The 144,179-nt window shown below is 40.5% G+C and overlaps 1 long non-coding RNA gene across 2 annotated transcripts; it reads right to left on the bottom strand.

Moving 5' to 3' along the window:
* Window positions 1–3,965: 3,965 nt before the first annotated feature.
* On the bottom strand, window positions 3,966–67,887 carry LOC143683978 (uncharacterized). Of its 2 annotated transcripts, none has more exons than XR_013175776.1 (3): window positions 67,776–67,887; window positions 46,582–46,703; window positions 3,966–4,043 (listed from the first exon to the last, which is right to left on the bottom strand). It is a non-coding gene; the product is annotated as an uncharacterized LOC143683978 (long non-coding RNA). The 2 variants fall into 2 exon arrangements; XR_013175775.1 differs by lacking the exon at window positions 3,966–4,043 and adding an exon at window positions 38,509–38,621.
* Between the last annotated feature and the right edge of the window lie 76,292 nt (window positions 67,888–144,179).

The following is a 144,179-nucleotide window of genomic DNA, read 5'->3' on the forward strand; positions in this document are numbered from 1 at the left end:
CTCTCTCGCCTATCAAATCCAACATTGTTAGAAGCAAGTAAAAAAAAAAAAAAAAATCCAGGTGATGGAGTTGTCAGTTCCTCCCAAAGTGAGTGATTTACTTATAAGTCACTTTCAATTTTGTTGTTTATTTTCCCTGGCCTAAAACAGCTCAGATTGGCTCTCCCTAAATGATGCCTGTGGATCCTTCAAAAAGTAAGGCAGGGAAAAAAAGGGGGGGGAGGCAGGCCACAGTGGCTGAGCAGGCAGAGTTCTCGCCTGCCCATGCAAAAGAAAAAAAAAGAAGGCAAGCCCCCGTTTTTTGCTTTTACTCCCAGCCCCAGGAGTAGCCTGTTTCTCTGTTCCAGGGCACTTCCAGCCCACAGCCCCTGGGCGCCGGCTCGCCTGCCTTCACTCCCCATCCCTCCTGCCCAGCTCCCCCAGCAGAGGGCACCTGAGTTTAATCTTCTTGGTAAAGGATATTTACGGTCATTCAGGGATTTTTTCTTCTTCTTCTTCAGTGATACGTTTTTTGGGGAGCAGCAACCTGAAGTGCCAGATAACACAGGTCACCTTAAAGGCATGTAGTCAAAGCTCGGGGATAGGAGCTGCTCAGGATGTGAGCCAGCTCCCTAGGGTTTGCACAGTCAGCTCCAGTGGGGCTTAGGGACGCGGCAGCCGCAGCCTCCAGTGTAAACACGGCAGACACCATTTTGCAGAACTCTTAAGAAATGAAATCTAAACTTTGTTAGAGAAAACCCGTGCGGCCAAGAGGAGCCGGAAGAACTGGAAGACTGGGTCTGAGGAAAGCGCTCCCTGCACTGATTCTGAGTTGTTCTCTGCAGGGGGTTAAAAAGCAACCTTGCTTCTCACACTTCTGCCAGGCAACAAAATGGTGGTGATTATAAAAAGGGTGGCACCAGGTAGTCAGATGGTCCTTTATACGACTCTTTGGCTTGCCCCTCTCCACTCCATCAGACAATCTCTTTTCATCTCCTTTACTCATCCTGCTGTATTCTGTTGTATCCTTCCTCTCCCCTGATTGAAGGAAAACGGAAACAGGAGGGAGTAGGAGCTGAAGTCCCAGCTGGTCTGGCTCCTGCTCTCAGTTGTCGGTCAGCATTGCTAATTGATTGTTTGAACATAGTTTGTGATTTGTTTTTGAGGTGCTGAGGCAAGTGAATTTGGGTTATTTTGTTTACCTCTAGTTGGTGCATTGAATATATTTATGAGATTAGGAAACTCCTTTCGAGCAGGTGCTAACTGCTTTTTGTAAGATTCCTAGAAACCTTGTAGGAGGAGCTTCCAAACGGAAAATAACCAGCATGGCTCCATTGCTTCATTTGGAAAAAAAAAAACAAAATATAGCATCTACTGGGCTTTAATGCTTAGGTACCAAGGGACAACTTGTCTGACTGCTTTGCCCTCATCTTCCTTTTCTATAATAATTGCACCTTATTTAAGTAATAAATAAGATGAAACAGGTAAAGAGCCTCAGGAAGGTACCTGGCACGGTGTGCTGGTTTGAAAGTGTTGTGTATCCCAGAAAAGCCATGTCCTTTAATCCTGATTCAACACTGTAGGGCAGAACCCTTTGATTGGATTATCTCCATGGAGATGTGACACATGTGGGACCTTTTGATTAGGTGGAGATGTGACTCCACCCACTCAAGGTGGGTCTTGACTAATCCTTTAAAAGGGGAAACATTTTGGAGAAAGCTCAGCGAATACAGAGACATTTGAAGATGCAGAAAGAAAACACCTCTGGGGAAGCTGCTTGAAACCAGAAGTCAAAGGACCAGCAGACGTCACCATGTGCCTTCCCAGCTGACGAATGTGTTTCAGACCCTTCTGCCTTTCTTGAGTCAAGGTATCTTTCCCTGGATGCCTTTGTTTGGACATTTTTATGGCCTTAGAACTGTAAACTTGTCACTTAATAAGTCCCCTTTTTAAAAGGCCATTCCATTTCTGGTATATTGCATTCCAGCAACACTTAACAAACCAAACACAGGTTCAGTGAATGCCAGCTCTTATTATTTTATTACGATTTCTTTACAATGAGCTCTTCATGAGGCTTGAACCTTAGCTTCTGCACACAAATGCTTAAAGGATGGATCTATGTATTATCTGAACCAAGGAATACCACAGGACAGGTTGGACTACACCTTACCTTTTACTTCCTTCTTTGTGATTCAGTTTCTCTCTCTAAAAACAAGCAGCATTCCTGACTGTGATAGTTAATTTCATGTACTAACTTGACCAGGTTATGCTGACCATTTGGTCATGGAAACACTGGCCTGATCATTACTGTGAGGGTATTTCATAGATGGATTTATATCATTTGTCAGTTGCATCTGCATCTGACTGCATCTGCAATTGACAAAGGAGATTGTCCTCAACAGTGAGTGTAGTCTCTTTATCCAATCAGTTGGAGAGCTTAAAAAACCAGAACTGATCATACTCTGTTTAAAGAATCACCTGCACAGCAGACAGGAGGGTCAGGGCCATGGTAGAGAACATACACCAGGCTACATGGAACAAAGATGAAGTAATGATGGGGTGATAAGAGGGGAGGGGAGCACACAGAAAGTAGCCTCACAAATAAAAGCTGCACACCTCCACACCCCTTCACTCTCATTTGTCCTGCTCATACGTGCCCCAAATAGGAAGGACACAGTGTTGGCCAAAGGTGCCAGTTTTCACTTTGTAAAAACATCTCTGTCTCCTGCTCCACCAGCTTCCTAAATGCCTTCTTGAATTCTACCCAGGCTCCTAAAAACGACTTCCACAATAACCTGCTGCTGCTGGCTGTGCCCTTGAACCCAGTGGGTCAAGGCTGACCATGAGGTCAGCCGTATGGTTCCCTTCTTCCCTACCCCTCAGAAGAAGCTGGGACCTGGAGAGAAACTGAATGAATTGCCCAAAGTCACACGACGGTAGTCACAGCACCTGAGCTTGAACTTTCCTCTTCTTATGAGGCTGCCCGGGCTCAGGTATCTTTAGGTCAAATTATGGGTCTTCACATCTAGAGTTGTCTCATGAACTCTTAGAGCGACAGGTCCTCTCACTCTCCCTCCCCAATATATCTTGAGTCTGAGCATTGCTCACTGCCCTAGCCTAACCTCCTCACCCTTCTTGGCCCAAGACTACAGGAGCCTCTGCTATAGGGTAAACAACTCGTCCCAGAGCTCACAGGGGTCCCAAATTTAGCACCGCAAGTCTCGTGTCCCCAAGGATGGCTGGTCCCCCTTCTCTACGTCCCCACTCACCCTCCTCTCTGTGGCCAGTTCTCTGTGGAGTGACATCACTGTGGTTTTAAAAATGTCCTGCTTCAAATCCTCCCGCGGTTTGTCATCTGTGGACAAAGGTGACAAGGACCTGGACAATATATACATGGGCCCTGGGCCTAAGGTAAAGCAAAGAAGACAGGCCCAGGGTGGGGACACATGCTGGCACATCTCTCCTACAAGGCCCACAGCCACATAAGAATTGGCAAAGACCTACAGCATCGGAGGCCCGCAGGCTTGCACCCCCTGGCAAATCCCTCTCCAGTCCCCTTTCACTCCCTGGCCTAATGACCTCTTTCCCTTCTTTCATGCTTGCTCTCTCTGATGCAGCTTCACCGGCTTCTGGCCGTGCGTGTTCCCATGTCACAGTTGACACGTGCTGTTCCCTCTGTCCTGCCCACTCTTCTCCACTCCTTGCGCACTCTTGCTTTATTTTTCTGCACAGCTCTTATCTCTACATGGCAGGATTTTGTTTTCCTTATTTAGTTGGCATCCCCCTCTCCTGTTAGGATGTAAACTCTATGAATAAATAACTGCTTTTACTCCTATCTGCCAACATACTTCCAGTTTCTAGAACAGTTCCTGGCACACAGTTGATGCTCAATTAATATTTGGTTAAATGATTAAACGGGTTGACCTCAGAGCCCCAGGCCTCCTCTTTAATTCTTATACTCTGTTTGATTCTCTTCCATTCATTACCTCTCTTCTGTTCATTCTTTTTCTCTTTTTCTTGGTCTTTGCTTGGCACTCATCATTGCCAGCTTCCTCAAAAAGCCACTGAAAGAGGAGACAAAAAAAGAAAGAAAATTTGACATGTAGAAATAGACTCAACTTTCCCAATCCTGAAGTTGGAAGCTTGAGTGCTTATAGGCACTTTGCACGAATCATCTCATTGAGCTGCGTAAAAGCCTTTTGAGGGAGCACTCTCGGAGGACTGAGGCTCAGAGAGTCTATACTGTTCCCCACAGTCACGCCGCTGGAAAGTGCTAGAAGCAGCCACAGCCAGGCTACAATCTGCAAGATTCAAGTCCAGGCCTGTCTGATCCCAAAGCCTATTCATTTGACTCCATGCTCTATTGTACCTGTCAGTTGAACCTGAGTTTGGATTTTAAACTCTCTTTTTCTAATCTATGTCAGGTTCCAGACTCATTTAGAAAACAAGGCAATGAGGCCAAAAAAACAAAGGAGTAATTTCTTCTAGAGCAGTGCTCTCCTCCTTAAGAAGATGCCAAGTCATTACACCCTATAGCACAATTTCTCAATTTTAAGTATACAAAAGTGTTTAATCCCCTGAGTCTCAGTATAACATCTATAAAGTAGGGAGACTAGTAGTAGCTACTTCCTAGGCTTGCTGTAAGAATAAAAAAAAAATTTAGTCAGGAATCTTTTCATTGTAATTGACAGAAACCTCAACTCAAAATGACTTAAGCAAATAATGATACATTGACTCCTGTAACTTAAAAGATCCAGGAGTTGATGGCTTCAGGCATGGCTGGATCCAGGGGTTCAAACTTGTCAACCAAGTTCATCTCTTTTTCCACCTTTCAGATTTCTTCCAAATTGTCTTTACTTTTGGATACCCTTCACCATGTAGTAGCCCCTAGTAACTTCACATATCATCCTCTCCATTTCAATTCCAGCAGAAATAAAACATCCCTTTACCAGTAATTTCAGCAAAAGTCCTGAGCTCAAGTTTCATTTGACTCACTTAGGGTATTGCTATCATGATTTGATCAATTTGCCCAGCCTGGAAACCAATGCCCATCCCTGCAGTCAGGACATGGGGTCAACTCCCCCAAACCATATAGGCTGAAAGTGGGTGGTGATCCCCAAAGAAAAATAAGGTGCTTTTTACCCAAAGAAAGGAAAGTGGATGCTGGGAAAGCAAAAACTATGGATGTCTGTGCTGCTTTGCCTGGTCCCCGGGGAGTGCTCAGGAGGTTACATATTAAAGGGAACACATACCCAAAGGGTGAAGCCTGATGTAGCATTACTGAAGGTCCAAAATCATACCTTTTAACTGGTTGTTCTTTATCTTGGCAGAGCCTTAGGCATTCCTGTTGAGCTTTTAAATTTTACCATCCCAGCTCCACCCTCAGAGATTCTGATTCATTTGATCCCAAGTGGACGTGGGCAGTGTCGTGTGTTAAATGCGCCTGGGAGAATTTAATGTACTGCCCGGGCTGAAAATTGCTGCTGGAAGTGAATGCCAATGCTTGGCTGGTGCCCACGAACCTCCTAACCGTTGCACCAAATCCTTTAAGACCTCAAGAATTAGTTAGAGTTAATAATTATATGTGACACTTTAATGCAAAATGTGAAAATCACCCCAAATTGTTTCTTCCAATGCCTTGTAGGCTAAAACAGGACTTTGGTGTTAGCAAGAAAATGCAAAGTAGAATAGCTTGAGTGTGTGTGTGTGTGTGTGTGTGTGTGTGTCTGTGCATGTGTGCAACATGCCTTGTGATTATACAGAAACCTTGCTTGGGCGGATAAATCCGCAGTGAGATGCCTCAGGAACTTAACTAAACTGAGTGTGCCTCCTTGTTTTTACAAGTTTCCTCCCCTACCTGGTCCCCTCCATAAACATTGGATGAAAGGTTGGCGGTATTTAATGTCACCAACAAGAGACAGACTTCATGTGCCTCCAGAAGTGATATGCTGAGGATACAACAACCGCTATGCCAAATTCCTGCCAAGAATGCAGAACCCATATCTCATCACAAGGAAATATTGGACAAATGCAAAATGAGGAACAATCTATTTATGGGAGTGGGGGGGGGGGGGGGAATGGAAATGTTCCAGGTTAAAGGAAACTAAGAAGACATAACAACCAAATGCAAAATCTGACTCTAGGACTAGACCCTGTACTGGAAGAGGAAAAATGCAGTAAAGGACAGTATCAGGTCAACTGACCTGGCCAAGTGGAAGAAGGCTGCTGTGAGCGAGCTGTGTTAGAGTAAATGAATGAGGTTGTTAACTACTGTGACAATGTAAGAAAATGTCTCTATACTTAGGAAATACATGCTTGAAGTACTTAAGGATAAGAGGCCATACTATATGTAAATGGTTACCTTCAAATGGTTCTGGAAAAGTGTGTGTGTGTGTGTGTGTGTGTGTGTGTGTGTGTGTCTGTGTGTGTGTCTGTGTGTGTCTGTGTGTGTGTGTAGAGAGAGACAGAGACCACCCAAACCATAAGGCAGATGGAATGAAATAGGTGAATCCAAGTAAAGGATATATGGGTATCCTTTATATTATATCTGCAGATTTTTGATAAATTTGAAGTTATTTTCAAATTTAAAAAATTTTTTTAAAGCTGGGGACAGAAAGACTATAAACAATAAACACAATGCTCGTTTAGCTGAAATGTCGAAATACACTTCATGACTCATCAAGATTAAGAATTCCAAACACATGCACACACACACGCCATATAATAAAACCCATTCTTCGTTCTAATAAAATGAAGAGTTTCTATTTGCATCCAAGACCATTCGAAAGTCAGAATGTGAAGTGCATCCGTCCCTAAACACTTTCATAAATTCCCACAAATTAATGGGTTCCCTGGAAATTGCCGGACAGCATAACCAGGCATAGCCACCACCAACGGCTCCAAAGGACTCTGGGAGGATCTCAACAGAGGCCAAGCGCTTGGACCACAAGTTTCCATGAAGCAGTTAAATAATGGAAATGATTAGGTGACATTCAGCCTTTTAAAAACAACCAGGCTTTTCAAAAAGAAATCCATTTTTTCTCTCAACTGCCCCACTCCTTAAGCCTCCCAGTGGTGTCCACGGCATTTGAGCATAAAATCCAAACTTTCACCCTGGCTTGTGAGGCCCTGTGAGGGTCGGGCCTCTGGTCACTGTTCCACGTCATCTCGCAGGCGCCACCGTATTAGGCTGCCTTCTGCTCTGGGTACATGCCAGGCCCCTTCTTACCTCTGAGCCTTTGCACCTGCTGCCTCCTCTCCTGGAAAACGCTTATCTGGACCTCTCCAATAACTGCCTTGATCTCATTTAAGTCTCAACTCAACTGCTATCCAGCTATATTTATTTTATTCATAGAAATGACCACTAAATGGAATTTTTTAAAAACTGGGATGGTCTCTTCCATGCAAATGTAGGTCCCCACCCCACCCCAGGCAGAAACCTCATCCGAACACTTCCCACTGGCTTGGTGCACTGGGCACTTCTTCTCCCCACTGCCTGAATGAACACTGTTCCCAGTATATATTGCCTGGCTCGGTTTCTCTTCTTGTTTGGAATCTGCTCAGCTCCCACCTCCTCAAAGACCCCTTCCCATATATACTTCTAATTATCATCCCACTACCACCTCTCAGTATGCTCCATGAAGGCACAGGTTTATATATTTTTATCATCACTGTATCCCAGCACTTAATGCCAAGCCTGAAACATAATAGATGCTCTGCAAATATTTCCTCAATGAGTCAATGAACAAGTGAGCAGCGGAGGCTACAACGCTGGCAGTCAGATGAATATTGAAAAGAAGAAAATTGGAAGACTACCTGAGTTCAAGACTTGTTTTATTATAAAGCTACACAGTGATGCAGATGCAAAGTAGGGTGTAGGTTAGATATAGATCAATGGAACAGAATAGTATCCGGAAATATCCCTATGGAGATGTAGTCAATCAATGCTATACAGAGGTGTCAAGATGATTTAATGGAAAAATGATAATGGAATATCCATAGGCAAAAATAATGAAGCTTGACCCTTACCTCACAAGCATACATAAAATACCATTTGAAATGTACCTTGCTTGTAAATGTGAGAAATAAAATTATAAAACTCTTAGAAGAAAACAGAGAAGAAAAAAGACTTTGTGTCCTTGAGTTGGCAAATATTTCTTGTGACACAAAATACATGAATCATAAAAATAAAAAAAAAGATGGATAAACTGGTCTTCACAAAAATTTAAATATTTTTCTCTCCATGAGACACTATTAAGAAAATGAAAAGGTAAGCCACAGTTTGCAAGGAAATGTTTGCAAAGCATATATATAATAAAAGATTCGTGTCCAGAATATACAAAGAACTCTTTAGAACTCAATAATAAGACAAACAATTTTTGGAATGGGAAAAATATTTTAACAGAGACTCCACCAAAAATAATATAAGTATATCAAGTTAGCATATGAACAGGTGCTCAATACCATTAGTCACTAGGGAAATGCAAATTAAAACCACAATGACATATCACCACACACCTATTAGAATGGCTATAATTTTTAAAGATTAATAATACCAGCTGCTGGCAAGGAAGCGGAACAACTGGAACTTTCATACAATGCTGGTAGAAATGCAAAATGATGCAGCCACTGTGGCAGTTTGGCAGTCTCTTATGAAACACATTTAGCATACATCCCAGCAATACTACGCCTAGGCATTTACCCAAGAGAAATAAAAACATATGTCTACACAGAAACTTGTACTCACACATTCATAGCAGTTTTATTCATAATAGCCCAAAACTAGAATCAACCCAAATGTCCATCAACTGGCGAATAAATAAACAAATTGTGTTACAGCCATACAAGGGGATACTGTTCAACTATATACAGGAAGAAACTACCAATATGCTCAGCAACATCAGTGAAAGAAGTACATGATTCCATTTATATGGAGTTGCAGAAAAGACAAAACTGCAGTGACAGAGCAAATCAGCGATTGCAGCTACAGTTATGTGACTACATACACTTGTCAGAATTCAAAACAAGACTTCACATTGGTGAATCGTGTTGTAAGGAAATTACACTTCAGTAATAAACATACATTTGAGTGTCTGTCAAATACGATATTTCTTCCCTTTCCACCTCCAGAAAAGCTCCGACCACACAGCAGCTGCTGCCCATTCCGGCTGCCGTTCTCGGGAAGCCACTGTGGCACCACAAGTGTATCTCGTGTAGCCAGAGGACAAGTAATGATGATGACTAACTTGCATGCCTGCTTTCAGCCTTGACCAAATCACTCACTTCCCTTGACCTTCTCATCGGTAAAATGCAATCCTAATAGTGCCTGCCTGGTGAGACTGTGTGGGAGCAGGGGGTGGGGGCTGAAAGGAAGTACTACGTCTGAAGCATAATGAACATTGGTGCTCAACAAATATCAGCAAGCACTTTTCTAATTTTCAGTGAGTCATTTCTTAATGTGCCAGGGGCTGCGCCAAGCTCTTAAGAGACCTTATTCCAATTCACCATTCTGTTTCAGGTAGGGCTGATTCTTCTCGGTCCTCTTTTACAGGTGAGGAAGCTGTAAGTGGTCAGGGCTGGGATTCCAACCCAGACCTGCCTGACAGCATGCTCGCAAGTGCTGCAGGAATCCCACTTAGCATCATCACTGCTCTCCTGACCCTCTTCTTTCCCCTCTACTATTCTTGACTCACCAGCGAGTCATTTCCTGTATCCATCGGATCCTTCAGCGGCCCTTCTGTCCCCTGAGTCCTCCACCCACCTCTATGGCACATCCCCTAGTAGTGTCTTGCTAAGAGAATCACAGCAGTTGGGAAGCACTCATTGTCGTCCGCTTCAGAGAGGCCTTCCCTGACCGCCCTCCATCTCCTTTTGTTGCTCTTTTGTTTGTAGCCCTTACCCTTCTCAGACATTGTATAATAGATTTATAATTTTTCCTGATTATCAACACACACATGCACACTGCACCCTCCTTCCTCCACCATCTCACACGTGGTTTTTCAGGTTGTTTCATTTTGTTTTTTCACCACTCTATCTCCGGTCTAAAGTTCCACCTGGAACTAGTATAATCATAAAATTTTATAAGGAACTTGCAAGGCCATCACATCCAACCCTTGTGCTTTTAGACAGGGAAATCCAGAGAGGTTAAGTGACGTCCCCAAGGTCACACAGCTGATTGGAGTAAAGACATGGAGCAAGAAGCTAATTCCTTTGAGTCCCCTTCAAGTAACAATTCTGCTGCATCATCATGACCTTCCCAGGCCAAGGAGGCAGGAGGCATGTGAAATATCCTTGTCTTTTTTTTTTTTAAATCTTAATTTAATGTCATGGAGTGGGGATGACAGTGAGGCCTGTAGGGGGTATTTAACCTAACCTAACATTGACCTTCTGATATCATCTCCAAAAAGATCAGGCCCCAGTCACAGGGACAACTCTCCACTCATATCTCAGTGACACATCCTGTGGTCTGTAATTCATTCTAAAACAAAATGTCTTATAAATCCTATTAATCTTGTGTATAGCAATGTATAGCATTGCATAATGTCTGTGTATGAGGGGCAATTTGTGCATATATTCAAGCTCTTCTTTTGTTCAGTGTAAATACTAAAAGTATTCCATAAATTTTGGTAATCTCTGTTTTGGCATATCTCCAGTTTTACATCTTGAGCTGCCAGAAGCCTAATTGAAAGATGGGGCATGGCTTGGGCCCCTCCCAGTTTCTGTGTGTCCTGGGCCCTGTTCCTGGTTAGTGTCCATGTTGCTGGAGATAAGTCCCTGTTATACTTGCTCCTTGGAAGGCTGAAAAAGAAAGACAATCTTCTTAGGCACAAGCTCTGACAGGAGGTGACGGCTATGTAACTGGCTTACAAAATGTTCCTTTTGCATCTCCAGACAGCTCAGCCCTGTCCTTGATTGCCAGTTATTCTGGGGGATGACTTAGCATGAAGTTTTAACTCTACAAGAAAAACAAGTTAGAAGCTTATGCCCCCGATGATGAAATCACCATCACTCAGGGGGCACCCAAGGGAAATGGATACTGGTTATACGTAGGTCACAAGACTATGGAACATCATTGCATGTGTCAGAGCATTTAATGGAGGCCCAGTAAGAACAGATATTTGAGGGTGCATGTGTGTCACAAACTCAGAATATGGGCAAATACCAATCACAAAGGGAGGGAAGAACTATTAGCTAACCAGTGACTCGGGGTGACTTTACACTTCTGTTGTGAAAGCCAATTGTTAAATCCTCTGTGTTCATCATAAATATCTTCATTTGGGAGACTTGACTGATCAAGAGTTATGTCACAAATGACTATTCAATAGCAATTGGAATACTTTTTCATTCCATCCTGGACAAATCATCTGTGGTTGAAGCAAGCCAATTCCTTAAAATAAAGGTCCAACCTTGAACATAGACAAGCCTAAGCCCTTGATTCTTGGATTAGTCGCTTTTCTCTTTTGCAAAGCCTGGTTGTTCATGGGGATAGATACTCGCCTATCAATAGTAAATTCAGTTCAGAAGGAGCACAATGTAATAGCCAACACTACTTTAGTTGCAAGTGACAGCTACATAACTAAGTCGGGTTTAAGAATAATGGGAGATGTATCTGCTTATGTAATTGAAGAATCCAAGGTTGCTTCTGACTTCAGGAACGGCTGGCTCCAGTTGTCACACCTCAGGAGTACATCATTCCCCATTTCTTGGCTCTCTTTTCCTCTAAGTTGGCATTATTTTCAGGTAAGCTCTCTCCATGTGATTGCTTTGTAGCTTCAAGCCCAGATGATCCCCATAGCTACTGAGTGCAACATGCACGCGCATGCACACACACACACACACACACACACACACGCACACACAGCTTTTTACTGATAGCCCTAACAAACATCCCAGGTACGAATCATACTGGTATGCTTGGGTCACAAACCCAACCCAGACCCTGTTCTCTGTTTGTTTGCCATTACACACATTTCTAATTGTTCACCATTACCAAGCAGGTTGCTATGACAGTTTTTTCCAGGTCTCCTTAGCCATTCATATAGAAGATCCTTTGGAATACAGAGATGGCTACTGTTTTGAACTCCAGACAATAGTTGACTTGCATTTAAGAGCCACAATATAAGAAAAAAATATGGATTCGTAAACCATGCTTACTCACATGAGAAGCAAGAGGCATCTCGCACTACTGCCAACATCCCTGATATTATAATTACTCTCTCTTTTTCTCTTCTTGCCACCCCCCGCCAAGCTTGGGACTGCAGAGTTGACATAGCGTACTCCAAATGGGCATAATGAGAGAACTCCTCTACCCACTGATGAGAAGGACGTGAGAGGAAAAAGAGAGAAAAGGCTTGACTGAGCTCAGTACCCCACCTTTCAATCCCTTGCCCGTGTGGTGGATAGAACCTTCTCCCTCACTTCCCTGAGAGCTTCCCTCCCCAACCTGCAGGCTTGGGGAGAGGGGACAGCCTCCCCAAGGGAGGTGTCCACAGAGCTGCCAGTTAAAGCCCTTAGCCGGGAAAGGTAATTCAAAGTGACCTTTTTACTCAGTCTCTTTCTTCCCTGAGAAGGCAGTCTCCCTGGCAAGGTCTCTGCATCTTAATTGTGTGCAGTAGACTTTGGGCCTCTTGACAGCTTAATACCAACTAATATGTCCAGTTTCAGTAGACTTTCTTGGAGTTTAAAAAAAAACACAACTTTTTTTTTTTCCTACTTTTATTCCTGCCTCCCTTTCTCTCTTGGCCTTAACAGATTTACAAAAATAAGAGTAACTTAAAACTTTAGGAAACAGACATTCCTGCCCACTCTCCATGTATTTTTTTCATGTCCAAACTATACCGAATAACATTTCAGGGCGAGGATACTCAGACTAACCAATCCCAGACCTTTTCATCCCAAATCAGAAGCGGGCTGGACGGCTGCCCTCTCTCTAATTCTGTACCTTCTGAGCCAGCTCAAGGCGTGGGATTAAAAAAACTGCCATGGAATTTGAACTCACCGGCATCTGTTCCTGAGTCAGCTACTCTGAATTTAGGATTGGGGCATTTCCTTCTCTTGTTTCCTGAGAACCTGCTCCGGAGTGTCGAGGGGAAAGTTGTCATGAATAGAGGTGCAATAAAAATAAGCAAATAAATGCAGACTGTGTCTATTTCCAGAATTAGATTTTTGCAATGGTAAAGAAAGCAAATGGTGTGAGAGGGCAAGGAGAAGTCTGCAAGTCCAATATTATTATTATGTCACATCCTTATATTTCACTCCTCTGGGACTCACGGTTGCTAACAATGGCCCTTTCTGCTGTGGGACACAAAGTGACTAACCTTTTTCTAGCCTTTTTCTAGTTCAGTGAGAACTACCGCCGTATATTGCTGAGTATTTCCGTACAGAATTCACTTGGAAAGGATATTGTTTCAAGCCTGGACAAAGCTCATATTGTCGTGTTCCAGTTGCAGTTATTTTAGGCTCCCTATAATCAGTTTTGAGCACTCAGCTCTGAGTAACCATTTCCTTGTAATCTGTCATTTAACAGAAGAAAAAAAATCCCCTAATATTATGCATAAAACCCCTAGCCAAGCAAACCACTCTAAGAATACATTGCTTAGTTCACACAGGAGCCAAGATGTGACCTCATTCAGTGGAGGGAAAGTGAGAGAGTTGATTTTGAAAGGAAGAAATGAAATGATTCAATGCAACTTCCCAGGTAGAATACAAACTGCCAGTCCTTAAACAGCGGTGTTGATGATGCTGACAGCTCTCATTTATAGCAAACTTACCACATGCAAGAGACCAGGCCAAAAACTTATTAGCTCACACAAAACCATTATTGCACTGGTCTTGTTTGCAATTTTATTGTATTTAAGTTTTATTTTTAAAACAGTCAATTAATGTGTATTAAGTAAATACTAATAGAAGCAGCAGCAGCAGATAGGGCAAAAATCCCAAATATTATGCAAAAGACAATTGATAAACACTGCACTAGACAATACCATTTCTAAAAAAAAAAAAACAATTAAAATACAACAAAGTAAAAGTAAAAAATAAATCACTGTTTATTAGGCCTTAATTAATAAATGTCAGGTACCATGCTAAGTAGTTTCTATTCTTTAACTGTCATCCTCACAAAAATCACATGAATTAGGAACTACTGTTATTCCCATTTTATAGATGAGGAAACTGAGGCTAAGTGATGCTAAATAGTTGGCTTTGGGTCACCTGGCTAATGTGGTAGAGCTAGGATTCAGCTCCACTCCCGCAGGACCCCAGAGCCCATGCGAAGTTACTGCTGCCTGTACCAAGCACATTGTCGGGTCTTGGAAATGTTCGAGCTGAATGATGCCACTCACTCCTCCAGGCAAAGGAAACACCCAGAAGCCGCTGGGAAAGAAGCCACTTCCTGTGCCTGCACAATGAGAACAGCACCCTCCTTGATTCAAGGTTCCACCCTCTCTGGCTTCAGCTTCTAAGCCAAACAATTTATCTCTGGGTGACAGATTATGACAGAGTCACCCTGGCTCTGACCTTTTCCCTTTTTCCTAAAAACCAGCTGTTGCATGGATGCTTTGGATCATAGCCTCTGCACACACAGGCATTGGTATAACAAGCAGTAACTGAGCAGTGTCGTGAGGGGCTGTTGTGGCCCAGCCACGCCACAGTTACACCTTACAGTATACCTTCCCTGGCTGCTGCCACTGCTCATGCCAGAATTGCCCTTAGCAGAACAGGGACAGATTCACCTGGGAGGCCAGCCCCTCCTCTGCCTCACCAGGACAGCCCCCAGCCACTAACTGAGAATCCCAGGGTGCAAAAGACCAGCCCACTTGCCCCAGGGTGGGGAAAATCTGCAGTATGGTCTGTGCTCCTTCGCTCGCCCTCTCTTGTTTCCCTCGGCCCTTTCTCAAAACAGCCCTCCTTGGCCTGGCTAAACTGCAGACATGCCTATCCCATTTCTGCTTTTAGAAAAGCACACTGGACGCCCAGGCGGTAGGCTCCAGGGCCATGTGCTAGATAAGACGTGGCGCTCCAACTTCAGGACCTAGTACTGGTAGAGAAGACAGTGACACCAGCCCAAATACCATGGAATAACAACTATAACGTGCATTTTCCCCCTCTCTTTCATGGTATTTTTATGTGCCCAGCCCCTGTGTTCTACCTGATTCTGAGAACAAACCCATGAAGCAGGTATTCAGTCTAACTCCTTTTTTTTGAAAAAGGAATATTTTTATTGACACATTTTTGCACACATACAGTCCATATATGGTGTACAATCAATGGCTCACAATATCATTGCATAGTTGTGTATTCATCACCATGATCATTTTTCAAACATCTGTATCCCTCCAAGAAAAGAAAAAGAAAAAAGAAGATACTCATACATCCCAAACCCCTCACCCCTCCTTCTCTTTGACCACGAGTATTTCCATCTACTCAATTTATTTTACACCTTATCCATTAAAAAAAAATGTTTATTTATTATCCATATTTTTTTACTCATCTGTCCATATCTTGGATGAAAGGAGTATCAGTCACACCCTCACACTGTAAAAGTTATTTCTTTATATAATTGTCTTCAAGAATCAAGGCTACTGGGTTCGGTTCCAGGACCACGTACCCCAAAAAAAAGAAAAAAAAAAAGAATCAAGCCTACTGGAACACAGCGCAACACATTCAGGGACTTCCCTCCAGCCATTTCTATACACCGTAAACTAAAAAGGGATCTCTGTGTAATGAAGAATAACCTCCGGGGTGAACTCTAGTCTGTTTGAAACCTCTCAGCCACTGAAACTTTATTCTGTCTCATTTCTCTCTTCCCCTTTTCAGTCAAGAAGTCTTTCTTAATCCCATGATGCAGGGTCTCAGCTCATCCCCAGGAATCAGGTCCCATGTTGCCATGGAGATTTACACCCCTGGGAGTCATGCCCCATGTAGGGGGAAGGGCAGTGAGTTCACCTGCCAACTTGGCTTAGAGAGACAGGCCACATCTGAGCAACAAAAAAGGTTCTCTGGGGGTGACTCTTAAATTTAATTTTAAGTAGGCCCCAAATCAAGGGCTCAGCCTATTGATTTGATTGTCCTCACTGCTTGCAAGAATATCAGAAATTCTCCATATGGGGATGTGCTGGTTTGAAATGATGTATGTACCCTAGAAAAGCCATGTTTTAATCCTAATCCCACTTTGTAAAGGCAGCTGTTTCTTCTAATCCCTATTCAGTATTGTATGTTTGAAACTGTAATTAGATCATATCCCTGGAGATGTGATTTAATAAAGAGTGATTGTTAAGCTGGATTAGGTGGAGATGCGTCTCCACTCATTTGGGTGGGTCTTGATTAGTTTACTGGAATCCTATAAAAGAGAATGACAAGAGAAAAAGCCAGGAGATTCAGAGAGAACAGAGAAGAACGATATAACTGTGAAAAGCAGAGAGTCTACCAACCAGCAACCTTTGGAAATGAAGAAAGAAAATGCCTCCTGGGGAGGTTCATGAAACAGGAAGCCAGGAGAGAAAGCTAGCAGATGATGCTGTGTTCCCCATATGTCTTTCCAGATGCAAGAGAAACCCTGACCATGTTTGCCATGTGTCTTTCCACTTGAGAGCGAAACCTTGAACTTCATCGGCCTCCTTGAACCAAGGTATCTTTCCCTGGATGCCTTAGATTGGACATTTCTATAGGCTTATTTTAATTGGGACATTTTCTCAGCCTTAGAACTGTAAACTAGTAATTTACTAAATTCCCCTTTTAAAAAACCATTCCGTTTCTGGTATATTACATTCTGGCAGCTAGCAAACTAGAACAGGGGAAGTTGAATATTTCCTCCTTTCTCCCCAGCCCCCCCAAGGGACTTTGCAAATACTTTATTCTCTGCCCAAATTACTCTGGGATCAGGGTATCATGTTAATCTGCGCAAACCAACAAAATCTCTTGCTCTAGTCAAGATTCCATGTACTTTGTTTGGTGTTCAATTAAACTGACCATACAAGTTAAATTAGGTGATGCACTACCCAAAATGTAAATTTTGCACCAAAGAACCATCTCTCCCCTTGGTCTCACACAGAAGTTAAAGTTTTAAAATATGAACAATATCATCCTTTACGCTGTATTCTGATGTACCTTAGCCCTATCCAGATAAGCTTCCTTCATATCTCTAGTCTGATCCCTTTCTTAACTTTTTAAATAGTTCCTGTATGGGGTACTGCTGACTTTCATAGCTTCAGAGCTCTAACTCTGAGACTCAGTTGTCACATAAATACTCCAAGTTTCTGGGAATGACCAGGTTAAACACAAACACCTCAATATCTCGTAATTTACAAATAGCAGTTACAACTCCTGAATATATGTGACTGCTCTAAAAGCCTACAATCTAGGGCCCTTACAATAGGCCCCAACCTGAAAACCCATGCCTTCAACTTCAGTTCACAGAGTTTTTATATTATACTTAGTCCATATGAGTGAGGCATGATATTTGTCTTTTTGTTTCTGACATTCCATTCAACATACAGTCCTTAAGTTTCATTCACCTAGTTGCATGCCTCACAACTTCATCCATTCTTGCAGTCACCCAGAAGTCCATTGTATGTATATACCATAAATATACTGAGCACAGGGTTTCAGGATCATATGGCAACCCCACTCCTAGCCTCTTGTGGAACCACCACCCTGCCCTTCAAGGGGCAGCACCTCTCAGTTTCCCTACCTGCAGTGAATAGGTACAAGTCTTTCTCCACTTTACCTCTAGCACTTGTTTCTCTCTGTTCATTTTTAACAGGTTTATTCACACATCATATAATCCAACCTAAGTATATAGACATGACCTCGCCACCATAATCCATATGAAGGTATTTCCTTTCCTTCCACAAAGGATCATTGCCTTCCCCTATGCCCCCACCTGTTGACAATTGGTTTTGGCATAATGCCTTTGTTACATTCAGTAGAAGCATATTATAATAGTTTAACTCCTTTTTAAGGACAAGAAAATTGAGGTTCAGAAAGGTTAATTAACTGCCTGAGGTTACACAGCTATTGAGTTGCAGAGCTGAAATTTGAACCCAGATCTCTCAAACCTCTTCACTCTTTTACATTGCCACCCTCCCATTTCTCTAGATCAGGATATGATTTGCAAGGGTGGCTGCCTGTTTCTGCGAATAAAGTTTTTTTGGCACACAGCCATGCCCATTCATTTACATCTTGTCTATGGTCGCAAGGTCCCAGTTGAGCAGCTGTAATAGAGTCCCTAGGGCCCACGGAGCCAAAAATATTTACTGTCTTTGCCTTTATAGAAAAAGTTTGGTGATCCTTACTCTAGACAGCTAATTCTAAGCCTCAGATTTTCATCTCTCAGATAAAGAGAGCATGTGAATTGTTTTCCCTTCAAGCCAAGATTCTCTACTGCACTGCGCTCTGTGATAGAAACTTCGCATTACTCCCCGAAGAAGGCAGAATCTTGCTGGTTGTACTCAGTTCTCCTGCAGCAACTCACTGGAAGCCAAAGTCACATCATCTGATTGGCCTGTCATGGCCCTGCTGATTCACCTACTCAGACTTGAAAAGGAATTCTGTCATTTCCTCCATGGATTATACTTATAGAGAGGCACAGCAAGGCAGTTTCCTCTTGAGATCCTGGTCTGGAATTCTCAGTGTTCTGGTATGTCCCATTACCTTTGAACCACCCCATAGGAAGTTCCTCTTCTAGCTTTTTATTTACTGAATTCCAGTGCTTGGAAAGGGTGATCGCATCTCCCAGGGTTTTTCACCAACACCGCTTTCAGACTTTCAGCTTTTTTCATCTTTTCCCATAAGCCAATCACTTCTTGATTATGCTTTTGTTGCCAAGTCTTTGAAATGTGTCCAAGTTGTTTGTCTACTGGGATGATTAAAATCCAATGAGTACCATGGGACTGATCAAAAGGAAATATGCTCAGGCCATCAGGTTCAAAAGGTGAGTTGTATTTGAACCCAATATACTATTTTTCTCTTTCTGAAAGCCTGTTCTTGTCACCAGAAGTTTTTAGATGTGTTATTCATGGGTTGAGCTAATTATGACTGTTGATACCACAAGACTCCTTATATTTAACTGTAAACTCTTGCATTAAGTAAAATCTGGGAAAATCTTTCTGTAAACTCTTGCATTAAGTAAAAACTGGGAAAATCTTTCTGTAAACTCTTGCATTAAGTAAAAACTGGGAAAATCTTTCTGGAAAGCAATTTGATCATGAGTATTAAGGAGTCTTTAAAGTTAGTACCCTTCGACTCAACAGTCCCACTTCTAGAAATGAACCCCAAGTCTTAGAATCGAATGAGGTAATCAGAGATGCCACCAATGGTATGACGTAAGGATGTTCACTGCAGCATTATTTCACATAATGGGGAAAATGGTGGAATATCAATTTTTCATTTAAAGAAATGGCTAAATTAATAAATTTACATCTTTCTGAAAGAAGATTTTTGACATAAAAATTGATGCATTTGAAGAATTCTTGGATGTATTGTAAAATGTGCACAAAGCAATGTTAAGTGAAAAAATAAAAGACAAAATTAATATATTAAAAAATACTAAACATGTCAAACATACAAATACATTTGTGTTTATATACATTACATATATTTCATGAATGCTTGGTGAACATTAATTTTTTATTGTTTTGCTCATAACTGAGTGCCCAGGATCTAGAACAGGTTCCTGAGAAGTAACTCTTTTGACATGTGGGCTGGGTAACTGTTCTAGTTTGCTAACTGCCGGAATACAATATACCAGAATCAGAATGGCTTTTAAAAAGGGAATTTAATAAGTTGCTAGTTTACAGTTCTAAGGCCGAGAAAATATCCAATTAAAACAAGTCTACAGAAATGTCCAATCAAAGGCATCCAGGGAAAGATACTTTGGTTCAAGAAGGCTGATGAAGTTCAGGGTTTCTCTCTCATCTGGAAAGGCACATGGCGAGTACAGTCAGGGTTTCTCTCTCGGCTGGAAGGGCACATGGCAAACACAGCGTCATCTGCCACTTTCTCTCCTGGCTTCCTGTTTCATGAAGCTCCCCGGGAGGTGTTTTCCTTCTTCATCTCCACGGAGTCTAACATATAGTAAACGGTCCATAATTTTGGTGGTTAGAGGATTGAATGCAGGAGCACCTTCCTGGCCTGAGATGAATTTCTTAGAAGGCCAAGGTAATCTGAATTCCATCTTAAAACAGGAAATAAAGCAAGGTGGGGCTAGACAGAGGCTAGATAACAGCCTGGTGCTGACTGATAAACTTTCGGTTGCAGAGTCAAAACTGTCATAGGCAGATGACATGAACAGTTGTGTCATCTGCACTATGCCCTTATCAGCTGTGGAATGTAAGTTCTGGGGCCAGACCCCCAGGATTCCAATCCAGGGTTCCCCACTGACTAGGTGCAGTGCCTCAGTTTCCTCATTTGTAAAATGGAAATAATGATAAGGTCTCCATCACAAATCTGCTATGAAGACTTAATGAGTTACTACAGAAAAAGTGCTTAGAACAGTGTCCGGCAAATGCTAAGCACCCATTAAATATCGTCACCCTTTCATCTACACACACACACACACACACACACACACACACACACACCTGCACATCCTAAGAATTAGCTAATTTCATCGTCATCAGTTCCTGGGAAGTGACCAGCACAGGGAGGCACATTGCACAATGGTCAAGGCTTTGGATTTGGAAGTACACTTGGGTTCACATGCCTGCTCTTTCAGTTAGGAGCTATGTGACTGGGTCAAAGCTCCTTCCCTCTTTGTGCCTTGCTTTCTTATAAATACAACCTCAATGATAATACATCATGATGATTCCACTGGAAGGACAAGTTGGGCTCATGGGTATAAAGGGCTCAATTTTCTCAATAACAGCAGCTATTTTTATTTACATCCCCATCTTAACGATGAGAAACTGAGAAGCAGAGAGATTGGGCACTAAGAATCAAAACATGCAGAGTCGCCGGTTCTTTGCACAAGACCAGCACATCCCAAAGTACGTTATGATGCCCAGCAGCGGGATACAGAGCAATTTTAGGTGGTGTGTGGGCAAAATAATTTATTACTTTTAATAGTCACATATCTATTTTCACAAGTTCCTTCTATCTGTGGCAAGCAAATCAGCCCCCCATTTACTGCAATAGCATAAAGTTCCCTTTTTATAGAAATGCAATCAAGTATTAAATAATGGAATGATTTAAAGAAAAATATTGAGCAAATATTAGACGAGGCAGCAACAGCCAAGGTGAAAACCACAAAGTTCATCTGGGAATGGCTGGTGTGGTAGACCACATCTGGCGATCAGAATAGCCCTGCAAGATGGTCAGGGGGCCTCTGGGTGTTTCACCCCTTCCTTCTTTCTTCATACATTGACCCAGTTCTTCATTGATTTCTTAACCACAAGTTAGAACCATGTTATAAACTGTCTTGGTCTCTCATTTTCAGTCCTTCCTAATTTCCTACATTATGTCACTAATGGAGACATAGAGAGAGAGACATAGGAGAGAGAGAGAGAGAAAGGTCCTTGTCAGTAAAGGTCATACATTTTCCCTTCCTCACACGACCAGCTTCAGTAATGGATGAAAAAGAATGGTTTCATCGTGGTAACTTTCCATGTGCCGGGCGTGCATGATTGGTTGTAAGCATTTCTGCAGTTTGATAAGGTTATGTGACAATTTTTACAAAGGAGGAGGGATCTGAAGCTTAGAAAGGTACTGTGGACCCAAGCGGAAGCAATTAATATGTGATGATAGTGGAAGCTGAAGCCAAGCAGCCTGGACTTAGAACCCAGGTCTTTACAGTTATACCACATTGCACCCACTTTAAAAGATGCCTCTGTATATTTGTGGACAGACAGATGGATGGATGGATGGATCAATGGATCGATGGATCGATGGAAAGAAGAAAGGAGAGAAGGAGGAAGGAAGGAATGAAGGAAGGGAGGGAGGGAGGGAGGAAAACAGGAAGGAAGGAACAGGGGAGGCACAAAGAGGTAATAAGACCCTCTTTGAGCTACCCAATAAAAGAGTTCCATGTCCTGGGTCTGTCTATTTGCTAAGCATTGAGCAGGCATTATCTTTAATCCCGATATAAGATCTCTGCTCAGAGGAAAGGGACTTAGGAATGTCGTAGAAGTTTGTGGTAAAAGACAATTGCTTTTAAGATCAAAGACTCTAAAAGTCAGACAAACTAAGCTTCTAATCCAAGATCTGCCATTTAAAAGCTGAGCAAACTCACACTGGTTACTGATACTGTCTGCGCCTCAGTTTCCCCATCTGTAATAGGGATGATGATCCTTCTCCATGGGGTTTCTATAAGGATCAAATGAGAACCCCTGCACCCTGTGCCTGCTTCACATCACGTCCTCAATGTGTGCCTACTACAATTGTTGCTGTAATTGTTATTATCATTTACACAACTTGTTTCAGAACCAAGCTATGCATCCAATTCAATCCTAAGAGAGGTTGTGAGCTGACGGTGGACTTTGAACATCAGGGGATTTGATAGGCAGAAAAATGGTCCCCCAAAGATATCTACCTCCTAACTACTGAAATCTGTGGATATGCCACGTCGGATGGCAAAGGGGGATTAAAGTTGCAGGTGGAGTTAAGCTTGCTTATCGGCTCACATTAAAATAAATATTCTCCAGGTGGGCCCAATGTCATCCCAAGTGTTCTTATGGGTGAGAGAGGGCAGCAGGGAAGATGTGAACATGGAAGAAAGGCCCAGAGCGATGCAACGTGATGGCTTTGAAGATGGAGGAGGAGAGACATGCACCAAGGAATGCCTCTAGAAGCTGGAAAAGGCACAAAAACAAAATTTCCCTAGAGCCTCTGGAAAGGAGGGGCAACCCTGCCAACACCTCGAGTTGAGCTCACAGACACCTTTGTTAGACTTGGGACTGCCAGAACTCTAATTTAACAAATTTGTGTTGTTTTAAGCAACTAAGTTTATAGTGATTTGTTACAGCAGCAATAGGAAATGAACCCCCCAAAAGTGCTCCCAGTACTGCCCTCGGATTTATGGCAAAGTCAAAGGTCTTGGCCACTTGCCTCATGGCGACAGCTTCATTTCCCTTGTCCTCTGAACATAAAACTCGACACAGCCACTGCATCTGCTGCTTCTCCTCTCCGCAGTGTGCTGGGACCTGTGTGCTCTGTTGAGGACGCTCTGCAAGCCTGGGGGTGGGGAGCGAGCTTCTAATTAGCCAGAGACAAGCACATGACTGTCCTCAGGTGGGCCCCCAGCCTCTGTTCCATGGGAGAGCTGAGCTCCCCAGCTGAGCCCGGGGTGCTGTCGTTTTGTAAGACCAGGAAATGGTTTTCCAGACATGAATTTCTGGCCCGAAGAAAGCAGAGATTGCTGTTATTTCTTTCACAGGAGAGCTCTAGTTAATGCAGGAAATGCCAGATGACGGCCGCTCACAGCTGACAGACATCAGAGCTCACAGTTTCTCCTCGTCCTTTGAGAAGCTGACCAGGCTCACTCACCACAGAGGCCGAGCAAGGTGCTAACCCTGGGTGACTGCCCACCTATGAAGAGAGATTTTCTCACCTTTCAAGGTCAAGCGCTTCGCTCTAATTTTTAAAATTGAAGTATAATTTATAAAATTCATGGGACTTACGTACTTAGTTCTGACTCTCGACAATTATACATCCCTGGAACAACCACATAAAGCAAGTTATAGAATGTTTTTCTTACTCCGGAAAGTTCCCCTGAGCCCCCTTCCATCAGTACTAACCACCAGCACCCACCTCCCAAGGGCAACTCCTGAGCTGCTTGCTGTCACTCAGATTAGAGTGGTCTTCTCGAGAATTTCATATGAATGGAATCATACGATATGTGCTCCTTTGTGTCTAACTTTTTTCACTCTGCATGATTTGGAGATTCATCCGGGTCGTTGTATATACCAGAGGTTGGTGTTATTTCATGACTGTGTGCCAGCCCATTGTATGGATACGCCTCATTCTTGAAGAAATCGGTTTTGCCACTCATGCCAGCTGGGCTGTTTCCAGTTTGGGGCGATTATGCACATTCATGCACGAGGCTTTGTGTGGACGTATGTTTTCATTTCTCTTGGGTCCAATACCTAGGAGTGGAACGGCTAGCTCTGAGGTGTATGTTTAATTTATAAGTAACTGCCAAACAGTTCCCCAAAGCATTTGAACTCCCCTCAGCAATCGGTGACTGTCTGGTTGTTTCTCACCTTCACCAACATTTGGTATTGTCATTTTTTCAAGCCATTCTAATGTGTGTGAAACTGTATCTCACTGTGGTTTTAAATTGCATTTCCCTGATGACTCATGATATTGCCTACGTTTCCATGTGCTTTGAGGCTCTTCTACATTTTCTTTTGTGAAGTGTCAGTCCACTGCCCATTTTTAAAATTTGGGTGTTTATCTTTTTTGTTACTTCTGGGAATTCTTTACATATTCTGCATACAAGCCTTTTATCATACATGTATGTATTGCAGGTATTTTCTCCCAATCTGCGGCTCCACTATTCATTTTCTTAAAACCCCAATTTTTGATGAGCAGAAATGTTTAATGTGATGAGGTTAACCCAAGGTTGTAAAGATATTCTTCTTTGTTTTCTTCTAGAAGCTTTCCAGTTTTAGCTTTTACCTTTTTGTGTTTGGAGTCAGGTGGCACTCTGAATTTTCAAGGTTTAGGAGATTCTGTTGTCTTGCTATTTCTTTTTCTAAATCGATGCAAATGTACTAAGAAATGATGATCATACATCTATGTGATGATATTAAGAATTACTGATTGCATATGTAGAATGGAATGATTTCTAAATGTTGTTTTTCAATTAATTAAAAAAAAAAAAGGGTTTAGGAGAATGAGCCCAAGAGCAGTACTGTGGAGGCAGCAGGATCTCCTTCAGGGATTGGTAAACTTACTTTTTCCGTGTGTTTCACAACTACTCAATTTTGCCGTTGTAGCAGGAAACAGCTACCCTGTAAACAAATGTGCATGGCTGTGTTCTAATAAAACAATTTATGACTATGAAATTTGAATATCATATAAATTTTACGCATCTTAAAATGTTCCTCATCTTTTGTTTTTCTTTTAATCAATTAAAAATGTAAAAACTTAGGGTGCATGGGTGGTTCCATGGTAGAATGCTCGTCTTCCATGCAGGAGACCCACGTTCGATTTCCAGACCAAGCACCTTTGATAAAAGGTCAAAACCACATTTAGCTACCCCAGGTCTACTCAGCAAGGCCGACACTCAGCAAACCTAACAACATGAAAGCAAAGACCAGAGTTTTGTGGGTGAGAAGATAACGTGTAATGGATAATATACTGCACCTGAAGCAAAAGGAATTATAGGCACGTCTTAACTTTGTGTCTGGCAGACTGCTTTAGTTTGCTAATGCTGCTGGAATGCAGTTTACCAACAATAGGTTAGCTTTTATACAGGGATTTTATTAAGCCACCAGTTTACAGTTCTAAGGCCCTGAAAATGTTCAAACTAAGGCAGCCAGAGAAAGCCAGATGGTGTCCAGGTTTCCTCTGTCACACGGGAAGGCATGAGGTCACTGTGTGCTGGTCCTTTCTTAGCTTCTCTGCTGCAAACTCTGGATTTCTTCTCTTCGCTATCCTTGGCTCTCTCCAGATTCTGGCTTTTCAGTTCTGTGGGTCCTTACTTAACATCTCATGGGAAGGCACATGATGATGTCTGCTGGGCTCTGCATCCCTAAATGTCCATGTCTAGGTGTCTGCTCTCCAAACAGACTTATCAGCTTGGGACTCTGAGCTTCTCCAAATGTCTGCCTCTAAGCTTTCCTCTAAAATGTTTCCCTGGGTTGGCTCTTTAAAGGTCTCCAGTAAACTAATCAAGACCTACCTTGAATGGGCAGGATCACAACTTCATCTAATCAAAAGGTTCCACCCACAATTGGATGAGTCACATCTCCATGGATATTCAAAAAGCTCCCACCCAGCAATATGGAATGAGGATTAAAGGACATGGCTTTTCTGGGGTCCACAACAGATTCAAACTGGCTCACTTTTGTTATCATTACATCCATTCAATAGAAGGAAGCTGAAGCACTGAGCGTTTTGAGAACTTGTCCAAAGTCACACAGCTAGTGAGTCACTGAACTAGAATATGAACCTGATCAGTCAGGCTCCAGGGTCTGTACTTTGGGTCAGATGCTACACTGCCTTTAGAATTTCCTGGAGAGCGTTCAAAACTCCCATTATCCAGAGGGCACCTAAATAAAACAGAATCTCTGGATTCTGTTTTACATAGGAGTCAATAGTTGTAAAAGTTCCCCCAGGTGATTCCAATGTGTGGCCAAAGTTGAGACTAACTGATTGAAAGGGCAGGCTTCTTGGAGGAGATGACATTTCAGCCCTGATTGCAAAATGAGAGGAGTCTCATTTTGGGGAAGGAAGTGGAAGAACATTTCAGGACACGGGAAGGATAAATAAAGTCATATATTTTATCACACTACGCTTATCTTTTTCCTGTGAGAGGATAATGACATGTTTCTTAATGGTAATAGTAGCGAATAAATATTAGCAATTATGTCCCAAACATCATACCAAACACTTCTCATATGCCATCTCCATCAATGATAATCTTATGACACAAATGCCTTCATCCCTGTTTTATAGAAGAGACCTATGGAGAGTTAGCTCCTCGCCCAGGACCCTCCTGGGACTAAGTGGCAGCGTGAAGAGGCCCAAGTCTGTGTTCCCCACAGCTCAACTCTCCTGCCACCTTCTTTCCCAGGGAAACTTGCCAAGGGCATTACCAAAGGATTGCTGAGAAAGGAAGGGCTACCTTCGAGCTTGTCTTGTGTTTCCTCCACGTGTCTGCCTCTAGCAGGTCCCTCTGTGGCTGCTGCCTCTGCGTGGGTTTCAGTCAGAATCTTGGTGCTTCTATAATTGCACCATGGCTGGAGGGCAGCTCTGAGGAAGGGGCTGATGGTATCTCCAAATAATCCTACTCTGGGGGTGAAGAGTAGGCCCGTGGCTTGGAATTTGTGTGGCAAATTCTATACATCACCAGCTAGAATCCAGTCGGTAGATTCACCATGCCCCTAGTCCAGGGAGAAGGTGAGTGTTAGGACGTATTTTCTGGGTCTGGATGATGCCCAGAGCCTGGAACAGGCCTGACTGGGAAGAGGGGAGCCTCTAAGAGAAACAATATGGTGCCAGGGCCCATTAACACCCCCAAGAAAGACTACACATGTGTCACCAAAATGAAGAGAGAGAGTACAGGTATCAGGTTTGATGATGTCATGGGAGTCAGTGATGGAAGTAATTGTGTCACTGAATATTGGGACCTGGCAGCCCAGGAGTCCAGGCCAGAGGATTGAGAGGGAGCCACATAATTTTCCTTTCATGAGGTACTTGATGCCTACCATTAAGACAAGACCAAATCCCATTCATTCATCCATTTGTCTATTCAACAGATATCCTTTGAGTCCCTGCTATGTATCAGACCCAGTGGTAGGCTTAGCAAGAACAACGGGCATACCAAGGTCAAGAGCCCTGCTCCCATGGAGTTCACCATCTAGTTAGTGAACACAAATCATGAGCAAAAGATGAAGAAAGAGATATATCTGGTGCCAGAAGTATTGCTTAAAAAAAAGACAGAAACACCAAGAAACCTATTAAAGCCATCTTGAATATTTGATGGCCAAAGAATGCTTCTCTGAAGAAGTGGAGACCAGAATAGCAAGACAGAGCCCATCCTGTGACGATCTGGGGTGAGAGTTTTCCAGGCAGAGGAAACAGTATGTGCAAAGGCCCAAAGGCTGGTGCAAGGATGGGGAGAGGAAGTTGGCTGGGTCTAATAGGTGAGAATTACATGGCTTTACTAGAAGAGGAGATTGGAATTTATTCTAACTGGGTTGGAGATTTTAGGCATGATTGTCTTTTTTTTCCCCTACTTTTATGTCATGGAGAAAGTAAATTTGATAATGGGGGTGGGGATGGGGTGGCAGACAGTGGAAGCAGTAGGATCAATTACGAGTCTACTGAGAGCCCCAATAAATCCCACAGTGATTTGAACAGTCAGTAAAAAAGTATTTCAAAGTCCTCTTGGGGGAATGGTGAGAAAGGGGGAAAATTCAACTTCCCTAAGTGGAGAATTCTTGATATTCTACCAAGCAGTGGGGACAACCAAAGCAATAGACTGAGCTCCCAATCCATGGGTTTGTTTATATGAAACTTAACCCCACAAAGGATAGGTCAAGCCTACTTAAAATTATGCCTAAGAGTCACCCCCCCAAAGAACCTCTTTTGTTGCTCAGATGTGTCCTCTCTCTCCAGCCAATACAACAAGCAGATTCACTGCCCTTCCCCTGTCTACATGGGACATGACTCCCAGGGGTGTGGACCTTCCTGGCAACGTGAGATGGAAATCCTAGAATGAGCTGGGACTCAGCATCAAGGGATTAAGAAAAACTTCTCAACCAAAAGGGGAAGGGTGAAATGAGACAAAATAGTGTGTCAATGGCTGAGAGATTCCAAACAGAGTCAAGAGGTTATCCTGGAGGTTATACTTACGCATTAAATAGATATCACCTTGTTAGTCAAGATGTAATGAAGAGGCTGGAGGGAAGTGCCTGAAAATGTAGAGCTGTGTTCCAGGAGCCATGTTTCTTGATGATTGTATAATGATATAGCTTTCACAGTGTGACTGTGTGATTGTGAAAACCTGTGTCTATCTTGTGTCTCCTTTTATTTACCTTATCGACAGATGAGTAAAACATAACGGAATAAAAATAAATACTAGGGGGAACAAGTGTTAAAATAAATTTAGTAGATTAAAAATAAAAAGAGTCTACTGAGGTCTTCCAGGCAAGAAATGATAATGAACTAAATTAGGCTGATGGGAGCAAAGGTAGAGAAATAAGTGCACACTTGGGGTGTGTTTTTCAGGTACAGTCAACAGAAAGAGCCAACAGGACCTGATGATGGTTTGGATGTGGGAGGTGGTAAAAAGCAAGACATTTTAAAGATGACACTTGGGTCTTTGGCTGGTGGTGACATGAATAGGGAAAATGGGGAAGGTAAGAGCGGGAATATCATTTATCAATACTATGTGATAAATTCCGCAATGGAAAGGTACCCAGGGCTGGGAGGGCACAGAGGCCCTTCTACCTTCACCCTATTCCATCTCCCCTGGCCTTTGTTCCCACCTCATGTCTTTCATCTGCTATTCCTATCACCTGTGACATCGTTCCCCCAACCCTTGCTTCTCGCTGTTTATCATCATTTGGCTCTCAGTGTCATCTCCTCAGTGAGCCCTTCTCTGACACCAAACTCAGTCACTCATTGTTCTCTGCCCTTGTCTATTTCCTTCAGGCCGGGCTGCTCAATGCTGCCTGACACATTCTCTTCTTCGCCTCTTTGCTTGTTTGTCTTTTTCCTCCCCATTCTGAAAGCCCCAGACTGTGTTTACCTTATTCATTAGTCAGACTCCAAAGCAGTGTCTGGCAGTCAGGGTAGTTGCTCAATAAAATCTGTGGAGTAAATGAACATACAATGGGTGGGTGGGGGGATTAACTCATCTAGGGAGTTGGAGCAGGCCCCACCCCCACCCCAGCAGAACAAGCCTGTGACCTGAGATCCCCCAGCTGACCGTGTGTGAACTAGACAAGGAAATGGGATGAGGAGGGAATGTTCCAAGAAAAGAAAACCCGTGTTCCAAACTGAGTTTTGTGACTCATGTCCCAAAGTCAAATTAGCTCTCTTATTTTGTTTTTTTGTTTGTTTGTTCGTTCATTTGTTTTTTGACATGGGCAGGCACCGGGAATCGAACCCAGGTTTCTGGGATGGCAGGTGAGAACTCTGCCTGCTGAGCCATGTGTCCCACCCTCCTATAATTTTTTTTGCCACCTGATAACTGATGAAGAAACTAAAGCTCACAGAGGTTTAATGACTTTGCCAGTTATCATGCAGCTAGAAAGCACCAGAACTTGATTTTGAATCCTGACCCCCAACCTCCTCTTCCAGTACATTCTCTGGCACATTAGCAAACAAATGATGCAAGTGATTAAATCTACATTTTATCATGACCCAATGACTGGAATCAACACTGCCAATGAAAAAATCATCATAACCGCAATATTAGCTAACATTTATTAAAAGTTCACTGAGCTGAAAGAGTTCAAATAGAGTTGAGAGACTATTCTGGAGGCTACTCTTACTCAAGCTTCAGCTAGATATTTATTTTTACCATGGTTTGCTAAACCCCCAACTAAAACCATTCCTGACAATCTTAAGAACACCTAGGGCTCTATCTGAGAGTCTGCAAAACTTCCTTGCACCATGATTACTTTCCAGAAACATATAATCTCCAGATGGGTTCCTAGGCCAGATAAGTCCTGAAACCCAGAGCGGGCCGTCTCTCCAAGAACATCAGCTTGTTTCATCCTCCTATCCCATATTACTGACAGACTCTTCCCACGTGAAAAAATTAGAAGAAGCAAAGCCCAAATACCCATAAAGATTGGGAGAAAAATCAAAGCAGAAGGAGAAGTTATAACAGAGAAGATAGGATTTAACAAATGAGTATGACTACTGAATGAAATACCGATATTTCATTTAGTCTCCAGTGTATTGGAGCAGTTAGAAGGAAAAACCTAAAATTGTGGAATTGTAACCCATATCAAACTCTAAAATCTATTCTATAACTTCTTATTACAATGTACTTTGAAATTTATTGCTTTTTTGTATATATATTTCACAATAAAAATAAGTAAAATTTTTAAAAAGCTCACTGTGTACCACTATATCGGAAATGCATTATCTAAATAAATCATCACAAAAAATCCTATCAGATAGATGCTATTATTATCCTTATTTTATAGTTACAGAAATGACGTCTGGAAAGGTCAAGTACTAAGGCTGAGTTTACACAGCCAATAAGGAGCAAAGTGTAAGTTCAAACTGAAGAATATTCCACTCTAAAGCCTTGTGCTTAGCCATGCCTGCCTGTCAGTCAATTCAGTCTTTAACATCAGGCAAACTGTTCTTTTGGCTCTTGCTGTGATAATTACAATAGCCATTATACCTTGCCTTTCTAGGGCTTTTACTTTTTCTGTTTTAAGAGAACTTTCATAATTGGTCCTTTGACAAAATTTTCTACTTTTCACCCAAGCGTTTTGATTCGTATGGACAGTCTCAGGGGGTGGAAATTTTCACAGGTTGTGAAAAAGTAATCAGTAAATAGGAACTAAGAGAGCTAACAAGTTTGGAGAAGATTCTTATCAGTTAGGGGTTGTGCCAATTTGAAAGGATGTATATACCCTAGAAAAGCCATGTTTTAATCCTAATCCCATTTTGTAAAGGCAGCCATTTCTTCTAATCCCTATTCAGCATTGTATGTTTGAAACTGTAATTAGATCATCTCCCTAGAGATGTGACTTAGGGAGTCACATCTTGATGTGATCTTGAGTGATCAAGAGTGGTTGTTAAAATGGGTGGGTCTTGATTAGTTTACTGGAGTCCTATAAAAGAGGAAACATTTTGGAGAAAGAGAGATTCAGAGAGAGCAGAGAATGACATAGCCACAAGAAGCAGGGTCCACCAGCCACAGCCCTGTGGAGATGAAGAAGGAAAATGCCTCTCGGGAAGCTTCATGAAACAGGAAGCCAGGAGAAGAAGCTAGCAGATGATGCCGTGTTCGCCATGTGCCCTTCCACTTGAGAGAGAAACCCTGAATTTCACTGGCCTTCTTAAACCAAGGTATCTTTCCCTGCATGCCTTAGATTGGATATTTCTATAGATTTGTTTTAATTGGGACATTTTCTCATCCTTAGAACTGTAAACTAGCAATTTATTAAATTCCTCTTTTTAAAAGCCATTCCGTTTCTGGTATATTGCATTCCAGCAGCTAGCAAACTAGAACAGAGGTAGACACCTCCCCAGGCCCTGCTCAACTACCTTCATTCCTTCCACATGGAGAAAAACCAATTCCTAAAACTCCCCACCTCTCTCTGCTCTTTAACCCCTCCACTCTGTGAAGGAGGAGTAAAGGGAACAGCTGCTCTCTGCTCCTGGTATCCTCACGTAGCTGAGAGTTAGCATTAGGGCTGAGAGCTCTGCTCCTGTGGCTTGGTTGGAGAGTTTGTTTAATCCTGGGATCAGTGTAGGGAAGCCCGCTTCCTTGCAGACATCTAGATTTATCAGGATTAAAAGTAATATTTCAACTCCCATCTGCTTATTCTCTTGTTTTATTTCTCATTTTGGTTGAAAATTTAGGCAGGGAAGATGGGGCTATTTATTGGACCTCCTCAAAAAGCCCAGCACAGGGGACATTTGTTTTAATGAGAACCAATGTCTTATTTATATACCTGGAAACAGTTGTTAAGCATTGGGTATGTGTATGTTCTCCTCCATTCACTTACTGGTTTGCTTCTTAAGCACCCATGATGTGCCTAGCACTGGACATCGATAAAGATGAGTTCTTTAAATAGGAGCCAAAGGTAGAATCAAGACTTGATGGAGCAGGAGGAAGGTAGAGTGGTTAGCAGCATCCATTTCTGTCCTTCAGATTTTGGCACCCTGATTTTCCTTTAGGGGATTATCTGCTTCCCTACCCTGTATTGAGCTGTCTTGGTAGGAGCATCAATCAAGGCACCCCATCCTCCCCTAGCTAATGAATTAGCCCATGACCATGCTAAATCATCAAAATAGATGCTGGGAAAGCACAATCGGAGCTCAGCCATTCCAGCAGAAAATCCTTGAGAAGACTTTTTGCTGCTGAGATACATGGAGCATGGGGCTGCACTTTTTTCCTCCCTTCCTTCTTCGTTTCTACCTTCTTTCCTTCCTTCCCTCCTACCTTTCTTTACAGGGTCTCTATTTTCCCTTCTGTGATTTACTTATAACCATACATTGAACTTCTTTTTCAACACAAGTAGGCCAGAGTTGAGTCCTGATGCAAGGGAAAATATCAACAAAACTGTCCATACATCAATCGTAAGAATTACAACATTGGGTTCAGTATCTTCATTGAACGGTTGGGGAATTGAAGCAAAGGAAGACTCAAAACCTGGTTCAGGGAGGCCTTATGGCTAGCTGTTTAAGAGCGCAGGCTCATGAGTCAGACAGCCCTGCACACAAGGCGTGCCTCTGACATTTATTAGTTATTGGTTGATATGGAACACGTTCCTTAACTTTTAGAGCCGCCTCCTCCTCTGACAACAGAGACTGATAATAGTGCCTAGTTCACAGGGCTGCAGTGTTAGTGCAGTAAAGTGTTTAATAAATCCAGGCTGTTACTTTACTCATTATTTTCTAGATTTCTTTGAAACTTGTGGAAAAGATGCTGAACGAGAAGGCACTAAAGAAAGCCTTTCTCCAAAAGGGATGTTTAGTTCAGAGGCAAATGGGAGAGGGGAGAATTCAACCAGCTGTCTTCCAGGAAATGGTCCACTTAACCCAGAGTCAGCTCTAACTTTTAATGACTAGCCAGTATTGAAGGACTGGAAAGAGAAAAAAACAAACAAGGATGATGTAAAAGTTCCAATTAAATGCTGCATAAACTCTGTGGTCTCCAACATTTAATTGGAATCTTTTGGAGATGTTTCCCATCTCTATTGGGGAAAGAAGCTACTATTATAACAGTAGTTAAACTAAAAACTGAATTTAAATAATAGCAAACATCAGAAATCAAATACTACATCTTACTAGGTTCTTAAAGACAATAAAATATAAATGATTAATCCATATGCAGACAGATCAGGGCCTTTGTATTTGAAATTTTTTCTGTCTGAAGCATTCTCACCAGTCCCCAAACCCTGCTTTGTCTCTGCCCCTTTTCAACCTTCTGATCTCAACTCAAATATCACTTCCTCAAACAAGCCTTCTACAGTAGTTAGGTTCAGGTGTCAACTTGACCAAGTGATGAGACCCACTTGCTCTGTTACTATGGACTTAAATCGTCAGCATGTGAATTTCATCTATGACTGATTACGACTGCAATTGGCAAAGGGGAGTGCCTTTCACAATGAGTGATGTTTTAATTTCACTGGCTGGAGGCTTAAAAGAAGGAATCAGAAGAGAGCTCAGCAGCTCAACACACTTTAGCTAAGCACTCAGAGCCAATATAGACCCTGATGTCTGGGGATGCAGAGCTGAGAGAGAGGGCCAGCAGACATTGCTGCATGCCTTCCCATGTGACAGAGAAACCCAGATGAAAACTAGCTGCCTTTTCTCGGATGAACTGTAAATTTGTAACTAAATAAATCCACTTTATAAAAGCTGGTCCATCTCTGGTGCATTGCATTCCGGCAGTGTTAGCAAACTAAAACAGCTTCTCTTTAGTGAAGTTACACTCAGAGTGTTCTCTACCCTCCTTCTCAGCAGTACCACAGTTTGTAAAGATATGTTTCTGTTATTGTTTTATTAGTAACTTCTTCCCAACCAATTAGACTACACATTTGATGTGAGCAAGATTTTGTTTGTTTTACTCACTACTGCAGACCAAGGTAGATCAATCCCAGACCCATAATAGAAACTCCCTATATCTTTGCCGATGGAACACACTTGGTAAGTTTCTTTTGGTTATCATTCATTCATTCACTCAACAAGGACATAAATTCTCAGCCTGTGCTATTCAAGAGTGAACAGCACCATTGAGCCATTCAATTATCCAATACCTATGAGCTCCTACACTGACTTATAAACACTGAAGATATAAAAATGACAAAAACAGACAAAAGTCCCCCACCCTGTGCAACTTATATTCTGTTGGGAAGAGATAGAGATAGTCCACAAATGAATAAAGATGGTGCATGTCAGAGTTGTGATAAATACCTTGAGGAAAAATTAGGTAGGAGAATGAGATAAAGGGCATGGGGATGAGAGGCAATTGAAAAGAGAGATGCTGGAGAAGCCCTCCCTGACAGAGACCTCAGCGAGTGAGGGAGCACACCAGGGGCATCTGGTGGAAAGCATTCTCGACAGAGAGAGCAGCGAGTGCACAGGGTCTGAGGGCAAGGAAAGGAGCAGTAGACAGATGAGGTAGTGAGAGAGAGGGATGGGTAGTTAGAAATCACTGAAAGACTTTTGATGTGACTCTGAAATGGAGAGTCATTGGGCAGTTCTGAAAAGAGGTGTCGCTTTTAAAACTATTTTTTAAAAAAACATGCCTTGGAGAACAGGTCAAAGAGGGACAAGGGGGTGGCAGGGGGACAGTGAGGAATCTCCTGCAATAAACTCTGGGAATCATTTGGCTACCGGGGTCAGGAAAAAAGGAGAACGTGGTGCTGAGTTGTCAGGCTTGTGGGAGGCCAAGCCAGCAGGATGTGCTAATGAACTGAGCACGAGATGTGAGGGAACAAGTGGCATCAAGGATGATGCCAATATTTTTTTACCTGAGCTACAGAATATAGTCACCATGTGCAAGTTTTAGGGGTCTGGTGATGATGGGATAGTGGGAAGTTCTGGAATTGGACACGTGATGTTTAAAATTATTGTAGGCATGCAATGTTTAAAATTATTTTTATATATTCAAGTCATATTGACAAGGTAGACATGGTCCTTGCCTTCCTGGCACATATCCTAGTGAGGGAGAAATCCAAGGGATGAAATAGTGACAGGTGTTGTGAAGAAATATAACAGATGATGCAAAGGTGAGGAGGGGCGATGTAGGTAATCAGGGGCAGCCTTTGTGGAAGAGACTGGAGCAGAGACCCAAGACAAGGGATAGCACAATCAAAGTCCTTGAGGAAGGAATGAGCTCAGAAAGTTTGAGGAAAAGAAAGAAGGTCAACATGGCTGCGACAGAGTGAGCAAGAGCGGAAATGGAAAGAATGAGGTGGGCAGGATGGCTGTGGCCTTTCTGGTACAACACTGCTAGAACTGACTGGGACTCTGGGTTTTACTTTAAAGGTGATGGGAAGCCACTGGGAGGTTTTAGAGAGGGAGTAGGTTGTCATCTGATTTCCAATTATAAGAAAGGCTGGGGGAATGGATTCTGTTGGGAGGGAGATGAGTGGGGAAGTTGGAACACAGATTGGGAACCTCATGCAGTTGTCCTGCCAAAATACAACATGGGCTTGGACGGGTGGGTAGGGGTGGACAAAACAGAGCAATTTGGAACACTTGCAGGTGTAGAGACAACAGGACACAGACTGGGTGAGGAGAAGTGTCAGAGAAAGGGGCCTTGACGTTGTTTAAGGGAACAAGTGGTCCAAGATGAGCACGATGAAAGCAAGAAGAATCCAAGTTCTCTTTTGGTCACGTTAAGTCTGAAATTAATGAAGAAGTAGGAACAGGAAGATGATTGGCACTTTAAAGATATTAGTGAAATAGAGCATACAGACAAGAATACGGCAAGAATCAGGAGGGTCCAGCTCGACACATTTGGGTAACCAGCCCTGCAAAAGTCCTTCTCTCTCTCCCACCCCAAGAGTAATTGACGTCCTATCCTTACACCATAGATGAGCTATGTTGACATTTTAAAAGCTATGATTAAGAATAAGGGGGTGACATATGAGTAGAAAGTATGAAAAAAATAAGCAAATAACAGGGGGAACAAAGGTTAAAATACACAGAGTAGATTGAAATATGAGTGGTCGATGAGAGGGAGAGGTGAGGGATACGGTATGCATGAGTTTTTTCTTTTTCCTTTTTTGTTTCTTTTTCTGAAGTGGTGCAAATGTTCTAAGAAATGATCATGGTGATGAATGCACAACTATGTGATGATACTGTGAGCCACTGATTGTATACCAGGTATGGAATGTTCGCATGTTAAGAATGTTTATGTGTTTGTATGTTGTTTTATTAATAAAAATATTTTAAAAAAAGAATAAGGGGGGTGCAAGGGTAGTTCATTGGTAGAATTCTCGCCGGCCATGCATTAGACCCAGGTTCGATTGCTGGCCCATGTACTTCCCAAACAAAACAAATAAGCAGACAACCAAAAACTCAACAAATGGTGCTGCAATAAGGAGACACTCACATGGAAAAAGAATGAAATGTGTACCCTGCCATACAGCATACAAAAGAAAAAATTAAAATCTATGGTTAAAAATAATAATCAGAGGTAAGCATGGGACATTTGCACAGGTGTGAAAAAAACTTCATTTGCTTTTTATTTCAGCTCAGGTATTTTTGCTTGGGTTTAGTTTTTGCTTATTTGGGGTGGTTTTCATGGTTTATAATTGGGGGGGTTGTTTGGGGTTTTTCCCCCCCTCCTTCCTGTGACGATGTGCTCTTGTGGTGTGTTTGAAGGAAGTCTTACCTGACCCCTCCTCACATCCTAACTACAGTTTCATGCCCCAGGTCAGTTCCAGCAGCGTTGAAATCATGGGATAGATGCAAACCCTTCTCCTCCCAGGAAGTAAGTCCCTTCCCTTCCACCCGTTCCCTTTTTAGGGTCATTTAACTGGCCCATTCCCCCAAGATGGCTCTTCTTAAGGATCCGTTATATACAGCCAACTTCACTTGATCGCGGAAATGAATTTCTCTGCTCTCTCTTTCTCCCTCTCTTTCTCTCTCTCTCCCCCACTCTATCTCTATGTCCCTCTTCCCCCTGCCACCTTCACTACTCCTGTGATTATTTCATTTAGAAATAGTTCCCATCCCATTCGGCCTCCATAAATCTCCGCATCCCAGCAGGTGGAAGGAGACTGCTTCACGAGTGAACCGAGTGAACAGGCAAGCTACAAGTGGGAGCAAGCGTGGAGATCTGCAGTTTCCTAATGGTCAGAAAATGTAGAAATCCCTACAGAACAAAAACTTCACCTCTTTCATCCCTTTGTACTTCTCAGGAGGTGCTCACCCATGGCCTTAGAGAACTGTTTCACCTCCTTGCCTCCGCACATACAATTTCTACATAATATTGAGCAGTAACCTCTCAGGCTGCCGCCTTCTGGCAGGCACCAGACACACAGACCACAGTTTCCAAACCCACACACAAGACTAGAATCGGTGCTGGCTGGCTGGCAGCAAAACAAAGCAGCTTTTAATTTAGCTCTTTTACTTTTTAACAGCTTAATTGAAATATAATTTACCTACCATAAAATCCACTCATTTTAAGTGTGCAGTTCATTGGCCATAGGCTATTTAGAGAATTGCATATGGGCTGTCTCTTTTTGAAAATGGGGCCACTGGGTAAGCATTTTGACCCCAAACCCTCCCTCCCCACTTCGAAAGGTGACCATCTAAACAGACAAGCAGACTGTTTCAACGCCCAAAATAGTTGCACTCATTTCATTGTGCCATTTACAACTTACTTCCTGTGCTTTGATTCAGAGCCGCTCATATCGGCTTCTCAGAAGCCAAGTTGATGAGTTTCAACTCTGCAAGAGATTTATTTTGTGTTGGAGGGTTGGTTGTTCGTTTAGTGCTTATTTAAAGTCTTCAGCTCTTTGTTTTATCTACTACGCTACAGTGACTTGAAACGTTTCTTAGTAGTATGACAGAATGCAGAGAAATATTTGGTATTTAGAGCTTGATTGTTGTTCACAGCAGTCTGACTTTTGAGACTGACATAAAGGAAGAGACTTAAAAATATAAATAGGGCCAGAGGCCTAGAACTTTTTAATATTAAAATTTTATTTTATGAAGTTCAGACACACGATGCAACATGGAGGAAACTTGAAGACATCCGTGTTGAGTGAAGTAAGCCAGACACATAAGGACAGATATTTTCTGATTTCTCTTAGACGAAATATCTAGAATACACAAACACATAGTGACAGAGAGTAGACTATAGGTTCCCGGAGGAGGGATGGGGAGTTAATATTTAATGGGTACAGAGTTTCTGTTTGGGGTGATGAAAAAGTTTGGGTATTGGGTGGAGGTATCGGTCACAGAATATTGTGAATATCAATTAATATCAGAGCTGTACATGTGTCAGTAGTTAAAATGGGAAATTTTGTGTTGCGTTTATGTTACTACCATCATTTTTTTAACAATCTGATTCAAGTGAAGAGATCGCTAGGCTTTGGCTTGGCTTCACTTCCTCATTTGAAGAACAGGAATTAAAATAACTGCTTCACTTCTTGATATTCTCACAAGGAGTGGGGACAACCAAAGCTATAGGCTAAGCCCCCAGTCTTGGGGTTTGTTCATATGAAACTTAACCCCACAAAGGATAGGTGAAGCCTACTTAAAATTAGGCCTAAGAGTCATCCCCAAGAGAACCTCTTCTGTTGCTCAGATGTGGCCTCTCTCTCCAGCCAACACAGCCAGCAGACTCAACCCCCCCCACCCCCCACCCCCGTCTACGTGGGACATGACTCCCAGGTGTGTGAACCTTCCTGGCAATGTGGGACAGAAATCCTAGAATGAGCTGAGACTAAGCATCAAGGGATTGAGAAAACCTTCTCAACCAAAAGGAGGAAGAGTGAAATGAGACAAAGTGTCAATGGCTGAGAGATTCCAAACAGAGTCGAGAGGTTATCCTGGAGGTTATTCTTACGCATTAAATAGCTATCACCTTGTTAGTCAGGATGTAATGGAGAGGCTGGAGGGAACTGCCTGAAAATGTAGAGCTGTGTTCCAGTAGCCATGTTTCTTGATGATGATAGTATAATGATATAGCTTTCCCGATGTGACTGTGTGATTGTGAAAACCTTGTGTCTCATGCTCCTTTTATCTACCTTGTCTTCAGACGAGTAGAACATATGGAATAAAAATAAATAATAGGGGGAACAAATGTTAAAATAAATTTAGTTTGAAATGCTAGTGATCAATGAAAGGGAGAGATAAGGGGTATGGTATGTATGATCTTTTTTTTTTCTGTTTTCATTTTATTTCTTTTTTGTTGTCTTTTTATTTCTTTTTCTGAATGATGCAATTGTTCTAAGAAATGATCATGATGAATATGCAACTATGTGATGATATTGTGAATTACTGATTAGATATGTAGAACGGAATGATCATATTTTAAGAATGTTTTTGCTCGTTTGTTGTTAAGTTTTTTTAATTAATAAATAAATTTAAAAATAATAATAACAACCACTTCAGGAGATTAGCCTGAGGATCACAGGAGATAATTCAAGTGAAAGCACCTAGAACACAGTCAATTATTTTTAAATCTATAAATGTTAATTGAAGGGCGGTACGACGGTGGCTCAGTGGCAGAGTTCTTGCCTGCCATGCCAGAGACCCAGGATCGATTCCCAGAGCCTGCCCATGCCAAAAAAAAAAAAAAAAAAAAAGTTAATTGAACACGAATCTAGAAGAACTTCACTAACTAGTATAACAATAGTGTAGGAGTCCCTTTTCTGCCAAGGCATGTTGTTAAAAAAAATAGTGCCTGCCATTAGATAAGTATGTACCAGTTTATTCATTTAACAAAAAAGTGAAGAGCTTGTCGTGTGCCAGGCGTTGAGACAGAGTGCTGCACAGGTGGAGTCTGCTAGGAGAGAGATGGCTGTGCAACATATAATTGTGCAAATACATATCTATGTACAAACCACATAAAGAATTATAGAAGCAGCTTTTCTATGGTGTGTGTGTGCGTTTAAATCCATTTAAAATAATGCATTAAAAAAAAGAATACATTTTGCTGGTAGGTTTATACCTGTAGAAATAGAAAAATTTTGTGGACCAACATGCCAAAAATTGATTATTTGGATTTTTTTGTGCATTAGGAATCTAGGGAAGTGGTAGGGATGAATGTCTTCTTTATGCTCTATTCATCTACACAGTTCTATCAAATTTTAAACTTCTAACTATAAGCATGTGTTGCTGGTAGTCATTCGTCTGTTTAAATGTCACTAGGGCTTCTCTGACTGTTAGGCTGTAAAGGCCATTTTATTTTCTTCATTAGCCTTTTCTCCATTAAAAGCAAAACCTGTTATTTAAAGTGAATAAGTGGTTAGCTTTTTAAAATATTTAATCTGTCATGCCAGATTAATTAAATATTAACAAATTATCATATTCGAAAAAACAAATGTTGCTTACAAAAAAGTACAAGAATTCACAAACTCACCAGCCCGCTCCTGTGCATAAAAGTTACTGGACCAACAAATATTTACTGAGCACATACTGTATACCAGGCATCGTTCTGGGCATTCATGGAACCGTCAAAACCCTCAAAGAGTCCCAGCCTAGAGTCCAGTCCATTTAAGGAGTAATTATTATTTCAGAGTTCGCAAGGAAAAATACTCTGAGACAAGCAAACATTTATTAAAAAAAAAAAAAAAATGAGGGCTCAGAGACATGTCTTCTTCCTACTCTGAGATGCTTGCCAGGAGTGGGAGACAATGTGACAGATGAGGGAAATAAGGCACTGCATAAAAAAAAAAAAAAAGGCAGCCTTAGATTTGGTTAGCTCTCCATCTAACTGTGTGCCTGGTACACACTTCCGGTGTGGCCCGCCCTCACCTGTAGACTGAAAAGTCCAATTCATTCCCTCTCACATCTTCAGTTCTGACTCTATGAATTCTGATTACAATAACCACTTTGCTGCCTTCCAGTCATTTTCACTATGGCTGGCTGAGCACTAAGTTGGTCTTCCTCATTTCTCAACCCGAGGGGACTTCCTCCCCGAGGGGACATCTGGCAATGTTTGGGGTCATTTTGGATCATCACAGCTGGAGGGCAGCTCCTGGCATCTAGCACTGAGGGGCCAGGGATGCTGCTCAACACTCTGCAACACAGACAGGGACAGGCTCCGACACCAAAGAGCTGCCCCGATGTCAGCAGCGCCAAAATTGGGCAACCCAGGTTCAGAAAAATAGGTAAAGATGAAAAAGGGAGAAAATGAGTTCTGGGCATGGTTTCCTTCTTCTACATGTTTTTCTTATCTAACAAGGGCAACTTTTGTTCTTGATGATACTGATTTTCATCTCTTGATTGCTCTTCATTATTCCTGAAGGTTTGCGTGTTCCATGTAAACAACCCCACGTGAGACCAGAGCACAGTAAGATAAAATGCAAACCAGTGGGCAGAGTCAAACACATGTCCTAACTATAAAAGTATTCTTCTGTGTTAGACTTTAAACAGTCTTTAGATCCTTGGTTTAATTTAATCAACTCTATGACCACCTGCATATACCTTTCAGCAGCAAAAGTAAAGTTTTCTTTCCTGAGTCTTTCGTCTCCCAATCAATGAGAGAAAAAGGATATCCCTACCCCATTCAAGCAGTTTCAATGTTTCTCAAATAAAAAAGGGAGAGATGGTTGGGGCATTTGAAACCTACAGTGATGAAAAAGCATACTCATTAACTTTGTAAACATTCTCTAGACGTAAAGGGGAAGCTTTATAAAGAATATTCAAGTGTCCTTTCTATATACCAGCCCTTTGTTCTTTGAAATGTTCATATGTCTATAAAATAGAATCAAAACAGAACAGCCTGGAAGAAGGCAATTTTCATGTCTCCTAGTGCTGTTAAAACATAATTTTTCAATCTCAACATTCAAAAGATTAAGCTACCTCACCCCAAGATCAGCTCAACTTTAAAAAAAAACACCTTGGACCATTATTTAACCCACCATCCAGGGGATTCAAAAGAGGGCCAAGTGAAGACTGAATTCTGAGCACTCAGTGACCCAGGTTTTTTCCTGAAAACACCCACAGCACATTCTGGCAGGAAGCAGGAATTACACAAGGGAATTGACTGAAACAAACTCTCCAAATTGGAAGTGAAGCTTCCAGTAAGAAATTGTGAGATTTGAAATCTCTTTATCACTCATCCATCCCTCCATTCTGACTGCAAGTTTGGCAATGACGTCCAGCCTCCCAAAGGCCCATGAAATCACATTCTCCAAGAAGGATACTAGCCAAAGTGCATTTGCTGCTAAAACTGCCTTTTTCTGTTTCTTACCCCTTTAACCCACTGATTTCAATTTTGTTTTTAACAGGCCAGCGTGGCAGACATTGACCAAATACGGCTTTGAAACGGCAAGCAGGGGCGATCTCATGAAGAGAGAGGGTCTGATGTTTTTCATTTAAATCCTTAGGCCTCGCCCCAGTTTTCAAAGACAAGTGGCAGGAAACGAACAGAGATCATCAAATGAGCTCAACCTGCATCGAGTTGGTTTTTATAAAAAGGAGAAAAGAATAGAGGCATTTTGCCCAGAAGAACCTAGAGAGAGAGAATAACCTTTCTCCTAAAATCCCAGAAGTTTGCCACCAGTGATTCAGTACATGCCTGACCCCGCCCCACCCCCACCCCCCCAAAAGTTGTCTAACTGGTTTGGCTGTTGCAGCTGGCTATGACCAAGAAAAGTAAACAGAACCTTATTTCAATTAAGTCTGACTTGGACATTCTTTTCAAGTAAATATTTATCATTTCCAATACTATGCCATTGCTGCCACTGCTATTTTTGAATTGGGCTGATTTAAACACAGTTGGGGTGACCAACCCCATAGCTACAAGCCAGGAGAGGCTGGTGCCCCCCTCCCCGCACCCAGCGAGGACACGGGGGAGGGGTGCTGGGGGGAGGATTTGGTGACATTCACCATCCAGGCCTTGTGGTTCTCTTGCAGCTGAATTTGCAGCTGATTCTAACTGGCTGGAGAAACCCTGTTCCTTTCACCTTCTGGCCCCCAGTAGATTGGGATTTCTGCTGATCAGCTCTATACTTCTCAATGAATTGGCCACACGCAGGCATTTTTTTCTCCCTCCCTCTTCATTCAGGAAGTGGCGAGCCCTGAGATTCTTTCTGCTCCGATGATACAAACAAATTGCAGAGGAAGTCAAGTCAAACTTTCCCTTGCTTCTTTTGTTCTCCGGGACTAGCAATTCAGAAAACAGAGCCAACTTTTTTCGGGGAGGGATGCCTTTTCAAGACTGCTCTTAGCTGGAAAAGCAGAAATCTCTTGCTCTTACGTACACCAGAAAAAGAAAAGATTCTCCCAAATATTTTTTTGAAGAAAAAAAAAAAAGGAAAAATTGCCTTAGAAGGTTTTTTTTTTTTAAAGATTATTTTGAGACTTTTCAACACCAAATCGCTCCCTTGACATTACATGGTTACCTAATTTCCTGGTAGAAATCTCCAGGCAGATATATAATCAAGAGAGCAATAATGCCCTTTGCATGGACAATGGCTCAACCCAAGTCACGGCTTGTGGGGGCCCCTAATTCACGGCCAAGGAAAACTCACAGTCCGGGTTCGACAGGCTGCACCAGACAGAAGGGAGACTGTCTAATCTAAAAGCACATATGATTAAGTCCTTGTCACGGTGGAGGCTACTAGAAACTGGAGCACCAGCTCATAAGGTTTCAGCTCTGGTTTCACCTGACTCTGAACGTGAACATTTTCAAACCAGGGGCACCAGATAATCCAGGTGACATGCTTACTCCGTCTATTCCAGTCACCCATAAGAGAAGCCCTTCGCTAAATAACTGAAGGAAAACAGAAAGGAGATAAGAAGCAAATATTTACAGGGCTGGCCCCATGGTGGCTTCCCGGATTGGCTGTCCCTTTACATTAATTCTGGTGAAAGAAATAAAGAATAGGAGACTGCCACATATCTGTGTGCTACCTGTGTTTCCTCGATTGGTTCTCTCCGTACACAGGTGGGGCTTTCACACACCCCCAGTTTTTGGTGACGCTTTTACGGATTCAAATACAGGCTCAAGGCAATCACCCACTATCTCTGTTCTCTTCTGTAAATAGGAGATACAGGACAGGACTGTTATATGAATAGTAACAGCATATATGTGACACACTTAACCCAACGGGTGGCACAGGTTAGGTCCTTGATGGAAGATACAGTAACACTGTGTGAGTTCTCCTGGGTCAGGAAAAACTAGCATCGGTGGAATCTGAGCTTCACAGTATTTGCAAAGTTATTTTTATGTCAGAATACGCTTGCTCAGTCATGATAGTCTCCTCCCCATTTAACTATAAATTCATATATCCTGCAGATATTTATAGCCTCATAGATACCTTCAATCATTAATTGAAGTTTAAACTGCAAGTTTAATTGCAGTGCCATTATTGGATAAACAATGGATGCAAGGGTTCTCAAGGCCGGCTTTAATTGATGTTTTATCATACATTCATTAACCAGTTTATTTACTTGTCTGCCTTTTCCTTTCTACTGATTATTTTCCAAATACACATTTCCCTTGAGCAGCATCAGGGCTGAGAAAGTGATTTCATTTGCATTGCACAGGAGGCAGAAAGACAAACAGAAAAGCCAGAGGCAGCCATTAGCTTTGAGAGCTCAAGGGTTAGCAATTGTTTGCACGATTTTTGAAGCTTTAATATGGAAACATGCGATGGCTACAATGCCCTTAAATTTCCATAAAGCAAATAGGACAATCATACATTGATACATCTGCTATATACTTATAGAATCCAATTGCTTTCAGTAGACTTTATGGAAAACCTACTGTATGCCAGGCGCTAGGTTACAATGATGACGAGTCATCAGTGCTTGAGTCATTGTCCATTTGCAGACTAAGCACACACTTAGGCAATCAGAAAAGCAGAAACACCACTGTATCCTCTCCTTGCCCACCAAGTGAGACAACCAGAAAATTCAGGAAAATTCTTTTTAATTTCAACATACACATAGATTTATGTCACTTTGAAAAGCACCATTCCCATTTATATTTGAGATTGATTTTGAGTTTGATTTGGTAGGGGTCCTGGGACACTTTGAATTATTGTTCAGGAAATAGTCACTCCTGTCCCACTCCTGCTTTGACTAGAATATACTTCCTTGTCCCACTGATGTGAAACTGACCGTGTGACCTATTTTGGCAAATGGGGTGGTAACAAGCATGGTGCACACAAAGCCTTGAAATGCATTTGCACAGTGGGCCTTGCTCTCCTGTATTTCCAAAGTTGTCATAAGAAGAGCGAGACTGCTCATCCATCTTCAGAGGATGAAAACACCTGGAGCAGACCTGGACCCAAGTCCAGCCCAGCCTAGATCAGCTGAACTTGCAGAAACTTGCATGAGAAAAAGTAATTACTGCTCAAAGCCACTGAGTTTCAGGGTAATTTGTTACACAGCATTTTCACGGCTTTAGCTAACTTATATTGGCACCATAAAATTTTTAGGTCTTAACCTAGCCATGGGAACACCAATATAGCAACCAAGTTGGGAAAATAAAGAAAAGAAAAGTTTAAAAAATTCTTCCAACACTGAAATGACTAATTTGACTTTGTTATGTAAACCAAATCTAATCATAGCCTTTCATGTATTCAATGAAAACTCAAGATTCAAAATGCTAAAAAGAAGCAGGTTAACAAATGAGAGGTATGAGACACTTATTCATTCAGTACTAGATAAAGCCTTCATTCTACCAATACTATATGATCCAGAAAATTTGTTCACTCATTGAAGTCTTTTGTGCTAGATTTTAATGATACAGTGTTGATTATTAATAGCGAACCCTTACTGAGTATTTACCATGGGCCAGGAACTGCTTTAACTTTTTCTAAATCACCTTATTTAATCCTCAAAACCCAAGGTGAGGGCAGGCAACGGTGGCTCAGCAGGCAAGAATGCTTGTCTGCTATGCCAGAGGACCTGGGTTTGATTCCTGGTGCCTGCCCATGTTAAAAAAACAAACAAACAAACAAAAACCAAGGTGATTTGATTCCCAGTGCCTGCCCATGAAAAAACAACAACAACAAAAAAACCCACAGTGATAGTTATTATGATTAGCCCCATTTTACAACTAAGGAAACAGAAGAACCAAGAGGTTGAATGACTTACCCAGGTCCCCACAACTGGTAAGTGGCAGGGCTGGGATTCGAATCCAGGCCATCTGGCTTCAGAGCCCGTGCCCTCATCCCCCATGGAGAGCAGGCATAGTTGCTGTGGACAGGGAACTTGTCCTGAAAGAAGATGATAAAACAATCATTACGAATCATGGGCAGGACTCATAATGGAAAAGAACAGGAAATTTTGGTTAAAAATAATGGGAAGGACCTATTTTAGGCAAGATGGCCAGAGATCTTAATTAGATGAAATTGTCTGAAGGATGACTAGGACCAGACCGAAAAAAAAAAGCAGCTGGGAGAGGGAAAAGAATTCCAGCCAGAGGGAAGAGCAGGAGGTTGGTGTTGAGACAGTAAACAGCTTAGTAAGTATTAGGCACTGGAAAATGGTCGTTGCTTTCAGGGAGGCTGAGGGGGCGAGTGTGTCTTTTACTCATCCTAGGACTAGGATAAGTCTTTTTGGTAAAGAGCTAAATAGTAAATACTTTAGGCTCGGTGGGCCATCCAGCCTTTGTCATAATTACTCACCTCTGCTATTGTAGCATGAAGGCAGAGCACAGCAATAGGGAAGGAATGAGCAGGGCTGTTTCCAGTAAAACTGAATGGATGGACACTGCAATTTAAATTTCAGTGTGGCAGTTACACGAACAGCACCAAATAATGATATTTAATGCACTGCCAACATATCAGGCACTCTTATGATATTTGACACATCCTGACCTGTGGATGTCTGCTGAGTTCCCTTTTGAAACAGAACATTGGTCATGTTCAGAGAAAGGGGTCTATTTTGAATAAAAGTAATGAAGAGGCTATTAGGTTATTTAATCACCCAGCTAATAAAGAAGAATATATGATATCATCACCCTGGAAAAAGAGGTCAATTCTTGCTGACTTATTAAGAAGAAATGGTATCAACAAAGATATCATAAAACTGATGCACCATCTCTATGAAGAAGATAGCAACAACCAACTGGTTAATAATTATCATCACTCAAAGAGTATTTAAGATTCATCGCTGCCAGAGAAAACATGAAAAGCTGTGAAACCTTTGAGGTCATATCTGAAAAACACTTGGTAGAATTTTTCCCAAATTTGAGACAACATCCTATAAATTTATGTCACCTAACCAGTAATGAGAAGTGAAACCAAAAGAAACTTTTCTAAAAGCTGCAATAATAGAAAAAAAATTTTGAACAATCACAATAGAGGAAAAAATAAATCATCTCTTTGGTAGTCTTTTCAGAAAACGATCATCTAAATTTTTTTGTTATATGAAGAGACAATCAAAGAATATGCTGCCAAAACATGTAGGAAAAAAGTATTATAAAAAAAAAAGACAATGTTTTAAAATATTATTTTTCTAGATTTTGTGACTTTAGTGATTTTTTAATATATTTTTTAATTTGTAATGTGTCACATTTTCTGCTCCACACCCAGGAGATCATTTTAGTAGCACTGAGTCCAACTGAAAAAAAATCATGGGTTCAAGTCATATATATCAATGTTTAGGATAAAGCTATATATTTTTTTAAGTGAGTTGCTTCAAAGGAAAAAATTAAGTAAATAGTATAATAAGTGATATTAGATGTGGCAGCAACTGTGAAAGTTTATAGCTGAACGAATAAAGTTTGAAAAAGCATCTGATAGAGAATACTGAAATGAAATCAACATGGCTGTCACTTCCTGCCCCAGCACAGTTTGCCCCAGGCAAATCTCATAATCTCATAATCTCTCTCAGAGAACCTCAGCTTCTTCCTCTGTAAAATGAGGATAATAATAACACCAAACTCATTAGTTTATTCTGAAGATGCTTTGGGACAGAGCTGCTGGGCTCTTGGCAATTTGACAAGCCCTTGAAAAATATTAATGATTATCATTGTTTTCTTATTGTTTCGCACTTCCTTCTTGTCTGCAAAGGTTATGGTTTTCTTTTTTATGATTTCTTCATGACGATTATGTACATTCTCAGTCCTGGAAAAATAAATATGTAATCATCCAGAAAGCAAATAGTCTCTTCAAATGCAATATCCTCATCTTTGTTACAATCTGTTATTTTCCATACCTTCAGCATTGAACGAAATGAAAAGAGAAGAAGTAAGGGCACCTGAGAGGGAGCACAGAGGACTTTGCTGGCCCAGCTTGGCACGTCCTATGGCTTCCCTCCCTCTCCCCGTCACTTCTCTCCTGCTTCTTCTCACTGATCAGCTTCTCCCTTCAGTCTTTTTCTGCAGTTACGCAAGCACTTCTTTCTGTTTTCAGCGAGATCCCTGACCTCTCCCCTCAAAGGTGTTTTGCAAGAAAGACCCTGAAGTAGTCAGAATTCTAAGACAGCCCCCAACTACCCCCTCCTCCTGCTCACAGTCTCTGTGTAATCCCTCCCTCCCCTTCAGTGGGGTCTGGCCTAGCGACTTTCTAACCGATAGAAAACAGCAAAGGTGATGCGATGTCACTTCCGTGATTAGGTTACAACAAATTTTGGTTGCAAAAGACTTTGTCCTGCTGGTAGACTCGCTCTCTGGCCTTTGCAGGTTGCACACCTTGCTGTGTTGGAGAGGCCTCCAGGCAAGAAACTGAGTGTGGCCTGTGACCAACAGCCAGCCAGGAGTTGAGGTTCCCCAGTCCAACAGACCTTGAGGAATGGAATCCTACCAAGAACCACCTGAGCTTGGAGGCCCGTTCTCCCCTCACCTGAGCCCACGTCTTGACTGCAGCCTGCGAGGAAGCTCGAAAGCAGAGACCCCGGCTAAGCCAGGCCAGGTTCCTGACTCGCACAAAGTACGAATTAATGCACGTGTCTCACTGTAAACTGCGAAGTATTGAGATAATGTTTTACCCAGCAATAGATAACTAATACAGACCCAGATAGCCAATCAATAATGAAGAAAGAGGGGTAAAGGGAGGAGAGTTGGATCAGAAACTGGTCTTCCTGGATTGTGGCCACCAACTGCCTCTTATTAGTTAGGTGAACTTAGAAAAGTCACGTCGCTTCTCTGCCCCAATTTCTTCCGTAAAATGAGAGAGAAATTACAATGATGATTTTTGTAGTTTTTCTCTTTAAAAAGTCTCTGGGTTTGGTTCCTGGGAGGAGCAGTTTAGTTTCCAAATTTAGTAATTTGGAAAAAGATAAGCAAGACACTTATTAGGGGTAATAAGGAGTGTGAAGGAAAATTGGGGGAGCTGGAGAAGGTTGGGAGATGAGTCAGTTCTAAGAGTTCTAAGGCAGGGCCAACCCGCGAGGAGCAGAGGAGAGGAAAGAAAGGGAGGTTGGGCAGGAAAAATCTGCAACTGCGGTGCAAGTCTAAGAACGTTTAGGCAACGCTGAGTGTATCCATCAGAGGAGCCCCGTGTCTCCCGGACACGAGCCTGCCTTCACTTCCCCATTGCATGCGGAGGAACCCCCCAAGAGAAACGCGGCCCCAGTCCAATCACGGTGACGGATTTCATAGCAGGCCAGGCACAGTCCTGAAGCCACAGATCCCAGAAGCTTCCCCGTCTCGTAAGGGCCCTTGCAACTCTAAAATTTCAACCCTGATGTGGTGTCTACAGGATGCATTTTGCTTGGCTCATGGTATTCAAAAATGCCAGTGGCAACAACAAAACCACAATCCATAAGAGATAAATCGGATAATGGGACGTCACCAAAATCTAAAACTTTCACTTTGTGTAAGACACTGTGAAGACAACAAAAAGACAAGCCACGTACAGAAAGAAAATATTTCCAGATCACATATCTGACAAGGGGTTTGTTTCCACAACACATCTTTTTAATACACTCCAACAATCAATAAAAAGAAAACAAACAACCCAGTTTTTGAAAATGGGCAAAGAATTTGAGCAGACACTAGCGAAGAAGATACTTGGATGACAAATAAGTATATGAAAAGCTATTCAACATCAGCACAATGAGATACCACTCTGAACTTATAGAAGTGGCTGGAATTTTATAAAACTGATATGCCAAGTGCTGGCAAGGATGTGGAGAAACTGGAACTCTCATGCATTGCTGGTGGGAATGCAAAGTGATGCAGCCACTTTGGAAAACAGTTGGCAGTTTTTTAGAAAAGTAAATACACACCACTTACCAAATCACCCAGTAATCTCATTACTAAGAAATAGCCAAGAGAAACGAAAATTTATGCTCATACAAAATCTGTACACAAAGGTTTATAACTGCTTTACTCAGAATTGCCAAAATCTGGAAACAAGTCAAATGTCCACCAACCGGTGAATGGATAAGCAAACTTTAATACATCCACATAACTGAGGGGGAGAAAAGGAATAGACTGCTGTTTCAGGCAACAATATGTATAAATCTCAAAGACAATATTCTATGTGAAGGAAGCCAGGCACACAAATACAAGGCTACACACTGCGTGATTCCATTTATAGAACTTTCTGGAAAGACAAAACTGTAAGGATGGAGAACAAATCAATGGTTGTAGAGATTGGGGTGGGGAGGCTGGGGAAGAGTGAGAGAAGAGGGAGGGACTGATTATATTCGGACAATTCAAGGGATATTTTGAGGTGAAAGGAACTGTTTTGTATCTTGATTGTGGTGGTGGTTTCACAACTCTATACATGTTTCAAAATTAAAAAAAAAAAAAAAAAAACTGGAGACCGAAAAAGTTAATTTGACTGTATGTAAATTTAAAAATACTTTTTAAAAATAGTCCCACACATCATCCCTGCTTGTACAGCCAGTGCTACTCTGATCATTGTGCTAAACAAAAGGGTCCCCACAAATTCCCAAAATATTTTCTAGGAGGAAGTTATTGTCCCCTGCTGAAATCTCTGCCTTATTACAAGGCATTTGCAATGGACTGAGTCTTGTGCAGTGTTTTGCGGAATTGCGTGCAGATGCTTCGTGTTTTGGGTAGAAAGTCCTGGCTTATATCAGGTTTTCATGAATAATTTGGTGGTAACCTGCTCGGAGGGAGCTCTACGGATAGAGTGTCAGAATTCACACCTCAGCTCTACCCACTATATGCCCTTGGACCAGTTACTTAACCTTCCAAAGCCTTAGTTTTCTCATCAGTAAAAGATCACTGATACTAATAGTAGCTATTTCATAGGGCTGTTGTGAGAATTAACTAAAATAATGCTTGTGCAATCTTGGGTAGGTGAGTCCTGAATACATGTATTATCTACAATTTCAAAAGAAAATTAAGAACCAGAACTTTGGAAGATGGAACTTTGGAAAGATGGGGGGGGGTAAAATTTATTAAAATGTCAATAATTGCGCTCTCTTCCTGGGCATCTTCAACTGCTACTGATTATCTGCCCTTTTACAAGAAGAACCAGGAGCTCAGTGTAAAAGTGAATTAACATTTATCAAACATCAACTGTTTCTCAGATACGTTATACATACTCTCGCATTGTTATCCCCGATTTCTAGATAAGCCTCAGAGAGGTCAGCAGCTTGCCCAAGACACACAGCAAAGTTGTTCTCCTCTCTCTATACAAGGCAGCCTTACATATCAGAAAGAGAGAAAGCCAAGAGAGCTGTCTTGCTACCTTAGGAGGAGTTTCCTGCTTTGCTTAATGCTAAATACATAAACTCCCCACTCACACCACCCACCACCGCCATGCCAACCCTCTGAGGTCCCTGCATTCTTTTTGTTCGTACCCCCGTAAATGCAAATTCCCACCGCCCCTTGGGTGTAAGCTAGTGTAAGCTAGTGCTTCTCAATTCTTGTGGTCATTATCACCTAAGTCTTTTTAGATATCTAGCTATCAACTCTCCTCGAAACGTTAATACTATAGATACTCTATATAATCTGTTTATGCACTGTGTGTGTGTATATATATATATATATGTGTGTGTGCTTTATATTAAAACACAAGAGTAAGTGGATTTGGGGGCTTTTGTTGTTGTTGTTTGTTTGTTTGTTTGTTTTGGCCACCCGGAGCCAGCTTTCCCCACTTTGAGGCCAGCACCATGCTCCTTAGAAACACAGAGGGGAGGGGGTAGGCGCGTGTGCCCCAGCAATTTAGTGTTAAACGGGACTTAGTTTGGGCCTGACAGCTTTGTAAGAGTGTTACATGTATTGATTCATTTAGCCTTTCCCTTAGATCCTAGTTTCCAACTTATATGCAGAATGAGAGGGTCTCCATAACTCAGTCGGCCCCTTCTTGAAAAAGGGGCAATTTTGCCCCAGTTCCATCTTGGTCTTTCTCAATCCTTTTCCATCTTTGCGCGCTTACAGGCGAGGTGCATACTGACTTCCTTCTCTTCCAGGTGGCAAGATTACTCCCAATCACCCCCGATTCCAGATTTTTCAAGCTTTTTAAACTTGTTCTGAATTGCCCTTTGAATTCCAACAGTCTTCCTCAGATGCTCTTTCTAGAGAAGCTCCTGAAAGTCTTTGAAAACATATGGAACCAGCCCTTTTCCAGAAATTATGATAGCTAAGCTTCACTGAGCACTGAGCTAAAATCTTTTTAGGGATTATAAATATCTCATCTTTGCCACACCTGCCATTTTACAGGTGAGGAAGTGGAGGCTCAGAAATGTCAGTTTATTCACCCCAGGTCACACGAGGATAAGTGGTGACAGCTCCAGGCTGCAGACGCACAACAGACTGGCTCACACTGCGTGTTCCTCATTGCAGTGATAAACCACCACGGCTGGCCTTCATTTTAGTGCACCGTATCCCTCAAAGGGCTGAGAGAGGGCACAGGAAGTGGAGATTTTAGAGGTGGAGGGTGGGGGCGAGGTGTCTTTGTGCTTTATAGACGTTTCTTCCCCCAACCACAAAAGGGTGGCCTTGTGGGGCTACGTTGTACATAGACATTTTTTTAACAGTGCATTAGATGACTGATTAAGATTTGCTCCCCAGCCATTTGCTTTATTCCCTGGGGAACAGATTTCTCTCTTATTACTCCATTTCTGTATTATAAAACAATTCCCTCAGGAGGGAAAACTTCCTAGTGAAGACAAGGCTCAAAGGGGAAGAGCTCCTAGTCAGATGTGCCCAGCATATTTCAGCAGATTGAATCATGAATTGTATTTTCTAGGTTGCCTACACTTGCTGTTCACCACAACTTTCTTCAGTTAAATCTACATGTGTGTTACCCATGAACAGTTTCCTGTATTCTTGCAGAATTAAGTGAATAGTTTTTCAGTTTCTTTTCAAAGTTCAAGTATGAAAAATTTCACTTCTATAATTATCTATACTGTTTCTTTTTCGTTATGTATAAAGTAACGGAGAGCGTACGTTCTGCCATGTGCTTTATACAAATTACCTCTAAAAGTTACTTCAGATTGCCTCCTCAGCACATCTTCAGGATAGTGTCCCAATTCCTGGTTCCCCGTGAAGAAAAAAGAGGCTCAGATGAATGGCTTTCCTGGAAACCCACATGGGTGCTGGGAGAAGCAGAATTCAAGCCCATCCTTCTCTAGCCTCTGAACCCATGTACTTTTCAGTGCACCGTTTTGCCCATATATAGCCTGCAATCAATCAAAGTTTTCTCTTTCGGGCACTGCTCGAACAGAAACCTGAATTTCCCACTTCTCACCCAACAAAATGTCAAAAATAAAATCGCTTTTACGTGACATTTTCAGCCAATCACCTTTTGGATTCTTAAATCTGGATGCATAAAGTTTTCTGTGCCCCTTTCATACCACACACACAAATACAATAGATAAAACTTGAATTATAAGGTCTGCACATGACCAGTTGAAGAATTTATTCCTGTGAATAATTGTTCCATTGCATTAGCAGTCTATGTGGAAGGCTAAGAAAATATATTCCCAGGTCTATTTTGTATTCTTTAGCCACATTTCAAGCCCATAGTCTTTTCAAAAAGAAGTGATGTAGGCTACCTCTAGGCATGCCTAACAGTTACTTCTGGAGGACCTCTGTTGTTGCTCAGATGTGGCCTCAGTCTCTCTAAGCCCAACTCTGCAAGTGAAATCATTGCCCTCCCCCCTACATGGGACATGACATTCAGGGGTGAAAGTCTCCCTGGCACGGTGGGAGATGACTCCCAGGGATAAATCCAGACCTGGCACCGTGGGATCAACAATTCCATCCTGACCAAATGGGGGGAAAGAAGTGTAATTAATAAAGTATCAACGGCAAAGAGAGTTCAAATAGAATCTGGAGGTTGCTCTTATGCAAACTTCAGTTACAGCTTGCTACCTTTCATAACCTGCCAACCCCCAACCTGGACCATTCCAGCCGATCCTAAAGAACACCTAGGGCAATATATAAGATTCCACAAGGGTTCCAGGCACTAGGGTAACTTGCCAGAAACCTACCATCTCCAGATGGGTCCCTGGTTCAGATAAGTCCTGAAACCTAGTCCAGCCTCTGCAGAACATCACATAGTTCCATCTCCCTACCCCATATTAGTGACAGACCCTTCCAATATCAAAAATTTAGAATTGCCATAGCCCAAACAACCCCAAAGAGAGATATGGAAAGATCAAAGGTGATGGTGGAATAATACAGAGAAGATAGGACTTAGCAAGTGAATATGAATGCTGAATCATTAAATTCATATCTTTTTTAGTCTCCAGTATTTTAGAGCAGCTAGAAGTAAAAACCTAAAATTGTAACCCATGTCAAAGCCTGAAATATGTTATACAACTAATTGTGGTGCTGTGCTTTTTTGCATATATGTTATTGTTCACAAAAAAAGAAGGAAAAAAAAGTCAATTGTGATGATAAACAGGTATTTAAGCCCTCTAGCCTCCTATATTCTGGAACAGCTAGAAGAAAAAATTTGAGAGGATTGTATGGTAGCCCATGACAAACTCTGGGATCTGTCCTGTAACCACTCTTTAAAGAGTGCTTTGAAAACTATTGCTTTTTCATTTCTTTGCTTTGTATATATAAAAAGTTAAAAAAAAAAAAAAGTGATGAGTAAGCTAACACAAGATTAACAAAGATCTCGAGTTGCTCAGTAATGGACAGAGGACCAGAGGGCTTCTTCCACGCAGCAAGTCTCAATAAGAAACCAAGAGATAATTTGACTTTTATTAATGGCACTCAAATATGTCACAATTGGCTGAAAACTATGCATATTTTCCGTCTGCTCTGTTCTGGGCTGCAGACATTGGTGAAGTCGAATGGAGGGTCAGCATGCAATAAGCACACAGACTTGGTTGTGAGAGTCAGACCCTCCTGGCATCACACTTACTTGCTATTTAATCATAAGTGTTAGGCAACTCCCCATCTGCTTTCTAAGCCACAGCTTTATCATCCATAAATGGTGTAATAATAGTACCTACACTGTGTAATCATTGAAATGATTCCCTGAGTTACTGGGACTATTTCCTGGCACACAGAAAGCATTTCGCTAATATTAGCTATTATTATTATTTTATTATTATTATTATTATTGGAAATTGTGAGATGTTGCATGGATCAAGCCATGTATTGGTTTAATTTGGATCATAAAGGCCTAAAAATACATTTCATACAGAGCTAAAGGGAAGGTTTGACAGTCCTTGACCCCACCCCACCCTTCTGTCATCAAGAAGTTGCCCCTCTACTATATCCATACAATGGAATATTATTTAGCCATCAAAAGAAAGGAAGTTCGGATCCATGCTACAACATGGGTGAACCTAGAAAACAGTATGCTAAGCAAAATAACTCAGACACAAAAGTACATTTATTGCCTGATTCTATTTATATGAAATATCTGGAATAAGGGAATTCATAGAGACAGAAAGCAGATTAGAGCTTACCAGGGGCTGGAGGCAGGGTGAATGGGTAGTTAATGCTTAATTAACCGAGTTTCTCTTTGGGGTGATAAAAAAGTGTTGGTACTGGATGGTGGTGACGACAGCACAGCGTTGTGAATGTAATCAATGCCACTCAAACAGTACACTTAAAAATGGTTTCCATGGCAAATTTTATATAAGTGCTATCACACTAAAAATTTTTAAATAAAGAAGAAATTGTCCCTCTAGGCATAAGGCGCTGATACTAGAGCAGTCAAAGAAAGAGGAAGAGGGAGAGAAAGAGAAAACGTTTGTGAAGCTACCACAAAAAAATATTTTAAGAGCAAGAAAAGGAAAAAGATCATTGTAAAGGTCCAGCAGTTGGGGGCACACCTGTGCCATGCTGAGGGGCCGGCGGGCCCAGAGGCTTCTGGGAGGGCTGGGAGGAGCCTCCAGGCTGTACGCACAGCCCCTAATCCAGAGCTGTGAAAGGGCCAAGGGTCAGGACCAGGGCTGGACAAGTGGGGCTGGAGGCAGCTGCGCTCGCTCAGGCCTCCCAGCAGGAAAGAGATGGGGTTTCTACTGCCTCCTGTGGCCACACCTGGAACCTGCAGGCCTTCCCCTCCGTTGCACAGCAGGAGTGCCCAGAATTCAAAACCGCAGCACGTCCCCAGCTTCTGGGATAGTTAACAAAATTATTACAGCTCGTCATTTACCTACCTATTGGTTCCTATGCCTGTGGCAGTATGAAGACAGATTTCACAGGAAAGTTACAGGTAATTGTCTGGTTCACACCTGTCTCCTCAATGCTTGGCACAGTGTCTGGCCCAGAATGTTTCAATAAAGAGTGTAAGAAAGGACGAAGGGAGGGAAAGAAGAGAAGAAAGGGAGCAGCAAGGATAAAAAGGATGGAAAGAAGGAGTTTCTTACAAGTTGAGAAGAATCTTTCTGGAAAAAAATTGTCATGAAGTTTAAAGGATCAAAGTTCTATCCTTCTACAGCTTCAGGGCTTATAAAACAAGTGACCGTGTGTGCGCATGTGTGTGTTGTATAGACAGTATAGCAAAGTGGCTTAAGGTGGAGCTCCTTAAGTCAAACAGACCACAAACAGAATCCCAATTCCCTTACTTTTACTAACTCCATGTTCTAGGGCAGATTCCTTCAGTAAGCCTCAGTTTTCTCATCTATAAAATGGGAATAATCATGGCATCTATGTTGTAAGAACTTTGAGACACGTGTGCAAAGCTCTTAGTACAATCACCTCCCACACAGTAAGCTCTCAAGTAATGCTGCTATCATTATACCATTTTTGCTTAATTATTATTGTCAATTAATGTGAGTTTCCAGATTTGGTGAGGCAGAAAGAGTGGAAAAATGAAAGAATCGGTGAGATGTGGGCCTAAGAGACAGAGACTCGGAAAGAGAACAGAACATTTCTTGTTCCAGATTTTTGGGTATTAGCAGAAAGCCCCTGACTCCCTGATTGTGGGTTGGGGAGAAAAGGGAAGTGCTGGGTTGCCCTTAGCCAGAGCCCAGCCTGGAGGCACCTGGAATGCCCCCTCTGGTTGCTACACCCCATCCTCAAGTTAGAGAACATACGGAGAAGGATAACCCCATATATCAAAGGGGTGAGTGGGGAAAGGGGGGCTAAACGACAGGGAGGGGGTGATGGGATGCTGCTAGGAAGTCAACTGAAAATTCTTCAGTCTGGAAAGACAAAGTCTGGCCAGAGAGGAAAAAGGACCCGCTGTTCCCACTCATGAAAGCTGTGTCTCAGCTGGGCCAATGTTGGCCAAAACCCCGAGCACTGCACCCACATGCCAAACTGAAAAGTCTGACAGAGGAACTCTCAGGATAGATCATTCTTATCAGGCACAAGAATTGCCCTTCAGCAAGGGGACAGGGTGAAATCATTCATGTATGCAGTGGAGATAGAGTAGCAAATGCAAGGCGTGGTTTCCTCATGCAATAAGTTCACATCCCTACATGGGAGACAATTTACAAGCAAACCAGGAAATAAATGGGGCAATTTCAGAACATAGGGAGGGGCCAAGGAGAAAATAAAACAGGATGATCTGATGGAGAAAAGCTGAGGGGCAAGTACCCTTGGACGAGCAGAAAAGAGTTAACACAGCACAACTGAGGCTGCTCTCCTCCGGAAGGTCTACCCTTGGCAAGTGTCTGGGAACATGGATTTCAGGAGGATTCCCACCATTTCCTGAGAAGAATGGTTTGCCATGCCAAACCCATTTGTATAGACAATGTGGTTTGTTTGGAACACCTGCTTTCCTTCTGGAATTTTGGAACATGCAAGGCTGAGGTGGGGGTGGGGAGAGGAGGCTATGTGCCCAGCCACCAGTAAAAACTCTGAGCACTGGGTCTCTAAAAGATTCACCCGTGTTGCCACCACCTGTTGCTGGAAGAATTAATGTCCTCTGAGAGAAGATCCTTAGAAGCTCGTGTCTGGTTTTTCCTGACTTTGCCCCACATGCATTTTCCCTTTGTAGAGTTTGTTTTGCACCCTTTTGCTGTAAGGATCATAGGCACAAATACAATGATATGCTGAGTCCTGTGAGTTCTCCTAATGAGTTGTCAAATTTGGGAGGGGTTTTGAGGCTACCCAACCTTGCCTACTTGAGGAGATGCCATTGGAGTTGAGACCTGAATGAAAAGGAGCTAGCTTTGTGTCTCTAAGAGAGAAGCATTTCAGGCAGAAAGAAAGGCCCGTGCAAAGGTCCTGAGGCAGAAATGAGCGTGGCGAGCTCCAATGAAAAAAATAAAATGTGACTGGAGCACTGATGGAGAGGAACAGAGTGAGAGAGGTTGGTTGGAAGTCAACAGAGACAAGGTTAGGTGGGGTCTCATAAACTGTGGAGAAGAGTTTGAATTTAATTCTGTGGGTGGGTAGATGGAACCACTGCAGGGCTTTAGAAGGAAATGACTTTGAATGATAATGACAATCAGCAGGACAACAAAAAGTGAACAAACATTCAAGAAGGCTCTCCTTAAAATATTGGACTCAGAAGCCGAGCCTCATTACTACCCAGCCCCAATCTCAACTCTGAGCCAAAGATTAGCAGCTGGTAGTTTAGAAAGTACATTGGGTCGACAAGTGCTTTGACCCCATTTTTCCCTTCCACCTCTCACATGTTAAAAAAAAAAATTAGGCTACTATTTTAACATCAAAAGATAGCCTCTAGGGAAAAGAAGTGTAACAAATAAGGTATCAGTGGCTGAGAGAGTTCAAAGATAGTTGAGAGGCTACTTTGGAGGCCACTCTTATACAAGCTTCAGTTAGACATTGCTACCTACCATAACTTGCCAAACCCCAACCAAAACAATTCCTGCCAATCCTAAAGAACATCTAGGGTGTTATACAAGATTCTACAAAGGTTCCATGCACTAGGGTAACTTTCCAGAAACCTATAATTTCCAGATAGGTCCCTGGACCAGATAAGTCCTGAAATGCAGGAGGGCCAGCCTCTCCAGAACATCAACTAATTTCATCCCCCGAGCCCGTATTATCAACAGCCCCTTCCAATATGAAAAAGTTAGAATGGGCATAGCCAAAATACCCTAAAGAGTGGGAGAAAGATCAAAGATGATGGTGGAGTTATACAGAGAAGGTAGGGTTTAGCAAACCAATATGATTGCTGAATCATGATACTGACATTTCTTTTAGCCTCCAGGACCTTAGAGCAGCTAGAAATAAAAACCTAAAATTGTGGAGTTGTAAGCCATACCAAACTCTGAAATCTGTTCTTCAACTAATTGTTGCAATGTGCTTTGAAATTTACTGCTTTTTGGTATATATGTTATTTCTCACAAAAAAGGAAAAAAAAATAGCCTCTGAAAGTTCACTTTTGGACTTCTCTTAAACAACAGCAATAAACAGTGAGGAGTCTGTAACCCCACATGGAAAGCCCCGAGACCACTGCCTCATATGAGTGCCTGCACTCATCTTCTCTACACACCTCCCCTGCCCAAGTAACTGCAGGTGTCCAAGGGAGGCCCCGGGGCCACTGCTATGCCATTTATGAAGGAGTTTGCTGGGGGGTTGTTTATTTTTTACACACAGCACATTTTAGCCATCATATTAAGGTAAACCATAGATAATTGCCATTTGTATGGTTCAAAATGGTATAATATAGTTCAAGCTAATATTTTCTACCTGGTCCCCAGAGGCCTTTAGGCTTGCAACCTCTTGCTTTCACAAGAATCAACTTGTTTCGGTTTCTCAAATGCATATCCTGTTCCCTCTGCCCAGAGGAAAATTCTCTCTTGAACTGGCCCTCGTACTCATCATCAGGTCTCAGCTGAGGTAGTGCTTTCTCCAGGAAATGTCACCTGACCCTTCAATGTCTGGGCTGACATGTCCCTTGAATTTTCCTACAGGGAACTCTTCTCCCATTATCAAGCATAGCCACCATGAGAATAATAACTAATACTTAATAACAGCTAACTTACTGTATGTCAATACCTGACATTCTTCTAAGATAACCTCAGCTGGCCATGAATGTGGGCCACCCCCTTTACACAGAGTGTAATAAAAAGATTAGATAGATAGATAGTAGATAGATTGATTGATTAATAGATAGATAGAAAGAATAGATGGATGGGTGGTAGATGAAAAGCTAGATAACTAGATGGATAGATAATAGATGATAAATACAGATAATAGGATGATAGATAAAGATCGGCATCTTTATTTTAATCCTCACAACAATACTATGATGTATAGATTTAGTATACCCATTATACAGATGAGAAAAGTAAGACATAGAGATGTATCATGACGGGCTTGACCCCACATAGCTAGTAAGTGACAGCGCCAGGATTAATCCCCTCTCTGTCTCCAGAGCCCATGCTCTTGACACCACTTCCTGTGTCATAAAGGTAATTACTGTTTACTTGTCTATCTCCCCAGCTGGACTGAAATTTCTTCAAGGACTGCTCAGCGCTTGTGCTGCCCCCAGGTGTAGCTGTGGTGCTTCTATGGTATCTGGCACAAAGGAGGTGCTAAATGCATTTTTGTTTATTGCACTTGACAGAAGGAAAGAGAGTAAGGAGATTTTTGGCAAACTATCAAGGGAGGAAAGGTCTTTTTTTAAATGTTGCGAACCATTGCTGATTAGAGGAGTGATTAAAGGAAGGGAACAGAGAACTGAGAGGGGGAAACCGAGCAAGAATATGACTTTAATGAGTCTATTCAGAGTGGTGAGTGGGCAGAGTCACCACAAGTTACAGAATTTGGCTTTTCCCAGCAAAACTAGTTGAACGCTTGAATGAATGATCAAAGTGACATTTATTGCATCTTGATAGTCTTAGAGTAGCAGGCAAGAGGGAAATACTAGGAAAAAGAGAAAACAAAGTATTTTGGCATGCTGGAAGACATCTATTACACAGATCTTTGGCTAAATAGTTGTGGCCTTTATAATTTTAATATTCATTTGTTATTTCATCGATTATGTACTTACTATGTCAGAGTCACAGCTGCAGTGAAAATAAACCGACCAAGTCACCAACCATATGGAGCTGACATCCTGGAGCTCTCCAGTCAAACGCGGTGGTCACAAGCCACGTGTCACTAATGAACACTTGAAATGTGCCTTGTCCGAATTGAGACTTGCTGTCGGTGTAAAACATACACTTTTGATTTTGAAGACTTAGTCCAAAACACTGAATGTATAACAGCCCATTCACAGTTTTTCTCTACTGATTACAGGTTGAAAGGATAATATTTGAAACATATTTGGATTTAATAAGATACAGTTTTAAAGTTAACTTCTTTAACCTGTTTCTTTTTACCTTTTCGGTGTGGCTTTAGAAAAATTTACATTTCATATGTGGCTCACATTTATATTTCTATTGGGTAGCAAGGCTTATAAAGTAATAAATGAATAGATGTAGCAATATAATACCTTAAAGGAATGAATGCCTTAGCGAAAAGTGGAAGCTGGGTGAGAAAATGGAGAGAGATGGAAGAGAAATTTGATCATTCAAAGTTGTAGCTATATCTTAATTTCTAGAAAAACTGCTTAGAGCTTATTTCATTGTCTTATCAGCCAAAATGTTAAATGAATATTCATAGGAAAACTAAGGAAATGAAAACTGTTGAAATATTTTGTGCCTCCTTCTATGAAATTCTTCTAGACTTAGGAGTCAGCAAGTGATCAAAGAGCAACCTTATTTAGGCACAAGTAATAAAGATCTTACAAATAGATTTTTCCCTACCCTGTAGCTATTGTAGCCAAATCATCCATTTTATTTCATCCGGATAAAACAAAACTATTGTCTGATGATGGGGGGGGGGGGGGGTCGGGGGGCACCAAACAGTTAGAACTTCAATTCCCTCAAGGTTCCAGCTCAGTTCAAACAATAACTGTGTTTCCTTTATCTACAGAATGGAAATTTTCTATTTAGAGTGGGCAGAGACACTTGAAAAATCTCCCATATTAAAGGTATTGCTATTATTCTAATAGGGGAATTTGAGCACCTCTCAGAAGCAAAGTATAAAAACCTAAGCCCAGATTAGAGAGTTCTGCCCAGGGGAAATGAAAGTCAATAAATATTGAACTTTGATCATCATGAAGCTTTCAAAATGTCAGATGCGTGCAGTCAGAGAGAGCTGTTTACTGTTGATGGATTCCATCGTATACAGGTGCCACAGACTCATTGCATTGTAATTAAATTTAACAATGGATGCAGGGTTTGATATTAGAACAATGAGATGTATCTGATTCCAGTGCTGTATTTAGTGCACTCAAATCCAATAAAATAAGTCATTTTGATGTTCTTATTTCATATTTAGGAAACCCTAGGTATAGCACAGATTGCACTGTGCTGTTAACACCAAATCCCCCACACCAAAACCTACATACCCTAAACCGTGGGGATGAGAACCGTTCCTACCACTTAGAAAAGAATTCTGCTGTATTTGTTTTATTCCTAGATCTTGGATTTCCATGAATCAAAGGCATTAGATTTATTCCCTGTCTTGCCTCACGCCCCAAAAGAAAAGAAAAAGAAAGGCCAAAGACTATTTCCTTTATTTTCTAAAATTATTTCCAGTTTTTCCTAATGTCACAAAAATAAAAACGTGGCAAATGGCTAAATGGTCAGTTCCCGAGATGATGACTCATGCATAGGAGACATTATTGCAGGTTCTATGGGAGCCTGGGGAAATAATTTTGTTCTATTCAGCCATATGGTATGCTTTTGCAAAATGAGTTGGTGGCCAGTGTTCTCAGATACCCCTGAATGAGAAGAATTATTTAGGTCATCGTATCTGATTGTTGGGACGTGAAAACTTAAAAACAAACAAAGAAAACACTTCTGCTTCCTGCGTGTGGATGCCTGTGTGCGTCTGAGGGTGTGCTGGGAAGAGACATCAGACTAATTTCCCCAATACCACACACTGGAGTGCATCTCATTCCTTTAACTTACCCAATCCAAATCACAATACCAATAAAGAAATCCTGTAAGAGTCTCCAAACAAGCCTTCTAACAAGCACATCATCCTGAAATTTCATTTGAAAGGAAATAGGTCCTTCAAACAAAACAAAACAAAAACTCTGTCGGAAGCTACAACAGGATAATATGAATGTGCTCCGTTAGAAAGCTATTAATCAGCTTCCTTAATTTCCAGCTGTAGAAATACGTTGAGGGAAAAACACCTCCCCTAACCTACCCAATGTAGGAAGGGCTCTATTTTGACTCTCCCATGGAGGCAGGAGACGGGGATAGAGAGGTGGAAAGGCGGGTTTAGGTTCTCCCTAACACCAAAAAGATTTTGCCAGTATTCCTTCAGAGACTCCTCACCAGACACATAATAAAAATTTTCCCTCTCTCTCTGCGGTTTCCTGTAGCTTGTACTATTCAAATGTAAATTGTTATGAAGGGAGGGTAAGTCCCCAACTTAAAGAATTTTTCCGGAAGCATCCAAAGCTTCCTGCTGCGAAGAAAACATCTTTTAGGAGATATTTTACCGTTGGAGAAAATATCTGTGTTTATTTCAGCTGCTGTTCAATTTGAAAACAAGAATATGAGAAACGATCCACTAGTGATCACATCAAAAGATAATCACCCAAGAAAAGCTTGTTTCTACAAACAGGAAAAGAACAAACACAGCATTCTTCACTGAAAAAAAAAAATCGAAGGAGGGTCTTGCATAATAAATTATGAATCAAATCCAAGAGTCAAACAATGTTTGCTCCAAAAGGTGACACTAAAATTTTCCTACAACTGGTTTAGATTAAGAAGCAAATTTTCCTTCTGGTGCGCTTGGGAAGTAAACACTGACTATAAGTCTCTTTTAAGAGATGAATCATTTAGCCCCTGCATCTGACATGAGATTAGATCATCTGTTTGTTTCTGGGATATATTTTACCCTTGACTACAACTAGAATCCACAATTGGTTCAAACTCTTCCTGGCAATTTCTGATTCGTTCAGACAAAGACCAGAAGCTTAAATCCCGCTGAATTAACCGGTTGAATGATTACCAAGGTGGCACTCAGCCAGAAGTCCGAGAACAGCCACCATATGCTGTTGCAACATAATGTCTGCCTTCCTAAGAGTGGCGTCGTTCTAGGACAGCTCTCACCCCACTTAGCTCCCTGAACTGGAACTCTTTTCCTTCTCCTTTTTTCTTCTTCTTTTTCTTTTTAACAACAGGCACAGATTAGTGGTAAACCAGGTGAGCAATTATTTTGCCTCTTGGAACACACTAGAAAATGAAAATATTTCATCCTCCTCATTCTTGAAACAGTGCTATTATACATTAACCAACCAAACAAGGGAGGAAGAAAGAAAAGGAAGGAGAGAAGAAAGAAAGAAAAAAAAGAATAAATAACCGAGAACCAGCCAACATCTGGGCAGGCTATTCAGGCAAAGCAGAAATCACCCAAGTAGCTTTCATATTCATTTTAATTGAAGATGATGTTTCAATAATTACTCTAGTTTTCATGGCATTTCACCCTTTTCTTAGGACTTTCCCATATATTATTAATTTGTCTGATATAAGTGAGCCTACTTCACTTTGGAGGAAATCAAAGATTAGAGAGATTAGGTAATTTAAGAAATATCACACAAACAGCACGAGATGAAGGCAAGAATAGGATTTGGGGCTTCAGTCTCAGCTCACTACTCCTATTATGACATCCAGAAGCTTTCATTTCTTCTGGTTCTGATAGGACATTCATATGCAGATCACATTTTCACAAGTATCTGCAGATTTTTATGAAACCCTATCCCAAAATTATTTTATGAGAAATGAAAGCACTGCACTAAATCATAACCACTGCAACAGTTCCTGGGACAGCAAAAGGTCCCAACCACAAGCCCACCTCCTTCTGTTCCACTCAGAAAACACATTGGAAGGATCATGGGCCAAATCACCTGTCTGGCATCTCTTCCCATGGAAACCCCCCTCCCTCCCCAGAAGACATTCTTGTTGTCACAGCTGGGAGAAGGGGAGCCACTTGCATCTAGTGAGTAGAGGCCAGGGATGCATTAGGTACCCTACAATGCCCAGGGCAGTGCCCACAGCAGAGAGGTACCTGGCTCCAGGTGCCCTTGCTGTGAAAGATGAGAAACCCAAGTCATGTGACCTCGTAGGCCTGCCCCCCTCCCCACCTCCCATCCTCCAACAAGGAAAGGCATGGCACCCAAGCTGGGTCAACTGGGATCCCCCTTTCGCCAGGGCTATTGGGAAAAGTGCTCTTCTTTTCTTGGAGATTAAAACCTTAAGACCAACAGAAATTTAGGGTTGCCAGGTCGAGAACAATGACAAGGAGAGGTTAGCAGAAGTGAGATTAGTAGAAAGTGGGAGAAAAAGACAGAAAGGGCTCTTAGGATTTTGTCTGAAATCAAGTCCTACTTCCTAGGCTTTTGAGCTAAGTGAGCCTATAAATTACATTTTTGTACAGGGATTTGTTTTAGGAGTTTTGCTTAAAATAGTTTGCTTTAGACTTCCATGTTTTGCAAGCCAAAGCAACTTGGCTAATACAGAAAGTCGGTGAGAGTGTCACCTTGGCTACATTCCAGCTAGTATTTTTTAAATCCTATCATTCATCAATACCAGGACATTAGCTACTATTAGTAACAAGCAGCAATACAGCCCATTGGTCAAAAGTAAAATTTCTTCCGTGGATTTTCAACACAAAGGATTACCAGAGTAACCAGGTTATTGTTTGGTTATTGTTTTTCTTTAGTCAAATAGGGAAGAGATTGAGGTTTTGAGGCTCATCGGCCAAATTAAAGACCTAGGATTTGATAATTTGTGGAAGTACAAATGCCAATTTAAGCATAGCTACCCATGATAACCAATTAATAGTCGATGTTTGAGATTAATAGTTGCATGCCACAGGAGATGAGATTAAACATTAGACATCCAGAGCTTTCCAAGTAACCTCTTCCAGAAAATATTTCAAGATATCTCCAGTAGGATGGTTAAGATGCATCTCAAACTCAATCTGTCTGGAGAGAGAGACCTGAGGCAGAGGATGACATTTCCTTGAGTTAAAGAGATGGAGCTAAGAGTCTGGGGAAACTGAGGCAGCTAGAGTGCAGAAGATAGGGTGCTAGAGAGAAGAGATCTGCACAGAGGGAACTCCTGAGATTCTGCAAGGGTCCACTTGAGGTCTTTGGCTGAATACTGATCAGTGCACACAGGGGAGGGAACCACACAGGGCTGTGGAGAAAACATCGGGATTAGAGCAAACATCATCTCCACTCTGAACAACCTCACAGCTCACAGGACATTGGGTTGAGTACTTGGAAGCATTTGCCTCAGCCAGGGGGGGCTCTTGGAGCAGGTGCTATTTCTACACTGAGCACTGAGTTGGAACCCCATCCCACCAGCCACCCAACTAATCTTAAAAGCATGACCCCAAACAATCCAATTGGTTCCCAGTAACTTAACAGCGTGTCAGAACAAAACTCAAAAAATACGTATACTAATACAAAAACATCCTGCACCCAAGTAAAAATTCACAATGTCTGGCAAACATAAATCATGCAAAGATAGACCCAGCTGGCACCCATGAAGCAACCAACTGGCCTGGGCAATCCACAAAGTCCGGGCAAGTAGCAAATCACAGATGTTTGAGGCCACTGTGTTTTGGGGTGGTTTGTTATTACAACAGTAAATCACTGAGACAAGTCATCTTCTCTCACTTGAATTGTGGTCCTAGCCTCCAAGCTGGTTTCCCGAGTCCATCCTTACCCCCATCAACATCTCAATCACAGCCAGAGGGATCCTTTTAGAATCTAAGCTCTGTCATGTAAATCCTGGGCTCCCAACACTTCAGTGGCTCCCCATTTCCCTCAGAGTAAGTGCAAAATCCCTGCAAGGATCTACAAGCCCTCCAGGGTCCTCCCTCCACCCACACCCCCCCACCACCACCACCTGTTCAACCGCATGTCGGGGCTCCTCCCCTTAGCCCACTGCTCTCATATTCCATGTGGGACTCCTATTCCTTGAATACGCCCAGCAGGTTCCAGCCTCAGTACCTTAGCCATGGCTGTGCCTTCTTGCTGGCATGCTCTTCCCACCCCTGACCACAGCACCAGCTTCTGAAGTTCTGCACTGTACAGAAACCTCCTCTGACCGTCTCTATCGATAGCGCCCAGCACCCCACTTCACCACTCTCCGCAGCGCTCATCCCCATTTGATACACAATATGCTTTCCTTATTGGTGTGTTTGCTGTCTATCACCTCTGCTATAATGCAAAGTCCCTGAGAGCTGGGGCTGCCTGTATAATTTTAATCCCTGCTATATCCCCACACCCACAACAGTCTATAACTTATAGTAGGTAATCATTTAAAATATTTGCTGGGTGGAATAAATGAATGAATGAATAAAGAATGATGATTAATTATTAAATGCAGAACAGGATAATTCCAAGTATCAATTTTCTCCCAAGAAGGTCTGTACTCAGAGAAGAGGAGGAAGAATTATATTCTTATAAATGTTCTTAGCCTTCAGCTTCATCTCATTACTTCTTCTAAATGCCTTAATTTTTTTTCTCAGAATTTTGTCTCCTTCTTGCATCTGTATCCACAGCCCTCCTTATCTGTCCAGAGCTCCTTTACCAGAAACTGACAGCTAGGAGGGCTTGCTGTTCCAAGGCTATGTAGACAAGATTCTATTTGCTAAGGCTGAATCAGAAAAAATTAAATTAAAAAGAAAAAAGAAGAAGAAACTGGAGTACAAAGAGTTAAGTCCAAGATTTCACAAAGCTGGAAATAATAGACGTGGGCTCTGAACCCAGGCATCTGCTAAGAGATCGTTCTCTTAGCCACTGCGTAGGATCCAGCAACTTCAGGGTTAACACCTGGTCCCGTAGGCTGGATCCTGGACCCTGCACCCAAGTTCAGAGACATTTCCTTGTTTGGTTTGCCGATTTGTTTGTTGTTTTACTTCTTCTCTTTTTATGGCACAAAGCTAGGAACAACCTCGATGCCTTGTAAAGGTGCCTGGTTAAATAAATTACAACCTGTCCATCCTGTCAACTATCACATAGCCTTAAAAAAAGAATGAGCCAGCACTGCTATGAAGACACTAACGACAGCGAAGACAGATCATTCAGTAACAAAGGCGGGCTGCCAAAGCGTGTATTTTATATAATCCCATCTGTGTAAAACAAAGTGAACATTTACGGGCGAAAATATCTATGCGAAACACAGGATGCACTTAGAATGACTGCACATCACATGCACCTTATATCATTTGCTATTACTTAGAGAGATTAAACATTACTAGAACAAAGATTCTATCTTTCAATTTGGTCACATATAACAAAAATTTAAATGGATCCCAGGTATATATATCTGCTTTATAGACTTAATGTACGTAGAGACTGTTTGTGTGTAGAATATTTTTGTCTGCATCAGACCCTGTTAGCACTCTGGAGAGTGGATGGTGTTCAGACGTACAAACAAAGGTTCGGCCATAAGTGCACGTTACTATTATTGTGTTGGCGTTGTTATTTGGTAATGGGAAGACTTGGAACAGCTGAACAAGGGAACAGCCTGGCAAGGTGTGGCCATGTGGCGCCTGCGGGCAGCCCTGCACGTCCTGGGACACCGCGAGGTTGTGATGTGTGCAGGAAGTACAGGGTTAATACCCCTTCCTGGGCTGCCTGCTGCCTGGCCCACAGTCCTGTAATTAGGCTAATTAAGCAGTCTCTTCATAATTGGCAGCAGACACCTGAGCTCTCAAAGGTGGCAGCCTCAGGAGGAGGTGCAGGAGGCAGACTGAGGAGAAGAGCTGATTGAAGAGACATCTAAAAATATTTTCTTTCCGGAGGTCAGGGTTTATTCACAGCATTGCAACCATGAGTGAATCAGGACAGATAAGGGGTTAAAAAAAAAAACAAAAACAGAGGGGTCTCTTCATTTCTTGAATAAATATTAAGGAGTGAACCCCCTAGGAGCTCATAGGCTGGTGGAAATAACTCCGTGGACCCGGTACTAGCTATCTTATAATAACACCTGACATTTATTGAGCATCTAATATATGTCAGGCACTGATCTAAGGCTTTTCCTACATTAATTCATTCAATCCCCAGCACCCACTAATGAGACATAAACTACTAGATATTTCTCTGAGCCTAAGACACCAATGTTTTGCCTAAATGTTAAGAGATGCCAGATTTGGCAAATGCGGGATTCCAATTAAATTTGAAATTCAGATAAACAATGAATAATTTTTTAAATTAATAACTTGGGACATACCTATACTAAAAAATTATTCATTGTTTATCTGAAATTCAAATTTAACTGGACACCCTATGTTTAATCTGGCAACTCACTTAAAGCACCTATAAGATTCATATGAGTTCTAGAATGGATGGGCTGTTTGTAACTGGTAGTGTTTTTTTTTCTTAGTGGTATACAAGAAAATGTTGGGTTTTCTGGCCATCAGTGGCCTCTTGGATTGGCTGAAATGTAATACTGGTACCCCATTTCATAGTACTAGGAGACGGACACTCACAGATGTGCCAGGTCGTGGAGCTGGTGGCACAGCCAGGATTTGAGTGCAGGCAGGCCGCTCTAGGGTCGCATGTTTAACTGCTGCACTTTAATTAAGGAGCCATCTTCCCAAAGCCAAAGGTCAGTCAACACTGGGTCCTTAGAAACCACTTTGCTACATTTCTGATTTCCCTCTTCTTTTCCTCAAGATCATTTTTTTTTTAATCTGTATCTTTAGTTTTGGGGCCATGGAGAGTTGGTGTTCAAGTCAGAGATTGCAGGGCCTGGACTTCAGGAGCTTTTCTGCTATTGGTCAATGCACCCCTGCATGGAGAGCTCACATTCAAATGCTGCCAGAACCTACGATTCCGCCAAGAGTGAGCTGTAGGTCAGAGTGGACCATGTTGTCCTTCTTCAGCCAGTAAGTTATAGTAATTAAGAAAACCATACTTCTGAGTTCAAATTCCAGCATTCAGTCATTCTCAAATATTTCTCAGGTCCTCCTATGCATCAGGCATTGCTCTAGAACTAGAGATAAAAGAGGAGATGAAACAGGAAAAAAAAAGATCCTTGCCCTCAATAGTGCTCAATGTTATAGTGGTAAAGACAGAGAATAAATAAACAAATTACACAGGATGTTGGGAAGTGATAAATATTATGGAGAAAAATAAAGCAAGCAGAGGAGGGAAATAGGAAGTGATGGAGAGTTACAATTTTAGATGGGAGGGTGGTCAGGAAAGTTCTCAATGGGACATGATAATTGAGCAATGACAGTGATAATTGAGGCTTAAAGGAAGAGGAAAAAGGGAGCCATGCAAGGATCTTAGGAGAGAACAACCCCTGCAGAGGGACAGGGCAAAGGACCTGAGGCTGAAGTTCCTCTGGGAAGTCCGAAGACACCAGTACAGCAGGTGTAGGTTGAGTGAGAAGGCAAGTAAAAGTATCAGAAATCAGACGGTCAGTAGGGAGGAGAGGTACACACCTTAAGGTATACCCACTGGGCTTTTGCCCTGCGGGAGCTGGGAAAACAGTATAAAATGGAGCTGAAGCTAGAACCTACCTCATGGAGTAGTTGTGTCAGTTAACTAAGAATTACACGTGATTGGCATGGTACATTCCAGCCGCCTTGCTGTGGTGTCCACTACTGGGGCACAAATATCCAACCTGTTTGTACCCTGACAAGCACCTAAATTTGTTCATGGACCCACATGAGCGTATAGATCCAGCCCAGGTAGGTTTGAAAGAATTTTAATAGCCTCATTGAGTTGTTCGTTCATTTAGTCACTCAATAAACACTTCCCAAACATCCCTTGCATCAGGTTCTGCACTGGGTGCTGGGAATTTGAGAGTGAAAAGACAAATCCTCAGACTAATGAGTGAAATCTAGAGCTTGACTGTGTATGGTGGCCTGTGGAACTCATTCATTCAATGCAAATCCACTGGTCTACACAGGACCTTTACAAATCTGAAACAGTTGCATTATTTAAGAAAAGAGACATTTCCAAAAAAAAAGTCTAGATTTCTACTTCTCTTGAAAACTATAGAGTTCAGCTACAATGGGCCCATGTGTCCACATGGCAACCATTGGCCAGACCAGACCAGCAGCTGCACCCCCAGACCTAAAGCAAGCCCCCCAGTTCACATAGGTAGCCAGATGCCTGTGGTTCACACCCAGTCCACTTTGCTCACTTTGCAACCTTCAATTTCTCTACTAAAAAAATCCAGGAGGGCTTCATGGAGGGTGCAACACTTGAGCTGACACTCATCAAATAAGTCAGGCGGGAAGATAAAGGCATTCAGGGCAGATGGAATAGCCTGGACAAAGACAGAGTCTCCACCACTATTTGTTTCTTTTGCCATTTCTCAAGAGTGCTTATTAGATGAAGTAATTTTCTAAGGCAATATCTTCTATGAGTGCCAGAGGAAAGAGGTTATCAGTTCACTAATAAAAACACAAATGGGAAAAGTATATATGGTAAGAATGAACCTTGTGGGCAGGCCACAGTGGCTCAGCAGGTAAGAATGCTTGCCTGCCATGCCCAAGGACTCGGGTTTGATTCCCGGTGCCTGCCCATGTAAAAAAAAAAAAGCAAGAATGAACCTTGCATAACTATTAGAAGCAGAAGGGTGTGGGTTTTATTTTCAGGGGCGGCGGCCATATGGCTTAGTACAATTTTAAGCTGCATAGATAGTGGTTAAAGACAGTGCATGAGGGCCAAGGGCTAAGAATTCAGCCAATTGGAAGAACTGGAACAATTTATCTTTATTGAGTTTCCCTATTAGAAAACAAGTAATGATAACTGTTACAGAATAAGTGCCAACACAAATTGAGTGTTCACTGAGTGTCAGGCATGGTGCCATGAGCTCAATAGGTATCATCTCACTCCTTCTTCCTTGCAGCAACCAAAGTAGGATATATTCTCTTGACATCTAATTCTAAACCAGGTACTCTGTCTCCAGAGCCCAAGCTCTTCAATGCTAGTGTGATGACCTTTTATTTTATTTTACTTTTTTGAGGGGTGGGTTGTGGGTGGGCGTTGTGCATGGGCTGGGAACTGAACCCATGTCTCCTGCATGGCAGGCAAGCGTTCTACCATTGAATCACCCATGCAACATGACTTTTTAGACAACTGGAAAATTAAATGTCTATAAACATCCTGAAGCAGAGACTTGGTTTTGTTTTGTTTTTTTTTTTAGTGTAATATATATATATTTGTAATATACATATATATATGTTCTGCCATTTTAACCATCTTTAAGTGGGCAGTGCAATGGCATCAATTACATGTACAATGTTGTGCTATCACCACCATCCATTACCAAAATTTTTCATCATTCTACACAGAAACTCTGTAGCCATTAAGCAATAACTCGCCTTTTCCCCTCTCCCTGAGCCCCTAGTAAACTCTGATCTATTTTTTGTCTCTATGAACTTGCTTATTCTAAATATTTCATATAAGTGGAATCACAAAGTAATTGTCTTTGTGCATCTGGCTTATTTCACCCAGCACAATGTTTTCTAGATTCATCCATGTTGTAGCATGCCTCAGAACGTCATTCCTTTTTATGGTTAAATGATATTCCATTCTATGTATGTACCACATTTTGTTTAGCCATTCATTTGTTGTGGGAACTTGTTTGTTTCCACCTTTTAGCGATGATGAATAATGCTGGTATGAACCTAGTTGTGCAAGTACCTATTTGAATACCTGGTTTCAAATCTTTGGGGTATATACCTAGGAGAGGAATTGCTGGGTCTTAGTTAATTCTATGTTAAACTTGTTGAGGAACCAGGGACTTGGTTTTAATCACTGACTTCTGCACCCCTGTTCCCAGAACAGTGTCCGGCACAGTGCATATTCTAGTAAATGCTTTCTGGAAGAAAAGAAAGCAACATACACAGCAATGGGCCAGAAGAGTTCAGGAAATGGTGTTCTCCTCGTGGCTACTTTGCTGCAATCCTTTGAGGAAACACTAGAAAATGTCTTCAAGAACCTCATTTATTCTTCATGTTACACTTGCCAGTTCAACCCAACTTGTCAACTTGCCAGGCAGCTCGTATGTTACTTAAAAATATAAGAATAAGAGGAGGCCCTTAATTAAGCACCCAAGTCCTCTTTAGTCGCTGATGTATATTTCTGGAACTACAGCCAGGAAGCATCGTTTCTGAGGGCAGGATGTGGGATGGAAGATAATTTTGAAAGTCAGGGCAAGTCTAAAATCACATGAACTGAGTTACCCTTGAAAGTAAATCTCCCATGATGTGGACTACATCTGGCCTGAGATAGTTCAGGGGCCACTTTTATGCACATTCAGGTTTGAAGGGTCCTCTGAGCTGGACTAAAGGAACGAGTGGAAGGAGCCCTCTGTGCTGGTGTACGTGGAGGTGTGACTTTCAGACAACTGGCATGTCCCAGCAGTAAACAATGGATGGTGGAGAGGAGGAAAGTGGCCTTCCTTGCTACAGGGTTTAACCTCCATGTGCCCTAAATTAAGCCTCTATGACCTTAAGGTGTATTCACAGATTTGTTCGCAATTGTGAGAATTAAACAGAAGAGTGAGATTTAATTGTTTGTGTGTGTTTTGGTTTGTTAAAGCTTCCAGAATATAATATACCAGAAATGGAATGGCCCTTAAGACGGAAATTTATTAAGTTTCAAGTTTACAGTTAGAGAGGCCATAAAAATGTTCAAACTAAGTCTTCCAGGAAAAGATACCTTGGCTCAAGAAAGGTTGATGCACCCGAAATACTTCTGTCAGCTCGGAAGACACATGGCTGGCATCTGCTGGTCCTTTGGCTTCTGGTTTCAAACAGCTTCCCTAGAAGCATTTTCTTTTTTGCATCTCCAAATTTCTGGGTCTCAGGTTGACTCCGATCTTTCTCCAAAATGTTTCCTCTTTCAAAGAATTCCAGCAAACCAGTCAAGGCCCACCTGGCATGGGCAGTGTCACAACTCCAGCTAATCAAAAGGTCCCACCCACATCTGAATGTGCCACATCTCTATGGAAGCAATCCGAAGTTTCCACCCCACAATATTGAATCAGGATTTAAAGAAACATAGCTGCCCCTACAAGACTGAATCAGGAAAAAGGACATGGCTTTTCTGGGGTGCATAATAGTTTCAAACTGGCACAGTATGTATGGAGGATGCGTGATTGTGTGTGTGTGTGTGTGTGGTGGGGGGAGGGTGTGGGTCATATTCAGTTCAGTCCGAAAATTAAAGGTACATATAATGTATTTGATATTGACTCGGCAACCACCAGTCCATTCATCATGTTTCAACAATTTCAAGCTCTTTCACTACATGAAGTGTTATGCTAGGTTCTAGGAAAAGAAGAGCAATTGAGTAATTGTATAAACAAGTAATTTATACTTGTTATCTACTACATTCCAGGCAGAGAGGAGAGCAAGAAGGGGTGTACAGAGGTGAACACATCAGTTCAGGAGCCCACACACACTGCTGGTAGGAAATGAAATGGGTGCAGCCACTTTAAAAACTGTCTGTCAATTCTTCCAATGATAAACCATCTGATCCAACAATTCCATTCCTATGTACACCAAAGAGAAATGCAAACATGGGTATGCAAAAATTAGTAAGCAATATTATTCATAAGAACCAGAAGATGGAAGCAATCCAAATACCCATCAACGGATGAATGGAACAAAATGTAGTGTTATCTCCACAATGGAATATTATTTGGCCATAAAAAGGAATGAAGTACTGATTCATGCTACAACATGGATGAACCATAAAAATATGATAAGTGAAAGAAACAAGACACAAAAGATCACTTATTATATGATTCCATCTATATGAAATGTCCAGAATAGGTGAATCTATGGAGACAGAAAGTAGGTTAGTGGTTGCTTAGGGCTGGCAGAGATATGGGGGCTGTGGGAGGAGGGGATGACAACTGAAGAGATTTCTTTTTGAGGTGATGAAATGTTCTAAAATTGACTGTGGTGATGATTGTATAACTCTATGGATATACTAAAACACATTGAATTATACACTTTAAATGAATGAATTATAAGGCATGTGAATTGCATTTCAATAAAGCTATGAAAAAACAAAACAAAAGAAATATTTCCTGGGCCATCAGATAGAAAATTACTTTGGAGAAAAATAGAGTAGCAAAAGGTAGAATAACAGGCGAAGATCTATCTTAGAAATGTATTAGTTAGCTGTAGCTGTGTAATATATTACCCTAAAATGCAATAGGTTAAAACAATAAGCATTTATTATTGATTTTTAGCCTACCAGTCAGGCAGGTGGTCCTCTGCTGAAAGCTGAGCTCATTCCTGCCTCTATAATCAGCTGTGGATGGAGAAGGTGGTTCTGCTAGTCCAGGTGGGCTCTCTCATCTGTTAGGAGTTTGGCTGGCTGATCCGTGTTGGCTTCAGCTGAGACATCTGAGCTTTCCTCCATGTGGTTTCTTACCCTTCACTAAGCTAGGCCTGGCTTAGTCATATGCTGGTTCCAAATACGAACAAGAAGGCATGAGGTCTCTTGAGCCTAGAAGTAGAACTGGCACACTTTTTATTTAAATTGCATTCTGTTGATCAAAGCAAGACACAAAGTCAACCGATATTCAAGGGTTAGGAAATAGATCCCATCTCTTGATAGAAGATACTGTGAGATGACATCGCAAATGGTATGGATACAGGGAGAGGTAAAGAGATAATGCTGTTTTTTGGAACTAATCTACCAAAGAAAGAAGAAAACAAACTGTCATTAAAAAAAAAATAAAGCAGATAATCAGGCACACAATCTAATCAGGAGCCTCAAAACCAAGTCAGAATACAGCTACTTTGGATTACAGTTTGGCGGTTTCTCATACATGCTCCTTCCTACTCCATGACAGAGCGATTTTATTCCTAGCTATTTACCCAACAGAAATGAATATACATGTCCCCCAAAAGATTTATACACAAACGTTCATAGCTGCTTTACTCATAGTCTCAAAAAACTGGAATAAAATAAAATAAATGTCCACCAACAAGTGAATGGATAGACAAAGCACTGTACATGCACTCAATGGAATATTGACCCAGGGATAATTTGTAAATGAGCCAAGGAAACACACAACAACATGGATAAATCTCAAAGACATTACCATATTGAAAGAAGCCAGGCACAAAAGTATGTGTATTAGCTGCTTCCATCTATATGAAGTTCTAGAGCTGGCAAAACTGAGCGATGGTTTCAGAAATCAAAACAGTGGGGACAAAGGGGTTGTTATTGGGAAGAGGTATGAGGGGATTTACTGGGGTGAAGGAATGTTCTTTTTCAACTAGGGCAGTGGTTCCAAGGTTATAGACATTGTCAAAACTCATCAAACTGCGCTGAAAACCTTTGCCACTTATTGCATGCAAATTGAAAACCAATTGCTAATAATAATAATAAAATGAAGTGGGGCTTCAAAAGGCTTTCTTAGAAAGGTTTGGAGGAACTGGCTAGGTTTCACAATGTTAGGGACGCATAAGATAGGGGGCCTGGCCCCTTGGGGAAGCCTGTAAGCCTCAAGTGTGTCCTCACCTGACCCTACTACTACAGAAAGGAGAGAATTCATTTACATTCTCAGGAGACATCAACAAACCATGCATGTAAATTCATCCCAGCTCACTGGGGCTCTGTGGACTTGCCTTGACTGAGCCCAGCTTTATTTTCCCAGGAGTTTGCTGCCAGGAAGAGGCGTGGATATTCCCTTCCCGGAGTCAGATGGCAGGAGGGAGAGGAAAGATCCGCACAGAACCTTCTGTGGGTGGAAGTCAGACCCAACGCAGAAAGCTGTGAATTGCATTCCTGGTTTATGTTATGGAGAAGCCAACTACTCCTTTATTTAGGAAATCACTCAGAACACATCCAACTATTTGAACAAGAAGACTAGGAAATGTTCTGTGCTCATATCCAGTCTTTGGGCACTCCTTATGAATGACAATTTATAAAAATCCTGGTGTGGATTCTTAAAACGAGACCCAGGAAAAGTAGGGTAAAAGAGACCATGGAACAGATCTCCTGCGTTGGTGGTGCATTTTGTAACTCCTGGACCTATATTGGAACGCATCCTTTCTCCTATAAGGACAACATACTCTGGGTGGTTTTAAAACATCTCTGAAATCAAAAGAGGAACTGAGGACATGTTTTATTAATAGTCTGTATGAACTGAATACTGGCTGGCCCCAGCAGCCTGCATGCATTATTCTTACTCAACCCACTGCATCCCTATGATGCAGCTATTGTGGGCTTCATTTCACAACTGAGAAAATGGTGCCTCAGCCGGTCACGACTTGCCCACAGTCTATGTAGTTATGAGTCTATGCTTTCAAAGTTTAACAAAGTGGGCTTTTGAATTTGTTATTTAAAAATAAAAAGTAGTTTATATTTTATGTTCTCTTTTGCAAAATCATCTAAAACTAACCTTTCCCTATTCCGAGTATCCCCCTTGCTCCTGTACTCGGGTTTACAGTTACTGGCCCCGAGTAGTATTACGTTACTTGCGGGGGTGAAAGGGAAGAAAGGAGGGGCGGACTGAGCACGGAAAGGGCGCCTCTGTGCCTACAGAAAGGCTTTGTCTCCGTGCGCTGCGGGAGGCGAGGGTGGGCGGACTGCGCCAGCACCGCCGCTAGGGGCAGAAGCGAGTCGCTCACTGCCCGGACCGCCCGGTCAGCGGAGGTTGGGTTTCAGGCCCGTTGCTTCCCCCACCATATTAAATTCTTGCTGTTAATTTAACACGTTTCCTAGTTTCGTTTGTAGATTTTCTTTGGACTTAGGGTTCTTTAAGGAGTTAAACTTTCTTTTATGTTGGTGTGCATTTATGTTGATAATTAACATATACGTTAACAGTTTGGGTCTCCAAGTTTTTTTTTCTTTGAACTGTGTCTGAATATTCCTTAAGAGAAACTATCTTCAAACACTTTTGCCCCACTGCTTTTTTCTTTTAAGTGCATAGATTACTCAAATGTTTCATAAGGAAAAATCAAACTTACCAGGAGTCAAAGAAATGCAAAAAAAAACCAAGTACAAGTTCTCTGTGATACCTACAAGTGTCTGCGTGTGTACCATATACAAGTACATATTATGTATACATATACAAATTGAAATATATTTTAAAATTAAACATATATATTTATTAAAAACCCTGAGTTTCTTGGAGGAAACAAATAGATCTATCCATATAGTGCAGGTAAAATTGTATACAGTACAACTTTGGGGTGCGATTCAACAGCATGTTTCAATAACCTTCAAAATATGATGACTTTTGCTCTAGCATTCCACAGCCAAGAATTTCTTCCGAGTAAATAACCACAGAAGAGAAAGAAAGAAGGAAAGGAAGGAAGGAAAGAAAGAGGGGCAGGAGAGAAGGAGGGGGCTGGGGAGAAAGATAAAACCAGAATGCCTGACAATAGGAGATTGTTTGAATCTTCCCTTCTGACATATGGCACAGCCCTTTCAAAGAGTGCTATTGAAGAATATTTAATGTCATGTTGGAAAAGTAATCCCAAAATGTTAAGAGAAAAAGCAGAATATTAAGCACATTCCTTTTTCCCTAAAATAAGTGTAATTTTAAATACAAAGAAAAAAGACAGATTCATAGCAAAATGTCAACATTGGTAACTGTGTGGTGAGGGTATAGTGGTTTTATTTTCTTCTTTTTGTCGTTAAATTTCCTAAATGTCCTATTGGGAAAGAATATGAATTTTGGAAATTAGAGTGGCATAGAGAGCAGCTGGATAAAACACACTTGGGTTAGGCCTCAACTGAACTAATGTTTCTGAGTGATCTTCAACAAGTTATTTTATACTCTAAAGCTCAGTTTCCTTGTCAGTAATACGGGAATTACATTTATACCCATTTCATAGAGCTATGAGTATTAAATGAGATGACACATCTTAAAGGACATAGCACTGATGGCAAATAGTATGAGTTCAATAAGCATTACCTGTAATAAAGAAGAGATTGATAGAAGTGTTTTCCTTTCATTAGCCACATGTTTAAATAAACATTCCTCAGACCTCTAAGCATGCTAATCAAACATTTAGCTTCCACTAGGAAGCTCTGCTAGAGAGGGGGAAGAAAGAGAGAGAGAGAGGGAGAGAAACCAATGTTCCTTTAAAGTATATCTTTGCTGGCCCTGGGACCTAAGAATATTTTGCTGGAGTACTGGAAGACATTGTTAAGCCTTTATTAACCATAATCCAGGAGTTCTCTCCCAGGGGTGGTTCTTCCTTCCATTGGAAACGTCTGCAGACGGTTTGGTTGTCACTCTTGGGGTCTGAGTGCTCTTGGCACCCAGGGGGTGGAGGCCAAGGCTGCTGCCGAACATCCTACAAAGCACAGATAGGCCCCCACAATAGAGAGTTTTGGGGCCCCCAAAGCGCACAGTGCTGAGGTCGAGCACCGCTGCTCGCAGCGTTATCGTGTTCAACCTGACTGCTGAAGACGTGTGACCAAGTGGGCTCAGTGTCTTATCCTTTTTTCATCCATTGTATGTCTATGTATGGGACTGAACTGAAAACACTAGAGAAACACCCTGCTCTCCACCCCAATACACACCATTACTTTTCTTCCTCAACCCTATAGGTTTTAAGGACTGTTATGTACACAATCCAAGGTTTGCTGGCAGGGTCATAAAATGAAGCATGTTTCTATCTTCACCTAAGACAAAGTAAGAAAGACAAATGCATAAGCAACTCATTGAAGTCCAGACTGGCATGGGAGGCAAGGGTGAAGGTGAAGAGCTTGAGTTTTGGAGGCTGACAGGTCTGTTTCCAAAACTCAGGTTCCTCACCTGCTCCCTGTGTGCACTGGGTAGGTTTCTTTAATTCTCTAAAAGTTAGTCTCCTTATATATAAAATGGAGCTAATAGCCTAGGTAGCAGGGCCATCTTAAGAATCAGAAGTGATAACCCTAGGGCAGGTTTATATTGAGCCTCAGTAATGAAGGGATCACCAGATGATGGCAATCACTGTAATTGAACTGCAAGAAAGAAGAGAAGAGGAAAGAAGAAGCACTCTTTCTTTTTTAATTTTTATTTTTTTATTATGATCATTCCATTCTACATATATAATCAGTAATTAATAATATCATCACATAGTTGCATATTCATCATCATGATCATTTCTTAGAACATTTGCATCGTTTCAGAAAAGGAAATAAAAAGAGAACAGAAAAAAATTCATACATACCATACCCCTTACCCCTCCCTTTCATTGATCGCTAGCATTTCAATCTAAATTTATTTTTACATTTCTTCACCCTATTATTTATTTTTATTCCATATGTTTTACTTATCTGTTGATAAGTAGATAAAAGGAGCATCAGACACAAGGTTTTCACAATCACACAGTCACATTGTGAAAGCTATATCATTGTGCAATCATCTTCAAGAAACATGGCCACTGGAACATAGCTCTACATTTTCAGGCACTTCCCCTCCAGCCTCTCCACTACATCTTGACTAACAAGGTGATATCTATTTAATGGGTAAGAATAACCTCCAGGATAAACTCTCAACTCTGTTTGGAATCTCTCAGCCATTGACACTTTATTTTGTCTCTTTTCACTCTTCCCCCTTTTGGTCATGAAGGTTTTCTCAATCCCTTGATGCTGAGTCTCAGCTTATTCTAGAATTTCTGTCCCACATTGCCAGGAAGGTCCACACACCTGGGAGTCATGTCCCATATAGACAGGGGCAGGGTGGTGAGTTTGCTTGTTGTGTTGGCTGGAGAGAGAGGCCACATCTGAGCAACAAAAGAGGCTGTCTTGGGGATGACTCTTAGGCCCAATTTTAAGTAGGCTTGACCTATCCTTTGTGGGGTTAAGTTTCATATGAACAAACCCCAAGAGTGGGGGCTCAGCCTATTGCTTTGGTTGTCCTCACTGCTTGTGAGAATATCCAGAATTCAACTTGGGAAAGTTGAATTTTCCCCCTTTCTCACCATTCCCCAAAGGGGACTTTACAAATACTTTTTTTATTCACTGTTCAAATCACTCTGGGATTTATCAGGGCATCACTCAGGACAAACCAACAAAATCTCACATCCTACTCAAGGTTCCATGTACTTATGGTGTTCAATTAAGCGGTCTACATAAGTTATATTAGGAAATGCGCTAGTCAAAATATAAATTTTGTACCAAATATACATTTTTTGCTTTAGTCTCACACATAAGCTAAAATTTTAAAAATTAATTACTGTTTTCAACACCCTGCAGTAATGACATTCCTATGTTAGAAGAAGCATTCTTGATGATTATTTTATTAAGAGTTAAGTATTTTGTAAACACTTCAGAATGCTTATCAAAACCTAACATATTTTATCTGTAACCTAGCAGCAAGCTGATTTACGAGACAATAAACTTGATCAAACAACATTACAGGGAAGATTATATATACAAGTTGCTGGACAAACCTGTTTTTTAAAATAACAAATGCTAAAGCATTGATCCTAAGTGCCAAGAAAGGCATTCATGGGACGGTACTTTGCCAAGAAATGTTATTTCATCAGAAGTACCTGCCACTGGCTCATCAGGGCCAAAACCCAATCCCAAATTGCAAAACCCAAAAAACGTCTTTGCAACAAATGTGACAGACACTCATTTAATGTTCAGCTTCTTTGCAGGATGCAGTGCTGCATCTCCAGGGAACGTTTTTCACATTTTTCTCTATCTGAACTTATTCCCAAATTCTGCAGTTGGCAGCCTACCTGATCATATGCATGACATATTAAAGCCAAAGTATAAAATGGTTGAAAACAAAACAAAACAACAACTGAAACAATAGGGAGAATATTATATTTGAAACGGTTTTAAAATTAGCTTTAATGATATATAATTGACATACAATAAGCTGCAGATATTTAAAGGGTACAAATTTTGAACTATGTATATATCCATGAAACCATCGTCACAAATTAAGATAGCAAACATTCCATCATCTCCAAAAGTGTCCCTTGTAATCCCTCTGTCTGCTGCTTTCCCTCGTCACCAGACAACCACCAATCTGCTTCCTGTTACTGTAGATTAGTTTGCATTTACTAAGTTTTATATAAATAGTATTATATGGTAGGTGCTCTTTTTGTCTGGCTCCTTTCATTCAGTGTAATGATTTTGAGATTTGTCCATGTTGTCCATTTATTAGTAATCATTCCTTTTTATTGCTAATAGTGTTCTGTGGTATGGCTATACTACAATTTGTTTATTTGTTCATTTATTGAGGAACACATGGGTTGTTTTCAGATTGGGGATATAATAAGCAAAGCCACTATAAACATTTGCATGCAAGTCTTAGTATGGACATATATTTCATTTTCTCTTGAATAAATAGTAGCTAGATAGAATGGCTGGATCATAGGGTGAGTATATGTTTAACTTTTCTAAAAAAACTGCTTAACTGTTTTCCAAAAGGGTTGTACCACTTTGTATTTCTACCAGCAGTGTGTGAAATTTCCAGTTCCTTTTCATTCTCACCAACCTTTGGTATGACCAGTATTTTAATTTTAGCTGAGGATATCATAAATAGTAAAGTTAAACCAATGAGAATATTTTTAACTGTAAATTGAAAGAATGTTTTCATTGTTAATAACCAGTGTTGCTGGTGCTTACGGCTGCAGTGTTCAAGTTTTGCAATGGATGAGGTGGCCTAAGAGTACATGACTGAGGAATGGAAGGGAGAACTGTGGTGTATACATACAATGGACTATTGACCAGCTTCAAGAAGGAATGAAGTTGTGAGGGATGCAACCAGGTGAATGAAACTTGAGGATAAAATGTTGAATGAAATAAACCAGAAAGGAAAAGACAAATATTATAACCTCACTAATATGGACTAACTATAATGCACAAACTCAGAATTGAATTGGAGAGCAAAGGATATCCGGTGAAGGCCTATTATAAAAACTCCTACAGTGCAAGCTCTTATAGCAGTCACAACTATTCCAGAGTTGTAACTGTTATTTCTAAATTCTGAGAGGCTGAACTCTTTGTGTACAACCCTGGTCATTCCCTGGAACTTAAGGTATTTGTGAGACACCTGAAACTCAGAGCTGGAGTTCTGCAACTATGAAAAGTCAGCATTATCCAACACAGCAACTGTTAAAAACACTGAAGAAATTATCAGACTTCAATGAGAGATATGAATGAAGTTGATCTAGGTAGAACTAAGATAAATCAGACTAAAGAATAAAGGATGATATTGACTGCATCTTAAAACTTCAACTTCTGTGGGACATGACTCTCAGGGGTATAAACCTCCCAGGCTATGTGGTACAGAAATCCTGGGATTAGCTGGGACAAGGCATCAAGGAATTGAGAAAACCTTCTCGACCAAAAGGGGGAGGAGAGAAATGACACAAAATAAAATGTCAGTGGATGAGATTTCCAATAGAGTCAAGAGGTTATCCTGGAAGTTATTTTTATGCATTATATAAATATTCCTTTTGTAGTTTATGCTGCATTAGTGTGGCTAGAGGGAAGTACCTGAAACTGTAGAGCTGTGTTCCAGTAGTCATGTTTCTTGAAGATGATGTATAATGATATAGCTTTTGCAATGTGACTGTGTGATTGTGAAAATCTTGTCTCTGATGCTCCTTTAACCTACAGTATGGACAGATGAGTAAAAAATATGGATAAAAATAAATAAATAATAGGGGTACGATGGTTAAAATAAATTAAGGAGGTTTAAATACTAGTGGTCAATGAAAAGGAGGGGTAAGGTGCATGGTATGTATGAGTTTTTTCTTTTTTATTTCTTTTTCTGGAGAGATACAAATGTTCAGAAAAATGACTGAGGTGATGAATACACAACTATGTGATGATATTGTGAGCCATTGGTTGTGCACCATGTATAGAATGTTTGTATGTCAAGAATGTTTGTGTGTTTGTTAAGGTATACAATAAAAATATTTGTAAAAAAAAAAAAACAACTTCTGCATGAGACCAAAGGAAAAGATGTATATTTGGTGCAAAATTTATATTTCTGTAGTACAGTATCTAATTTAACTTGTATGTCAGCTTATTCAAGCACCATAACTACATGGAACTTTGATTAGGGAATATGATCTTGTTGGTTTGTACATGTTGGTGTGATGCCCCGGTAGATCCCAGAGTAATCTGGGCAGAAGATTAAAAAGTATTTGCAAAGTCCCCTTGAGGGACTGGGGGAAAAGGTGGAAATATTGAACTTTTTCACCTGGGGAAGACCTGATACTCTCATAATCTTTGGGGACTGCCAATTTGATGGGCCAACCTCTCCATCATGGGGAGTGATGAACTCACTGCCCTCCCTTCCACATGGGACATGACTCCCAGGGGTATAAATCTTCCTGGTAATGTGGACCTGACTCCCAGGGATAAACCTAGCCCTGGAATTGTGGGATTGAAAAAGACTCCTTGACCAAAAAGAGGAAGAGAGAAATGAGATAAAGTTTTAGTGGCTGAGAGATTTCAAGTAGAATCAAGAGGTCATTCTGGAGGTTATTCTTATGCAGTAAATGGATAGCCCTATTCAGTTTCTGGTGTGTTGGAATAACTAAAGGGAAATACCTGAAACTGTTGAACTGTAATCCAATAACCTGGATTCTTGAAGATGATTGAATAACTACAGAACTTTTACTATGTGACCAAGTGAGTGTGAAAACCTTGTGACTAACACTCCTTTTATCCAGGGTATGGATATATGAATAAGAAAAAAGAAGACAAAAAACAAATAAATAATAAGGGGGAGAAGGGTGTTCTTTTTAGTTTTAGTTCTACTTTTATTCTTTCTTTTTTGAGTAATGAAAATGTTCAAAAATTGATTGTGATGATGAATGCACAGCTGTATGATAATACTATGAAACTGATTGTACAATTAGAATGACTATATGGGATGTGAATATATAATATATCTTAATAAAATTGCATTTATATATATTTTTTTATTTATATATATATATATATATATATCCAGTGTTAGTAAATTCAGAGGAGGGCAATGCAATGGTGGGTCAGTGGCAGAATTCTTGCCTGCCATGCTAGAGACCTGGGTTCAATTCCCAGAGCCTGCCCACGACAAAAAAAAAAAAAAAAAAAAAAATTCAGAGGAAAACACTCTTAAATACTTCTGGTAAAAAGTGTAACTAGCATAGTTTTCTCAGAGCCAGCTTGGCAATATATATCAAATGCTTAAAAACAATTTTTTTTATTTTATTAGCAATTTCACTTCTGGGAATTTATCCTAGAAAAATAAGTATGTATGCAAAGATAGATACACAATCTTTTTAATAGAATAAACATGAAATGATGACAATATAATCAATAGAAAACTGGAATGGTGCCTCCGTTCCCTAGAATGGTGTGCAGTGATTGAAAGTGATTTTGCAGAAGGGAATTTGATGGCATGGGAAATTTTCACGGTAACATAAATTGAAATAAACTTCCCAAACACTAAGTATAGTGTGAAGTCTGGGAGGCAGCTGTGCCTAGTGGTTAATAGTATAGGTTTCAGGTATGGACAGCCTGGGTTCAAATTCCAGCTCTGGCACACAATTCACAAACTCTATGATGTTAGCTTCTTCAGTTGCTAAATGGGTATCACAATGCTCCTCTCTTCTAGAATCCTGGTGAGAATGAATGAGGTAAAGCAGATAAAATGCTTTGCACATGTCCAGTCAGGTTAAACCCATGATGTTGGCTCTTTTTTTAATGGTGATTTTATAAAAATACCATTCTAAATTTTGGCCCATATTTACCCTCTTAATCTTGGTCTATATTTTCGTTTTCCAAAAATGAAGATCAAAATCAATAGTGGCTGTTTTGGAGATGCAACATTTATGGGTGATTTTTTTCTCTCTTTTTGTATATCTGCTAAACACTATCTTCTAAATATTAATTATGCAATTCGTAAGAGTATATCTCAACCACAGGTAGAATTATGGCTGCATGTTTTTTCTTCTGGCCTATTTTTCTTTTCTGATGTTTTTACATTAAACATGGATGTTTTAGTTTATAAGCTGCTGGAATGCAATATACCAGAAACGGGATGGCTTTTTAAAAAGGGAATTTATTAAGTTGCAAGTTTATGGTTCTAAGGCCATGAAAATGTCCAAACTAAGGCACCCAGGGAAAGATACTATGATTCACGAAAGGCCGATGGGTCCAGAACTCCTCCATCAACTGGAAAGGCACCTGGTGACATAGGCTAACTTCCTCTCCCTCCTTCTTCAGTGGCGTCCCTGGGGGCATTTTCTTCCATCTGCAAAGGTCTCTGGCTGTGCGGGCTGTGTTGGTTCTGTAGCCTTTTCCAAAAAGTTTCCTTATTAAATGGCTCCAGTAAGCAAACCCACCTTAAGTGGGTGGATACACATCTCCATGGAAACCATCTAATCAAAAGTTACTACCCACAATTGGGTGTGTCACATCTCCATGAAAACAACCAAAAAGATCCCACCCAGCAATATTGAATGAGGATTAAAGAACTTGGGTTTTCTGGGGTATACAACAGATTCAAACTGGCACAACGGATGACATATTTTGAAAGTTTAAATTAAAAAAGAGACTAAACAAGTCTGATGCCATTAAACAAAATCTTGAGTGTATCATTAAATTGTCCTGATCAAATTGGTGGAGACATTTGGGGGACATGGGACAAGGAACTCCTAACTTGTAACAACACCAAAGTCATGGAAACACTGGCAACATAAAGAGCTAGAAATCTGTCAGCTTGTTATATGCAGCAAAAGCTTCATATAAGGTTGAGCCCACAAACTGCAAAAGTATAATCTTAAGTTTGGAAAATTATTCATTTAAAAAAAAATGCACAAGTGCCTGATACATGCCAGGCATTTGACTGAGCTCTGGGGTTACACTGATGAAAGGAGGGCTTGCCTCCAGATTGTCTCCTGCAGAAGCAATGAAAGCAATAACCTCACTTGTCAAAAATGCAGCCTGCAGGCCAGAACCAGAATATAGACCTGATTTGGGGGGTAGCCTTAAAAAGGCTTTTTGAATTATTTGAGTCTTTTGCTAATTTGCCACTATTTTCAAATTGGGAGCTATCACATAAAAATCTAGTCCTAAGGCTTTTCATGAAAATTTAGAAGTTCTTATGCACCCAGGGACCCACAAGAAAACCAAAAGCTGGGTGACCCTTCTATACGGTACTAATTGTTAGAATTGATTGCACTGTCATGCAACCTGTTGTGCAAACTGTGTGTTTGCTTGTCTCAGTCCTCCTGGTCTACTGTGAGTGACTTGAGTGCAGATGCCAAATGAATTGGTTTCCACAACATGTCAAAATGGGGACAATTTGGGCAGGCCGTGGTGGCTCAGCAGGCAGAGTTCTTGGCTACCATGCCAGAGACCTGGATTCGATTCCCAGTGCCTGCCTATGAGGAAAAAAAATGGGGACAATTCACATTATTCATCCAGATGTGTGGAATCTCCTGGAAGACGGATACCAGTGGGTTGGAGCAATGGAGGCACTGTACCCTGAACACAGTGTGAGTCTCCCTAACTCATCAGGCTCATGCTGAGCTGAAGAAAGGCCCGTGGATTTGCCATTTCTCACTGGTGGTTGAGAAGGAGTCATTGGAAGTAAGTGGCAAAAGCTTGGTTTCTGGCATTGCTGCTTTCTAGCTGGGTGACGCAGGGAGAGTCATTTCATCTTTCTGAATCTATCTCCCAGAACTGATGTGAGGCTCAAATAAAATAATCCACATAAAAGCATTTTGCACAGTGCCTAGCCCACAGGTAACTTTCAATAAAGTTAGCTCTTTCTATAATTAGGTATGGCGAGCAGATAGTGGCCCCACAAAAATCTCTACCTCCTAACCCCTGGAACCTATGGATATTACCTTATACGGCAAAAAAGACATTGCAAATATGATTAAGTTAAGGATCTTGACTTGGGGAGTTTATCCTGGGTTATTCAGTCCATCCAATGTAATCACATGGGTGCTTCTAAGTGTTAGAAAGAAGCAGAAGAATGAGAAGGAGATGTGATGATGTGATGATGGAAACAGATTGAAGTGCTGTGTATGAGAAAGACTTACCCAGGCATTGCTGACTTTGAAGATGGAGGAAGAAACCATGAGCCAAGAAATGAGAATGGCCTCTAGAAGCCAAAAAATGAAAGAAACAGATTCTCCTCTTGAGCCTCCAGAAGGAAACAGGGTTCTGCTGTTACCTTGATTTTAGCTTAATGGGACCCATTTCAGATTAGTGTCTCTAGAACTAAGCCACTAAGTTTGCAGAGAATTTAAAAATTTTTTTCATTTATTTTTTTATTATGGAAGTTATAGGTTTACAGAAAAATCATGCAGGAAATAGAGTTCTGATGTATGTCCAGACACTCAAAAGATTTTCCCCATTATTACCATGTTATATTAGTGTGGTACCTTTGTAACAGGTGATGAAAAATTATTATTATAATTGTAGTTTTACCGATAGTGCATAGTTTGCATTAGGGTTCATTATTTGTGTCATTCAGTCCTATGGTTGGTTTGGAGTTTTTTTACATTTGTATTCTAGAAGCATATATTCAACCTAAAATTTGCCCTTTTGACCACATTCAAATATGTAATTCAGTGGTGTTCATTACATTCATAATGTTGTGCTACCATCACATCTTCCATTACCAAAACCTTTCAACACATCAAATGGAAACTCTGTTCCCATTAAATATTAACTCCCCATTTTCTACCCTAGGCCTGGCCCTGGTAACCTGTACTCTAGTTTTAGACACTAAGGATTTGTTTAGTCTAATTATTTCTTATCAGTGAAATCACATATTTTGTCCTTTTGTGTCTGCCTTACTTCATTCAACATAATGACTTCACGATATATCCACATTGTTGCCTGTATCATTCCTTTTTACGGCAGAATAATATTTCACTGTCTGTATATAGTGCACTTGGTTTATCCATTCATCTGTTGAGGGACATTTGGGTTGCTTCCAGCATTTGGCATTTAGACCATCTGTCTGGATGATCTATCCTTTCTTGAAAACGGTACATTAAGGTCTCTTACTATTAATGTAGAACCATCTATTTCTGCTTTCAAATCTATCAATATTTTCTTCATATATTTTGGGGCTCTGCTGTAAGGTGCATATATATTTATATTTGTTATGGCTTTTTGTTGAATTGACTCCTTTATCAGTATATAGTGGCCATCTTGTCCCTCATAACATTTTTTACTTGAAGTCTCTTTTATCTGATACTTGTATAACTACCCTAGCTCTTTTTTGGTTGCTATTTGCACGATATTTTTTTTTCCATCCTTTCATTTTCAACCTACTTGTATCTTTGAGTTTAAGGTGAGACTCTTGTAAATACCATATATTTGGGTGATAGTTTTTTATATCTTCTGCCAATCTCTGCCTTTTAGCTGGAGAGTTTAATCCATTTATATTTAAAGTAACAGTTAATAACACACAACTTTCTTCTGTTGTCTTGCTAATTGGTCTTTGTAAGTGTTATACCTTTTTTTTCCTTCAATTCTTTCATTAATGCCTTCTTTCAAATTTATTGCATTTTTTTAATTAATTAAAAAAGATTAACTAACAAAACATTTAGAAATCATTCCATTCTACATATACAATCATTAATTCTTAACATCATCACACAGTTGCATATTCATCATTTCTTAGTACATTTGCATCGATTTATAAAAAGAAGTAAAAAAACAACAGAAAAAGAAATAAAACGATAATAGAGAGAAGAAAAAAAAACACTATATCTCACATGTAGCTTCATTCAATGTTTTAACATAATTACATTACAATTAGGTAGTATTGTGCTGTCCATTTCTGAGTTTTTGTATCCAGTCCTGTTGCACAGTCTGTATCCCTTCAGCTCCAATTACCCATTATCTTACCCTATTTCTATCTCCTGATGGTCTCTGTTACCAATGACATATTCCAAGTTTATTCACTAATGTCGGTTCATATCAGTGAGACCATACGGTATTTGTCCTTTATTGCATTTTTTATTGAACCATTTTGAAACCCATCTCATTTCTTTCTGTATATATTTTTCATAAAATTTCTTTGTTGTTACCATGGGGCTTGAACTTAACGTCCTAAATCTGAAACAACCATATTTTACTTAATACCGACTTAACGTCAACAGTATAAACGTACATGTTTATACAGAGAGGTATAGGGATACCTCTCTGTCCTCCCACCATTTTGTTGTTCTTGTTATAAATTATATTTTACACATTGTCCCAAACCATATATTATTACTTTTTTATGCATTTGTATTTTAGAACATGAAAGAAGTAAAAATTTGAGTTACATAACAAAAAATGCAATACAATAGTACTGGTATTTATAATTGTCTATACTGGTACCATTACCAGAGGTCTTTATTTCTTCATGCTGCTTTAATCCATGGCCTAATGTCTTCCCTTTATTCTAGAGAACTCCCTTTAGCATTACTTTGTAGGATGGATCTGGTAGTGACAAACTCCCTCATATTTTGCTTATTTGGGAATGTCTTAATCTCTCCCTCATTTTTTTAAACTTTCTTATTGTATAGTATAACATATATACAAGCAAAGAAATAAAAAAGCAATAGTTTTCAAAGCACTCTTCAACAAGTGGTTATAGAACAGATCCCAGAGTTTGTCATGGGCTACCGTACAATCCTCTCATATTTTTCCTTCTAGCTGCTCCAGAATACAGGAGGCTAGAGGGCTTAAATACTTTTTTATGATCACAATCAACTTTTTTCCTTCTTTTTTTGTGAAAAATAGCATATATACAAAAAAAAAGCTATAAATTTCAAAGCAAAGCACCACAGTTAGTTGTAGAACATATTTCAGACTCTGACATGGGTTACAATTTCACAATTTTAGGTTTTCACTTCTAGCTGCTCCAAGATACTGGAGACTAAAAGAGATACAAATTTAATGATTCAGCATTCATATTCATTTGTTAAGTCCTATCTTCTATGTATAATTCCACCATCACCTTTGATCTTTCCATACCTCTCTTTGGGGTTGTTTGGGCTATGGCAAAAATTTTTGACATTGGAAGGGTCTGTCACTAATATGGGGTAGGGAGATGGAACTATGTGATGTTCTGGAGAGGCTGGGCTAGGTTTCAAGACTTATCTGGACCAGGGACCTATTTGAAGGTTATAGGTTTCTAGAAAGTTACTCTACTGCCTGGAACTCTTGTGGAATCTTATATATTGCCCTAGGTGTTCTTTAGGATTGGCTGGAATGGTCCTGGTTCGGGGTTGGCAGATTATGATAGGTAGCAAGCTATCTGCGTAAGAGCAACCTCCAGAGTAGCCTCTCGGCCCTCATTTTTAAAAGAAGGTTTCACTAGACATGAAATTCTTGGTCAGCAATTGCTTCTTTAAGCACTTTTTGCTTTTTGTTTTCTTTTCTTTAAACATTTTAAAGATTTTCTTCCTCTGCCTTCTTGCCTCCATAGTTTCTGATGAGATATAGGGATTTAATCTTATCGGCACTCCCTTGTACATGACATTTTGTTTTTCTCTTGCAGTTTTCAGATTCTTTTTCTTGTCTTTGGCATGTGAAAGTTTGACTACTATGTGTCTGGGCATGGTGCTCTTTGAGTTTATCCTGTTTGGGGATTGTTGCAACTCTTGAATGTGGCTATTCATGTCTCTTGATAAATATGGGAAGCTTTTGCCATTATTTATTTAAACATTCCTTCTGCCTCTTTCTCTCTTTCTTCTTCTTCAGGGACTCCCATAATACATACAGTGGTATGACTGATGGTCTCCCACAGGTTTCTTAGGCTCTGTTCACATTGTTTTCTTTTTTCTCTCTTCTCCTCAGCCTGAATCATTTTAATTCTCTTATCTTCAAGGTCACTGATGATTTATTCTGCTTTCTCCAATCTGCTCTGAAACCCTCTAAGGAATTTTTCATTTCAGTCACTGTGGTTTTCAACACCAATATTTCTGTTCCATTCCTTTTTAAAATCTCTATCTCTATATTGACATTTTTATATTGTTCACTCATTGCTTTCATGATACCCTTTAGTTCTTCCTGGGTGTTTTTCTTTATCTCCTTGAACATATTAAGAATCATTTTTTTAACCTTTGTCTAGTATGGCCAAAGTCTGGTCCTCTTCTGAATTTTTATCTTGTTTCTTTGGAAGAGCCATAATTTCTTAGTGTAACTTTTCGTTTCACATGGTACATTGTATTATTTTAAAGTGTTAACTCTGAGATTTTACCCCTGAGCTGTCTGTTTCTTAACTTTATATCCAGCTAGTGATATTATAGTGATTTCCTTGAGTGCTAGAAGCTAGCAAAAACAAACCAATGCAAAAAAAAAGTGCCTTTCACAGTGTTTATAAATTGACTCTGTGTTGGCCAGTGCTCTCCTTCAGAGGTTAGTCCTCCTATCAAGAATATTAGCCTTAGGAAAACGTGCAATGCAGTTCTCTTTGTCTTTTCTAAGCCTATCTCTTGTACTGGGCTTGTGCTTGCTCATGGCCTTACAGGAATTTGAGTGCCCCTTCTACTCCATATGTAACAGACTCTGTCCTCCTCCTGAGTGCTTTACTGTATGACTTAAAGCATGTAATCCTTTGCCCCAGACTTCTTTGACTCAATTGTTCCTCATACTGCTTTACCGGTCTGCAAACTTCTTCTGCAGTAGAGCAAGATCTGGTAGGGCAAGCCTAAAATGTGTTTCTGGTTCAGTCTTTCAAGCGGCCACCCAGTAGATTGGCAACAATGTATAGGCACTGCAACATGCACATGGGGGCATTCTGTTCCGTCTGGTACAGGGCTAGGAGCCCAGAACGGGAGCCCAGTCTGTCTCCATACCACATCAGGGAGAGAGTGGGATAGGGGCCAGCACAGGCATCATCAACTCCTCCTACCATTTTTTAAAGCTGTGTTTTCTTGATTCAGCACTCACCCAGTAACTGCAATCCTTTAACTGCTTCTTCAGAATTCTGAGGCGCATAGTTCTGCCATTTTTAACTAGCTGTTCAAAGATTCTGTGAGAGAAGGTACCCTGGGGCATCTATGCTACAATCTTGGTTGCCCGGAAGTCCAACCAATCTTGGTTGGTTGTTAAAAGCCAACTCTAGGGTTTTAAAACCTATATTATCACTTATTTGCTGGATGGTCTTGGGCAAGTTACTGCACCTATCTGAGCCTCATCCATAGAGGAAAATAGCAGAAGTACCTACTCAAAGGACCATCATAAAAAATCAAATGAGATGGTGTGGATAAAGCACTTAGCCTTAGAATGGGGCCCACAGCAGATACTCAGTAAAGTCTAGTTGTTACTATTTTTCCCTGAGAATGATATCTGTATTTGTTCTCCACCCATATTCCTCTCTCTATCCTCCCTGTCACACCGTCCTCACTTCTCAACCCCTGTCCCAAAGCTGAGAGGTACTGGATGGTTTACTCAAGACACAACGAAGAGATGGTTTGGAGGGTGACTCTATGGTGGAAAGCCTGGACAACGCTCAATAGCTGTGTGTCTTTGAGCAAGTCAGGCAGTCCCTCTGAACTCTGGACCCCTAGTTTGTCATCCACAAAGTGAGGATAATTCCACTTGAAAATTACAGTTAATGCATATAATACACTGAGCTCAATAAACGGCAGCTGCTGTCGTTACTATTGCCTTATCGTAAGGCACTGTAGAAAATGTTATAATGCCTAACTATGCTTCATAATCCACACTTTTATTGGTGTTTATAAGCATTTGAAAGTGGGATTCTAAAAGTCTTTCTGTAAATTGAATTGTCTCTGTCCCCTAAAGTTTCTTCCCAAAGCTCTTATTCATTGAGTAAATTTACAAAAGGAGTTGTAGATAAGGGATTCATGTGGAGTTTGTCCTTAAAACACTTCTTTAATCTCCACAGTTGCTGTGGAATTTGTGTCATTTTTGCTTGGGTGATCAGATTACATTCCATAAACAATATCCTTTATGTTTAAAATCTCTTTAAACAGCTACTTTTAAGTGGCTTGATGTGAGCTACAGTTAATGCCTTGTTTGACTAGAATTTCCATTGTAGATAGGGCTGACGATCAATATTTATGCCAGCATCAGATGCCAGAAATTAATTAGGGAGACCTATATTTGTCAAAATATTCTTTCTTATTTGAAATAGTTCCTTGGTTTTATGATTTCCTCTTATAAAAGAATTCTGACACATTGAATGCCTCTTATAACCATCCCCAAATTGAAATTATGACTGTATTATTGCATCTCTTCTTTTCCTTGGTGTTCCCCTTTGATCTCTTTCCCCAGAATTTTCTAACATCAAAATTCACAGCTCATTCTGATCCTTCAAGACTCTGGGAGAAGTAGAGATATTTTTATGTTGCATTCCTAAATTTGATTTTTACTAAATTGTAATACTCAATTTGAAAGATTAAAAATCCTTCCATTTATTGGTGTTACAATATGCAGTTCACCTTACTTGTGCTATTCAGTTAATTTTCTCATCAACAAAGCCCTAGAACGTTCTACATCCAAAAATACATTGCACAACATTTCAATATTCCTGCCTCAGCCCAAGCTGCTATCATCTCTCATTTAGATGGTACGTCTAACTGGTCTCTTTCTTTCATTCTTGCTCTCCTTTAATCCTTTAATGACAGAAAAGCCAAAACGGACTTTTAGCAATATGCAGTGGATCATGCCAACTCCCAACTTAAAATCTTCCTGTGGATCCTCCTTGTATTTCCAACAAAATAGTCAAGTCTTGTTATGGTTGCATAAGCTAGTGCCTTCTTCTCCCTGGCTCACAGGCCACTCTGCCCACAATGTTTACACCACAGTCCCCTTTCTCTTTCTTGAGCCAGCTTAGAAATAGTTTCCTCTGTTTCCAATGCTCTTCTCCCAGACACCAGTTTTCCTGGCACCTTAGTAACAGCTAGGTCTCAGCAAAAACGTCCTTTCGTCAGAGCGCCTTCCCTGACCCCACCCCATCACCTACCCCGAGCAAAGGCAGCCTGCCAAGTCACAAGCTGGTCCATCCCCTGGTTTATTGCCTTTGTTGTATGAACAAGCTCTGAAGTTGTCTTGTCCATTTGTTTATTCCTGACTTTGTTCTCTTTCGTTCTCCTTCTAGAGCAGGGGAGAACAGGGTCTCCCAATCTTGGCACTATTGACATTTCAGGCTGCATAAATCTCTGTGGCGGGACTTTCCTGTGCATTGGAGGGTGTTCAACAACATCCCTGGTCTCTACCTTCTCGATGCCTCGTCCCTGCACCGCCTCCACCAATGACAACCAAATTTGCCTCCAGAGATCGACTGATGTCCCTGTGTGACATGATCACCCCCAGTTGGGACTGCTGTTCTAGAACCGAAAGGCTTGTCTTGGCCTAAAATAGTCCTTGGCATATTATTAGTAATTAACAATTTACTTCTCAAAGAAGTGAAAGAACAACCCAGTATGGTAGTAGGTAGTAGGTATTTTAATTTCCATTAAACAGAGAAAATACTGAGGCTCTGGATGCTCGTGTGACCCACCCAAGGAGACACAGCCAGCTTGTGTTGGAGCTGGATTCCACCAGGCGGTCTGAATTCTGAGTCCAGTCTCTTTACTTCAGGCCGCATTAACAGACAACGATAACACTATCCAGGTATTTACCTTACTGCACACTTCCATGGGCTGCTATGAATAATCTCACCTTACCCTGCATTCTATGCATAAAGCACGCTTCTAAACACATTATTTAGTTAATTTCATATAATTGTTGTATAGCGGGGAGAAATGAAAATGCTGTTTAAAGTCTAGTAGCAGCATCCTCCCAGAAAGAACTATCATTGTTCTAACAATTTGATGGCTTATTTTTAAAATTTTTGAGATTTTGAATAGTTAATGCATTCATATTTATTTAGAAAGAAGACAATATAATATAAAAAGGGATATAGTGAGAATCCTTACTACTGTTCCTATCTGACTTGTTACACAAACACACCCTCCCTCCATATATCCTTTTTTATTAGTTTTTTGGGGGACCTTTCAGAGTTTCCTTTTTCACAAAAAGCACCTACAAACGTGTTCTTCCTTCAATCTTTCTCTCTCTTTCTCAAGACAGACTCTAGCATGCCATATGTCCTCTGCTGTCCCTTGTTTCCTTCACTTAATATGTCCAGGACTCTTTCCATATCACTGCGAAGAGAGCTTCCTCATCTTTTTTACTGCTGCAAAATATCCTATTTTATAACTGCACTGAAATTTATTTAATCACTCCCCTGTTGATGGATAGTTAGGTTGCTTCTTGTTTGTTACAAACAGCGCTGGCATGAACAATCTCAACTTACGTTATTTTCCTAAACCTGTCGGAGATATAAATCCTCATATTATTTAGAAATGCTGGGTCAAAAGTTTAACGTAATTGATAGATTTTGTGATGACGTCTCTGTCCCACTTTCTAGACATGGAAGGAGATGAAAAATCGACGGTGATTAATTAGAACAATTTAAATGGGAAAATGTGCAATTTCAAGGTGGGCCCAAGTCTTAAGAGCCGTAAACAGGAGAAGAGGTAAGAGATGGAGAGTGAGGGGGAGGAGGGGAGGCAGGGCATACTGGGCCAACATTCCCTCCATTTCGGCAGATTTCTGCTACATTCATCTGCTTGGTGCTGGGGTGGGACGTGGAGGGTGGGGAGGGGAGTGAGAGGTATGGGGGGCAGGGGGGTTGTATAGAATCTAGCATCTCCACAAGACGGGGGAAGCTGAGGTACCTAAGACTGCCGTAACGCTAACCAGGGAAGCTCTATCAGTATTCACAGCTCACAGATGGGAAAGGCAAGGCGTGGAGACTCCAGGGTTGCACACCTATGAATGGTGGCGCAGGGATTTGCACTGAGGTCTGCCTGCTTTTACCCCGTTTCCTTAACATTCTGCCACAGCACTTTTGTTCAGGGATATTAGGCAACAAATGAACACATCTAATTTTAGCATTAAAATAATACAAATAAACACGATAAAAGATGCCTGGGGCTTCCATTATCATCTCCTATGCCTTATTCATGTACCACTAAAAACAGCCAATTATTACCATTTGTATTTTCTCTATTTTCAAATGTTACAGCCTACCACTAAGCAATTTGCCTGAATGTAACACTAAGAAATATGTAAGTTAGGTATATACAAGCGGGCCAAAGCCTTGTATGGTAGCCATGTGGGCAAAACGCCCAGTGAATTCCAAGTGTCTGCATCCCCTGTCAGGAGAAGGTCGCATCCCCAGAAGTGGCAGCCTTCTCTGGATTAGCACTGAATGCCTGTCTGTTTGGTTCTTTTTAAATTGCTCCAGTTCATAACAGGTCTCTGGTCCTGATTTCCTCCACTCGCTCTTCAGGCTTGCCGGGAGTTCTCCCGTGGTGGCCGAAACGTCTCCCTTCCTCAGGGGATGCAGAACCTCCTGGCGCCTGACTCCACCAGCCCATTTCCTTGACAGTGTTTGAGTTCTAACATGCAGTAGAACACTCTTTCTTTGTTTTCTTACAGCAGATAGAGAAATACTGCCTGCAAGCTTTTGTCAGCATTTTGGGAAAAAAAAAAATCTTTTCCAAGACACAGAATGTATGCCAAGAGTACCTGGTGGGTCGTCAGGGTGCACTCTGAGACAGCAGGACCCCGAGCATGGGAAAGTGTGTGCTCACGTCTAGGCGTGTGTATGTATAGTCATTGTCATACGTTCATCTGGGGGGGGGGGGGGTTGGAAACAATATAAAAAAAAAATGACACAAGAAGTCGCTATTTCTGGGATAAGCCGGTACCCAACATGAAGAGATTGGGAAAGCCTTCTTCACCAAAGGAGGAAAGAAATGAGACAAAGTTTCAGTGGCTGAAAGATTTCAAACAGAGTTCAAAGATGATCCTGGAGTTTATTCTCATGCATTATATAGATATCCCTTTTTACTTTATGGTGTTTGGGGAAGTACCTGAAACTGTTGAACTGTGTTCCAGTAACCTAGATTCTTGGAGACGATCATATAAAGATAATTACGTTTACAATGTGACCATTTGATTATGAAAACCTTGTGTCTGATGCTCCTTATATCCAGGGTATGGACAGATGAGTAAAAAATATGGATACTAAATAAATAAATAAATAAATAATAGAGGGGACAAAGGGTAAAATAAATTCAGTAGGTGGAAACACTAGTGGTCAATGAAAGAGAGGGGTAAGGTGTATGGTATGTATGATTGTATGTATGAATTTTTTCCTTTTTCTCTTTATTTCTTTTTCTGTAGTGATGCAAATGTTCTGAAAGCAATCATGGTAATGAATACACAACTAAGTGATGATATTATGAGCCACTAATTGTACACCAGGAGTATTAGCTAAGGTTCTCTAGAGAAACAGGATCAGCAGGAGATATCGGTAAATATAAAATTTATAAAAATGTCTCACACAACCATGGGGATGTAAGAGTCCAAGGTCTGTAGGGCAGGCCGTGAGCTGGCAGCTCCGATGAAGGTCCTCAATGAACCCTCAGTAGAGGCTGGCTGGGTGAAGCAGGAAGAGTGATTGTTTCTTCTGAATCCTCTTAAAAAACCTCGCGGTTATTAGATTAAGCACCACTCATTGCAGAAGATACTCCCCTTAGCTGATTGCAAATGCCATTAGCTGTTGTATTAGTTAGGGTTCTCTGGAGAAACAGAATCAAGAGAGAACACTCGCAAATATAAAATTTTAAAAAGTGTCTCATGTGACTGCAGGAACAGAGTCCAAAATCCGCAGGGCAGGCTGTAAAGCCGACGATTCCGATGGAAGGTCTGGACGGACTCCACAGGAGAGGCTCACCAGCCGAAGCAGGAATAGAACCTGTCTCTTCTGAATCCTCCTTAAAAGACTTCCCGTGATTAGATTAAGCATTGCAGAAGACATGCCCCTTTGGCTGATTACAAATGGAATCAACTGTGGATGCAGCTGACATGATCATGATCTAATTCTATGAAATGTCCTCATTGCAACAGACAGGCCAGCACTTGCCCAACCAGACAAACAGGTACCACCACTTGGCCAAGTTGACATATGAACCTGACCATGACACCATATATAGTATGCATGTGTGTGAACATTCTCAATTAAAAAGAAGAAGAAGAAGTTGCTGTTGTTCAGGGCAGTGTTAAATAAGAAATGAGTGAATGTTAAGGATTTTGAAAGATGTCAGTCTTGCTGACTCTGGCTTGATCTCCAGTCAGTCATTAACTCAAGGTTCTGCAGTGGGAAAAATTGACCCACCAAATCAGGAGGCATAATCCTGTAGGGCGGGAGTCAGCAAGCTACGTGGGCCAAATGAAGCTCTTTCCTGGTTTTGTAAATAAGTCTTTGCTTAAAGGTGACATTTGAGCTGTGTCTCTGAGTAAGATTTTGCCAGGCAGCATTGGAAGGAACAGCATTCTAGGACAGGAGTTGGCAAATTATAGTCTATGAGTACAATCTGGCCTGCTACCCGTTTTTCTAAATAGAAAGTTTTATTAGAACACAGACATATACATTCGTTTATATATTGTCTATGATTGTTTTCACCCTATAAAGGCAGAGATGAGTAGTTAATAACAGAGAGTGTATGACCCACAAAGCTAAAATATTTACTATCTGTCCATTTACAGGAAAAGTTTGGCCACCCTTGAACTAGGGGTTAAGCACTTAGGCTATTAATTTAAATATTACTGGGTTCAAATTCCTTGGCTGCACAGCTTTTCCACCTATAAACTGGGGATATGAATGCCTCCAGGTTGATGTGAGAGGTAAGTTAAATGCTCCTGGTGAGTGCTCACTCAAGAATATCTATTATGGTGCATCTTAATTAAAGAAGGGCTCCAGAGGTTCTCTCATATTCTTGATGTCCTGGATTATCATCATACTGGATATTTTCTACGTGTGTAAAAGTGCAACATAAAAAATAAGTGAGAAATTTGGGCAACCATCTTTCTTGTTCCAGAAATAAAAGATCCATAAAATATTTTCTGGGTATTTTCAATATAATTGATATTGATTAATAGAGCCATGACAACTTAGGAGGTGTCCGGTGGTCTGCCATGGGGTGTTGTCTTTATTTTATGCACCATATTTATTTATTTGATTCAAAATAAAGTAGACAGATGAAATATTTAGGACACAAACTTACTATGTTAGGATCAAGATTCACAATGGTCTCCACAGCCTCAAATGAAGGATTGGAAGAAATAAGAGAAAATTTGCCAGGTATTGATATGGATTCTGGCTTCAATTATTTAAGTCCAGTAATAGAGAGAGATGGCCAGTCAGCACTTCCTGGGAAGTAGATCTGGAGCATCCAGTTGGCCACAAGCTCAATTTGAGCCAGATGTGTGTAGCTGCCAACAAGCAAATGATCATAGACTAGAGTCAGTAAATGCCTTGGAGATTCCAAGGAAGATAGTTCAAGAAAACAAATTATATGAGCTAGATAGACCACATTTGGAGAATGGAGGCTAGTTATGGAGAGAAATTCTAAATCTTAATTGGGATATTGCCAAACTTGAATAGGCTGAGGGGGAGAGAGAGGAATAGCCAGGATGATGAGTTGTCAGGGAATTATGTCATAATGAGGAATGAGTGAAGGATTAGTGATGTTTCCCAGGAAAAAGATGAGCACAAGAAGAGAACTTTTTGGAAGCTCTGAATGTCTTCCATGTAGAAGAAGCTGACTTACTATCTCTATTGTTTCTTAGCAAATCATGTGAGGTACTCTCCTTTTGTGGTGTTAGCCTGTTCTAGTTTGCTAGCTGCCAGAATGCAATATACCAGAAATGGAATGGCTTTTAAAAAGGGGAATTTACTAAGTTGCAAATTTACAGTTCTAAGGCTGTGAGAATGTCCAAATTAAAGTTTATAAAAATATCCAAATGAAGGCACCAGCAAGAGGTTACCTTCACTCAAGAAAGGCCAATGGAGTTCAGGGTTTCTCTGGCAACTGGAAATGTACATGGCGAGCACGGCGACATCTACCAGCTTCTTCTCCAGGCCTTTTGCGTCATGAGGCTCCCGCAGGAGCATAATCCTTCCTTATCTCCAAAGGTCTCTGGCAGCATGGGCACTCTGCCTCATGGCTCTGTTGGTCTCCTGTTGTTCTGAACTTTCTCCAAAATGCTTCCTTTTTTAAAGGATTCCAGTAAACGAATCAAGACGCACCTGAAATGGGTGGAGTCACACTCCCTCTAATGAAAGGTTAATACCCACAATTGGGTGAGTCACATCTCTGTGGAGATAATCTAATCAAGTTTCCAACCTACGTTATTGAAAAGGGTTAAAAGAAACAGTTGCTCCCACAAGACTGATTAGGATTAAAGCATAGCGTTTCTAGGGTACATAAATCCTTTCCAACCGACACACAGCCCAACTCACAGCAGTTATTTCACGCCTCCCCTGTGCACCCTTAGTCTGCTGCCTCAAATGAGATGAGTCCCTGGATGCCATATTTGTTCTTCATAACCCTGTCTTCTTATTGATATCTGGCTGGACAAAGGAAGCTAGAACAATTGGAGTCTTTCTTCAAGGAATATGGGATTTGGCTTTGGACTGCTAATCTGCCTTTTGATGTGGTTGTTTTGATCTGTAATGGATATATTTGGGGCATGAGGGCAGTCATTGGTTACCAGGAGGATGGAATAGCTGCAAGTAAATCTACAGAGAGAAAAGAATGAGGCAGAGATAGCAAGAGAAGCAGGGATGAAAAACAGAGCATCTTGCCTGGCTGGGTTCTTTTCAGCTTCCCATTTCCTGGTTTCAGTTCCTTCTGAGACCTAAAATTCCCCTTTTTTATTTCTGCTAGCTCAGCTGGGTTCCTTCATTTGCAACCAAAATTATCTTAACTATTTCAGAATGTGACTTAGTATGTAGATATAATGGGGAATCCTGTCCATATACCAAAAAAGTTGCCTCATGAAATAAGGATATCGCCTTTTCTGAGATCAATCCAGTACAGGGTGAATGACCCTGGAAAGCTGAGAGGCACAAGGAAAGAGCAGAATACATATTCTTCTCTTGTGTATATAGAACATTCTACAGAATAGATCATACAACAGATCACAAAACAAGTGTCAATAAATTCAAAAATATTGAATTCATACACTATATCTTCTCAAACCTTAATGGAATGAAGCTAGAATCAATAACAGAGGGAGACTGGAAAATTCACAAATATGTGGGAATTAAACAACACGCTTAAATAACCAATGGGTCAAAGAATGTAACAGAGGAAATTAAGAAATATACTGGGCAAATGAAAATGAAAACAAAACTTATAGAATGAAGCAAAGGTGGAGCAGAGAGGAAAACTCATAGCTCTAAATACTTAAATTGAAAAACAGGGAAGTGGTTCAGTGGTAGAATGCTCGCCTTCCATGAGGGAGACCCGGGTTCAATTCCCGGACCATGCACCTATAAAAAAAACAAAAAAAAACACAGGAAAGATTTAAAATCAGATACCTAACCTCACAACTTGAGGATCTAGAAAAAGAAGAACAAGCTAAACCCAAAATGAGCAGATGGGAAGGAAAACAAAGATTGGCGTGGAGAACAGTGAATTACAGTGAGAGAGAGCGAATATGCATATAAAACCATAGAAACCAAAAGTTGTTTCTTTAAAAAAAAAATCAATAAACTCTACAAACCTTAAGCTAAAAAAATAAAGAAGAAAGAAAGAGGATGCAAATAACTAAAATCAGAAATGAAAGGGGGTACATTAGTACTGACCCCTCGGAAATAAAAAAACAACTGTATGTCACATAATAGAAAACCTAGATGAAATGGGTAGATTCTTAGAAATGCACAAACTATCTACAGTGACTCAAGAAGAAATAGAAAGCTACTAGAGCTATAAATGAATTCAGCACAACGGTGGGGTACAAGAGCAATACACAAAAGACAGCAGTGTTTCCACACACTAGTAATGACCAATCTGTAGAGGAAATCAAGGGGAAAAATTCCATTTATAGTAGCAACTAAAAGATTCATTTACCTAAGAATAAATTTAACTAAGGATGAAAAGGACTTATACATGGAAAACTGTAAAGCATTGCAAAAAAAGAATCAAAGAAGACTTAAATAAACAGAAAGATATTCCATGTTCATGGATTGGAAGATTAAATACCATTAAGATATCAATTCTAACGAAAGTGACTTCCAGATTCAATGCAATTCCAGTCAAAATTCCAACAGTCTTCCTTGCAGGAATGGAAAAGCCAATCATCAGATTTACATGGAAGGCAAGGGGCCAAAACTGGCCATAACCATCTTGAAAAATGGTGACCAAAGCTGGAGGTCTCACCATTCTGCTCTTAAATCTTATTACAAAGATACAGTAAGCAAACAGCATAGTACTGGCACAAGGACACACTTACAGGCAAACAGAATCGAACTGACAGTTCAGAAATGAATGCTTGCATCCATGATTGATTGATTTTTCAAGAAGAAGGGTGCCAAGCAATGGGGAAAGAATAGTTTCTTTAACAAATGGTGCTGGCAAAATTGGATATCCATGTGCAAAAGAATGAGGGTGGACTCCTACCTCAGACCATATAAAATAATCAACTCAACTTGTGATCAAAGACCTAAGCATAAGAAATAAAACTATAAAACTTCTAGAAGTTAATAATGGGAAGCATCTTCAGGACCTCATCTTAAACAGTGATCTTAGATTTTACACCCAAATCATAAACAACAAAAGAAAAAAAAAATAGGTAAATGAGACTACATCAAAATTAAAATCTCTTGAGCATCAAATGACATCATCATAAAAGTAAAAAAAACAACCTATAGAATGGGAGAAAATATTTGGAAACCACATATCTGATAAGGATTTAATATCCAGAATATGTATTTTAAATCTTACAATTCAACAGCAAAAAAACACACAACCCAATTAAAAAGGCTTGAATAGACATTTCTTCAAAGAAGATATATAAATGTCCAATAAGCACATGAAAAGATGCTCAACATCATTAACCATTAGGGAAATGCAAATCAAAACCACTATCAGATACCATTGCATACCCACTAGAGGGGCTGCTATCAAAAAGATGGAAAATCACAAGTGTTGGAGAGGATGTGGAGAAACAGGGACTTCTTTCATTATTGCTGGTAGGGTAAACTGATAGAGCACTATGGAAACTAGTTTGGAAAACCCTCAGAAAGTTTACTATAAAGTTGTCATTTGACCTGGCAATCTCACTTCTTGTTATATATACAAAATAATTGAACGCAGGGATTCAGCAGATATTCATAGTGGCACTATTTATAATTTCCAAAAGATGGAACAACCCAAGTGTCTGTCAACAGACGAATGGACAAACAAAATGTGGTATACAGATAAAATGGAATGTTATCCAGCCGAAAAAACGAATGAGCTTCTGAGGCATGCGACAACATGGATGAACCTGGATGAAGTCGTGTTGAATGTAATAAGTCAGACAGAAAAGGACAAATCTTGTATGAGCTCACTGATAGGAAATAATTAGAATAAGCAAATCAGAGAGTCAGAAACTGAATAAAGGTTGCCAGAGGCCAGTTAATGCTTCATCGGTACCAAATTTCTGTCCGAGATGCTGGAAATATTTTGTTAATGGTTGGTGGCGATGGGAGTACAACTCTTTGAATGTAATTGAAGCCACCAAATTATATCTTTAACTTGTTTGTAGGAGAGATTTTTTTATTGTATGTGTCACTACAATACATTTTAAAAACAAACAATCATAGGACTGTACAACACAAACAGGAAATTCTAATGTGAACCCTGTATAAGAATATTATTTCATCCATTTTAACAAAGGTACCAAACTATTGTAAAGTATGAGTAATAGGGAAAACCGTGTATGTGAGAGTGGGATATGGAAAACTGTATTTTCTGCCTGATTTTTCTGTAAACCTACAACTTCTTCAATAAAAAAACAAAACAGAAACCAATAGTTGGACTGAAAAGCCATCAGGCTTAGCTAATACACTGAAGTAAAACAAATAGAAAAAGAATCACGGGTGGTCAGAATTGAAGTTTAGGTGTGGCTCAAATACCTTCTGATTGCACCCTACACACATTTCTTTCCATCACAAGCATCAAAGCGATAATTAAACAACTAATGTGGAATGGTTTTTCTAGTGTATGTTTCTATTTGATTTGACTGTAAGAACCACGTCAATGGGACCTTTTTCTGTCTTGTTTTCCATCTTCTCCCCCATACCTATAACCATGTCTGCATATGGTTGGTACTCAGCGAGTAACTGAAAGGAGAAGGGAAGGTGCAGGGAGCTTAAGGAATTAGGAATCATTATCCCAAACTAGGCACTTTCATTTTTTTGCCTCCCCCAAATCTGACCTCATTCTTTCTTCCAAAGGGACATCATTCTAGCTCAATTTTGATCACTAGATCAAAAATGTATTTACAAGCCCCTATAAAGGAAACTAGAAACCATTCAAATGACCATCATCACACATTCAGCTTCCAACCTTAGTTTATTTAAGATGAGTGCAATTGTTAACTTCTCAATGAGTGACACCTTTTTTCCCTTTTGTTTTTATTTTATTTCTTTTATAAAATTTATTTTTGTTTGTTTTATTTCAATTCTTTAAATTTCATTTTATTTCTTTTCTAGTGCATGACTAGAAAAGCTGTCATTCTTTTATGCCTGGGAGGTAGATCTTGCTGGCTGTTTGTGAGGGGAAGTCTTATGGTGAGCCACCATCATATTCTGCTTCGTATTAACCCAGATTTTGTGTTTGTTCCTTGCACCTCTCCAGCATCCTAAGTCACATATGTGAGAGTGACCACGTAGAAAAAGCAAAGGCAATGAATTAGAAGAAAGCTGTCTCTAGCAATCCTTCTTGTCCGGAGAAGATGATATTATCCAGAGTCACAGTGACACAGTAAGCAGAGTTCTCGCCTGCCATGCTGGAGACCCAGGTTCGATTCCCTGTGCCTACCCATGCAAAAAATGGGGGGGAAAAGATGATATTATCCAGTCTAGGAAACAGGAAGGAGATCCAGGCCTCTAAGCTCAGGCTTGGAGAAATAAGTGTTGATGGAGGCAAACCCCAATCGATGCACTTCTTGAATTTTCAAATCAAGCACACCCAGCTTTGAATTCTGTCACTGCCACTGTATAAATCTGGAAAACTTACTTTACTTCCCTAAGCCTTGTTATATGGGAAAAATAAAAGAATCTCCTTCAGAGTCTTGGAATCAAGATTGAATGAGATAAAGAATATAATGCACTTAGTACAATGGTAAAAAATAATAATAACTGCTTGATAAAGATCGATATTATTAATGGCCCATTATATTGCCAACCATTCATTGTTAGAAAGAGCTCCCCAAACTTTACATAAAGCAGAAATCTACCCTTTCCTCTCACATTTTTTTTTCCTTCCCCCAAGAACTAGAAGTCTGTAGCCAGGACAAAAATGATAGGACTGCTTAAATCTGCTGCAACACAGTTTACTTTTTAGGTCATGGTGTTTCTACTGTGGCCATACCAGTGTATCTGTTAATGCCTAAAACAAAGAAAAGTGCAAGCACAGAAATCTTAAACGGCATCCTCAATACTCATGTTTTTTTTTTTTTTTTTTTTTTTTTTTTTTTTAAAGGAAAGACAGAGAGAAGGAAGGAAGGAAGAAAGGGAAACATTTTTTAAACATTTTCTTGTTTTATTGTATTCTGTTTCTCCGTTTTTTTGCTACATGGGCTGGGGCCGGGAATCGAACCGAGGTCCTCCGGCATAGCAGGCAAGCACTTTGCCCGCTGAGCCACCGCGGCCCGCCCTATACTCATGTTTTAAAGCGCATTTTATATCTCTTAACCTCAGAATCTCCAAGCTCACTAATAATTGAGTATATTTTTTAAGTGTATTTTTTTCTATATCAATTCCTCCAACCCACTTTTCTAAGCGTGAAGATTAAGTGGACAAAGACAAATTCAATTAAGCTGCAGACTTTAGTGACCAGCAGCTATTTTTCTTGAGGAACTGGATCCAAAAATTTCAGGGGTGGGGACTTATGTGCAATGTGCTTTGGAATGGAAGGCAGGCAGAATTAAGAATAAATAACGTGACAAACTGACCCCTCCCTTATTAATCTTTTATTCAGAAACAGACATTGTGTTAAGGGGAAATTAAAGGCGATCAATAAGCAGGTTTGCCTGGGCTGTTTCTGGCTCGAGATGCAAATATTATTCCAAATTCTGGATTCCGAAGAGATCCCTCCATTGATATGTTAATAGCCTCTTCTGTTTCTATGACCTCAGATCCTGGCAGGGCATGAAACGATACTTTCAGGAAACAAAAGGAAAGCATGTTGTAGAATAAACAGTTGCTAAATGGACTTTAACTGTAAAGCCTAACATGTCATGTGCTAAAGGGTGGAATTCTCTATGGACCAGGTGATGATGTATTGAATGCTTAATATGTTTATATGTTTTAGGAGCTGCCATGACAGACTCTTTGTCACCCAACATTTCAGCTTCACAAGTCATGTGCACAAGACAGCAAATGTTGTGTCATCCTCTCAAATAAAGGCAACCCTAGGCAATTGGAAATAAGCACAATTCACTTGTGAGCAAATCAAAAAGGATGGCAACTAAATGTTGGCCACCTCTATTTCTAAATTTAAATTAATTGAGAGAATATTTATTTAGCACCCATTACATGCAAGATATTGTGCTAGGATACCGGGAAAATACAAATGAAAAATCTTGGAAAGGGACACTTTACATTTTTACATTTTTAGAGGTAGATGGACATAATCAAGTAGAAAACTAAAAATAAATTAGGTTTTTGGTGAATGCTATGAAACGTAAAACCAGATAATGAAAAAAGACATTAATTGAAGAGAATAGGAGAAGATCTGTCTGAAGAAATCACATACATACAAAAATTCAAGGAAACCAAGCCAGAGATAGGTAGGTTTGCAAGAACAGAATTCCAGGCAGAGAGAGTGCAGGTGCAAAGGCCCTGAGGTGGGAAAGTTGCCCAGTATAACTAAAATACAGTGGATGAGATTATGTTCCCCCATCAAGCAGGCGCCAGATCACAAAGGGCTAGTAATTAGTAGTTAGCAATACTTTTCGAAAATTAAGTGTCATATTCAAATACATTATGTCTTCTTAACAATAAAGACACGCGTCTTTCCTTTAAGCCCTGACATGCTAAAAGAATCTCAGAGGTTGACTGAGTTTATATTTTTTAAAGGTTTGGGTTTATAACATTTCTTAATTTACTAAGTTTTTATATATGTACTAAAGTCTAGAACTACATGCATTCAATATCTGTTCATCAAAGTCCACTTTTCTAATGGATTTGCTTTACCAAGATCAAAATTCAACAGAAACTGACAATATACATTATACCTCTTGTCTTTACATGAAGGAAGTCTATAACGTTTCCCAGGATCATCTTACTGGCAAACTAATCATTACAAAGTGAGGCTAAGTCTTGATAAAAACTGCATTTTCAAGTCAGAGTCTGTCTTCTTTTCAATGTCATCCTACATGTTTGTTTCTTTAAGTAAAAACTAAGGCACCACGGTGGCTCAGCAGGCAAGAATGCTCGCCTGCCATGCCAGAGGACCTGGGTTCGATTCCCGGTTCCTGCCCATGAAAAAAAACAAAAAAACTAAAAAAAAAAGAAAAGTCTTTCTACAATGTAAAGTTAGTGTGTGTGCTGGTCTCCAAGATTACCCCATCTACCAAATCACGACCTTTGGAGCCCCTCCCAGTTTGTAGCAGGCTTGGCAAGTGGCCAGTAGACATCGGCAGAAGTGATGATGCATTACTTCTGAGATTCGGTTATAAAAGAAACTGTGGCAAATCACAGGGCTTAGTTTTTGCTACCTTCTCAAACTGGACATATTTCTTCAGATTTCCTGGATGGCATGTGTTTCAATTTGCTAAAGCTGCCAGAATGCAATATACCAGAAATGGGTTTACTTTTTCAATGGGGATTTATTAGCTTACAAATGTACAGTTCTAAGGCCATGAAAATGTCCAAATTAAGGCATCAAGGGGAAGATATCTTCTCCGAAGAAAGGCTGCTGGCATCCAGGGTTCCTCTGTCACACGGGAAGGCATCTGGTGACATCTGTTGGCCCTTCTCTCTTGGTTTCAAAATAACTCTCAGTTTCTGTGGGTCCTTGCTTGCGTCTCCCCAGGTTTTTCTCTCTACGCTCTCTCTTTGTGTTTCTGCCTTTTATTCTCTCATTGAGGGCTCCAGCAAAGGATTAAGACCCACCTTGAGTTGGGAGGGTCACATCCCAATTGAACCAAAAGTCCCCACCCACAATAGTTCAGCTCCCGCAGGGATGGATTAAAAGAATGTGACCTTTTCTGGGACACCTAACAGCTCCAAAACAGGACAGCCTGTCTACAGTAGTGGACAACAAGCACTGGCACCATCATACCCTAAGATTTCTGGATTTTTCCAAGGCAAGAGGAATCTAGAAACGAGAAACTGAACTCCCTGCTGATCAGAACAGAAGAGTTTTGGAATTCTGAATAATATCAGAATCAAGGAACCAGGAGAGCAGGATGGTGGAACAGTTGTAATCTAACAGCTCACGCCTGGTCTTCCACCTCCTAGCTCTGTGTCCCATAACCTTTCTAAGCCTTGGGTCCCTCCCCTGTCAAAAGGGGCCAAAACAGCATCAGTTTCATCTGGTCGTTTGACGAGTATGTGAGTGCTCAGGTGGAAATGACTTAACCTTGTGCCTGGCATGTGGCATATGTAAATGTGTATTTTTGCAAATTTTATTAAGAGCCAGTGATAAGTGAGAGATTCAGGCACTGGGCTAAGGTTGGTACTATGATGACCCCCATTTACAGATGAAGAAACTGAGGCTTGGTGGGGTAAAGCGCCTCAGTCACAGTCACAGCTCATGAGAGTGGAGGTGACGTTCAGGCCTATTATTTGTCAATTAGGAGCTTTTGCTCTTAACATTTGTGTTATGGCTGGGTGCAAAATATTTGGATATATGTATATATATATATATACATTCACACATAAAAATATTGTTTTTTAAGGATATTTAATAAAACTTCTACAGTGATAGATAGAAGCCGTCTGGTGCTGTTTCATTTTGGCTTTGCGCAGCCCGTCTCGATATCTTTCTTCCTTTCTTCCCTCTTTCCTTCTTTCCTTTTCTTCTTCTCTCCCCTCTTCTCTCTTTCTTTCTTTCTCTTTCTCTTCTTTTATTTCCCTAGCAATGAGGGTATATCATTTACTTAATTATTTTTGTTAACACATTAAAAAAAAACTTATTTTGTTAACACCTATTCAAGTCCCAAAGTACCTCCAAGTATGTCATTTCACCCTCGGAAGGAAGACAAAGATGGACACTCATTTTAAACCCATCTTCACCGTGAGGTCCATCTCCACAGAGCAGAAGATCTTACCCAGGGGCAGATTTGCCTGGCAGGGGACACTTGGCAATGTCTGGAGATATTTTTAGTTGTTATGACTGGAAAGCGGGTTCTGCTGGCATCTAGTGGGAGGAGGCCAGGGATGCTACTAAGCATCCTAAATGCACAAGGCAGCCTCCACAACTGACAGTGATCTGGCCCCAAACATCAGTAGACACTTTGCCATGACCAAAACCTGAGCAGGTTCTCTGCAAAGCGTCCCGTGATGGCTTCGCCCCTGGACCTACATGTCCGCTCCCTCCTCCCTCCTGAGACCAAGCAGGGATGTGCCATGGGGAAGGCGTGCAGGGAGCCACAGACTGAGGCCTGGGGAGGGGGTGATGGAGAAAGAAGGAAATAGAAATGCTCATGAGGCCTTATTCACTCCAGGCCCTGAAGTGCTTTGCATCTATTCCATGAACAATCGTCACGAAAACCTTGGGAAGTTGGTGCCATTATCATGCTCATTTCACAGATGAAAACATTGAGACTAGGGGAGGTTAAGGAATCTGGAGAATCAAACCCTGGCCATCTGAACTCTTCATTTCCTCTTGATGTACTTCCTGTGAAAAGTTCTGAGTATTACTCTCTGAAGAGCCATCAAAAAGGACTTTCCTTGACCATCACCGCAAGTGAGCTGGTCCGTTGTGCTTTAATTCTCAGGACCACCAATGTACTCTCCTTGTTCTGTTCAGACTCTTAACTGATTCCATCAATTCCAAGAGTGCCTAAGCATAAGTTTTGGTTGCAAAATATTTGCTCACTGACCAGGCAATTTTTTCCCCTCCATCCAGTTTTTTTGTTTATCTGCCAAAGCCATAGGTCCTAAAACAGTCCCTGCTATGGAGGCAGACACAAACGGCAGTATGCAAATGACAGTAAAATCTTGTTTCACTGGAAATGGATTCCACAGAGCCCATCTTTCAAATTTTGCTTTCTTATTTTTGACTCCTGTACCCCATTTTTAGAAAACATGTAAATCAAAAGAAAACTCAATATTCAGAATTTATTTTGAAACCACAACCACGGAAACACTGCTTCGGAGAAATCTTGAGGTTAGTGTAAGTGCAGCTCCAACTGTTACAAGCTCATTGGGGCTTAGCGTGGTCACTGGGTCCAGAGTTGTAACAGGGTCTGAGAGAGATTCAGCTGCGTTCGGGGATTGGTTAAGGAAGGATTAGAAAACACTCAAAGATTGTCAACCACGGGGGATGATGTGAAAGCAGTTTTCTGCATATCTTTGAGCTCTGTGACAAATGCCAGCCACCACAAGCTCCCCACCAAACTTAAGCAAGATGATCAATCAAGGGATATTTTTCTTTTTAGTAGTATGTGAATTGAAAGCCCACCAGGGTCTGCCCTACTTTTCCACCCTCAGCTCCCTCAGCTACCACATGCCCTGGGATCGTCCAAGCTCCTTCCTGACTCAGGCTTTCACCGCTGTTCCCTCTGCAATTTCTGACCCCCTGTCATCTTTCAGGTCTCTGCTCAAATGTTACCCCTGGGGAAAGAATTACTCCACCCCTGAGGAGAGCGAACCCCACTCAGCTTCCAACCACCTCCGTCTCACCACCAAGCTGACATGTCTCCGCATAACTTGTTAATTCCCAACATCATCTCTTCCACTTGTGTATTGTCTAAAAACCATCCAGGGGAGCACCATGTGGTTACAAGACAGACACCAAAGTCCGGGTGGCCTGCTTTCGAATCTTGGCTGGCCACTCTGTTCGCTCCCTATCTGTAAAATGAGATGTGGATAGCACTAAGTGAATTAATACCACCTGACTCATATTATATAGTCTATCAGCACATCATTTATTAATAAATAAATTTATTTTATAATTTTAGTTGTAATTGTATAGAAATATTATATTCAATTTTATATTGGTTTGTGCATTACTTTTTTACTTATTCATGTTTTATTAGCCACTCTACTAGAAAGGAAGCACCCTGAGGGCAGGAGCTTTGGAGCATGGTATATGGCATACAGTAGACAATTATTTGGTGAATGAATGAATGAAATGGAATTTCTTTTCTTCATCAGATATGCTAATAATACTTCCAGCAAAGGAAGAAGATCCCAAGCAGAAAGGTTATGTGGAATCTGAATGGAAAATCCCAAAAGAGCATATTTTAGTGGATTGTCTCAAAGGGTCAGAGGAAGTCAGGGGCCAATGTCAAGAAACAGCTTCCGCTGTCAAGGAGCTGACCTGGTGGAAGCAGGACAGCTTGCAGCATGTAGCCAGCTAGCAGTGTCCCCTCTGAGGCCAACATACCCACTGAAGGTGCCACTGTTTGCCAGAAGCTACCCTCGTTGCCTTCTCCCTGGAGAAGCAGAGAATGAGCTAAGACCTTTTGTTTCTGAGTCTGGGTTTATTTGGGTTGGAAGAGAACTTTGAACACCAACTTAAAATATGTGCAAGACTTCAGGGGAAGCTAAAAATAGCCAAGCAGGATTATTTCTTTCACTATATTGCTATTAGCAGTATTCACACTGCTGAGCTTTAGGAGGGAGAGGAGAGAAACTAATGCTTTTCTTCAAAGGAAATCAGGAGGAATTGTGGCATACAGCTCAGAACCCTAGGCACTGGCGAACATTGTCTTTAACATCTGTTTATGCAGAATGTTCTCGTTTTCTCACCACTGACCTGGGCAGATGGGAGGTTTGAGACAGTTGCTTAGCTTTGCCTGTTTCACAATTTCCCCCAACTTTATTTGATGAACTATCTCATGTCATTTCATGCACTCACCTGGGAAAAGTGAAAATGCCAGTTCGTGGAGACAGGGCAACTGCCTTTAACTGTTGCCTAAGAATCCCACCCACCCCTCGGTGCTGACTTCAGACATCATCTTCAGTGTTTTATTTTCATTACCTTATTTTTCTTTAACAACAGGCATATGAGATGAATTTTTTAAAATCCTCCTATATGTTCCTTTTATCCAGGGTATGGACAGATGAGTAAAAAAATAATAAGTAGTAGGGGGGTTAGGTTAAAAAAATGGGTAGATTGAAATACTAGTGGTCAATGAAAAGGAGGTGTAAGGAGTATGGGATGTGTGAGTTTTTCCTTTTTTTCTTTTTGTTTCTTTTTCTGGGATGATGCAAATGTTCTAAAAATGATCACGGTGATGAATACACAATGATGTAATGATGTTGTGAGCCATTGATTGTACACCAGCTATGGATGGTATATTGTGAAGATTCTCAATAAATGTTTTGGTTTTTTTAAAATCCTTCTGTAAGTGAAGAAACTGAGCACAAGGAGGCTCAGTACCCAGACCAGGGTCTAATGTCTCACAAGCAGCAGGACCAGGGGTCCTGGGTGTGTTCAACTCTGTAGCCAACGCTCTCAGTCACCACTGAGGATGGCTTCTGGGAAGACAGAAGTTCCAGAAGTGAAACTTTGGACAAACCATTTTATGTACTCATTGAACATATTCTGAGCAAGTGCAAGACATTGTGCAAGGAAATGGATCTATTAAACAACAACAAAAAAGCCCTGGCTCTACTTAAAATTAGGCCTAAGAGTCACTCCCAAGAGAACCTCTTTTGTTGCTCAGATGTGGCCTCTCTCTCTCTCAGCCAACACAAGCAAACTCACCACCCTCCCCCTGTCTATGTGGGACATGACTCCCAGGGGTGTGGACCTTCCTGGCAACGTGGGACAGAAATCCTAGAATGAGCTGAGACTCAGCATCAAGGGATTGAGAAAAACCCTAGAATGAGCTGAGACTCAGCATCAGGGGATTGAGAAAACCTTTTCGACCAAAAGGAGGAAGAGTGAAATGAGACAAAATAAAATGTCAATGACTGAGAGATTCCAAACAGTGGAGAAGTTATCCTGGAGGTTATTCTTACACATTAAGTAGATATCACCTTGTTAGTCAAGATGTAACAGAGAGGCTGGAGGGAACTGCCTGAAAATGTAGAGCTGTGTTCCCGTTAGCCATGTTTCTTGAAGATGATTGTATAATGATATAGCTATCACAGTGTGACTGTGTGATTGTGAAAACCTTGTGTCTGATGCTCCTTTTATCTACCTTATCAGCAGACAAGTAAAACATATGGAATAAAAATAAATAATAGAGGGAACAAATGTTAAAATAAATTTAGATTGAAATGCTAGTGATCAATGAAAGGAAAGGGTAAGGGATATGGTATGAATGAATTTTTTTCTGTTTTCTTTTTATTTCTTTTTCTGAATAGATGCAAATGTTCCAAGAAATGATCATGATGATGAATATGCAACTATGTGATGATACTGTGAATTACTGATTGTATATGTAGAATGGAATGATCAAAAGTTAAGAATGTTTGTGTTTGTTTGGTGTTTTTTGGTATTTTGAAAAAAATTTAAAAATTAATTAAAAAAAAAAAAAGCTCTGGCTCTTGTAGAACTAACACACTAGGTACAGAAGAAGTAAAAGCCAAAAGAACATGTGTGAAGTCCATAATAAGTGATAAGTAAAGGCCAACACAGGGTGAGGACATAGAGTCAGGGTGAGGTGGGGTTATTTTAGGTAGGATGGTGAGGGAAGCCTCTCTGATGAGATGGCATTTGTGTATACACACTAAATAAAGTGATGGAATGAAGCTAAGTTGCTGCTGAAAGAAGAGTATTGCTGTCTGAGGGAAGAGTAATTACAATGGCCCTGAGACAGGAGTGTCCCTGGTCTGGTTGAAAAATGGCAGAAGGAAATTAAGGGAAAATGGGAGGAGATGAAATCAGAGAGATGATTAATTCTATTATTTCTAGGTATATGCATAAAAAAATATTGACCCATTCTACTGTTCTCAACATGCAAAAGTATCAATTAAAATAATTTTGCGTGCAAATTGTAGAAAATCCAACTCAAAATAGTTAAACAATTAAGAAATATTAATATCTCACAAAAAAAAGATGTCTGGAGGTGAGTGGTTTCAGCTAATTCAACAATTCAGTGGCCTCTTGAATGACATGGGTTATTTTTTGTTTTGAGTTTTCCATCTTTCCCTTCTGCAGCCCCAGTATACTGCCCTTGTCCTCCCAGGATACCTTCCCTGATCTTTGCAATTTGGCTGCATAACTCCAGACATTGTATCTTCACACAACAAAACCTAGAGGCAGAGAAATAGGTCTTTAGTTCCTTGAGTCCCTCCTTGGGAAGAAAGAGCCCTTTCCTTAAGGTTCCTTAGTGCTCTTTCTCTTGAATCTCCAATGATATCAAAATTTCAATGCATAAATTAATCATTGATAAAAAAGAAAGGGATCAGTATTTCAAATAAAAAGTTAAAAAAAAAGAAAAAAAAAGAAAGGAAGAAGGCAAGGAAGGAGGGAGGGAGGGAGGGAGGAAGGAAGGAAGGGAGGAAGGAAGGAAGGAAGGAAGGAAGGAAGGAAGGAAGGAAGAAGGAAGGAAGGAAGGAAGGCAGGCAGGCAGGCAGGAAGGAAGGAAAGGATCTTCATGAATGCTTTTAAATAATCAGATCCCATCTCCTGGGGTTAGACCAAGTATTCCCTGAAGCCCTGGCCATTTGAGGAGGGTGAATACCTATTAGAAAGGAGGAAGAAGGGAATAGTCATGTGGTAATTGGTAGACACTGCTAGTTGCTTATCAAATACCCTTTCTCAGCTTCTTTCTTGTTAAGAGAACCCTGAGAATAACAAGCCCAACTAAAAAGCTTGATTTCCCCCAATTTTCCTGAATTTTTTTTTCCTGATAAAAAAGGAATGGATTTTGCTAGAATGCACATTTATTTTTTAATTCCTCCCCTTTTTTCCCATATGGAATATGTCCCCAGGCTGTGTGATGGAGCAGCCATCACAGAACCATGAAGCTGAACCACGTGTGAGGGATGGTGGAGCAGGAAGGCAGGAGGGGCTTGAGCCCTCGATGGCATCCTTGAAATGCTCCAGGAGCCCTGGAATCAAAACTTCCCATTACATGAAAAAAACTAAAATCCTATGGGTTGATCACTATTTGGTCATTTTTGCTAGGTGCTGCCAAGACAATCTAACTTATTGGGTTAGGGGGTATCCTGCTACAGAGAAGAGTCTGGGTGTGTTGGGTAAGGAAAGCTAGAGGTGAGCTTTCCTAATCTGGTTAGGAGGAAATCTCCTGCTCGTTATCAAAGATATGTAGTGGAGTTGCCTCATCCTTGCATTTCAATTACACAGATAAGCAGAGGAAGAGGAAAATCCCTTTATTGTCTTTTCTCAATCTTCCAAGTTCAGAGTAGACTTTGGCTTCCCATGTGCCCAGAGAAAGGAAGACCACAACCAAAATGCTGAGAGAAACAAGGAAAGTTCATCCTCGCCTTTTTTTTTTTTTTCCTCTAAATCAGAGATTTGAAGATTCTTTCGGGGGAAAATCTTCATCCTCACCTTTTAAGCTTCCAAGGACCTTAGTCCTGGTAATTTCAGGGATTAAAGATGTCAATGATCCTTTGCATGTGAGCTTCTTTCCTGAGAGAGAAACTCACATGCAAGTCTGCAACCAAATTTTATACTCCTCTAACACTGAAGAAAAATATTGCATCCCCTAAGAAGGAAGGACAGACAACATAGAACAAATCCATTAATAGGTGCTTACTGAGTATAGTCTCCTGTATGGTAAAGGGAATCAGAAAATGCCAGTGTTGCCCTGAGGTTTACGTTCTGCTTAATAATAATAATTAATTAACTGAGCTAGCAGTTATTATTAATAGTAAGCTGACTTTACTATTTGCCAGCATTGGTGCAACACATTTTACATGAATTTTTCTCTTTAAAGCCTCACACTATCTCTGAGACAGGAGCTATTCTTATTATCCCATTTTACAGATGAGGAAAGCAATGCAGAGAATGATTAAGAAGTGTTTCCAAGGTCACACAGCTTTTAAGTGGCAGCTCTGGGATTCACATGCAGACATCTGACCCCCACACTGACATATTTCACATCACAAGTAGTATCTGTGAGCCCATTCAGACACAGTGGAAGGCAACCTGTAAGCAAGTCTCAAACTTAGTGGTACTGGGTCTTGTTTATTTCAGTATAGTGAAACCACAATCCAAGGAAGTAGATTTATTGAGAACATAGCCCAATTGTCCAAGTTATTTAAGCACCAACATCATTCAACGATAAGAATTGCCTAAAAAACCCGGTATGTTGTTTGTAAAACACCACCGTCTTTTCTGTGATATATAGTCTAAAGTATTTCAGAATTCTTCCCCAAATGGCCACTCCCTGTCAGCAATGGGCTTCTGATCCAGGAAGAGGCACAATCTAAGGCCTCTGGTCCTGCCATCGTGGCTTCATGTTTGATTTAACCTTCTTGCTATTTCATGCCTGGCTTCCTGGGTGCCAGGCACTGTACCGAGTACTTCCCAGACGATTCAAGGTTGAATCCTGCTATAAGTCTCTGCAGGCAGTTCACATCGTCATCCCAATTTTTTAAATGGAGAAACATAATCTTAAAGACATTGAGGATCCTGCCCGAAGTTGGACAGAAAACACGGATGGGTTTCACGGCACCATCACGAACTTCGAAGTGTGGGTCCTATCGGAGGCCCCTAGCGGAGGGTGTCAGATGCAATTCAGCTCACCCCACTTAGCAAGCCGGGGACAGCCCTCAACCCGGAGAGGCAGCTCCCTGGGACGGTGGGAGGAGGGGATCATTCTCATCAGCACAAAAGCACCAAATGGGCTGGTGTTTGTGGCACCAAGATTAAAATGGGGTTAATGGGAAACCTAAACCTGGGTTCCTAACCTCCAAGCTCCTCTGGGTCTGATTAGTACATTCCATCAGGGCAAGGAGAGGCACTGTGGTTGTCCTTCCTGATCAGCCTTGGACAAGTGTCCTAATCTGCTGTACCTCAATTTCTCTACTACAAGGTGAAGTTAATAAGAGCATCTACCTTGTAGGGTTAACGTGATCGTGAGGTTCCTAAAACAGTGCCTGACGTATGGCTCTGTGTGTGCTATTTTGCAATTTATTAATATTATTATCATCATTGCTGCCGTTTTTATATCACTTTTGCATATGCTAGAAATCTATTGCATGCATTCCACCCCAAACCTCCAAAACTCCTGACTTGCATATTTTGCATTTGGCCCTGGTTACTTCTGCTTGTTCTTCTGTAAGCAAAAACCAGCAGACGAATTTAGTATTTAGACATCTAGAGACTGCCTTGTGAGTTGTAAAGGAAAAGACCTCAACGTTTGGACCAATGTCCATCTTGAAGACAGATTCATCTAAAAGTTAAGCAAGGAAATGGGAATCCATCCCATTCTCCTCTTATTTCCTGCTCTGCTACAGGGCTGCTGTGTCATAGCTGTCTTCCATTCTGTGATTCAGGCTTCCTTTCTATAAAATGAAGGGGCACACCCCACCAGTAAGAGGGAGTTCACGATTGTCTGGAATTATTATCTGTGTCTGTAGAATCATGTTGCCACCCACACACAGCAATCTAGTGTGGGCCTCTTAGATCAACAGCGCACAGTCACCTAGTGTAATAAACAAAGTAAAAATAGGCAAGTTCCTGGCAGCACTTGCAAACACTCATGGTGTGTACCTGATGACAAAGGTAAAATAAGTCCCTTCCCCAAAAGTCTGAATTGGTGTTTAGGATGACTCATGCTTAAGTAAACCTCCTCTTTGGATTTTATTGTGCTCTCGATGAATCTTCCAGAACCTCCGGTGCGTACACGGGGAACCCTAGCAATGCCTGACCTCCACCTGAAAAAAAAAAACGGAAAACACCTGGTGAGAACTATACCTGCCTTCACTGAAAAGTTTGCACAAAGGAGACTTGGCATCCTAAACTGCTCTCCGGCTCACTGTTTCCCTGCATCTGCTAACCTTTGGTGCCTGTCTTTCCTCATCTTTAACAATGGGGCTGCTTACTCTGAACCACCTCCCAGGTTGTCATGAAGATCAAATGAAAAATAATATGGTAATAGTGCTTTGAAAAGAATTGTAATCAAGGTTAATGTTTGTATCAGCTTTTCCAAGAGTCTTTATCTCCTCTGATCGATGGAAACAAAATTTTCTTGCATGATTCTCACTGCATACAAACCAATTCTAAAGTGCAAATAAGCTTTTTCCTAGCATGATCCTGTTGTCTAAATGCCCAAGGGATGTTGACAATTTTTTGCCAACCAGAGGTGCACCCTTCGGGAAAGTTAAAACCCGGCCTTAAGAAAAAATAATTTGCTTACTTCACAAATCTTAAAATCAAGATTCACCTATGCTGTTCGGTTATAAAAAGGAATGCAGTTCTGATAAGAGTTAACCAATGTGGATTAAACTTGAAAACATTGTTGGGTATAAAAAGCCAGACACAAAAAGACAAATATTGTATAATTCTGCTTAGATGAAATATCTAGAATAAGCAAATTCAGAGAGACAGAGAGTAGATTAGAGTTTATCAGGGGCTGGAGGGAGAAGATAAAAGGGAGCTGTTTCTTAGCAGGTGGGGGATATCTGGGGTGATGAAAACATTTTGGTAATGGTTGGTGGTGATGATAGAACACTGTAAATGTCACTAATGCCACTTAATTGTACTAAAAATGGTTAAAGTGGCAAATTTTATATATATAACCACAATTTAAAAAAAAAAAAGAGGCAGGGGGAGAGTGACAGAGAGACATCAAAGCTATTGAAAAAGAAGCAGAAGCAAAGTCAGAACAGAATGGCCTCATGAATTTTTTTAAATATCCAGAACTTAGAAATGTGACAAAAAGATGACTTTATACTCTTTCATTGTCATACCAGAGCATTGTCCAAGAAATGAGCCCACCAAAGTGTCATCTGATATTCTAGGGGAAAGAAACTGTGCTTTACCTGCTATTTGCCTTTGATAAAAGGACAGACTCTGAAAAGGTAGATGTTAACTTCTAGAAGTCTGATAAGTTGTAAATCACTTTTGTCTGGTTGAGTTACTAATTATTTTTGACCAGTAGATTAAAAAGAGACCCAGAGGTTACTTCATTATTGCCCTCCAAGATGTTAGCCAGTTTGTATTTTATTTTCTAATGTAATCTTATTTATCCCAGCATTTTCTCCCCACTGACCCTGTAAGTCCATTTCCAGCATCCTTCTTTGAAACAGCTTTGTCAATTTGCTGGTTCTCTCATTGATGAGTTAAAGAAATCAATAAATCTTTCTCACGTGTTTACTAAAAAAAAAAAAAAGGAAAGTTCACCCATGCTGGTCATTAATTTTTTCAGTATGAGTGACTTAGGCTCCAGTAATTAAATAAACTGTTCTAAGAGAATCCAGACTCAAACTTGCAGCTGTCATGGCTGCTTAACCAGTTGCCAGCAGCCGCCATTTTGCTGAATTCCTGGTACCTGGGCAAAGGGAGACCGAAGGGAGCTCGTCCCTCCATTTCACAGGCCTCACCACCCTCAGGTGACAGCTTCACTTCCCATTTTCTCTTTAACCCTATTTATAGAAAAATAAATAAGAGTAACAGGCAACCTAGTAAAAATTCAATTTAAAAAAGTAAGTTTTGAAAGTAAAAAGCAAGCTGCTTGCTATGGTAAGAGATTCCCAGAAGACCAAAAAACTCTCAGCTGTCTGAAGGCTCCTCCAGGCCCTTATTCTCTTAGGTTCTGAAAAAGGCTTGTTTTAACTGCGGTTTTCTCTTTAATATTCAAAGGTGTAATTTGATGCTTTCTTCTTATGTATTTTAAAGGTCAGTTTATAAAGACCATCAGTCAGCTAAGGTGTGTCCAGTTTCTTATGTAATAATAATAATGACAATAAGCATAAAGAAAGAGCGAATGTTTAAGCAAAGTGGGTGTGTACGCATGACCAACAGGGAGAAAGAAAAACAACGTAGAACATTTCCCTTGTATTCAACAGGGAAATTCCAGTCACTGTTTTATGTTTTAAGGCTACCTTGCTTGGGTCGAGTACAATTCTAAACCTGCTTCCAAAACCTGCTTCCAAACACGATTTAAGTAGGAATGCCCCAAACCAGGAAGTTCTTTTGTGTTTTGGAGCCTCCTAATTCTTAGAAGTTTAACGCCTTTCTGTTTCTCACAAAGCTATTTCCCTTACTTATTTTTTTATTTATGCCGGTTATTTTATGTGTTTTTATTTATTTTTAACCTATGCAGGCACAGGAAGAAAACTGAAGTACTTGTGCTTAAAAATGGAACGTTGCCCTTTTCTCTCTCTGACACACACCGTTTCCCCAGCCCTGTCCTATTTCTCATGTATTTCCTGAGTTAATGGTAAGAGTGTATTTTTCTAGACCTTTTCCTTTGTGTTTACACACACACACATGCAGATGCATGACTATTTTTAAACATAGAGGGAATTGGACGCGATACACCCTTCCATCAACCCTGCTGCTTGGCCATCAATTCTTGACTGAAACCACAGCCCATCTCACTCCTCTGCACCTTTCTGAAGAGACGCTTGCTCACTCGCCATGTTGATTCTTCCACTGCCTTCTCGAGGCAGCTTCAGGAGTTCTCAGAAGGCTTCAAGCACACGAGAGAAGGCCCATATCCCCTCTTGACTGGAGGAAATAACGCTTTCACGCTTTCAGAAACAGCCTTTCTATACCCCACCTAACAGACAAATTACACTTTTTCTCTTAGCTGTAGCTTTGAATTTTCAGGACCAGAGCAGCTCCTAAAGCCAGAGGGAGAAAGCAGCAATAATGTTTTACAAGGTACTTTGCCTTGATGGCAGAGAGGCTTAACCACAAGGACAGACTCCTCGGTGTAAACCTGCCTGGCTGGAAATGCATCTGTTTTCTTTCTCTTGCCTCGTTGCTAGTGGGCTTTGTCACCTGATTCATAAAGATGAGGTTCCTGAAAACAACAGGCAGCCACACAGCTCTAGGAGCTATGATTATATACTTATACTTACTTTCTTAGTTGTGCGCATGTGGATGTGCATGCACATTTTGTGTGCATGTTTTGCCAGCACTTGGCTGACAAGGGTTTTCTGACAGAGGAAAGGCATGAATCACACAAACGAGCCCAGGAGTGGGAGAAGGACACAATTAGCTCCCTTCACGCACCAGTTCATCCCGTTAATACACACCAGCATTTCTCTCCTGAAACAGCCTAGTGCTGTATGGACACTACTTGGGGACCAGATACTTATCAAATCCCAGCTCCGTCGTTCACTGACATTGTTACTTTAGTAGCACAGCAATCTCTATGACTTGGCTTCAAAATGGGGGGAAATACAGATCCAAACCCTTAGGGCCAGATATGCTTTGGAATTCAGAATTTTTTAGATTTGGAACTGTGATGTGAGGCTTATGCCATATATTACATAGCACCGCCAGTGGGGTCCCGGACAGCACCCCGTAATCTGACACCTCAACGTATCTGCAGAGACACAGAAAGATCCACATCAAGTCAGGTAAATGGTATAAGTAGCCTCACATCCATTCGAGCTACATTTTGCAGCCAAATGAGTCAGATCAGGTCAGCTTTTGCAGGCAAGTTTGTTTTTCAATAGTAGAGCTTTCTGCTTATTTCAGAAACTGTGAATGCAGTGTGTGGGCCCTTAATGTTGTCTGCTTCATGGGGTGGCAAAGAGGATTAAATAAGCTTAAAAGGTGAAATGTGGGTAATAAATACTCAATGAGTATTTGCTGTGTGCCTACCTCATGCCAGGCATGCCCAAGAGCGATGGACCAATAATCAAGACAACAATAGGCAAACTTGCTCGGTAAAGGGCCAGATGGTAAATACTGTGGGTCGTATTCTCTATTGCAACTATTCAACCATGCTGTTGCAGTGCATAGTCGGTATGTAAGGGAATGGGTGTGGCAGTGCTCCAATAAAGCTTCATTTACAGAAACAGACAGAGAACCAAATGTGGCCCATGGGCTGTAGCTTGCCAACCTCTGATCCAGACAGGGGCAGCTTTAGCTCTTCGTGGTGCTCGCATTCTAGTGCAAGAGACAACCAGCTCCCAACTATGGAAATCAGTGCCTGGCATGACTCTGATCGCAGAGTTGAGGGTGACCAGGAGCAGGGGCAGCTTTGTAGCTTTGTAGAGGGGTTCAGGGATGCCCTCCTGGGGAGGGGACATTTGAATTAGACCAGAAGGATGGAGAGGGTTGTAGGGCTTCAGGAGGAGTGTTCCTGGCAATGGAGAAAGATCACCTGGGCAGGCTCGAAGAAGAGACTGGGCCAGAGAGAAGAGAACTACAAGTCAGAAGGGAGTCTAGAGAATTGGCTTGAGCTTCCTGGCTTCCCTTGCTAGTACCTACTTTTTTTTTTTTTTTTGGTATATATAACATATATATAAAGCAAAGAAAGAAAAAAGCAATAGTTTTCAAAGCACTCTTCAACAAGTAGTTACAGGACAGATCCCAGAGTTTCTCATGGGCTACCACATCATCATCTCAGATTTTTCCTTCTAGCTGCTCCAGAATATAGGAGGCTAGAAGGAATAAAAAATTTTTTAATCATCATAATCAACATTTTTTTCTTTTTTGTGAAAAATAATGTACAAACAAAAAAGCTATAAATTTCAAAGCACAATACAACAATTAGTTGTAGAACAGATTTCAGAGTTTGGTATGGGTTACAGTTCCACAATTTTAGGTTTTTACATCTAGCTGCTCCAAGATACTGGAGACTAAAAAAAAATCTCAATATAATGATTCAGCAATTATATTCATTTATTAAATCCTACCTTCTCTGAATAACTCCACCATCACCTTTGATCTTTCTATCCCACTCTTCAGGGGTATTTGGGTTAAGCACATTCTAACTTTTTCATGTATTAATTCCATAATAATGGAATAGGGAGATGAAACTAGCTGGTGTTCTGGAGAGGCTGGGCCCTCTAGGTTTCAGGACTTATCTGGTCCAGGGACCCATCTGGAGGTTATAGGTTTCTGGAAATTTACCCTAGTGCATGGAATCTTTGTAGAAACTTATATAATGCCCTAGGTGTTCTTTAGGATTGGCTTAGCACCCACTTCTGAATAGCAGTCCTGCAGCTCTCCTGAGAGGGGAAGAACCGATAAGAGGATTTTCAAAATCATCAGACAAGGTCCTGTCCCTGTGGGGTTCTGAGTGATAAAACCCTCATCATAACTTGTTCTACTCTAAAGAGAGCCAAAGAGAGAGGCAGTGAAACAACAAGAGAAGTCTCTGATCAAAAGCCCAAAGGTAATTCAGTCTTTTGTTTTGTTTTGTCGGATTTATTTTTTTTTTCAGAATTATTAAATTATTTTCAAAAATAATGAAAAATTGGTTTCAAGATACAATATATGAAATAATAGGGGGTATAAAGGGTAAAAAAATTGGGTAGATTGAAATACTAGTGGTCAATGAGAGAGAGGGGTAAGGGCTATGGAATATATGAGTTTTTTCTTTTTTCTTTTTATTTATTTTCTGGAGTGATACAAATGTTCTAAAAGTAATCGTGGTGATGAGTAAACAACTATGTGATGACATGTGACCCAATAATTGTATACTGTGGATGGATGTGTGTGTGTATGAAGAGTTCTCAATAAAAATATTTTTTAAAAATACAATGCATGTTTTGTAGACATAGTTATAGGTTTAAAGCAATAAAAAACAGTCAAGGAAACAATAAACCCCCAAAATTCAGGTAGTGATTATTCCAGGGAGGAAGAAGGGATAAAAAGGATCCAGGAGCAATACCCTGGGATTCACAGCTATATATATTGTTCTGTTTCTTTCTAATGAAAAGAGCAAATCAAATCTGAAGTCACTATAGTTTAAGATTTGATAAAGTTGGGGGGTGCAAGGGTAGTTGGTGGTACAAGGGTAGTTCAGTGGTAGAATTCTTGTCTGCCATGCAGGAAACCCGGGTTCAACTCCCGGTCTATGCACTTCCCCGAAAACAAAACAAACAAGCAAGAAACAAAGAAACAAACAGAGGATGGTGCAATGGTGGTTCAGTGGCAGAATTCTCGCCTGCCATGCGGGAGACCCGGCTTCGATTCTTGGAGCCTGCCTGTGCCAAAAAAGAAAAAATCAACAAATGGTGTTGCAATAACAGAATACTTACATGGGAAAATGATGAAAAATGACCACAAAATACAGCATTCAAAAAAAACTGATAAAGTTCGGTACTGGAAATAGGAGTGTTTGTTACCTTAGTCCCTATATTTTGTATGCTTGGAGTGTTTCATGACAATTTCTTTCAAAGGCCGAGTGGGGGACTGTGAATGTTAATTCCCATCGAGCCCTCCAGGTTCGTCACTGGGAAGCTGACCATAAATCCTTGGTTAACAGTGTGTGGTGGTTGAGTGCTCTGCTGAGTACCTGCTCCCTAAACAGGGATCAGTGTTCCCACTCCGCTGGTAGTATGCAAGACGATTTAGGTGGGACACAGACCTTTGCTTTTTTTTAACTTTTTTTACTGTATAGTATAACATATATACAAAGCAAAGAAATAAAAAAGCAAAAAATTTTCTAAGCGCTCTTCAACAAGTGGTTACAGTACAGATCCCAGAGTTTGTCATGAGCTACCATAAAATCCTCTCATATTTTTCCTTCTAGCTGCTCCAGAACATAGGAGGCTAGAGGACTTAAATACTTCTCTATCATCACAATTGACCTTTTTTTTCCCTTTTTTTGTGAACAACAACATATATACAAAAAAGCTATAAATTTCAAAGCACACTACCACAATTAGCTGTAGAACATATTTTAGACTTTGACATGGGTTACAATTTCACAATTTTAGGTTTTTACTTCTAGCTGCTCCAAAACACTGTAGACTAAAAGAGATATCAACTTAATGATTCAGCATTCATATTCATTTGTTGAGTCCTATCTTCTATGTATAATTTCACCATCACCTTTTATCTTTCCATACCTCTTTTTGGGGTTGTTTGGACTATGGCAATTCTAAATTTTTGATATTGGAAGGATCTGTCATTAATATGAGGTAGGGAGATGGAACTATGTGATGTTCTGGAGAGGCTGGACTAGGTTTCAGGACTTATCTGGACCACAGACCCATCTGGAGGTTGTAGGTTTCTGACAAGTTACTCTAGTGCATGGAACCCTTGTGGAATTGTATATATTGCCCTAGGTGTTCTTTAGGATTGGCTGGAATGGTCCTGGTTGGGGGTTGGCAAGTTATGATAGGTAGCAAGGTCTAACTGAAGCTGTGTAAGAGCAACCTCCAGAGTAGCCTCTCGACTCTATTTGAACTCTCTCTGCCACTGATATTTTATTAATTACACTTCTTTTCCCCCTTTTGGTTAGGATGGAATTGTTGATACAAAGATGCCAGGTATGAACTCATCCCAGGAATCATCTCCCATGTCGCCAGGGAGACTTTCACCCCTGAATTTCATGTTCCACGTAGCAGGGAGAGTAATGATTTCACTTGCAGAGTTGAACTTAGAGAGACTGAGTCCACATCTGAGCAACAAAAGAGGTCCTCCAGAAGTAACTCTTCGGCATGCCTATAGGTAGTCTAAGCTTCACAAGAGTAAGCCTCATGATCGAGGGCATGGCTTATTGATTTGGGTGTCCCTAAAGTTTGACACGTATCAGGGGATTTCCTGATGGTAAGGTTTAATAGTTCCATATTCTTTCTCCCATCCCTCAGGGGACTTTGCCAATGCTTTTTGATTATCTGCTTAATACACTCTAGGATGTTTCCAGGCATTACAATAATCTATACAGGATTGAAGGACCTCTTTCCTATCTGTGCTTCCTGTGTTTCAGTTGTTCAAATGAGCTATACAGATAGGTTGAATTAGATTATGCACTATGGAAAATTTCCATTCCAGATAAAATAAATCTTTCTTCCGTTGGTCTCAAGGAGTATGTGTGGTTCTAAAATATAGACATTGTCTTCCTTACCACCTATGCTCTGAATTACTTTAACCCCAACTTCATTCTTATCTCTAAATATCAGGTTATATATATATATATATAACAGCCTCTCAAAATCCAGAAATAATAATCACCACTCCAGACTTAATGTGTCTGCTCTAAAAGCTTGCAGTCTAGGCCTGTTTTCTTATAAGCAGTTTCTAAAGGTGACCATACCATTGTTTTTTTTTTGTTTCTGGCTTATTTTGTCTTACCAAATGTCCCACATGTCCATTCACATCATTACATGCCTCATGACATTGTTCCTTTTTGTAGGAGCACAACCTTCATTCTTAAGTATACACCATCATTCGCCAATCTACTTCTCCATCAGTGCATCCTTCAACCACCTGCATTCATCGGGCATCGTGTAGAGGGCCCAAAGTCCACACCATCGACATTCTCAATTTTAGATAATTTAATTGTTCCCAGGAGAAGGAAAACCAATAAACATACCCTCACCAAATAAGAAATCTAAACTTCCTCTTAACTCTTGTCCCTTACCTCATTACCTCTGCTGCTGCTGTGGTCGTGCTGGTGGTTTCCTTTTGAACATAGCTCATAGCATGCAATAGCCATTTTCCCACAGTACCCTGGACATAAACATTCTTTATACAAGAATCATATCTCTGAAGTCATTCTTACAAGAACTCGTTCAAATTTCTAGTGTGAGTCAGTGGGACACGTAGGTCTATACACCCCCTTTCAATCTTGTTCATCTTCAATATGGTAATATTACTTCTAGACCCACTAAAGAATCACCTTTGCTCCTATCTATTCCCTTACATTGGAGTTCAACCTCATTAGCTAACGATTCGCCCATCTATAGCTGCTATGTATCTCTAAGTCCCCTATATTCTGTATTATAAGCCTTTGATTATATCTTTATGCTGGTCATAAAAGTGGAATCATAAAGTATCGATCCTCTTGTTTCTGGCTAATTTTGCTCAGCATTATGTACCAAGGCTCATCTATCTTGTCATATGATTCAGGATGTCATTTTGTCTTACTGCTACATAATATTCCATTGTATGTATATACCACATTTTGTTGATCCACTCATCTGTTGATGGGCATTTGGTTTGTTTCCATTTTTTGGCAATTGTGATTAATGCTGCTATGAACATCTGTGTGCAAATGTCTGCTTGCGTCGTTGCTTTCAGCTGTTCTGGGTATATACCAAGTAGTACTATTGCTGGGTCATAGGGCAACTCGCTATTTAGTTTTCTAGGGAACTGCCAAACTGTCTTCCATAATGGCTACACCATTATACATTCCCACCAGCAGTGCATAAGTGTCCCAGTTTCTCCATATCCTCTCCAACATTTATAGCTTCCTGTTTGTTTCATAGCAGCCAGTCTTATAGGTGTGAGGCGATATCTCATTGTAGTCTTGATCTGCATTTCCCTTATAGCCAGTGAAAATGAGTATCTCTTCATGTACTTTTGAGCCATCTGTATTTGTCCTTCAGAAAACTGCCTATTTATATCTTTAGCCCATTTTATAATTGGATTGTTTGTTCTTTTGTTGTTGAGTTGTATGATTTCTTTGTAGGTACAGGAAATCAAACCTTTGTTTATATGTGATTTCCAAATATTTTCCCCCATTTGAGTTGGCTGCCTCGTCACCTTTTTGACAAAGTCTTTTGAGGTGCATTTGATTTTGAGGAGTTCCCATTTATCTATTTTTTCTTTAGTTGCTTGTGCTTTGGGTGTAAAGTTTAGGAAGACCCTATTACTAGGTCTTGAAGATGTTTCCCTACATTTTCTTCTAGAAGCTTTACGGTGCTAGTTCTTATGTTTACGTGTTTGATCCACTTTGAGTTAATTTTTGTGTAGGGTGTAAGATAGGGGTCCTCTTTCATTCTCTTGCTATTGATATCCAGTTCTTCCATGCCCAATTATTGAAAAGACTATTTTGTCCCAGTTCAGAGGATTTGGGGGCCTTGTCAAAAATCAGTTGACCAAATGTTAAAATAAATTCAGTAGATTGAAATGCTAGTGATCAATGAAAGGAAGAGATAAGGGGTATAAAAAAATAGGGGAAACAAAGACTAAAATATATTGGGTAGATGGAAATGCTAGCAATGAATGAGAGGGAGGGGTAAGGGGTATGGTATGTATGAGTTTTTTTCTTTTATCTTTTCATTTCTTTTTCTGAGTTGATGCAAGTGTTCTAAGAAATGATTATGGTGATGAGTATACAACTATTTGATGATATTGTGAGTTATTGATTATATACCAAGAATGGAATGATCATATGGTAAGAATGCTTGTGTTTGTATGTTGTTATGTTTTAAAATTTTTTTTAATTATTTAAAAAAAATCAGTTGACCATAGATTTGGTCATGTATTTCTTCTCTCTCGATTCAATTCCATTGGTCGGTGCTTCTGTCTTTGTGCCAGTACCATGCTGTTTTGACCACTGTGGCTTTATAATAGGTTTTACAGTCAGAGAGTGTTAATCCTCCCACTTTGTTCTTTCTTAGGATGCTTTTAGCTATTCAGGTCTCTTTCCCTTCCAGGTGAATTTGGTACTTAGCTTTTCCAAATCTCCAAAGTATGTTGTTGGAATTTTGATTGGTACTGTGTTGAATCTGTAGATCAATTTGGGGGGAATTGACATCTTAACTATATTTAGCCTTCCTATCCATGAGCAGGGAATGTCTTTTCACCTATTAGATCTCCTTTGATTTCTTTTAGCAATGTTATGTATTTCTCTGTGTACAAAGTCCTTTACATCCCTAGTTAAGTTCATTCCTAAGTATTTGATTCTTTTAGTTGCTATTTTGAATGGAGTTTTTTCTTTAACTGACTCCTCAGCTAGGTCATTGCTTGTATATAGAAATGTTACTGATCTTTGCACATTAATTTTATATCCCACCACCTTGCTGAATTTGTTTATTAGCTCAAGTAACTTTGCTGTGGATTTCACAGGATCTTCCAAGTATATTATCATAACATCTGCAAAAAATGAGATTTTTACTTCTTCCTTTCCAATTTGGATTCCTTTTATTTCTTTGTCCTACCTGATTGCTCTATTCAGAACTTCTAGCACAATATTGAATAACAGTGGGCATCTTTGTCTTATATCTGATCTTAGGGTAAGGCTTTCGGTCTCTCCATTGGGTACGATGCTGGCTACTGGTTTTTCATATATTCTTTTTATCATATTGAGGTAGTTCCCTTTGATTCTTATCTTTTGGAGTGTTTTTATCAGAAAAGGATGCTGAATTTTGTCAAATGCTTTTCAGCATCGATCAAAATGATCATGTGATTTTTCCCTTTTGATTTGTTAATGTGCTGTGTTACATTGATCGGTTTTCTTGTGTTGAACCACCCTTGCATTCCTGGTATAAACCCCACTTGGTCATGGCATATAATTCTTTTAATGTGTTATTGGATTCAATTTGCTAATATTTTATTGAGAATTTTTGTGTCTATGTTCAATAGGGAGATTGGCCTGTAGTTTTCCTTTCTTATAGCATCTTTACCTGGTTTGGGTATTAAAATGTATTAGCTTCAAAACATGAGTTATGTAGAGTTCCTTTTTCCTCAATGTTTTGGAAAAGTTTGAGCAGGATTGGTATTATTTCTTTCTGGAATGTCTGATAAAATTCTGCTGTGAAGCCAACACAACGAGCAGTCTCACCATCCTCTCCCTCTCTGCATGGGACATGACTCCCAGGGGTGTGGACCTTCCTGGCAACGTGGGACAGAGATCCTGGAATGAGCTGAGACTCAGCATCAAGGGACTGAGAAAAACCCTAGAATGAGCTGAGAATTAACATCAAGGGATTGAGAGAACCTCCTCGACCAAAAGGGGGAAGAGTGAAATGAGACTAAGTGTCAATGGCTGAGAGATTCCAAACAGAGTCGAGAGGTTATCCTGGAGGTTATTCTAACGCATTAAGTAGATATCACCTTGTTATTCAAGATGTAGTGGAGAGGCTGGAGGGAACTGCCTGAAAATGTAGAGCTGTGTTCCAGTAGCCATGTTTCTTGATGATGATTGAACAATGATATAGTTATCACAGTGTGACTGTGTGATTGTGAAAACCTTGTGTCTGATGCTCCTTTTATCTACCACATCAACAGAAGAGTAGAACATATGGAATAAAAATAAATAATAGGGGGAACAAATGTTAAAATAAATTTAGTTTGAAATGCTAGTGGTAAATGAAAGCGAGTGGTAAGGGGTATGGTATGTATAATCTTTTTTTCTCTGTTATCGTTTTTTTTTTTTCTGTGTCATTTTATTTCTTTTTCTAAATCGATGCAAATGTCTAAGAAATGATGAATATGTAACTATGCGATGATATTGAGAATTACTGATTATATATATATAGAATGGAATGATTAAAAAAAAGTCTATGAAAGTAAATTCTGTCTATCATTATCAGTGCTAACCAAAATTTAATAGGTCTATTTATCATATGTTTCAAAAAAGAAAGCTTTTATATCAAGCTAGGTATTCATAAAAAACTGAAGTTAACTTTTCTCTGTGGTCTATTAACATGGATTATTTAAAACAAAATAATTTTTCTTAATCATCCAAGTACTGTGTCTAAAATATTTTACATCAAAATAATATCCTTATTAATATTTATGTTGGAATCATTCTTTATTTCAAAAAACAAGTTTTTATTTCAAAAAACTGTTAGGGAAAAACTATTACAAATAATTTGTTCTTTCACCTTATATTAGTAAAATGCTAAAATAACCTATTGCATAAAAGTATTTGAAAAATCACAATGGTTAAAAGAAATGTTCTTATTGCTAATTAAATTTAAATAAATAAAATAGTCATATATTTGGAGATTATATAAATTCCTAAAAATATAACAATATTCTCATTATTGATGTTATATCCTGATACTAATCTATGTGTGTTAAGCAATAGTAAATGTTGTTAGTCATAGTTTTAATTATTCTACAAAGGCTACAAATAAAAAACAGCCAAACTGCCAGTTGCACTGCTCTGCTCTAATACATCTAGTGGAGCAGAGCAGGGTGGTTTTATTAAGATGAAACAGCTGTCTAGTAATTTGTTTCCAAAGATAATTTCTTTGAAAAATACTTATAAAGGTTAAAGCTTATATTATAAACTTTGTTATCTTTAAATTCTAAGGTCCTTCACTCTTTATATAACCTAATAGCTCCCTAAAACTTTAAGTGTTCATATAATACTTAAAACTCAAATTTAGTTTTCCAGCTCTAAAAATTAGCATGGGTCCACACAGCAACAGTTAAAAAACTAAAAAAAAAAAAAAAAAAAAAAAAAAAAATCAAATCAAACTCCAATTAAAAATGCAATAAAACCAATCTGGTAAAAACCAAGGTAAATCAATATATGAGGTAAAAATAATATTGTCTATATTTTAAAACTTTAACTTTTGCATAAAATTAAAAAAATGTTTATTTTGTACAAAATTTACACTACCTAATTTAATAACCTAAGAAAAAAAAAATTCCGCTGTGAAGTCCTGGGCTTTTCTTTGTGGGAAGATTTTTGATGACTGATTGAATCTCTTACTTGTGAATGGTTTGTTGAGATCTCCTATTTCTTCCTGAGTCAGTGTAGCTTGTTTGTGTGTCATCAGAAATTTGCCCATTTCATCTAAGTTGTCTAGTTTGTTAGCGTATAGTTGTTCATAGTATCCTCTTACGATTTCTCTTATTTCTTCGAGGTCAGTGGTAATGCAGCCCTTCTCATTTCTGATTTTGTTTATTTGCATCCTCTCTCTCTCTTTTTTTTTTCATCAGTCTTATTAGTGGTCCATCAATTTTATTGATTTTCTCAAAGCACCAACTATTGTTTTTATTGATTTTTTTCTATTGTTCTTTTCTTCTCCCATTCATTTATTTCTGCTTTAATCTTTGTTATTTCTCTTCTATTTGCTTTGGGGTTAGTTTGCTGTGCTTTCTCAAGTTCCTCCCGGTTTGCTGTTAAGTCCTCGATTTTTGCTCTTCCTTATTTTTTAATGGAGGCATTTAAGGCAATAAATTTCCCTCTCAGCACAGCCTTTGCCACATCCCATAAGTTCTGATAAGTTGTATTCTCATTTCCATTCATCTCCAGATAGCTTGTGATATCTCTAGCAATTTCTTCTTTGATCCACTGGTTATTTAAGACTATATTATTTAATCTCCATATATTTGTGAATGTTCTCATTCTTTGGTGGTTATTGAGCTCCAGCTTCATCTCATTGTGATCAGAGAAAGTGCTTTGAATAATTTCAATATTTTTAAGTTTATAAAGACCTGTTTCGTGCCCCAGCATATGATCTATCCTGGGGAATGTTCCATGAGCACTAGAGAAGAATGTATACACTTGTGCTTTGGGGTGCAATGACCTATATATGTCTGTTAAGTCTAATTCATTTATCAAGTTTTTAATTTTTATTGATAAAACAAAATATAAACACAAACATTCTTCACATACAAGCATTCCATACATGGCTCACAATATCATTACATAGTTGCATATTCATTACCATGATCATTTTTTAGAACACTTGCATCACTCTAGAAAAAGATATAAAAAGAAAAACAAAAGAAGACTCATGCATACCTTATACCTTATCCCTTACCCCTCCCTCTCAATGACCACTAGTATTTTTACCTACCCGATATATTTTAACCTTTGCTTCCCCTATTATTTCTTTATTTTTTATCCATAATTTTTTTGCTCATGTGTCTATATCCTAGATAAAGGGACCATCAGACACAAGGTTTTCACAATCACACATTCACACTGTAAACGTTATATCCTCATACAATCATCTTCAAGAAACAAGGCTACTGGAACACAACTCTACAGCTTCAGGTAGAGTTCCCTTTAGCCACTCAAATACACCATAACTGAAAAGGCATCTCTATATAATGCATAAGAATAACCTCCAGAATAATCTCTGGACTCTAAAGTCTCTCAGCCACTGACACTTAATTTTTTCTCATTTCTCTTTTCCCACTTTTGGTCAAGAAGTTTTCTCAATCCCTTGATGCTGGGCCCCAGCTCATCCTGGGATTTCTGTCCCATATTGCCAGGGAAATTTACACCCCTGGGAGTCATGTCCCATGTAGGGGGAATGGGGAGGGCAGTGGGTTCACTTGCCATGTTGGCTTAGAGAGAGAGGCCACATCTTAACAACAAAAGAGGTTCTCTGGGGGTGACTCTTGGGCCTAATTTTAAGTAGGCTCAGCCTACCCTTTGCAGGAATAAGTTTCATAGGGGCGAACAACAAGATTGAAGGCTCTGCCTGTTGATTTGGTTGTTCCCACTGCTTGCAAGAATATCAGAAATTCTCCAAATGGGAGAGATTTGGAAGTTGAATCTTTCCCCTTTTTCCTCATTCCCCTAAGGGGACCCTAAAAATACTTCTTTATTCACTCTCCAAATCACTCTGGGATTTATCAGGGCATCACAGTATCCTGGACAAACCAACAATATCTCATGCCCGATTCAAGATTCCCTGTTCTTATGGTGTCCAACTAAACTGACCCTACAATTTAAATTAGGAAATGCACTACCCAAAATATAAATTTTGAGACCCTCCCTTTAGTCTCACACAGAAGTTGAAGTTTTAAGATATGAATGATATCATTCTTTACCCAGTCTCTGATATACCTTAGTCCTATCCAGATCAGGTTCACTCATATCTCTACTTGAAGTCTGATCCCTTTTTTCAACTTTTTAAACAGTTCCTGTATGGGGTACTGCTGACTTTCATAGCTACAGAGCTCTGACTCTGAGTCTCAGGTGTCACATAAACACCCCAAGTTTCTTGGAAAGACCAGGTTATATGCAAACAGCTCAGTATCTCCAAATTTAGAACTAATAATTGCACCTCCTGAATATATGTGACTAGGATCCTTTACAATAAGCCCCAACCTGATAACCCATGCTCTCCACTTTAGTTCACCAAATTTTTATATTATAGTTATTCCATGTAAGTGAGGCATGATAATATTTGTCTTTTTGCTCCTGACATTTCATTCACCATACGGATCTTAAGATTCATTCATCTAGTTGCATGCCTCACAACTTCGTTCCTTCTTGCACTGGCTCAGTAGTCCATTGTATGTATACACCATAGTTCCCCCTTCCATTCCTCAGTCATTGTACCCTTAGGCCACCTCCATTCATTGTGTATTGGGAACACAGGTGCCAAAAACATCAGTGTGCAAATGTGCATTTGTGTGTGCACATTCAGTTCCTCTGGGTACATACTGAGCAACAGGTTTTTAGGATCATGTGGCAAACCCACCCCCAGCCTCCACACTGCTCTCCAAGCGGCTGCACCTCCCATTTCCCTATCAACAGTGAATAGTTATATCTCTTTTTCCACATTTTCTCTAGCACTTTTTCTCTCTGACCATCTTTAAATAGTTTTATTCACACATCATACAATCCAGCCTAAGTGTATAGACATACCTTCACCACCGTACTCTATCTGAAGAAGACATTTCCTTTTCTTCCACAAAGAATCCATACCCTTTTCCCAATGACCCAGCCTGTTGGCTTTTGTTTTTGCATAATGCCTTTGTTACATTTAGTGGAAGCAAATTACAATATTACTGTTGACTATAGATCCTAGCTTGCATTGATTGTATTTTTTCCCATATACCATCTATTTTCAACACCCTGCAATACTGACATTAACACTTTACATGTTAACATTAATTACATATTTTTATGAAAAATAACTATTTTCCCCCTGAAAAACTTTGCGAGTAGAATGGTTTTATTTAATATTTGGCTTTATATCTGCTTCTTCATTCAGGCTGTTGCAATATCCCAATAGATATTTCTGGAAGCCTTTAGAAAGCTCCACTATAACTCATGAGATAATGAGAGTGAAAAAGGTAAGTAGTATCTTATTGTAAAATAATTTGGGCCTCACAAATGCCTTGGAATGGTCCCCACTGCTGCCCTAGGTCGGGTACTAAGGGCTGGTCAAATCCATCCAGGAATTCTGAAACAGAATATGGAGTAGGAGTGTTCTCACAGGCCTAAGAGAAGCCTAGATTTTTCTACCAGAAACCCAGAGGTCCACTGCCTAGGAGACATCAAAAGTCAATATCATTGACTGAAAATGCTTTTAATGTTGGTAATATTGGGACAATTTATCTTATCTCCACTGAATTGAAAATGGAGGCTTTTATCAAAGCTTCCTTGCTATGACAGACAGTATAAAACACTGGTGAAGGCATGGATTTCTACATGGAAGCAGGAGTCTATAGGACTCTTTGCTCTCCCTCCCCTGCACATGACCTTCAGCAAGCCACTATGACCTTGAAGCCTCACCATTTTCATCTATAATTGTGGGATGATGCAGTCACCACTTCAAAGGTCATTGTACAAAACAGATGAGACATGTATACAAAGACACAGCACAGTGTTGGGCACATAGTAAGTGCTCAATACATGGAGGTTGCTTTTACTAACTCCAAATTTGAATTAAAGACCCCAACACTGGTTTCATGGGCATGCAACCTGTGCAGTCAAAAAGGGTTCCATAGTTCAAAGAGCCCCGCAATTGGGTTAATGCTCTGCTGCTGCCATCTTGAAATTCTTAATCACTGTTGAACAAGGGGCCTCAATTTTTTCATTTTGCACTGGGTCCCACAAATTGTATAGGCCATGATGTATTTTTACCCAGTGTATTTCTTTAAAAGAGCCTTAGCTTATTGCCTTATTCTTAGCACCGAGAGTCTGTCCCAAATCTCTCTCTCTCTCTTTTTTTAACTAGGTCTCATAGAATTCTTACTCTCTATGCATCTCAATTGAATTCAAGTACAGAAATGAAGACTGCCTTTTGACAGGGAGACATAAATTAGCATGATTTGGATCTCTGTCTTGTCAGCTGCCTCACTGGCAAACCTGGCAGCAGAAGGTGGTTTTTCTGTGGCTGTTTCCAGGGTTTGATGGTGCTGTTGATGGCATCCTCATCAGAATTCTTGGTTACAAGCAACAGATGCCAATGCTGGTCAATTTAGGCAGAAAAGATAAATTAAGATCACTGGTGGTGATAGAATTCAATGCAAGGTAGTGGGAATGATGCCTTCAATCACAATGAATCTGTCTGATGGAAATGCCCCTGATGGGACTGCAGAGCTGTAGACCAGAGGTCAACAAACTACAGCCCCTGGGCCAAACCCTGCTGCTCCACATTTTTGTATGGACCTTTGAGCTAAGGGTGGTTTTTACATTTTTTTAACTACTATCTTTTAAATGGTTATATACATGTCTGTGCAATAGCCTTGCTTTTGCCTCATGGCCCACAAAACCTAAAATATTTACTATCTGGACCTTATAGAAAAGCTTGCCAGCCCCTACTCTAGACCCTGCAGTCTGCACCAGGCCTTCCACCGACACTGATATTGGATATTGGGTTCTGCTGTTGGAACCACAGTCAAGGCCACTGATAATAACTGAATGCTACCATCACCAGTTACCAAAACAGAGTCCACATAGTCCATCCTTCTTTGCATTTTGAGGTTCTAATTTAAAGTCTGACTCTGATTGACCAGTCCTAGGTCATATGCCCACACCAAGCTGCAAGGGAGGCTAGAAACCAATTTTCTGACATTTTCAGCTTCCACGATGAGAAGCAGACTTTGCTTCTCCCTGAGTTTAGGAAGTGAGGTCAGATGGTGGCCAACCAAACAGAAGAATGAGTACCCATCATAGTTCCTGCCACTACATGTCAGGCAGGGAAAGCAGGATTTTTTTCTGATCAAATGAACTCTGATAACTGGCACTTGGATCTAAAAGTCTATACTGGTCAAAGACCATATTTTAATATTTTTCCAACTTTCTAATTTAAATGCAGGACTTGAACCTCCCACGGGTGTCTTTAACTTTCTGGGAAAGTCCAAGATAAAAGATCTGCCCAAACCTCTGCAATACAGTATTGCAATGTGGCTAACACTATTGCATCACCACTTTTTTCATAGCCTTTTCTTCTGTCTTTGGGAAAACACTTGGACTCTCTGAACCTTCAAAATTAGGATAAGGATAATAGCAGGTAGCATTTCTTGAGTGCCAGGCACTAGGATAAGTGTTTCCTTACCCATTATTTTATCCCCATTTTACGTATGAAGCCACTTTTTTACACCTCCCAGAGCCAAAACAACTCACCCTGTGCTCTCCCTGAGGGTAAAGCCACGTCATGCTACACAATCACCTGCAAAGAGGTTTGGTAACTCACGTAGGTACACACTGCTAGTAAAGGGCAGCTTCCCAGACAGCAGCACTAAGGGCATATCTCTTATCCAATCTGTGTCTCATTTTCTTTATCTGTATCTCTACCTAGAGTTGAAAGAATTACATAAGATACTGGAAGCCATGTCGCTGAATGTTAGGTTAAAAAAAAAACTGGTAGCATTTATTTCTGTTGAGTTCTCTGAACAGTAACATCAGCATTCTTCTGATTTTTGTTTTGTTTTGTGTTTGAGGGCCTACTCTCTGGCTGGACATGCACCACTCCTAGTCCTGAAACCATGTCTAATCCTGAAGCAAGTAAGCCCTGTTGTAGACACAGCTGGTTACCTCTCTGTTACAGGTTCTATACTTTACTTTAAAACACTTCCATAAGAGTGATACAAATGATCATGGTGATAAACACACAACTATGTGATGATATTGTAAGCCACTAATTATATACTACGTATGGACTCTTGTAACTAGTTTATTAGCATGCTGATATTAGAAATGGATTTGCATTGGCAAAATTAAAGGTATTCAAGATGTGTGGATTAACTAAAATTGCTTTATGTCATATAACAATCCATGTTTCACCTATACTCTTTACTCCTTGGTCCCTAACTGATCTGGTGTCCAGCCAGTGGTTGAGAAGGATTTCTGATTGTGTCATGCTGACCAGAGTGTGCAGAATCCTGTCTTTGAAATGTTGTTTTTCCTGCCTTGAGTGAATCTTTCATAATAGGTGTGCCCTGAGCACCTAAAGGATGAAACGTCATCAAGCCTCCAGATGAGGCTGTAGGAAATGTTTTAAGGCTGCTTTGCTAATGAATGTTTGGCTGGAAGAGTAGCAGAATTTGGATGGAGATTTGATTTTATTATAACTGTAGCTAGGTTGTTTGGGACTACATAACTCTCACTACCACCCAAAATAACTTAATTATTCCATGCCGAATTGATTTAGATCACAACAGTTTGCATGCCACCCAATTTCATCACTCATGTTTTCCTTTCTAAGTCAATCCGTATTGATCCAGTCTTGGCTCAGCAATGTATTCAAAGAAAAAGAGCCCAGGACCAGGAGATGAACCAAACTGGTCTAAACCAGGAATCAGCAAACGAAGACTTGTGGGCTAAATCCGGCTGACTGCCTGTTTTTAAAAAATTGTCAGTGTCCTGAAGATGATCTGACTTTGTAGCCGAGGTTAAGGATTATCATTTGATAATTATCTCTCAATCTTGAGGGATATTTAGCCTTCTATTTCAAGCCTAAAAATGGGCATTGCCATGAAGGGGCAAAGAGATGAATGATGAAAACTGGTTGCTGTTCTTGGAGATTCCAGTATTTCTGAGTTTCAGAGCTTCCCTGGTATTGGAACAATCTGGAGGTTTTAAATCTCTGAAAAACAAGCTTATTAAGTAAAATTTTATAGAGGACAAGGTATCTATCAGGATTTCTAGAGCAATTAATCCACAATGCCAGGGCCAGGCTCATTTTGGGGGTTTATGTCTCACAATGCCAGGGCCAGTTATGTCCCACGATGCCAAGTTCTATTAGAAGTTTCATGATGCCAGGGTTAGGCTTACACCTTTTTAACAGTTGCTGTATGGGCTTATGCTGACTTTCAGAGCTGGAGAACTAAATCTGAGTCTCAGGTGTCACACAGATACTTAACGTTCCAGGGAACTACTAGGTTATACAAAGAACAAAGTATTTAAGAATTCAAAGATAACAGTTAAATTAGAGCTTACAATCTAAGCTCTGATTCTTATAAGCATTTGTAAAGGAAGCTATTTTCAAAGATAAAAACATTAGACACACTTCCGGGTCAAGATGGCGGCTTAACAATGTGTGCGTTTTAGTTCGTCCTCCAGAACAACTACTAAATAACCAGAAACAGTACAGAACAGCTCCTGGGGCCACGTCAGTGACCAGACACACAGCGTACCCCAGTCTGGACCAGCTGGACTGGCTGCGAGCACCCCCAGAACTGTGAGTTCCCAAAGCTGTGGCGGCCAGTGCCCCTCCCCCACAGGCAGCTTCCCAGAGGGGAAAGGAAAGGACTTTACCAGCAGCAGGGACTGGGCACAATCAAATGCTAATTGTGGAACTAATTAACAAATTCTGACTACTAAAAATAGGCCCCAGCTTAGGTGAACCTGATCAAAGCGGAGGTTGCTCATTTTTGCCCCAGTGCCAAGGGGGCAGGACTGACAGAAAAAGAGGAAAAAAAAGAAGGCCCAGGGGGCAGGACTGACAGAAAAAGGGGAAAAAAAAGAAGGAAACAGAGGTTTTTGTGGCTGTGTATCTACAAAGACTTGACTGCCTCTGGATACAGTGGCAGGCCTTTTCAGGCTGCAACTGCCCCAGGCATACGCAGAAGTAAGCTCTTTTGGGGGCTTGTCTGGAGCTTGTGCCTTCCCCAGGGGAGGGGTGAAGCCTCACCCAGGTGGAATCCCTCCATCAAGGAATTCAGACACCAGGGCTTGGTAATTTGAAGCCATTAAAACCAGCCTACAACCTCTCCTCTGTCTCCACCATGCCCCCAGCAGGGAGAGTCTGACAAAGTTAAAGGTACCACATCATCTTATGTTGGTGGGACCTGCAGTCAGACAAGCACCACATACTGGGCAGGATAAGAAAAACAGAGTCCAGAGACTTCACAGGAAAGTCTTTCAACCTGCTGGGTCTCACCCTCAGGGAAAACTGAGGCAGGTGACTCTTTCCTCCTGATAAGAGGCCAGTTTGGTCTGGGAAAATCTGGCTGGGGTCTATAATATCTAAGTAGACCCTCCTAAGTGTGTGGGGGGGAAAGGCACCACACAAGCAGGGCAAGAAACAAGAAAACAAGAACTGAAAAATCCTCCTCTGTTAAACAAAACTTAAGCTAAAGGTCCAGATAAAGCTGAATGGAATGTCAAAGAACAGATAGACAACAAATTCATCCAGCAAGAAAACCCTAGATAAATGAAGTGAAAGCAATCTCCAGAATAAACTAATGAAGGTAATTAAATGCCTAGACGCCAGCAAAAAATAACAAATCACACTAGAAAAATTGAAGATATGGCCCAGTCAAAGGAACAAACCAACAATTCAAATGACATACAGGAGCTGAAACAATTAATTCAGAATGTACGAACAGACATGGAAAACCTCATCAAAAACCAAACCAATGAATTGAGGGAAGATATAAAGAAGGCAAGGAAAGAACAAAAAGAAGAAACTGAAAGTCTGAAAAAACAAATCACAGAACTTATGGGAATGAAAGACACAGTAGAAGAGATGGAAAAAAACAATGGAAACCTACAATGGTAGATTTCGAGAGACAGAACATAGGATTTCAAAACTGGAGGACGGAACATCTGAAATCCTACAAGAAACAGAAACTAGAGGAAAAAAAAAAGGAAAAATATGAGCAGGGACTCAGGGAATTGAAAGACAATATGAAGCGCACGAATATACGTGTTGTGGGTGTCCCAGAAGGAGAAGAGAGGGGAAAAGGAGGAGAAAAACTAATGGAGGAAATTATCACTGAAAATTTCCCAACTCTTATGAAAGACTTAAAATTACAGATCCAAGAAGTGCAGCGTACCCCAAAGAGAATAGATCCAAGTAGACATACTCCAAGACATTTAATAATCAGAATGTCAGAGGTCAAAGAGAAAGAGAGGATCTTGAAAGCAGCAAGCGAAAAGCGATCCATCACATACAAGGGAAGCCCAATAAGACTATGCGCAGATCTCTCAGCAGAAACCATGGAGGTGAGAAGACAGTGGGATAATATATTTAAATTATTAAAAGAGGAAAACTCCCAACCAAGAATTCTATATCCAGCAAAACTGTCCTTCAAAAATGAGGGAGAAATTAAAACATTCTCAGACAAAAAATCACTGAGAGAATTTGTGACCAAGAGACCAGCTCTGCAAGAAATACTAAAGGGAACACTAGAGACAGATACGAAGACAGAAGAGAGAGGTGTGGAGAAGAGTATAGAAAGGAAGACTATGAGTAAAGGTAAAAAGAAGGAAAATTAGATATGACATATAAAATCCAGAAGGCAAAATAGTAGAAGAAAATACTACCCATGCAGTAATAACACTGAATGTTAATGTATTAAACTCTCCAATCAAAAGACATAGTCTGGCAGAATGGATTAAAAAATAGGACCCATCTATATGCTGTCTCTACTCAAAGGACACGAGGCCAAGGACACAAATGGACATTTACACACCAATGTTTATAGCAGCATTATTAACAATTACCAAGAGATGGAAACAGCCAAAATGTCCATCAACAGACAGTTGACTAAACAAACTGTGACATTTACATAAGATGGAATATTATGCAGCTGTAAGACAGAATAAAGTTATGAAGTATGTAACAACATGAATGGACTTTAAGAACATTATGCTGAGTGCGATAACCCAGACACAAAAGGACAAATACTGTATGGTCTCACTGATATGAACTGACATTAATGAATAAACTTGGAATATTTCCTTGGTAACAGAGACCATCAGGAGATAAAAATAGGGTGAGATATTGGGTAATTGGAGCTGAAGGGATACAGATTGTGCAACAGGACTGAATATAAAAACTCAGAAATGGACAGCACAATACTACCTAACTGTAATGTAATTATGTTAAAACACTGAATGAAGCTGCATGTGAGAATGATAGAGGGAGGAGGACTGGGGACATAAATGAAATCAGAAAGAAAGATAAATGGTAAAGATCGAGATGGTATAATCTAGGAATGCCTAGAGTGTTTAATAATAGTGAAATGTACAATGTACAAATTTTAAAAATGTTTTTGCATGAGGAAGAACAAAGGAATGTCATTATTGCAGGATGCTAAAAATATGATGATAATTAATACTTTAAAATGTCACCTTATGTGTGAGACTAAAGCAAAAAATGTTTATTTGTTACAAAATTTAGATTTTGACTAGAGCATTTCCTAATATAACTCATGTAGATAGTTTGATTGAATGTCATAAGTACTTGGAATCTCAGGTAGGACATGAGATTTTGTTGGTTTGTCCAGAGTG

This window comes from Tamandua tetradactyla, chromosome 1 (assembly GCF_023851605.1).
Source record: "Tamandua tetradactyla isolate mTamTet1 chromosome 1, mTamTet1.pri, whole genome shotgun sequence".
Taxonomy (NCBI): Eukaryota; Metazoa; Chordata; class Mammalia; order Pilosa; family Myrmecophagidae; genus Tamandua; species Tamandua tetradactyla.